This window comes from Bos taurus, chromosome 13 (assembly GCF_002263795.3).
Source record: "Bos taurus isolate L1 Dominette 01449 registration number 42190680 breed Hereford chromosome 13, ARS-UCD2.0, whole genome shotgun sequence".
NCBI lineage: Eukaryota > Metazoa > Chordata > Mammalia > Artiodactyla > Bovidae > Bos > Bos taurus.
The window spans coordinates 35,025,621-35,169,799 of NC_037340.1; the positions used below are offsets into that span (position 1 = coordinate 35,025,621).

The following is a 144,179-nucleotide window of genomic DNA, read 5'->3' on the forward strand; positions in this document are numbered from 1 at the left end:
GGTGGGTTCACCTTATCTTCCATCAGCCCTTTCTGCTCAGAGCTGGGAAGTAGTTGTGCCAACTGAGAATCAAATTCATCTTTTCCCCAGAAACCCACAACCAAGGTGCTATCAGAGAAAGTCATTTTGCTGTTGCAAAAAGCAGTCATTTGAGTCTAAGCTCAACAGGGTCATTTGGGTTTAGACATTTGGACTTCTGTGAACAACGGACAGCCCTTCACAAACCGTCACGTGAAACAGACAAGGATCTACTTAGAATTTCCACAGGAATCAAACCTCAACCTACAACTCTCAGAAGGAAATCAGGATCTCATAGTACATACATTTTTAAGGGATGTTTTAAAAAAAAGGGACCCAAATAGTTATGTACAAACATGGAAAAGGATTCTAAAGATGCAGTCAGGGATGGTGCATCCTTCACAGGGAGTTTTCTGTAGTTTGCAGAAACTGAAGGTTCAAAACAATAATAAAGATGTTTGGTTTTCAATGGCCCAGGAATTTTCTTCAAAGAAAGGTAATTAGAGCTATATTGCCAATATTTCCCCCCTTCTTTTGCAAAACAAGAGATACAAATACATTTCAAATGTGATTCCTCACATTTTTTAAGTCCAAATAGTCAAAGTTAGAACTTTTAATCTTATAAGCCCCCAAATATTAAACATCAACAGTAAATCATATGAATGAGAAAAAGAATGACAAATACAAAATATGAGTACTTCCTTTCCAGCCACAAATGATAAGAGAGCTGTGCATGTATGAGAAATAGAAATAATAAAAGAATAATTAGCAAAAGTTCAAAACCTCTAGAAAAGCTACTTTATAGGATTAGAAATCGTTATTTACCTCAGAAAATGCAAGTTTAAAAGTCACATTTTCAGGTACCTCTCCTCCCAAAAACTTATGTACAGGCTAGAATCTAGAAATTAAGGTTAAAGGGATAAATACTGATAATTTCCCCTAAATTTTTAGAATAGTTTCAGAGTGATATGATACAAGGATTTAGAAGAAAACAGAGTATCATATTCTGGTTTGTTTGTGATTTCTTCCCTTTAGGATCCTTCTCTTTCTCTCGAGGAATAAGCTCTGATTGACCTCTTTTGATTAAAAGATGTTTTAGATGGAATCAAAGACTGTAAGGGGAAAGTCAGAACTGGTAATATGTATGCACACACATGACACACACAAGTATGTATGTGTCTGTGTGTGTGTACATACATGACACATGCATGCGTCTATATGCATGTTTATGTACACACAATGACACATGTATATACGTGTATGTGTATATACATACACCCTCTCTCATCTGCACCTAAGAGGGATGTACACCCCGTCACGAGGACCCCCAGGTGGCTGCTCCCAGTGGTACCAGATGACTCCAGTGATTTTCCCGGCAGAGGCCTGGCCCGTCATCCCCACGGGTTGTGAGAAGCAAAGCTTCTAATATCACACGAACTAAAATCTGGAAAGGAGTGACCATGAGAGACAGGGAAGAAGCAAAGCTGCAAAGTGGATTTGAAAAGACTTCTCAGAACTGCTTAGATTCTGTGTTGTTTATTACTGTCCAAATACATGAAGTTCTGATGAAATAAAATCATATGGTACAGATAAAAACAGGCCATGAGAGCCCAGAGTTGTTTTAGGGCCAAATGGCAGACCACTCAACAGTTCACATTTTAGGAATTCAAAATGCTTAGAAATTGATAAGGTGATTTCTGAAAGAGAGAGAGAAGGAAAAAAGACGAAAAGGAGGGAGGGAGGGAGGAGACAGAAACCATTGAGGAAATGTTAGTTCACGAGAAAGCCTGACTTAGAAAGAAGTGACAAACGCATTAAAAAAATGCATAAACTTTGTGCAGATTAATGCAATAGTAAACGGCAGAATACATAGGCCTCATAATACTTCTGTAACGGCGTACATATAATGTCTCTAGCACTTTTGGAAAATATGCAGACGCTAATTAAAGATCATTCTAGATAAAAATACACATTTCTTTAAAGGGACGGTGGGGGTGAGGGGAGGGGGGATCTGGTCTCAGGGCACATCCCTGCAGACGAACAAAGATGAAACTATGGGGTTTTTTTGGTAATTCTAGTGAATATGGCAGCAAAAATTTGTTGTAAGGATGTTGGCTGGTTTTAAGAGGGTTATTTTCAAATATAACCTTATAGCTGCATTTGTTAAAAAAAAAAAAAAAACTTTGTGAAAAGTTAATTTTATTAACCCTGAAAAATGTCTCTATTGACATCTCTTTCTAAGATAAACTAAGAGTAGCAAGAGCTGTGAATGGGTGAGGGGTTTATGCTTTAAAGCAAATGTGAACCCTCTCTGGGTTCCTCTCACACAAAGGGATACAGACTCTTAAATACAATAAACTTCCTTAAAAATCTGCCACCTAACAATTGTTTACATCATAGAAAAATAGCATTTTTTGGTAAAAAGAAATATAGTTACTTTGTTAAAATGGTCTATTTTACCAGCAATTATTTCTCATATAAAGAATTTCTAGACATCCATACAGGAAATAAAAATAGATAATACTGAGTGCAAAGCAGACGATGGCATGTTTGCAAAAGATCAGAGCGTCTCATTGCCGATAAATAATACTCTTATCCATCATGGTACAAGGTTTCATCTTTTGGAAACTTGCAAGCTACCGCTTTCATCTGCTGATGGCAAGTTACTTAATAGGTAAAGTGACTTCAGCAGCAGAAGGCCAAATTGATGAGAAATGGATCATACATACGTGTTCACATTTCCCGGAAACTCAAAGTGCTAAAACACTAGCAATGGCCTATGTTCCCCAAACTCCCGAAAGTGAGCGTGGACAGCAGGCCACAGGGATGCGACGGGGGATTTATGACATTCTTGGTCCTTTCAAAATCACTCATTAAACCACCTACATTTGAGTTTTCACATATAGCCAGATTAACACCAAATGCTCCATCAGCTGGGCTAAATCCATCATTAAGGAGGGTCCTTGTGACTCTTTTCTAAACATAGGTATTAACCCTTCGTGCTATAAAAACAGATGCTTTCAACAGACTACTGCTTTATTTCCACAGAGTGACTCTGTGGAGTCGACGTGTGTCCTGGCCACGGGGAAGGATGGCCCAGTGAGGTTCCTCCCAGGTGGCGGGGCTGAGGCCAGCTTGGGGGGTCACCCGTCAGCAAAAGACGCGGCCCCACACTCCAGTGGCGTGCCATCACACCCTCTCCACCCTGCTTGGGTCATAGGAATCTGCAAAAAAAAGGAAACAAAAGAAAATGAGTAGTATATTCCACTGGTCTGCTTTCTATTTAATCCTCAGGCCAGAAATAAATGTGTAGGGATCAAGGCCCACCGACCGTATTTTTTATCTAGGAGTAAACGGCTACCATCTAAAGGCTGTTTTGAAGGAACGGGTATGACCCATGCCTAATCACAGATGGGAAATGGGGGCAGCTTAGTATTTTGACCGTCCCTTCCTGTTGTTCACAGGGAACATAATTCACTTTAACTGCAACTCTTGTAAAGCAGTAGCGACGCTCTCAGCTGACGCTAAGCAGGATATTGTGTGCATGTACGTTAACGGCAACTCTAAGGAAAGCTTGCCATGGGACCAGTGATGTCCCAGGGTGGGGCTGAAACCCTGAGAACTGGGCCTGGTGATGGCAGGCCTCCTATCTCTGACCCCACAGCCAGCATGCAGGCCCCAGGCTGCAGGCTCACCCGCCAGCCTTCCACACACAGCAGTGTGTGTGAGTCTGAGTTGCCATGCTGATCCACTCTACAGCTACACACACGGGGCCCAAGTGGCCCCGGTTTCCAAAAAGGGACACCATACAATAGAACAACGGTACTAGATCATCACTTGGGCTGTGGCTGGGCCCTCGGGCATTACAGATCTCTGGGGTCCAGGCAAATCTGAGGCTCACACGTGTACCTCCTATGGTCAGAATCTCCTCCCATGGCAGTTCAAAGGGCTCCTAAGTTCTTAAGAGCAAATACGTAAGAAGTCTGGAAGGACGGTACAATTTAACAGGTATTAAAACTATCACAGAGCCATCTCTTCCTCAACCCATCTGGACGACAGTGCATTCTGAAGGCCATGCAGAGTCCCACTTCTCTGGCAGCAAGATATCTTGCTGTGTCCTCTGCACATCTTGACAATGGAGGAGGAAATGGCAACCCACTCCAGTATTCTTGCCTGGAGTACCCCCTGGACAGAGGAGCCTGGAGGGTTACCATCCATGGGCTCACAAAGAGTCAGACACGACTGAGGGACTTTGGGCTTCCCTGGTAGCTCAGCTGGTAAAGAATCCACCTGCAATGCAGGAGAACCCGGTTCGATTCCTGGGTCAGGAAGATCCCCTGGAGAAGGGATAGGTTACCCACTCCAATATTCTTGAGCTTCCTTGGTGGCTCAGATGGTAAAGAATCTGCCTGCAATGCAGGAGACCTAGCTTAGATTCCTGGGTTGGGACAATCCCCTGGAGGAGGGCATGACAACCCACTCCAGTATTCTGGCCTGGAGAATCCCCTGGACAGAGGAGCCTGGCGGGTTATAGTCCATGGGGTCGCAAAGACACGACTGAACGACTAACACACCACACACCTTCTTGACTCCTTGGGATGTACTTATGATGAGACACCACAACTGCGACAACTAAGACAGCGTTTGTCGCACTTGGGACAGGCTCCACTTTTTGGAAGGGGTCTGCTGCTCCTCAAACAGCACCAAGTGCCCGTCTCGTTGAAAGCAGGCAGAGATCCCATGAACAAGCTGCCTTCTGCGGGTCTACACTTAACACCCACCGTGACAACATGGGTCTTAGTAGCTGAGCCCCTCTCTGAGCTCAGCTGGCCTCATTCAGTGCCGATTCTGGGGGACCCCCATGAGCGAAGATGAGATGGAGGTGGGTGGTCATGAACGGATGAAAGGGCGCGCTGGCAGCAAGGAGAGGCCTCAAGGGGCTGAGCCTCCAGGGACATAGAGCCCGGCCCTCAGCAGCCCACCTGAGGGCAGGTATGTGGAGACTGCCCTATAGGACATGCCTGCAGCCCGACCCCAACTGCTGAAGCTGAGGACCCAGTGACAGAACCACAGAGAGAAATCAGTATGACCAAGGACTCCTTCTTTAGACCATGGAGGGTCGGGTTCAATAAAAATACAATGTGAGCCGCAGCATGGTAAAGTTTTTAGTAGCCATGTTAGGGCAAACAAAAGGAAGCAGGTGAAAATAGTTTCAATGGTGCATATCATGTCACCAAATATATCCAAAATGTTATCATTTCAACAGGTAACCAAAAAAAATTATTGGGACATCTTAGATTTTTTTTTTTTTGGTGATGTCTTTGAACTCTGGCATGCGTATCACACATTTACAGGCCATCTCAATTGGGACGAGCCATGTTTCAAGTGCTCAGGAGCCACATGTGACCAGGGGCCACCACACTGGCCGGCAGAGGTGCCAGAGTACAGGGAAGTCATGCCCCTCCTGGTTCCTGTGGGCACTGTGTCGGGGGAAGACAGATCACTAAGGCCCACCCTGGTGGGTATTTTGCATATGAACACCCTCGAAGGCTACCACCTGTGAGGATGTGCTGACGCCCAGCCTTCTAATGGCATCATGAGGCTCCCCTCAAGCTTGCCCTGGTTATCCCCACCCCAGGCCCGAAGAGGACAAGCTGTCCCCACTCTCCTCCTGAATGTGTACCAGGAGAGCGGCCAGCGGAGGTGGACGGGACCAGACCAGCAGGCTCAGACACTGATGCGCCGGGTTAGGCTTCTGACATAATCCATCCAGCGGAGATGGGAATGCTGTGACCTGAATTAGTTTTGAGCTGCTGATTTCTTAGCCAGAGCTCCCCCGACCGAAAACCACTAAAACAATGTTAGCTGAAATGACTGTCTTTAAGCTGAAGGCAAGTCTTTATGATATGATGGGTACATAACACAGATAATAAAGTTCTAGAAGGATGTGTGTGTGTGGGGGGCGATTTACAGATATATGAGGTACGATATTGTTTGAAAATTCCAGAACAAAATTTGAATTTAAGTGGGCTGTGAGTCTGGGGCAGTGAAGCGGGTCCCACACCCTGAGGTGACAGAGGCAGGGGTTGGGCGAGGATGGAGATGATGACTTTTGTGTTTAAATTGATAAAAATACATCAAAAGGAGAGTCCAAAAGCTTATGAGCAACAAGGCTTTCCTACCTCGATTAAGGCCTCTTGGAAGGACTGGCTTTGCACAGTGAGACCTGGTGACCAGCATGTGGAAGGCTGAAGGGGGTACATGAGTGGCTGCACACATGAGCAGTCGCCCTTATAGGTCTTGCTATGTGGCCACTTCAGGAAGCTGTCCCCACAAGGAGCTCTCTGCCTTGAGATTTTTGGTCATCTTATTGTGTATTAAACAGCAAATGCACCAAACAGAATGGCAAAAAAGTAATTAAAAATTTCTAATGGTTGGAAACTACAGCTACAGGATAGATAATATTAAGTCACAGGTGAGGGTGTCTGAATGGCTGGTTAAAATGGAAACTGACGTTATCTGGGGGATTTCAGACACCCATCTGACCCCATTCACATGCCAGATGCTCAGGCTGAGAATTGAGGGAGAGCTGAATGAAACTAGAAATTTTATAACACATTCCCCAAAATACGTGGCCATGGATGGAGGCATAGAAATCTCTACAAAATGATGTTTTTCTTATAACAGGATGCATCTTCCTTTAAAATTCTTCTAATTCTCAGGAGGACTAACACTCTCAGCCTGATTTACTTTACAGATAAGAAACTCACTTTAAAAGCTTGCGGCACAGGGGACATATGTACATCTATGGCTGATTCACGTTGATAGTCTGACAGAAAACAACACAATTCTGTAAAGTAATTATCCTTCAATTAAAAGAAAAAGCCTATGATGGCTTTCGAATAGCCAGGGGGTCTATTTTTGGTGGGGGTCGGGGGAGGTCTCCTGCTGCAGCCTCACAGCGGCTCACAGGTGGGCCATGGAGCTCTTTCCACGAACGGCCGAGGCTCCACACCCCTGCTGTTCTCTCCCACAGCAAAGACCGACGTGGTCACTCAGATGACCCAGGAGGGCCCTGACAGACGGCTTCCGTCGATCCTGGATTCTATGAGAGGGTGGGAGCATTAAGGATTCCTCTGCATTTGGGAGAAAACTTAAAAAATGTGAAGATTTTTTTTTTTAATTGAACAAAAATTTCGGGATTCTTCCAGCTGAAACAAGTGATCTTTTCCATCTCCTTATAAACCTGATTTCAAAACAGAAAGCAGAGCGGCAGGGGTGGGGAGGACCAACCCGGTCAGGGCAGCTAGGCAGATAGAAGGGCTTGGCTGCCAGGACGGGCTGGGGTAGGGGCAGCGCCAGACCACTGAGGACACGGCACCCTTGCCCCTCCCGGAAAAAGGCCCCTTCCAGTCGGTAGTTCAAGATGGACGCCTCCCCTCCTTGAACCACGTATAGGGAATATAACTGGTAATATCGTTGATAACCCCCAGGCCTGGACCAGAAATTCCCAGGGCTCTCTCGCCTGCTCTTGTCAGAGATGGGAGAGAGAACTGGTGTTTGGGGGCACAATGTCCCCGCTGTGAGAACCTGCCCCGTGGTCTATACAACGAAGAAGACTGGAGAGACCTGGGAAGATGAGAACACGTGGGGCTTCAGGTCTGCAGGAGGCTGTTGCCAGAACCGGCTCCCCTGGGCCAAGTGATCAGAGCTGAGGGGCTGGAAGAAACAGGGTGGGCCCGTGGGCTTCGAGGGGCGTGTGGGCTGGTGCTGAGAAAGTGCCAACTGCTAATTCTGTCTAAACCTCTCAAGTCTTTCATGAATGGTGTGGTGGCGAAAAGAGATAACAATGGAGGACAAAGGATTCGCTAAGAATCCCAGGGCAGGAAGTTTATTGAATCACTCGGGTATGTCTTTTCTCATTAGGCTAACCAAGCAATGCAGGTTATCCGCTTCCTGCTTCATTCGCTTCAGTCGTGTCCGACTCTTTGCAACCCCATGGACTGTAACCTCCAGGCTCCTCTGTCCATGGGATTCTCCAGGCAAGAATACTGGTGTGGGTTATCATGTCCTCCTCCAGAGGATCTTCCTGACTCAGGATCAAACTCACACCTCTCGTGTCTCCTGCATTTGCAGGCGGGTTCTTTACCACTAGAGCCACCTGGGAAGTCCGAGGGTTATCTGGGGGAATGTCTATTATCTGGGGAGAGAACAGAATACAAACGCCCTAATCTCCTAGGAGACCGATCAAGGTGCCTACACCCTGGCTGGCATAGCTTACTGATGTACCTCTTCAGAGTTAGGGGTCCCATGGGTGTTTATATAGGTAATTTTATTTAGTCACTTACATAGACAATATCTATGAAGACTGGATCATTTAAAATGCCAGGTCTTACTATTAAGAGAAGCTTCCGGATAATTCTTGGGTAGAATAAAGACTCTTTGAGCACCATAATTCACAGAGTCGATCTCATCTTTTCTGAATCTTCAGGTTTCATCATCTACCCACTAGGCATTTAGATGTTCTCAGGACGTCAAATGCAACCTGAACGCCCGCCCCTCTGCCTGACTCCTCACCTGGGCACCAGAAGTCCCGGCCGCCGTTCTCCCTTCGTGCTGCTGGATGCCCATCTGCTTCCAGCGACAGAGCACCTTGAGGGTCGGAGAGCTTGTGCCCGGCACTGGGAGCCACCAGGCCTCCCAGCCACGCCCCGGGGCCCCTCTCGGCCTTGGGCTCCTCCGCGGAGTCCGCAGCCCGGGAAGTCAGGAGCCTCATCCGAGACACAGAGCTCACCTCCTTCATCCTCGTCAGGCGGTCTGGGTCCGCCTTCCTGGGCGGGGAGACCAGCTTCTCCTGTAAACTTTCGATCACTCTGGAAGTGTTTCGGAGCTTCTTTTCTGAGAATGCCAAGTTTGGGGTCCTTTCTATAAAGTGGAACAAGGTGGACCTGAAGGGTGGCTTTGTCTCCACGTCCTTGGGAAGGAAAGGCTGGGACTCCAGGGGGCTGGGCGGAGTTTCGGGGGCCTTGGTGGGGACGGCCCCGTCCACATCCGCGGGCTCAGAGGCCCGGGGAACCTGCCGGGTGCTGTCCCTCTCACCTACGAACAGAGGGCTCTTGGTCCAGCCGCACTTCCTCCTGCCATAGAAGGCATCGGCGGGTGCGGTGGACTCATTGGGCTGGGCCAAGCTGGCCGCTGCCTCCTGTCTGGGGGACTCGGGTCTGAGGGCACTTCCATCCGGCTCGGGGTGCCGTCTCTGCCCTGCCCTCTGGGCGCCTGGCAGCAGGGATTCCACAGCCACCTCGATGCCGAGGATCCTGGCGGCCCTGGCTTCGAGGGACTCATTTGGGGGTATTTCTATTGCATTGGCATCACCCGGAGACCCCGCTAGCTGGCTGGTACTGTGCTCCTGCACCAGCGTCAGGCCCACAGACCTTAAGTCTGGTGCAGACAGGCCTCGGGATTTGCCGGCAAGAGAGAGGGGCGCCCTTGTGCTCCCCTGCTCCCCACCGCCCGCCCTCGGAGGGCCGGCTGCACTCAGCTCCACAGCTCCGCGACTGCCCGGGAGCTCCTGGCTGGGCAGGGGCTCCCTCTGTTCTGCTGGATCGGGTGGGGGCTCGGGTTTTGCATCATTCAACCCAGAAGATATTGCTCGTTTCACAGGCCTTGGGCTGACTGCCAGCTGGGCCACCCTGTCCTCAACCTCTCGGTCCCCGTCTTCAGCAATCCAGCTCCCGGGGGGCGACAACCACACGGAACCTCTGCCTTCTGCCTGCCAGGGCCTGGGGGACCGAGGCCTCCCCTCCTCGCTCCAGCTCTCGGACTTGCTCTTGACTCTGCCCGGCCTGGTCCTGGGGTCCTCGGGCACTATGTCCTTCAGGAGGCCCGGCAGCTGGGGTGCCGGGCGGGCACAGCTCCCCCAGGGCAGCTCTGTGTCACTGTCCTCACTGCCACTACCATCACTGCTGCTGCCACTACTTCCTTCCTCCTCCTGAAGCTCCTTGTTGAAACTCTCTAACTGGCTGATCAAGTCCCAGGGGCGGCGGCTTACTGGCTTCAGGAGGAACTGCCCGAACAGCTGTCTACTATTGCAGGGGCCTGTGGTCTCCCCCTTGATCACCTCGCCCCTGGACACGGGGCTGGCTCGGCGGCCAGGGCCATCAGAGCCCTGCTGACCCAGGCTGGCCCTTGGCACGGGACCCTGGTTCCGGGGCCAGGAAGACCCGGAGAAGGCGCTGTTGCTGGATGGGCTGAGGGACCCTTGACTTTTCGGGGAATGAGCCCCGGGCCTCTGGTTCGGGTCACTGGATGCCAACGCCATGTGCATCTGAACCTCGAAGGGTGCGGGGTCCAAACACCTTGGAGGCAGCACGGGGTCGGGGGAGCCCCCTGGCCTCTCCCCTGGGAGGGGCTGCAGGCTCTGAGGTTCGTGAGCGAAGCTGGTTTGTGTTTGCTGGTCTCGGAAGTGGTGCCCAGGCCATGGGCCAGGCCACGCGAGCGCGCGGTGCTTTGCAGGGCTGGGAAATCTGAGGTCGTCTGCTTGCCGGCCCCGTCCCGGGCCCCCTGGGTCTGGTCTTGGCAGCTCTGTCCTCGTGGCCATGCTGCCCGTGAGCGCCTGGAGCTCCAGGTCGGTGGAGGACAAGCTGAGCACACTCTGCTCCTGTAACGACGCGCTCTGCTTCAGGTCATTGTTGTTCGTGTCCGTACCTGGCAGCTGGGACTCCGATTTCACCGGGATGGAAACCAAACAAAAGATCGTCTCGCTCGTTTTTTTCTTTGAGCTTCTCTTGGGCTGCAGCCCTGCCTCGAACTTTCTGAGCTGGGTCTGCATCTCGCATGAACTCTCGCCCTGCGGGCTCGGGGAGGACACCAGGCTTTCTGGATATTCCTGTGGGCTGCCGCTCACATCAGGCTGCTTTCTCTGTGTGACAATGCAGGGGTCTCTTTGGTCAGGAGAGCTGCCGTTTTCTCCATTCCTGGGGGGCTGGCCCCACAGCCACGAGGGGCTGGGATCAGCAGGGGCAGGACCCCTCTCCTTCCCTGATGGGCCCCACACAGCCCCCTCCTGCTGCAGGCTTCTTGGGTCAGGGGCAGGGACCGCACCATCCAGCTTCACATCTTCCCAGAATCCATGGGGTCGGGGTAGTTTAATGTGTCGTATCCGTGGGTCGTCGAAGGGAATTATCAGGATGGAGCCGTCGTAAGCCGTGGTGTGGTGGGGCTGTGGGGGGACACCAACAGGAGAGCATGGGCTGGCCCCCCACTCACTCCCAGCTCCCCGGGAGCCAGAAAGAGGCTGACCGCCAGCAGCAGGCCTCTCCATTGGATGCTGCGGTACACGGCGGCCTCTGCCCTCATGCCTGGACACCGCCTCCTCGGGGCAGGGGTGTGCGGCGGGCTGCGGTGGTGACTTGTACGAGGGTGGGGGCACGTACACTGGGGGCTCCAGGCCGGGGTCAGGCCCGTAGAGGTCCTGCCTGGCACTGTTCGTCCTGGCTGAGTGGGCAGCACCCGGGTCCAGCTGCCGGCTGTCTGTGTAGCTGCCATTTTCTGCTCCGGCCTTGGAGTGTGGCTGGGAGCCATAAGACGGGGGCTTGAGGGGTCTCCCAAACCTGGGCTGGGGCAAGGGGGCCGAGGTGCCAGCCTTCTTGGGGTTCCTGGTGGATTCCAAATTGGAAGCACAATTTGGAGGCTGAAGTGGCACTTTAGGGACACCTGGTAAATGGCCATCACTCAAAGGGATGGGGACCTCCATGCAACTCAGGCTCTCAGGGGAAAGGACTCGAGGCAGTGATTGGGACTTCCCTTTGCTCTGGGAGGTCAGCCCGTGCTCCCCAAGCATGAACGGGTACAGGTCCTGAAACAACTTCTCGCCAACACCGTCTGACATCTGCCTGCCTAGTCTCGGGGGCTGGTTCCAGCTTCTAACGCTGACGTCCTGCCATCTGGCGGGACCCGCCATTCCCAATTCGTCTTCCCAAACAGCCTTCTTCATCACGTGCTCAGACCTTCCTCCAACTTCCCAGGGACCCTCCCTCGGATGCGTGGGCAGGCTGGGGACGGGGCCTCGGCCCCCTGGGTCCTCCCGGGCCTCCTGCTCTCTTCTCCTCCAGTAGGCGTGGCTGCGGCCGGTCAGGGGCTGCGAGGACCACGCGAGCACCGGCTGATGGTAGAACCTGCGAGACAGAGGGCCACAGGTTACACCTGGAGGAAGCCCACGGGAGCAGCGCGCACCTCTCTGCCTATGGGACAGTGTTCTGAGTCAAACTTAGATCAGAAGCTTTGAAAGACATATTTCCAACCACGGTACTCATTCACTTGAAAGAAACCATGGCCCAGGAATTACAGCTGGAAGGCAGCCACATGTTTTGCCATCACAGACTTAAGAGTGGCAGCGACATGCTGCCCACAAGAGCATTAGGAGTAGACTTGTACCTGAGTGGCACCTGAAATGCCCAAGAGACATGGGTGAGCCCAGAGCAGGGCTTCGCAAGTGTGATCCTGGGCCTCTGGGGTCCACCACCCCCAGCTCAGAACGGAAGACCTTGCTTTCTGGGAGCAAGTCTGGGTACCTGCTTCCAGCAGGTGCAGGAATCTCACCCCTGATGCTGACTCTGAGGCCTGGGGGGACTCTGTAAAGGGCGCTTCTAACAGGTCCCGGGTACTGTGGCTACTGCTGATCCAAGCGACCCCTGAGGACATCACAGCCGGCAGGCATCAAGCACGACTGCACAGCCATCCGGGGACCCCGCCCCTCCCAACGCCTAGGCAGTACCCCGGCTCTGACCTGTCAAGAGTCTCAGGGGCAGGTGGAGAGGCAGGTGGGACCCCAGCTCTTCCCAGCGTGTGACTGGGACGGCCCCTTGGCTCTAGCAGAGCAGAGTTCCCACACCACTGTGATGGTGGGAGCCACCCAGGGGGCTCATTAACTACACACATTACCAAGTCCCTGCCCCCAAAGTTCTGATTCAGTAGGTCTGGGTTAGGGTCTGGGTGTTTCCCTGGTGGCTCAGATGGTAAAGAATCCGCCTGCCACGCGGGAGACCCGGGTTTGATCGCTGGGTCGGGAAGGTCCCCTAGAGGAGGAAATGGCAACCCACTCCAGCATTCTTGCCTGGAGAATTCCAAGGACAGTAGAGCCTGGTGGGCTACAGTTTATGGGGTCGCAAAGAGTTGGACACGACTGAGAGGCTAACACGTCTATTTTAAGCAAGCTGTCAGGGGCATCTTTTCTTCAGGGCGATGGGGGAAACACCGCTCGGACTGACTTTTGAGACTGACAGAGGAAGTGGGGTCTTGCTCGTGGGCAGAGCTCTCTGCCAGGCAAGGAAGGGCAGCACCGGCAACAGCCGAGGATTGCCGACCCCAGGCTGCCGCCCACCGCCTGACTGTGCATTGAAATTTCCTTGTGAGCCATTAAATAATACTACGACCCAGGTCCCTCCCACCCCAGATGGGGGATTTAATCTGTTTAGCCAGGAGCCTGGTACCTCCTTGAATGACTCTAACACACACCCTGAGTTGAGAATCACCCTTGTAATGGAGCCGAAGAAACAGCCTGAAGAACCCTGGCACACTGTGCAGAAATGTTAAGCTGCTGACCACAGGGAGCAGAGACTAGGGCTGTAACCCAGAAAACCCACTGGGCAGAGGGAAGCCTGGGGCACTCCATGAGCTCGATTGGCCACGGGCTAATCCAGAAAGGGTTCAACTTTTCTTGAAACCAGAAAAGGTTTCAAGCAGCTAACAGTGCTACTTGCTTTTCACATTATAGAAGAAATATGCATTCTGTCATTTTCTGCCACCTATCAACGCATAAAGCAATTATCCTTCCGTTAAAAATAAGTAAATAAATAAAAATAAAAGTAATATGTAATTTATTGCTGAAAATTTGGAAAAATACAGAAAAGAGTAGAAATCAAAAGTCACTGGCAGTCCTTCTACCCAGAGGTACTCACTGTGATTCACAGCTTCTAGTGTTTGTGTGACGACGTGGGCTTTTCAAACGGCCTTAGTGTCACTCTACTGGGATCTGGCTTTACGTGAATGTTTCCCAACAACTGTGTCACAAATGCCAGCTGACGCTCACACAGCGGTGACAGCCCTCCAGATCCTCACTAAGTGCCCTCCTAACTCCTCCAAGCTCCGCCAGCACCCCTCTGAGGTAGGAGGAAATAGGCGCAGAGAGGTTCAACGACTCTCTCAGTCACACAGCTTGTAAGTGGTGGGAGAAGAGTTCAAACCCAACAAAGGTGACCATAAAGCCCATCAGCCACCGCGTTCTACTTCTACCAGCATAATGACAGATTCCTCAGCTGCACAGTTTCAGTGGGAGAACAGTCTCTCATGAGTCATGCTTTATTTAACCGTCACCCTGCTGTTGGACATCCGTGCTCTTGTTGTTCAGTTGCTAAGTCGTGTCCGACTCTTTTGCAACCCTAAGGACTGTAGCCCACCAGGCTCCTCTGTCCATGGGACTTCCCAGGCAGGAATACTAGTGTGGGTTGCCGTTTCCTTCTCTTGGGAATCTTCCTGGACCAGAGTTCAAACCCAAGCCTCCTGCATTGGGAGGTGGATTCTTTTTTTACCACTGAGCCACCAGGAAGGCGTGGATATCTGTGTCTCTTAGTTCTAAAACACTTAGGAGAAATGCTATTCGCCATCACTAATCGTGTGTCAGCCTCTGAAGAATCAATCCTGAGAGAAGGCATCAGCAGGTCAGGGGATCAGGTTCTCCCTGCTGTGCGATCTGCCCGCAGGTTGGAGCAGAGCTGGTCCTGCTGGACTGTGCCCGCATCTGATCATCAGGGCTCATTTGTTTCTGCACTAGAGAAATGAAAGCAATCTCCCATTGGTCTCCATTTGCATTTCTGTGATTACTAGTGAGGATTACTGTTTTATGCACTTAGGTGCCATTAGACCACACTTTGTGGTTTGGAATGATTTCTATGCCACAGTCCACTTTCCAGTTGACAAGATGGTACAGAAAACAGGGAGGATGCCCAGCCCCTGCAGCCACAGAAGGTGATGGCCTGGGGACAAGGCACTGTGGGCTATGGGCTGAAGGTGGGACCCCCACCCCAACCCCTGCAACACACAGGCAGAAAGAAGGGCTGTTCTACAGGAGCTAGATGGTAAACAAATGGTAAAAAGTTATTATTATTAATGACAGTATTAAAATACTGTCATTTTTATTTTGGAATTCATTTCTTTGCCTTAAAAAGTGAAGGCAGCTTCTCACATCCTGCATCCCGCCCCCTGCCCCCCAGTAACTTCAGCAGCCACTTAGTAAAGCTGAGTCATGGATTGAAAAAGCAGAAAATGCCTGAAATGGATTGGAGGTAAAGCGTTTGCCAGAACCGCCTAACTGCTTCTGCATTTACTGCACACACACAGCGCAAGCTGTCTTAACCCTGCCCACAGCTGAAGGTCAAGTTCTTTGTTGCCTTTGTCGTCATCACAGGGTGTTTGGGGGCATTTAGGTTTTGAGGACTGACAGAGCCTTCCTCGGGTTGGGTTCTATGAGGACTGGTCCCTGTGGAAGCTGCCTCACTGGCCTCCGCGTGCATCGCCCCCACCCTCACCCTCAGCTGAGCCAGCACAGGGCATCCAGAGCTCAGAAGCTAATGTTCCTGTCCTTAGGGACACCCTCTGGCTGCCTGTCCCGAGTCTGATACTGACAGTGAACCATGGTGCATCTACTGGTTTCAGGGTCTTAGACTCTGTGCCAAGTCCAAGGGCAAGACTCAAAAGTGAGGATTCATAAGATGCTACAATCATTGCAAAGCTAATTAAGAGAGTAAAACAAACCACCCGGAGTGTGTGGTCGATGCCCAGAGTGGGAATCTCCTTTCTCGCCTGGTCTATAGCTGACGGTGAGTGGGCTTCACCCTCCACACCTACTGACTGGCTCCTTTCAGACCCCTGAACGTTTGCGGCCCCTGGCTTCACGGAAGAGACCTTGCTGTCTGGCTTTTGCTCACTTGGTCAACAGACATTCCAGTTTCCCTGTAAATGCATGATCTGTTAAATACCAAGAGGGGCTGAAATCCCAAGGTGCGGTCTTCCCACGTTTGGGCCACGAGCACAACTGGAGACTAACAAAGGACGACAGAAACAGGACAAGCACACAAACAGGCTGCAGCTACCTGCACCAGGAAGGGGGTCAGTTTCCTTCCTGCTGAAAATTGCGACATCACCTTAACTTCATCCAAGCTGCCATGTGTAATTAATCAAGATGGCCAAGCATTCTGGGCTAAACTTTTTTTTTCCATTTGCACCATACACCAAAATCCCAGTTTAAGGAAAACACAGGGCCACTTGGAGAACTTTAAATAACCTATTTTAACAAGTATACATGACACAGAAAACTATAAAGTGATTAGTTCACCAACATCTAGAGTGCACCTAGTTTGTTAGTCATTCAGTCATATCCGACTCTTTTTTGACCCTGTGAACTGTAGCCTGCCAGGTTCCTCTGTCCATGGGATTCTCCAGGCAAGAATACTGGAGCGGGTTGCTATGCCCTCCTCCAGGGGATCTTCCCCACCCAAGGATTGAACCTGGGTCTCTTGCATTGCAGGCAGATTCTTTATAGTCTGACCCACCAGGGAAGCCCCAAATTTACATTCACAAACATTAACAATGGGACATTCCACAAAAACATGCTGAACACATTCAAACAGGGTGGGAAAAAGATAAGGAAGCCAAGTGGAGTGTGTGAGCCCAAATAAATAGTGTCAGTGAGGTCAGGGAGACAAGCAGGGTCTTTGTGCAGAATTCCTGGGAGAAAAGGTCAGAGAGAAGACAGAAGCTACACTTGCGAGCAGCTCCCTGATCTATCAGCAGTGTCATGTTGATGACAAAACCACTGATACAGGGTGTTTAGAAAACCTCTGAAACAGGAACATGCGGCAAACAACATGTCTACTGGAAAAAAGGCAAATCTATTTGCTGAAGGTATAAAAGCTGGTGATGAAAAACATGACACCTGTCTGTTCACATGACATTTGCCATGGCAACAGAAAATCCCACCATCCTTTTAGAAAGGAAAAGCCTACTTAGAAGGGCAGCAACGCCATGACTTTTAACCATGGTTCCACCCGTGGCAGGACTATCCCTTCCATGGTCCCTAGACCATGGAATTGACACAGCACAGGCAGTGTCACCCGGGCACGACACAGCGCAGCTGGGTGCCTGCTGCCCCATGGGTCAGGGGAGACACCCTCCTTCCTCCACCAACAAAATCCTGAAGTGGGTCCCCAGGGGGCCTCTGGAGTCTCGTCTTCCCTGTAAAGATCAGGGTGGAGGGAGAAGGCCCCACTGAAGAGGTTTCCGGTCCAGTGACTTCTTCCCATCAGCAGGGCCGCCAATCTAGCAGCTGCCAGCACCACCCATCATCACCTTGAAACAGGGCCACGTCCTTCAGAAGCCACACCCTCCTCCAGGTGGGTGGAGTCTGAGCATAAATGTAGCATGTCTCACTTAAAGAAACCCCCACCCCTTAAAGGAGAAGCTCTCTACTTCTGGATTGGCAGGGGCACTAGGGCATCTCTTTCGAGTGACTCGGAGTTATCAGTCCAGTGTTAGGTGTTTCTGGGGTGGGGTCAGCCATCTCATGCTACAGAACTTGCTCTTAACACTCTCTGGCTTGGAAGCCTGAAACTTTACTTTTCAGCCAATTGTGGTATATTCAACATATTACAACTGGGTGAATGGCCCTCTGACTCAGAGTAATAGACTAATTTTGGAAAAGGGAGCTATAAGGTCAAGAGGAGATCATGACAGAGGTTAAGAGGATAGCACAAATTAAAATCCATCAGAAAGGATAAAGCTGGTCTGGGAACATATTGCATGAAGATCACTATGCAGCCAAGTTCAATGTGAACAAGAATTGCTAGTTGCACTGGCATAGATATAACTAGGAGACACACAGCTGCTGGGCCACATGACTAGCAAACCGTTAGGCCTGCTTTTCACAGTGTCCTGATGAAGTGAAAAGTGAAAGTGAAAGTCGCTCAGTCCTGTCTGACTCTTTGCCACTCCATGGACTGTAGCCCACCAGGCTCCTCTGTCCATGGAATTCTCCAGGCCAGAATACTGGAGTGGGTAGCCGTTCCCTTCTCCAGGGGATCTCCCCAACCCAGGGATCGAACCCAGGTCTCCTGCATTGCAGGCGGATTCTTACCATCTGAGCCTTGAGGGAAGCCGCTATGTCATGCTAAGTAAGTGCAAATGATTCCAGCTGAGATCAAGGAGCAGGGAGACTATTTCAGGAGGTTACTGTTTGATTATCTTTTTTTAAATACACACACTGAACAATGGAAATAGGAAGCATTATGAATGACTGGACTGATGAATGATGCTAACTTTAGCATATGGGGGGTGGGGGTAGGGTAGCAAGACAGTCTAGAGCACTCACTGCACACAGGTGACCAAGCAGATCCACCTGGGAAACCTGCCTGCTGACACTGGAGACGGAAGGCTCTGAGTCTGGGTCCCCCATGTGGGGGTCTGAATAACCGAGCCTGAGTCCAGTTCTACAGAGATGGGTTCAGAATGGGCAGCCTCCTGGGGAGGTGATGGTGCCAGGGGCCAGCCTGCTCTGCTGCACAACCATGAAATCAGACGTTGCTGGAAGTGGACACAGATTCCTCCTGTGGGGGCCGGCGGCTTTCCACATCATCGCTGGGGTAGGACTTCAAGAGCCTTTTGATGCTTTGAGGTCTGGCAACCCACTCCAGTGTTCTTGCCTGGAGAATGCCAAGGACGGGGGAGCCTGGTGGGCTGCCGTCCATGGGGTCGCACAGAGTCGGACACGACTGAAGCGACTTAGCAGCAGCAGCAGCAGCAGCAAAGACCTAAGTCAGAGGCCCTGCCCCAGGAGGGAGGGGTGTTTGGGGTCATTACCTGCTTTTTATAAATCACTCCCCAGAGCTGTAGTTCTGGGATCCATGAGAGCCCCCCTCCCCTCCCAGATGTGGAGCCCACCCCCCATCCCCAGTGACTGGGCAGCTGCCCCCACACTTACTCCAGGTGATCTGGCGCCTTCTGATGGGTTTCCAGGCTTCGGGGAGAAAGGGCTCAAAACAGAGAAGAGTGGGATGAGAAGATGGTGCCTGTGGTCAGGCTACCGGGAAACTTGCAGCCAGTCCCCAGAGAGTGCTGCCCACCGGCAACAGGGCTGTGAACCACAGGGCAGCTGCCCAGGGCCGAGGGGACCACCCACGATGATGCCACCAGAGAGCAGGGTGGCCAACTTGCCAGGAGTGTGTGTGCATCTTGACGAGGGGGACCTGGCTTTGTCACCAGTATCCTCAGCAACACGCTTCACCCCCTCTGGCCTCAGACTCCTCGTTGCTATCGAGTGGGTGTTCCTAACGTCTTCCTCCTCAAGTGTGTTGGGAGGGATTCATGAGATAATACATGTTACATGATTGGCAGAGAGTCTAATATACTAATCCCTTGTTTTCAGCTATTAGTACTATCTGAACCCAATTAATATCAATTCTCAGTGGAGTAGGATCCATTTCAAATCTCTTGCCTCACATCGTCCAAGGAAGAGGGTGAGGGCCACGCAGGAAAGAGAGAAAGAGTGAGTGTTTGTCTTTGCGCAGGCTTATTTTAGACTGAGATTGTCCCCTCCTCAGCTGTGATCAATGGGCCTTCACAATACCAGGAAGCCACGATGTCCTGACTGTCATAACAAGACCCTGCCCCTCTGGCCGGTCTCTAAGGGAGGATCCATAACCATGATGTCCAGTCATCCAGTGTTTAGTTTATTCAAACAAAGCAGGAAGAGCAAGCTGGGACCCAGTAAACCAGTAAGTAAGGCAGATTACTCCAGGAGTTTCCTATTTTCTCTGTAATAAGTATATATCCTTATGGATATGGGCTTCCCATATCCATATGGGAAAAGAATCTGCCTGCAATACAGGAGACCTGGTTTTGATTCATGGGTTGGGAAGATCCCCTGGAGAAGGGAATGGCTACCCACTCCAGTATTCCTTACTAGAGAATTCCATGGACAGAGGATCCTGGCGAGCTACAGTCCATGGCGTTGCAAAGAGTTGGACACAGCTGAGCGACTAACGCACTTATGGATATATATGGGCGTTTCTTAGCTTGTTAATTAAACTAGTTCTCCAGTTAAAGAAGAAACTCATCACCAACAAGTCTCCTCTTGGTGGTAACGTGGCTCTTAGACAAATGGAGCTCCAGGCTGCACTTCTGTCTTCCCACTAATTCTGGAAGCGCCCCACCCTCCCATCACTGTTTTCTCTGAAGTCTTCCTGGTAATTTTGAAACACCCGTTCACACTGTTCTTCCTGAAATCTCATGTTCAAACAGTCCAACCTGCTTCTTCTTGGGAAAACACGGTGACAGAAGGGCAACACGGGAATGTGTGCAGAGAGGACCAGCGTCCAGGCTTCTGGAAGCTTACACTGCTGACGAACAAGAACGAAGTGCCCCAGGAGAAGAGTTTACAACAAGGCAGTGGGGAAACAGAAGGTCCGAATCCTCACGTGTGCGGCTGAGACACCAGCTCACACAACTCTTACCTTGCTCGGTGAAGAGGTCAAATTAACAAGGCCTAGCACTTAGGAAATGAAGCAAGGAGATGAAACAAGACCAGTGATGTTTGTGGAAGTGTCATTCTGTACAGAGAAAGAGATACATGGAACCAGATGTTAAACTCGAGACATCCCTTTTTAGGAAAGCCATTATAAGCAAGATGGGATTTGAGAGAAGCTTAAAAAGCCTCCAAAAAGGAACTGTTTACTGAGTCCAGTAGCACCACCTAGAACGATGTTCACTGAGCAGATGGAAGCCTCCCCAGACCCCACATCAGAGACCCTCCCAGACTGCGGAGTCTCTAATCAGTCACGACTGTGCTGATGACAGCAGATAATTACAAGCGAGTCTCACGGTTAACTAGCACAAACTTCAGCTGGGATTTCTGGGGTAAGCAGAGAACAGCGTATTATGCTACAAGGTTCAGATTCAAACCTCTGCTATGTTACGTTATTTTACAGCTTCCTTCAATTATAACATATGAAAGGGAACACAGTAAGGAAACAGAATGCCTGATAACAGTGCTTTACAAGTTTCACAGGAGCAAGCTGCTCTGTGTCCCCGCTTTTATTTTCCTTAAGCATTTTCCTGATACAACCAGCTCATACGTGAGAAACTCTAAGGCGATGGTACTTATCAGTCTTATCATCCTCCTCCCTCAGGAATCCTGAAGTTCCAGCCACGCCCCAGACGACAGCGATGGTACCCCCACCCGTGTGGCCTGGCATCACTGCCCAGCTCTGGTCTGGGAGCACAGATGTGGTCCTTGTGCAGCTCCCTAGACAGGAAGGGGCGCGGCCGTGCTGGGGAGCTGATCCCCCACCTGCGAGCAGCGGGAGAGGATGAGGAAGTGAGGGTGGTCCAGCCCGGGGAAGGCCCCGCCAGCGAGGGTGCGGCCAGGTCCACCGTCTCTGGAGCCAGAGCCTGGCTTCCCTCCACGGAAGCACTGAGCGAGTGGCCCTTACAGAGTCACTGACATTCCCTGGGCTCCGCGCTCTTGGCTATAATGACATTGCTAATGTGCCTGCCTCTCTGCCAGCCTGCCAGAATAAAATAAAACAGCCCAGTCCCCTTCTGGCCCCTGTGGCCTTCCAGGCCACCCCCGGGAGGTCCACGGGGTGCTGAGGGACACAGTGCAGGACCTCACGAGAAACCGCAGGTGGGGAGTCCTCATGATGCCTTCAGGTCACCCTGATGCCCAGGAGTTGGGTAGCACCTCCTGGGCCCCATCGCCTGACCCCTCCCCGACCAGACCCAGAGGCCAGGCCAGTGGGGTCACTGTGAGGACCAGTGACTGAAGGCTGGGATGTGGCCAAGCACCACTGATCCATCCAGATTCAGAATTCCCAGGAGCCAGAGAATTTGGCTTCACAGGTTGAAGCCTTAACTATTTATTTATTTTCCCTCAGAGCACATTTCTCCTGAAAGGGAAAAATAACTCTCCTCCTGCCTACCTTTCCGTTTGCCTCTTGTTTCCAGCTCTCTAATGGCCGCTGAAAAAGAAAATGTCTTTTCATTTCAACCCAGGAAGCCAAGCAGCAGGTTTCTGAGGTGCTGGGCGTTGGCATGGGTCTTTGCCAACATGTGTGCACTGTCTCTCTCTACCCTACAAGACAACCTTCAACCCCAAAGCTCAACACCTCCCAAGTTAACCAGCCGACCTCAGAACTGGGAGGGAATGGTCGGATCTGTCAGAACTCTATGGACTGACAAAGCCGTGCCAGCGACGCTCTCAAACCAGCTGAGCCCCTCATTCAAGACAGGAGGAAAGGCACCCGAGGGTTGGACAGAGGCTGGGCTACAGGGCCTTGCAGTGCTCAGGCCCCATGATTACAGGGGCCTGGGGAGTCCTGGGCAGGCTGTGGACGGGGCGGGGGTCTCACTGCCCTCAGAGAATCCTAAAGGGGATTCTGTTTCCCCCACCACCCAGGACCCAACCCTGATCTCTGATTCAGCCCTTCCGGACTGAGAGGACCCCACATATGGCACATTCATGGGGATAACATGACCACCATCTTTTCACCTCATTAGAAACTGAGCCTTCGGCTCCTCGATGGCTGTCATGAGGCCGGAAGGATGAACTGAATCTCGGGGCTTATCCTGAGCACCCCGTGTGTGCAACACTGGAGTGAGCTCTGTGGGACACATGGGGCAGGGGGGTAGGGTGCAACCTCGGCACCCCGAAATCCAGGGTGGGAGGTACAGGTACACTCTGCAGAGAACCAGAAGCCCAGGAGGCAGAGTAACACCCAGCATTTGTGTGGTAGAAGCGAAGGCTGTCCTGACCCTCGGCCCATGCACCCACAAGCCCCCTCTTCCAAAGTCCATGGTGGGCAGGCTTTTCAGGGACTATGGCTGCCAAGACCAGGGCCCCAGGCAACAGTAGACACAACTGCAAGTTCTGAAGGACACGGTTAAACAGAAGCAGCTTCGAGTCCTTCTCCATCCCTCCTGAACCCGCCCCATCGCTGACAACACTAGCCCTCCCTGAAGAGGTGGGTCTGGGTAGTAATGCAAACCTGTGTCTGCTCCATGGGGCATGAAGAGGCGCCCTCCCCTTGGGGAGTACTCCATGACCAAGGGGTTGACTGCTCTGACTTGGAAAAGCAAGACCCCTCCCCTTTTTGCCTGAAGTCTGTCAACCAACAAGAAAGATTCTCCCTGTGGACAGACAGGTGACTTGAAACCATAAGAGGCCATTCATCCCCTTTGGACTTGACTCACTGTCCTGTTTGCGTGTTGGTTTGTTGCCTTAAACACAGGCCTCTGCTTCCACTTGTAGACAGAGGCCACCCTCCTGCCTAAGCCTAGTGTCCACGTAGCATTAAAGACAAACACAGCTTTAGGAAGCGATGACAAACGTTCCTCCAGGTTAAAACTGCTGGCTGCGGGCTGCAGGGTTTGTAGTGAGCTGCCCAGATTCCCTCCTATTTACCTCCCTCCCCATCCCCCGGCCAGTCCACCCTCTTTTTCAGTTGTAAAAAAACACCCACAGATGCAGCTGTATTGAGGTGAGATGCTCACCTCAGGGCCCATGAGTGTTGGGAAAAGGTGGGTTAGAGGCCAGTGGAATGACATGAATATGAGAGAAGAGAGGATTTGCTTTTGCCCAAGTGGAGGGGAGCACAGGCATCTCACAATCCTGTAATGTACAAGATATTGGAACGCATCTGTATTTCAGGTACGTACAGGTGTTTCAACTCTGTCAGGCATTGGAACATGTCAACAAGGAGCCTGGATGTGCTTGGAGTGTGTGCCTGACACGAACTGGCCTTTCTAGAGTTTTTAAATGATTCCTGGCTGAGGAGACAGGATGAGACTATGAGGGAATAAGGAGGCTGAGGATTAAAATGCTGCGTTGGCAGGAGAGAATCCGCTCACTCGTCACTGTGTGCTGAAGGCTTCACACACCCGACCCTGCACTGGGTGCCACCGAGCATCCCAGATGCTCCAGGGAAGATGCAGCCTTGCCACTCAGTTCCCCTCCCTCCCAGGCCCTGGCCACACAGAGGCGGTGGCCAGGATGCACGCGTACACCTGCTACCAGACCCCCGGGCCAAGGAAGCTGGCGGGTCCTGGTGGAGCTTACCCGGCCTCAGAAATCCTGGCAGCGGCAGCAGTGCTGGGGCGCTCCCCGTGGCCCCGTGGCCCGAGGCGGCGGCTCTCAGGGTCGCTCAGGAGGCCCGTCCCCGGAGAGGCCTTGCCCCGGGGGAGGGCGGCGGGGCCATCATCGCAACCGTTCAGCAGGCCGGGGCCCGCGGGCACCGTGGTCCTTGCAGGTTGGCGCCGCTCGCCATCATCCTCGTGCGGGGCTGGCAGCTTCCTCGACAGCTTGTAGCCGTGGGAAATCAGCAGGTCTTCGACACTGTACATAGTGCTCTGGCCGCATCAAAGCACCACCGCTGGGACCGTCGTGGTGGCAGGGCCCACGCTGTGGGGATAAGGAGAGTGTCTTGTGAGCTGTGGACAATGCCCTCAGGGCTCCTGTACCTCCTCCCTCCCAGACCCTGACCATATGGCACCCTGGTCATGGTGCCTGCAGAGAAAGAGAAGAGGAGGGGGCTTCTTCATCTCACTCAGACAGAGGGTGGAGGCAGGAGGGCTGCCTTCCCGGGGTTGGGTGAGATGGTCCCTTCTGGACCAGAGAGGGAGCATTTGATCTTGGATTCCACAGAGCCAGGATGGGGCACTGACTCTGGGGACCCCTCCCCAGATGGCCACCACTTGCAGGAGAGTCCAGAACAGCATTTAAGCCACAGAATGACGACCAGTGTCCCCCGCCCCAGACCTCTAAAGACAACACACACAGGAGAAAGGTAAAAATAAAGAGACTCGGAAGCCACAATTACTATTCCACGCTGCTAAAAAGAGAAACCCCCAGCGGCCAGCTCCATCTTATTATCTTTCCTGCTTTCATCTTGCAGACACACCTTTTGCTCCAAAAGGGCAAGGCAAGATCTTTAATCAACCCAGGGTTATAATGCACTTCGGAGGAAGCAATCTGGGTGGGTAATGAGCCACCGAAAATAGATCTTAAGTCTTTCAGCTCATAATGAGAAATGCTAACCAAGCCTACACAGCCCGTGCACTACACAATTCCAAACTTCTTCCCATACCGAACTCTAAAGAATCAGATTTCTCTCCAGTTTATCTTGGGGAGACAGTCTGCATCTCTGAGCCCAGGGTGTCCACATCCGAGTCCTACCAGGGTGCATGAATTCAACAGCAGCAACGATTCAAAAACACTCGGTCCTAAGACAATGGTGCCAGCCAAGAATGAAAGTGAACAGGGAACCTACATGAAAGCGCCTGTGTGCACAGAGGTGGGGCTGCTGCGTTTATTTTCACAAGGGAGCATCTCCTCTCCCAAGACCTCCTGTTGCTAACGGGGTGGTAGGCAGTTTGGTCAGTCCTGCCGCTGCCTCCCCAGGGGCCACGAGGCGGGCCTGGGTGAGCAGCACAGGAGAGGCGGGCCTGGAAGAACACGGCTGCTCCAGCCCCTCTTGGCTGCTGGACGGAAATAGCAACTATCAGCAGCAGCAGCCCCTGCAAACAATAGCCAGGAAATGCCTGCCCCCGCGTGCAGGTGAAAGGGGGGCCCCTGTGCTTCCTGCCAGTGGGGCCTCTCCCCAGGGCTCATCACAGGATCCTGCTGACTGTGCCGGTCCTCGGCACACACTGGGCTCCAGCAGCAGCCAAGTTGCTGCCGGCATGGAGAGGGCAGGAAGGATCAGGCTCTGGAAGCCTGTGGTTCTCCATCAGGTCCCCACGTTATGGAAAACCCACACGCTCCTGCAGGGACTGTAGTAGAAGAAGTATCTCCGCAGCACCTCGGCTAGTCCCGGTGCTGCGCTCCAGCTCCACGTCTTCTAGGGGCTGGCACAAGACAGACAGAGAAATGGCAGGACCAGAGGGGCGAGCATTTGTTCTGAGTCCACTGTCCTGATCCCCAGGCTGGGCCTGCAGAGGACAGGGACCCCATCACAAACCCAGGATGTGTTTGTGGAAACATCGAGACATCTGCGGGAACATCGAGGCAAGCTCTGCTTCGTTCAATGCTACGCCCCCAGCATCCGGCATATAGTATGTGCTCAATAAATCACTGTCAAATGAAGGCACAGTGGGAGAAAGTGATGTTTGAGCTAGGTTTTGAAGAATGATTAGGAGCTCACTGAATAAACTGCACGTGCACATGTGTATGAGATGGGGAATTAACATTTAAAATAGATTCAGGGTACAATCATCCCGGGGGAAAGAAATGACACGGCAACAGAATCCTGCAGGTGAGACTGTGGGTTCCCAGACTCCGTGTCACACATACAGTTGGCACCATGGTCAGAGTTCAGGTCTGAGGACACTCAGCTCCTTTCTGTTACTACATCAGGCTCTTTAAAAGCAAAGCTAAGTTCATAGCACCCTAGCTGGCCACCCATTACACAGAGGAGCAGGCCAGCATCAATGACAGAATCCACTATGAGGGTGGTAAGAAGCAATGACCTTCCAGAAAAACGCCAGAGGGTCACTGTCCTCCTGGGGATAGGCGAGCTGGTCCATGCTGCCTCTGTCTGCAAGGTAAGTACACTTTGCAAACCCTTAAACAGTACAACAGATCAGGCCCAGCCATGAATATCTTTCGTACAAACTCGTAAGAACTGTCCTTGACCCTACAGGTCTGAGGTCAAATGTATATTGATGTAGGGGGACTCTTTTAACTTGGTCTCGTGGAAGCCAGCAGCCTGTGGGGGGCAGGAGGATGAAGCACACCAGCTTCAGCACTTGGGGTGCAGGCCCCACGAGAGGGGATGACCCACAGCACAGGCCCCATGACCCAGATGAGGGGTGCCCCCAATCCCCAGAGGACTCCTTCCTTTGGCTGACACCCGCCACCTTGTGGACCCTAGCTCAGAGCCTGGCTTCTACTTCATTTCCAGCCCCATGTCAAACATCGTCGCTCCCAGCAGACAGACTTCTCAACAGCCTCATGGACCATCCAGTCCTTTTTGCATTCAGCATCCTTCCTGTAATATCCTTCCCTACCATGGATGGACCAGCGCATCTCTAACACATCAGTCCCACGGCCACCAGGAGGTCATGCCAAGGACCTGAGGAGGAGGGGAGTCCTTTCAAAGCCCCCGCCCAGCCCTGAGGCAGCAGCCTTCCAAATCAAAGGTATTCGAGGCCACCCCCCACCCACCACCCAAAGGGCTGCTATTCAGAGAAGCACACAACAAAATTGGACCTAAGTGTAAATTATTAGAACATGGTATTTCACAACTTGGAAAGGTGTGTGTGTATGATGGGCCCTTGTGGCACTGACACCCGGGTCATCATAAATCTGAGGGTAAACTTTTCAGTCAGGCCTCTGTATACGGGGTCCCTCCGTATGCATATCTGAGGTTCCTCGGCCACAGGTTCAACCAAACCTTGGCCAGGCTGGCTCATACCCTGTAAGCAGGTGCTTACTGAAAAGAATCTGGCCCCGCGCAAATCAAACCCAAGTTGTTCAAGGGCCACTCGAGTTAAAACAGCACGGGCTTGGCATGAGCCCTTTCATCCCCAGGTGGTGCTGACACCAGCCCCAGCTGTGGTCCTGGGAGCAAGTCATTGGCTGCACCAAACCTCAGTTTTCCAATCTGCAAAATGGCAGGGGCACTCACATCTGTCTTCCCAGACTGTTCCAAGGGCCACACGGTGTTGTTCAGTTGCCAAGTGGTGTCCGACTCTTTGCGATCCCAGGGACTGAAGCACGCCAGGCTTCCCAAGGGCTATGTAAGTACACGTAAAAGCGTAAATCACACACAATCTGAGATAGCATTTATCACGCAGCAATGGCGGGTCCATCTCTGAAGGGCTGCCTGTCCTCATGGAAAGCTTTCACCGTAGTTACTCGCTGTGACCGCTGGACCGTTCCCTGATTCCTCATGGATCACTTGGCCTGTGACTTGATTCCCAAAATCAAGCCCACTTTCTATCTCCCAGATTCCTGTCTTCCAGGAAGGGGTACTTCTGCCACCATCTGAGTCACCGAGGACAGCAAACATTATTTCACAGAGTCCAGAACATGCACACGCACGTTCCGAGGGCTTGGGACACACCGGGCACTTACACTGTAATGATGAACGAGACCCACTCTTTGCTCTTGAGAGGTTTACTGCAGCGACAGCAGGAGAGCAGGCCAGGGAAACACGGCACAGGCGTGTGTTAGTGACGGGAGCGTGCCTGCTCCCCACAGTGTCAGCACTGCGATGGGGACAAGGACAGGAGGAGAACACGGGACCCTCACCCAGTCTCAGGGAGTCAGGACGGCCTCTAGAAGAGCGTGTCAAAGCCAAACAAGCCCTTCAGGGCGAAGCTGTGCTGTGAGGTCACCCTGTAAGGATGCTTCTCCAGTCAGTTCACATAAGAAATGTCTTCCTTTGCTACTTTGTCACCTTGCATCAAATACTCAGAGTGGAACATCTAAGAAGAGCGGTCCAGGCAGTGCTCGTGCCCAGATATGTTCTCAGAGACAGAATCCTGAGAACACAAGGACCAGAGACTAAGGAGCCCACTTACAGTAACTCATTCATTCTATGACTAAATGCAGGGCAGACAATTAAGATAAGGATACACATGTTGGGCTGTCCTAGTGGCTTGGCAGTAAAGAATCTGTCTGCCAATGCAGGAGACACACGTTCGATCCCTGGTCTAGGAAGATCCCATGTGCCTTGGAACAATTAAGCCTGTGCGCCACATCTATTGAGCCTGTGGTTAGAGGCTGGGAGCCACGACTACTGAAGCCCACACACCCTGGAGCCGTGCTCTGCAACAAGAGAAGCCACCGCAATGAAAAGCCTGCACACCACAATGAAGAGTAGTCCCCACTCACCATAATTAGAGAAAAGCCCTCACGGCAGTGAAGACCAGCAGAGCCAAAAATAAATAAAATTATTAAAAACAAAAATTCTCATGTTAACAGAACAGTCCATCAAGGCCTGTAGTGAGGAGTTCCTGGCTGGGAGAGTCTTAAGTGGAGGTCAAGGCAATGAATTTGCAAATTCTATTGTTTTTACAGCAACCCACTGAAGGTGTGCACACATATTTACCCTCACATCCTGAGGGGCACTGTAATATTTTCTATTCTATTTCACTTTTGAAAAATGCTGGTTACTACACACTAAATTTGATGTCACAGTAATTGATCAGAACCCAGCGTTTGGAAAGCACTAATGGAGAAATCAATCCTGTGCTGGTCAGGATGCTGGACTAGATGACCCCTGAAATTCTGTCCAGTTCAACGATCTCATCAATCGATGAGAAATTCCTTAACAAGTTCCTTGCTTTGTTCTCAACAGCAAAATACAGCTGTTCTATCTGATCAAAAATTTCCTTTCCAAGAAAAGCCACAGCAACTAAGTGAAGCTGCTTTCCTATTCTTAAGAGCATAAGATGAAAAGAAAGAACTCTCCTGAAGGGAACATCCTGGCTCCTGCTTCCTTCCTCTACCTGTGATCCACCTGGGGCTTGAGACCCGAGGCCTCAGAACACAACACCACTGGTTGACAGATAAAGCCAGCATCGTGGAAGGCGCCAAGGAACCCTCAGGATGAACGGTACCTACAGTACTGCTGCTTTTATTCTCTTTTTGGTTTGAAAGAGCCAGGAAGCAGACTTTTGTCTCTTTTGAGTCCACTACGGCTCTTTTCATCTTTTCCTAGACTGTTCTCTGCCCCATATATTCCTGGAGTAAGCCCATCATTTCAAAGACAAAACAGAGAAAGCAGTTTAAAAACCCTACCACCCTAATAAAAAGCCTGACAGTCTGGCAGAAGGGACATGTGTCCTGGTGGGTCTCCTTCCCTGGGTGGCGTGTGTTCAGCTGTTTCTTCTCATCTCACGCGGAACCTGCCTGCAGACTTTCTCCCACCTGATCTGAGTGAAAACGGAGCAGATCAGTGTGCTTTCTTGATAGAAAGGCTTCCTTCTATCAAGCTTCTGCTTGGAAGATGGCTGTTACCAAGGGGCTTAACTTCCAAGCCTCAGTTTTCTAAATGGATCGGCCACTTATGCTAAAGACAAGTATGTGGTATCTAGTAGCTATTAGGATGTCAGGCTGGTAATTCCTACTGGACTTGGTGGCATTGCTCGATGATACCAAAGAGAAACCCGGGCCCAACCTGGGCTTCCCAAGTGGCTCAGTGATAAAGAACCTGCCTGCTAATGCAGGAGACACAAGAGACGTGGGTTCGATCTCTGGGTTGGGAAGATCCCCCAGAGAAGGAAATGGCAACCCATTCCAATATTCTTGCCTGGGAAATCCCCTGGACAGAGGAGCCTGATGGGACACAGTCCACAGAGTCGCAAAGAGTTGGACACAACTTAGCGACTAAACAACAACAGATCAGGACCCCCGGCTCAGAGAACGTCTCACCTGGTTATACAACTTGAGTTGAGCGACTCAGTCATTCAATGAAAGCAAATTCTGTAGACAGTGTACAGAAAGAAGGCAAACTGGATTTACAACAAGTCTCTTTTTATAGGAGAAAACTTTTGTGCTCAGTGTATAACAACACTCCAAAAGACAGTTAAGCGAAATGCAAACTTTAGCTTTTTCCCCTCTGTTCTGTTATGAAAATGCATGCTTACAAGCGTCAAAACTAACGTAACGGAAGAAACAGTGACGGAAACAAACACGAGGAACACGGAGCTGGGTGAGAAGTCTGCGTTCAGCCTACAGTTCTCTTGTTCACCTCGACAGGACTGGTTTAAATTAGATTAAAGTCACGAGAGGAGACCCAAAGAGAAATGCTTATGGCACGCGGGCTCTAAGTTAGGTGGTTTAAAGGGGAACCCAGGGAGAGGAATCACGAATGCTGAACAGCCGAGCTTCCTAGGCTGGGTTTTTTTCTATTGATTCATTACATCACTAGATTTATAGTCGACCACTTTTTTCCCCCTTGAGGATGCTTGGGATAAGTGGTAAGACGCTCAAACGCCCTCCAGGAGATGTGTAATGAATTCACCAAGAACATCTTCCAATTCGTGGTTAATTTATACCCCCCACCCAGCCACTACCCTCATTAACTCTCCCTATACACAGAGAAGGAAGAGCCTGTTCTCTAAGCTCAGAATAGCAGCACACGAGAGATAACAACATCATCCATCCGCCGAGCATCTGTGATGTGCCAGCCACTCTGCTGGCTGCCTGGCACTCTTTATTTTCCACTCCCAGGAACCGTCCTGCTGTAGATATGAACGTCTCCATTTTACAGACAAGAAAACCGAGGCTGAGAGTCCAAGGTTACAGTGTATAGGCGCAGATTCAAGGGTCAAACCAAGGTCTGTCTAGCTTCAAAGCTCATGCTACTATTTTAGGCTCTAAATTTCCTTCCTTAATAGCAACAAAAGTTTCCCAGTTTACCAAATAATGCATAAAATATAAATAAGAAAGGATAGAAGGCGTGGTGGCATGAAGATGAAATACAATAATAAAAATGAGAAAACTCCTTTATTCTCTTGGGCTAGGATGGCTCTGTGAGGTGACCCTTGCGGCATGCACACACACAAGGCTGATGCTTCACTTCACTGCAGTGTCTTGATGGCGATACTAACACTGACTTCTAAACACGCAAATAACATGATTCATTCACAAATACACCACGTGATGCTCTGTGACCTTCAGCAGACCTCTTCAATTATCTGGAGTTCCAGGCTCTCCATCAGGGACCTGGAGTTCTCATGAAACCTGCTGTGTGAAGCTGAAAAGCAGACAAACTACATCTATGAGAAATGGGAGGGGAACTTGTAACTTTTGTAAAAAACTAAGTTCTCAGAGAAAAAAATCATCTACATAGTAATAGCCACTGTTCTCTGCAGTGTTAATACAATCTGGACTTGAATTAGTAGACTGTGGGAAACCACCGAGGGGTCTGGGCAGATAAAGGAAAGGTGTTTTACAGTGACTCTGGCAGGAGAGCGAAGGAGTAATGCGGGCAGAACAGGACAGATGTGTAGACAAATAGTCACAAGTCCCTTCTGTTGTAATGTGCATGGGTGGATGGGAGGGCGGGAGATAAGAAAAAAGAAAACTAATGAGTGTAACTTCCCAGGGAAGAAGTACAGTGAAGTTTGGTCTTGGTGACTAAAGTAATCGTCCTCTTGTTATGAGAAACACAGAAATCGGAAACAACACTCAGTTGGAGATGATGACGGGTCATTTGATTTTGATTTAACCAACTTATTCCTGCAAAGTTTTTTTGTACCCAGATCATTCTCCAATGGCTTTTCATCAGAATTCTTGTTCTTTCCAGAGAACCCAAATGAGACCACAGTAAGCCATCTTCCAGTGTGGTGGGCTTCTAAGTTCTGTCCTTATCAGCTGTATCCTTTCTATTCAGGTTGAAAGGATTCTGATAACAGCTCATAGCATTTGGGCATGGACTGGAATTGTCTACCCCCTCGCGGTAGGGATGAATTTCCATTCCACCACAGTGGCTTAATACACAACTGCTGTAGGAACTGAGCCTAAGACAATGCCTAGGAGAACCTATGGGGTTCAGTCTTCTTCCCAAAAAGTGAATTAAGAAGGCTGAACTAGAGGATCTTCTGGGTCCTTCCCGCTCTAGAGACGGCCCCCCTCTCTGGCCTCTTCTCCCCTGCGATGAGTAGCATGCGTTTCTCAGTCAGTTAGCTCGGTGGAGAGAATACAGCTTGTGGCCATGACACAGAATAAAGCTAACTGGGTCACAGGAAGCTAGACCCTCTGACCTTGGCCTGGTTAGCAGCACCCATACAGAGGCCAGCCCAGAAAGCAGAGCTAAGAGGCCACACAGTGAGAGGAGGGGGAGGTGGCGAGGGCCAGGGGAGTCCAGCACCCAGCATCGCCCACCCCAGGAGACCTGGAGCGCAGCCACGCCCACTGACTGCAACTTGCTTTGCACCAGGTTTGCAGGCCCTGGGCTCTGAAGACATGGAGATACAGAAGAAGCCCCCATCAACACCCTCCCCTGTGAACCTTCTAAGCTGGGAGGCGTTACTGAAGTCACAGGCGCCTTCATCACTAGGGGTCGAGCCTCGCAAATGAATGTTATCTACACAGACTCCACTGCCCGCTCCCTTCCCATCTGTAAAAATATGTTTTCTTTTCATATTGGCGCTTCTCAGGCTCCTCAAGACAGGGAAATGAAACAAAATATTAATAAACTCACGAAATCGACCAGCACTTTTCTTCCTTTTAAACATCCGCCCAGAACTACAAACTAAGAAAGAGACAAATACTCAATTAAAAATATCAAACAAATGTTCACCCTCACCTGAGATAAAAGATATGCAAATTAAACCCAAAAGCCACTATCCACTTCTCACATTACTGAAGTTTCTAGAAAGCAATAGCTTTTGTTGAGGGCATGGTGAATGAGCTGTCAGGGTTCTCCCATTCGTGAGTGTATGAGTGGGGTTGGTGGGGGGAATAGGTCTGTATGTAAACGGCTATTTCCTTTCTTAAAAATGATTAATGCTATAAAATCTTTAAAAATCTGAAACCCTATAGACTAATAATCCCACGTCTTGGGAATCCAACCTAATGAAATAATCAGAGATACATACTAAATTTTATATAAGGATACTTACCCAAGTTTTAATTATGATAATAATTTTTTAAAAAGCTAGATTAAACAGTCATTTAAGGGATGGCTAAAAAATTCTGGTACCTCCATGTGGAAGATTATAATATGCACACATGTGTATAAAATGATGTTTTTAGATATTGAATGGTACAGGGAGAAAATGCTCATGGCACCATGTTAAATAATAAAGACAGGATACAAAAGCCTAGATTCAGTGTATATAATACCAATTCCATGTAAATACACACAAATACAGTATGGGGAGAAACACCAAGAGGAAACATACCAAAATAGCAGCAGTGATACTGGATTCTAAGTTTTTTAAATGCCCTTATTTATACTTTCCTGTATTTATAATATTCAGTCATGAAATATATTAGATCGAACCATACGAAGCTGCCATTTTACAGGTAAAAAGTGGTCAAGTAGTGGCATTTTCTTATACTTACTATTTCATCATCGGGGGGAAAAAGAACTTAACAAAAAGCTACATATAGGAAAGATCAAGAGAAAATATCTTCAAAAACATATTGCATATTTCAAGACTCAATGAGAATAAGAGAGACACAGGAGAGAAGAATAAATGAAAAGTAAATTACATAAGGTTTGAAGAGTTTAGGATATGGTATTTATGTCTTATCTGCTACCAAGAGATACTTAATTTGAATCTAGCAGGCTTAAAATCCCAACCTGCTGATAAAACTGAATACAAGATCCCAAGTAGCATTCTAAAGGTCCTGATGAGACATTGGTACTAGAAAACCTAAGGCTTCTCTCTTGTATTCATTGACATTCCACCCTTAAGATGCAATTAGTCCTTCAAATTGTTGGCAGTTGACTATAAATATTTCTCCAACTGACAATTTTTCGGTCTAAAGTTGTGATTAACATACAACAAAGTACTTTCTTTAAACAAGAGGTAAATAGCCAAGATACAAAACAAACCAGACTGAGGCAGGCTGCTAATTGATGCACAGATTTTTAATACTCTCTACAGCTTTTTTTGTTTTCTTGGATGGCAGAGTCATGGATTTTATTATGAGCAATAGGATTGCCATTTCCCTTTCCAGTCTTATTAATTAAATAAAGACAGTGTCGTCACCACACCACAGAGGGATGACCACTTCTGCCAGGGCCCTCAAGTGGTCACAATCTCCTAAGACATAAAAAGCATATTGAATCTGTGAAGTTGTGGTTTTAGTGGGGCAGCCATCTCGGAGTTAAGTTTCTTTAAGGTGGCAAAAACAAAACAAACAAACAAACGAAACAAAAAAAGAGAAGGAAATCTTGGGTCTAAGATCAAGAGTTTCCTGGAAAGCTAACCTTGCTGGGTTGGGTTGGTATTAAGGCACTGATTCAAAAAGAGAAGAAAGTACAGAGCCAAACACCATGGACCTCATTTTTTTTTTGGTAAATATTACCTTTTTAAACTTCTTTATCTCTTCCCCTACCAACTGTATGAACACACACACACATTTCACACATATACACTCACACACACTCACGCTCTCCTGCCTTCTTTCACCTCTAAATTCTATCACACAATTACTGCTTTGGAGACCTCAACCATTTTTAAGAGACTCTAAGTATCTCATTAACGTTTCTGAAAGATTAGCAGTCATTAAGAAAAGAGGACTGAAATTGGGTAACATTTTCTAAATCTTCTGGAATTGTTGACTATCTGCAAAAACAACTGTAAAACTTATAATAGGTTAGAATTAAATTCCACTATCATCACAGATGTCAAATTCCACACGTAAAGATTTCTAAAATAATCTCTTAAACTTACAACACACTAGTTTTGCTTTTAAATATCTTTAGAATAGAACACCCAAGGTTTTATAAAAATGTCAAAGTTTAAGCAAACCTGTATAATTCTTACATTATTCATTTTCTAATTATGAAAGTCATATAATATTATTCCAGAAGTAAACACTGAAAAATTCAGTGTTTAACTAGAAAGTAAAAGTTGCCTCAAACTCCACTGTGTCAAGAAATAACCATCTGGTTTCTATTTTTCCAACTAGTCTTACTATGTATAGTTGCTTTCTCTCACTCCCTTTTTCCCCCTCTCCTCTTTGAAATATTTATCTTGGTGTCTTCATAATAGTATCTAAATTCTTCTATTTCCATACAGAAAAAACGCAAGCTGAATAGGCAACTCCAGAGAGATAACCAGAAAGCAACAAACCACAAGGCTATTTAGTGGTCTGAACAAATAAGGTTTTGTCATTTCGGCCAGGCTGTTCTCAACTATATTATCTATAGACAGTTTCTGGGAAATATATTTGGTCAAAGAAAGTTAAGGTAAAAAGTCAAATTTTAAACAAAATACCGCAAACTCAAATCAAGGTAATTGAGGTTTTAGCATCTGGGCGGTTCCTGTATTCAGTGACATGAAAGGTTTAAAGGCTGTATCAAAGCATTGGAGACTTCTCAGCCTCCTGGCTTTAGCAACTGAGTGCCCCTCAGCATTCCTGAAGTCGGCCAGCCTTCATAACAAAGACCAATAGCAAAGTTTCAGTGAATGAGATAACCCTTGCCGTCCAAAAGGTGAAAAACATCTGCTGAAAAACCAAATGAACTTCAGTGATGGGTTCAGCGATCGGCCTGGAGGATTTCAGAGACATGGTCTTTGCCTCTGGAAAGAAAAACCACAACAGAACAATTGTCTCAATCCCACGCTCTGTGTTCTAAACTCTCTTTAGATCAATTAGCATGAAGTCCCGCCAAGCTCATTATTAGAAAAACTCTGGGCTCCTACAGCCCCATGGTGTTAACTGTCCTCCAAACTCCAGAGCTCTGCAGCAAGGACAATGAGGACTTGATGGGGGTGCAGACTCCTTGGGTTTTCTTTGCTGATAGCCATTTCTAGAACTTATTTTTAAACTGCATTAAAAAAATTAAGACTCCAAGCATCTTTTCAAAGATTTTTTTTTTAATTGAAAAACTGGTCCTTATTTATTCTCCTGTGTACCTCCAATCTCCAGTTACCTTTTATAGCTAAAATTTTACAGCCAAATGTTTCTGGAATCTGTGACTTACTCAGATGCCTTATTAGATAACTGTGATTAGCTGTCAAGACCTCCAGAGCTTGTGGACACCCTGGCATCTTAAGTTATGTTCTAAGGAGGTAAAAAGAATGTTTTTTTCTTTCTGGCACAGGCTTCCTCCACCCACCCAATCCCCCTAAATCTCTTGGGCCTGCCAAGGGCCTGACCTTCCGATCTCTGCAGCAGAGGGTGAAGTTTGGCGGGAGGAAGGCCCAGTAGATGAAGGCCTCTGTTCAACAAATATTTGCTCACCCCTCCAGTGGGAGGGGAACCATTTTCTATAAGCTGCCTGCCTTGAGTAACACTTGGAGCCCTTCAGGAGGCTTGTTCAGCTGGTGGCCTAGAATTAGACACCTAATATCAAGGTAAACATAAAGTCCAAACCCACAGAACATTATGGAAAACCAAACCAATTTACCACACTTCCCAGGTCACATCAAAGCCAACACAAGTTCCTGGAAATAGAATCTGCGTGAAACTTCAAAAAAACCTTTTCACTCGCCTCTGCCTTGCTGGATGGTCTTAGTCCAGTTATCTTAAATTCTAAAACTACCTGACCTAGGACGACACTCCCCTGAAGTTTTGCCCACTCAAACTACTGAGTCTGCAATTTTTGTCCACGCATTTCTGGCTGCCTGAGTCCCCGTTCCACTCCCCCTCCCATCTTCCAACCCTCCACTCAAACCCCCATACCCTCCCCACCCCCACCCCGCCTCTACTTGCAAATCTGAAAAGACAAAACAGCCAGGGAAGGCAGAAAACCTCCTAGTTGTGTGGTCCTCACCGCTCCACCCTCTCCCCAAGACAGGCCAGGCGACCAGATCTGGGGAGGGAGATGCTGAAGGGGGTGGGACGGGGACGCAGGGGATGGGAGACTGGGTGGCAGGGTGTGGGTGTGGGCGGCTGGGGGTGGGGACCTGCCTAAGCTAATTCCCCAAAGTCCTCTCTCCTAGAGAGTGAGGATGAGCAAGAGCTAGGGCGTAACCAGGTGGCGCGGGCATAAAGTTCCCGGGTTTTTTTTTTTTTTTTTCTTCAGTAGTGGAATCACAGCTTCTTTTTCAAACCCCTAGAAGAATCCGGGGCGCCAGTGACAGGGGGCCAAAGCGGCGCTCTCAGCTGTAAGTGCTGAGGTCTTGCGGTCGGGTCTTCTAGGAAATCCCTGGTTTTCGGGGTGAACTGATGGCGACTTGGGGTGTGGACACGCAGGGTGAGCGCGGAGACCCAGGACCGGCGGGCGGGCTCCGGATCCCAGAAGTGGGCTTATTAACGGATTTACAGCGCTCTCAGGCGGGGCTCTTTCCTTTCTCCCACCCTGTTTTCCTTTTTCTCTCTTTGGCTTCAGCGCCAGCCGCCTGGGGGAGGGCCGGGCCGCCGCGCGCACGGCTAGGAGGCAGCGGCGATTAGCACCCTAATCCCGGCCCTGACCCCAAGGCGGTGGGCGCGCGGGCCGGGCGGAGACGGGGCGGGGCGGGGGCGCGGCCGCCCGCTCCCAACGTCCCGCGGGCAGGTCCCAGCAGCCGCGGGTGGGGGCAGGCAGGAGGGGCGCCAGTGGGAACTGGGGGCGGCGGCTGTCAGTTCCCCGCGGTGGAGATGCCCGCGAAGTCGGAGGGCGCAGGCGAAGAAGCGGGTGGGCTGGACCCGGGCGGTGGCCCGGACGCGGGAGCTGGGCAGCGACCCCCGCCTCCCGACCCCCCGCAGCCCCGACCCAGCGTGGAGGGGCAAGGCGAGCGCCAACGCCAGCCGCGGCCCTCGGCGCCGACAGGTTAACGCGAGCCCGGGGCCGGTCACCTGAGGACGGGGACTCATCCCCCCCACCCTAGCAGAGGGGCGCCCCCGACCCGAGGCTGTGGGGCTGGGGGCCGCGCCGGGGGCTCTGGACTGGGTGCGGACATCCCCCCCGGCGCTGGGGAGGGCGCCGACCCGACCCACGTCCGGGCTGGAGAAGTTGGGGGGCGAACGCGGGAGGCTGGGGCGAGGCCCACGGGGCGCCGAGGGAGCGGACCAGATGGACGAAGGGAGTCAGGAGGGGCGACAGACGCCGGGACTTACCGAGCGGCTCCCTCATGCTGCCCTGCGCTGCCGCCGCCGCTCGGGCCGGCCGGGGAACAGCGCGACCCACCCCGCTCGCAGCCTCTGCGGCCGAGCATGCCCGGAGCCGCCGCCGCCGCCGCCCGGCTCTCCGCGGCCCCGCCCATCACCCCGCCCTCCGCGACCCAGCATCCCGCCCATAGCCCCGCCCCCGAGGCCTCACGATCCCCGCCCCACCCATCGCTCCACCCCTCGCGCTCCGCCCCGCCCCGTCCGACGAGCGGCCTCCAGGCTCTGCTCTTGGGCCGGAGGGCGGCACCCGGGGAGGGGGCGGACCGGTAGCCAAAGGCACAGGCCTACTCCGGCCCCGCCTACGGCACAGGTGAATTGGTCATCTTTTCCTCTTTCCAGTCTCTTGGGTTTGGGCAGCTTCAACGCTGTACGAATGTCCACACACACGTATGCATACGTACACTGCCACACAGAGATGCATACAGCCACACACACACACACACACACACACACACTTTCACAAAAACATACACGCAGGGAAGGTGTGAAGAGCAGAAGACAGTGACAACAGCTTAGTGCTTGGAATCTCCTTTAAAAGCAGACGGCTGAGTATCTAAGCTAGAGGCTTGGGGAGCCTTTACAGGTCAGCTACTCAATCCTGTCTCTTGGTAGATGAGGAAACGGGAAGCCAGGAGAAGGCAGAGGTCAGACAGATTGAACACATACTGCTCCCGGCCTCTCCACCTCCCTCACAGCCGCGATCAGACTGCTGCCAGGTCTGCTCAAGGGCAAAAGTCCTTGCACTTTGGAGGGCAGAGAAAAGACAAAATGTTCAACTGCTGATGAGTCATGGAGAGGGCGATGGTATTGGCTAAGTCAGCCGCCGGTCACTGCAGAAGGATAACCTTTCAATTGGACTTCCCTGGCGGCCCAGCGGTTAAAAATCTGCCTTGCAAGGCTGAGTATTTGGGTTTGAGCTCTCCTTGGGGAACTAAGACCCTACATGCCTCGTAACTACTGAGAGAGTGAATTCTCAGGTAGGTTGATAAGAAACCTGGAGTCCCCAAGGAGGAGAAAGGGGTCTGGGGCTCTCGAGGGGGAGAAAGGGACAAACATTTTTTCTACATCACTTTGTCTTAGTCACATAAGACGTTTTTTCTTAAACTCTGAGTTATTGTGGCAACAATTTTTAAGAATAACTTTCTTTAAGCCCAGAGCTAATGATTACACAACAAAACAACTCATCTTGGTCAACGGTATGTTTTTCCTTAAGCTCTATACTAATGATTATATATCCAGATAACCACGATGGTGTGATCTCTCACCTAGAGCCAGACATCCCAGAATGTGAAGTAAAGTGGGCCTTAGGACCTTGGCCCATCACTATGAACAAAGCTAGTGGAAGTGATGGAATTCCAGTTGAGCTCTTTCAAATCCTAAAAGATGATGCTGTTAAAGTGGTGCACTCAATAGACCAGCAAATTTGGAAAACTCAGCAGTGGCCACAGGACTGGAAAAGGTCAGTTTTCATTCCAGTCCAAAGAAAGGCAATGCCAAAGAATGTTCAGACTACCACATAATTGCACTCATCTCACATACTAGCAAAGTAATGCTCAAAATTCTCCAAGCCAGGCTATAACAGTACATGAACCAAGAACTTTCAGATGTTCAAGCTGGATTTAGAAAAGGCCAAGGAACCAGAGATCAAATTGCCAATATCTGTTGGATCATAGAAAAAGCAAAGAGAGTTTCAGAAAAACATCTACTTCTGCTTGATTGACTACGCCAAAGCCTTTGTGTGGATCACAACAAACTGTGGAAAATTCAAGAGATGGGAATACCAGACCACTTACCTGCCTCCTGAGAAATCTGTATGCAGGTCAAGAAGCAACAGTTAGAACTGGACATGGAACAATGGACTGGTTCTAAGTTGGGAAAGGAGTGCGTCAAGGCTGTATATTGTCACCCTGACTATTTAACTTATATGCAGAGTACACCATGCAAAATGCCGGGCTGAATGAACACAAGCTGGAATCAAGATTGCCTGGAGAAATATCAATAACCTCAAATATGCAGATGACACCACCCTTATGGCAAAAAGCGAAGAAGAACTAAAGAGCCTCTTGATGAAAGTGAAAGAGGAAAGTGAAAAATTTGGCTTAAAGGTCAACATTCAGAAAACGAAGATCATGGCGTCTGGTCCCATCACTTCATGGCAAATAGATGGGGAAACAATGGAAACAGTGACAGACTTTATTTTGGGGGGCTCGAAATCACTGTAAATGGTGACTGCAGCTATGAAATTAAAAGATGCTTGCTCCTTAGAAGAAAAGCTACGACTAACCTAGACAGCATTTTCAAAAGCAGAGACATTACTTTGCCAACAAAGGTCCATCTAGTCAAAGCTATTGTTTTCCCAGTAGTCATGTGTGAATGTGAGAGTTGGACTATAAAAAAAGCTGAGTGCCAAAGAACTGATGCTTTTGAACTGTGGTGTTGGAGAAGACTCTTGAGAGTCCCTTGGACTGCAAGGAGATCCAACCAGTCAGTCCTAAAGGAAATCAGCCCTGAATATTCATTGGAAGGATTGACGCTGAAGCTGAAACTCCAATACTTTGGCTACCTGATGTGAAGAACTGACTCAGGATCAGGAAAAGACCCTGATCCTGGGAAAGATTGAAGGCAGGAGGAGAAGGGGACGACAGAGGATGAGGTGGTTGTATAACATCACTGACTCGATGGACATGAGTTTGAGCAAGCTCCAGGTGTTGGTAATGGACAGGGAAGCCTGGAGTGCTGCAGTTCATGGAGTGGCAAAGAGCGAATGAACTGAACTAAACTGAATGATTATATAACAACAATGTGTCTTGCTCGAGGACATGTTTCTCCTTCTTAACAAGAACCTTCTGACTAATCTTGTTATATTAAGACCTATGTTTTGGGAGTGGGTCTGGTAAGATCTTTCTATTGCTAGTTCTAATCTTGTTAATTTAAGATGTATGTTCTGGCGGTGGATCTGGTAAAGTATATAAGGCCTTGATAAGACTAGTGACTGGGGCAGTCTCTGTCCCCCTTCTCATGTCTATGTCAGAAGCTTTCTCTGTCCTTTTTCGCTGTAATAGAACTTTTGCCACATGAAGTTCTGAGTATCTGAAGCCTGGTCCCTGGTCCTGAAGCAAAACCTTCTTTGGAGATCCCAAATCTGACATCATTCACTGTAAGCTATCCCTACGGAGCCTGCATGCCACAACTAGAGAGTCCATGTGCTGCAGCGAAGATCTGGGGAGCCACAACTAAGACCTGATGCAGCCAAATAAACACATTTTTTAAAAAAGAAGAAGAAAGAAAACTGTTCAGTCACATTACTGATTTCTGGCTGTGCTCTTTGCCATCACACCAATCATCTCTAAAGTCATGGCACTGTCACTGCAGGGAGTCCCAGGATGAGCCCTTCAAGTGCATGATTTTGTTTCAGTCCTCACCATTGTCCTATGAGATGGTGCCACTGGGAACTGGGGCTCTGAGAGGCCCTGCTGGTAGGCAATTGCAGAATCTGGCCCAAGACTCTCATTCTGAACCCTAACCACAAGGCGTGTGCAGTCTAAGAGAGCATGAAAGCCAAAACGCTTGTGCTGAAAAAGAAAGGCGATATGGTCAAGGGTCATGTGGTGAAATCATCTTTCTTGTATCCCAGGAAACCAGGAGGGGAAGATGGGAGCAGACAGCTTGCTCTGGAGCTCAAGGGGCAGATGGCTTGCGTACTTGATCTTGGGTATTCCTGCCACTTTCTAGGGGCTTCCCACATGTCACAGTAGTAAAGAATCCACCTGCTAGTGCAGAAGATGCAAGAGATGCAGGTTCGATCCCTGGGTCCAGAAGATACCTTGGAGAAGGAAATGGCAACCCACACCAGTATTCTTGCCTGGATAATTCCATGAACAGAGAAGCCTGGTGGGCTACAGTCCATGGGATCACAAAGAGTCAGATACAACGAGCACATGCTACTTTATAGATGTGTGACTTCTGTGAGCCTCAGTTTCTTGCCTAATACTATAAGTACAACAACAGTACTCACCTTGTAGGGAAGCCCTGAGCATTAAGTGAGATGAGGCCTCTTTAGCAACCAGCATAGTGCTGGCACAAGGTAAGAAGGCAGAAATATCAGCTCCTACCACTAACACCTATTCTAATGGTGCTCTGTTGGAAGGAAGGCTTCATGGGAAACGCCTCAAAGGCCTGGTAGGTTGCACTTAGGCAGAGCAAGGCTGGGCAAATAAGATAAGAAAAAAGCAAAGAAAATGATATGCAGAAGTTTTCCTGGGAAATCATAGTTAAGAAATCATAGTTATATACAGCAGTGACATGACTTCTTGTTATGAAAGCATGTCTCAGGGATAGACTGCTTCAGTGACACACCATTCCCATCTGTCCTCAATTTGTCAACTCAATGAAATAATTTTTTTTTTTTTTTTTTTTGCTGTGGAGCATCTATGTGCCCAGCAGTATGCACACACATGGAGCCAAATGTTCCCACGAGATCATTTATCAACCAGCACGTTGAGATCAGGACACGGTTTCCCACGGAACAAAGTTATATTGTTGGGTTTCTGGGTCAACCCCGCAGAAGTGTCCTAATGCAGCTGAACGGCTGTGTATTTGCAGCAGAAGACAACACTGAAGCAAAGGGAGAAACAAGCTAAATCAACCCACATAAAGCCTCTGTAATAAGAAACTGTTGGGGCAGAAAGGTGGGTGAAGGTAGCTTTCTTTAGAGGAAGGTGACAAGATTGCACTATCACAGATTCTGGAGAAGATGACTTCATGATTTCCTAGATTGTTGTGGTTTCCTGACACCAGCTCTCTAACATGATAAGCTCATTCCAAAATGTTTGCCTTTCTGCTTTCTCCAGCACAGATACATCCCTGGCCCAGCTCTCATGCCTTCCAGCCATGACTAAGATCATTTCAGATGCACAAGGAGAATGAAAAAAATGAGGATGGGGCAGAGTGGGGGCAGGGGGTGGGAAGCAAGGAAAAAGATGGGAGCCTTTTCTGCAGATTTGGGGCTACAATTGTGAAGAGGAAGAAGGGCAAGAGAAAAAAGGCAATGAGTATGGGATGGTGACTGTCTAAAGAGCACATAGACGGGGCGTGGTGTTTCCCCAAATGAAGGTGGAAGCTGAGGAGGAAAAAACCCATTGCACACTAGTTTATAGTACTTGGACCTGGAGTGGTGGGCGTGAGAGATGAGAACCAACTGTGTATACATGTATATGCCTGTGGTCTTCTGCCTTTTGTACACATACACACACGGGTATATGGGGCTTCCAAGATGCCTCAGTGGTAAAGAACCCACCTGCCAGTGCAGGAGACACAAGAGACACAGGTTTGATCCTTGCATAAGGAAAATCCCTTGGAGGAGGAAATAGCAACCCACTCCAGGATTCCTGCTGGGAAAACTCCACAGACAGAGGAGCCTCGTGGGCTATAGTCCTTGGGCTTGCAAAAAGTTTTACACAACTGAGCACACATGTATATGTATGCTTGTTATTATATTTTTAGAAAAAAAGGGCATTTCTTCATCAGGCAGGTCTCTGTAACTCAGAAAGCACCTGCATAGGTTTTATTTTGCCCATAAAAGGAATTCCACTCCTTCACCACCTCGCCTCCCAATCTCCCAATTATAAGGAAACTTCACCCCTCTCTCTCACCTACTTGATTTTGGGAGACTTCAACACAGGAAAAATATCTATCGCCTGCTTATGTAATTGTGAGGAAACAGAAAATGTGGTTTAAAGCAACTCTGAGCCTGATGCTGCCCGGGACCCTGAGCCAGGATGCCTCCTTGGCTGCCTCCACGACCCCGCCTCCTTGCGGGTTCTGGAGAAGGGATTTCACAGACTCAGGAAGGAACTGGATTACTGAGTCATCAGGACAGATGTGAGATGACCAGAGCAAGAATGCTTTAACGGTCTTCTTCAGGAAAAATAAAAATTAAAAAAAAAAAAAAGGCAAAACCCTTGTTTCTTTGATTTGCTGCTTTTTTTCAAGGACTCAGTGAAAAAAAAACAACCCTCCTTGCTTTAGGGCCTCAGTGATGACCTACCACAAGGTTTCCTTTAACTTCATTATTCTTTGATGTTTTTCTCAGTCTGTAAAAACACTACCAGTTCTTATTCTCTGAAAAGATTAATGTTCTCGATAAGATCTCAAAGTCCCTCTTGTTGGCTTGTTCTGGAAAGTCAGACAATAGTAGTTATACAAAAACTAGAAAGGGTTTTATGTTCACAAGTGCTAAGAAAACCTGTTTTTAGATATAGATATTTCTATTAATTTAGAGGCTATGCTGCATAATCACTTTTGACCATGAACTAGGAATTAGGCATGTTTTCCCAAGTGTGCTCCGTGGATCACTCACTTCAGGATCAACTCGGGGGGTCTGACTAAAAGCCAGACTCCTGGGCCTCATTGGACACCATCAGAATTTCTAATTCCTACAGTCGAGAGCCTGAAATCTCTATTTTAAGTACGTGCCCAGACAATTCATACACATGGGCAAGTTTGAGAAGCAGAGAAAGAGTACAAGAGGAAGAACTAGTGTGTGGAGGGCCTAACAGAATGATTGGCACACGATAAACATTCCCAGAACGGTAGCCATCAACGTCACTCCGTGAGGCTGGAAGACGCCCCAGGGAAATAAAGTGCATTAGGGGTGTGTTAACTGTTGCCTTAGAGATTTGGCACCAACCCAAACAGAAAATTTACAACCATGGGGATTAAGAAAAAGGATGACAAATACATTTCAGTACTATACCTTCACTCTAAGGAGACAGGATCTGCATGGTTATTGCATGAGAAAAATCACTTGCTGTCTCTTTCTCCACTTTCTCCTCCATCAGGCTACACCTTCACGGCCTCCCCGCCACGCACTACCACCGAGCGCCATCACCACCCACTGGAGCAGAATTGAGGTTCATTCCAAGCATCCCCCTGCCTGCAGACTGTGGTGCTTTGCCAGATTCATAAGGAAAACCCAATTCTCCTGTTTTCCAGGGAATGACAGTGGCTGGCTAGAATTGCCTGGGACAAAGGAGATACAGATGTGGCTTCCAGAGGACAGTGGACCAGCGCTGGCATGTCCACACACAGGCACGTCTGGCCTCCTCTCCTGCCATCTCACACCAGCTGATTGAGAATCTACCAGAATTAAGCTGAGTATTTTCTTTTTTCTTTCATTAAAAAAAAAATTTTATTGGCTGGGTCAGGTCTTAGTTGCAGCATGTGGGATCTAGTTCCCTTACCAGGGATTGAACTCGGGCCCCCTGCATTGGGAGTGTGTAACCTTAAACACTGGACCACCAGTGAAGTCCTAAACATTGAGTATTTTCTTTACCCTGTGTGACTTTTTTTTTTTTAATGGGAGATATGTGAACAACTATGAAACAAGTTGGTTATCAACATTAATTAGAAAAAAAAAAAGAGCCTGGTCTCCTGTATTGGAGGTGCATTCTTTACCATCTGAGCCATCAGGGAAGCCTTCCACTGGGGGAGAGAATAACATTATCAGGCTTTTATTGGGTCTGTGATAGCAAGCGATACAAAGATGACACCAAGGCCAGGGGAGAGGCAAGAACTTCCTTTCATGTTTGCTGTGTGCCAGGCATGTGGCTAGGCCTTGACTTAAATTCTTCCACAGTTTTGTTACCAGGGTTACTCACTCAGTTGTAGCGCACCAGGGTCCTCTGTCCATGGAATTCTCCAGGCAGGAATACTGGAGTAGGTTGCCATACCCTTCTCCAGGGGATCTTCCCAACCCAGGGATCAAACCTGGGTCTGCAGCATTGCAGGAGGATTCTTTACTGTCTGAACCACCAGGGAAGCCCAGGGTTGGATGATTTTGAAGGAGTGATTTGAGTTGAGTGCTGGAGAGGCTATGAATCTCCCATATAAAGAGAGTTTTCTACATCTTTGCTTGTTTGTGTTCATAAAACACCCACAGCAATTGGTTTAAGCTTCTAGGATTGGATTTATCATGATATATCTTGGATTTGCTGTATCAGCCTACGTGTTTAGTTCAGCTGCTGGATTTTGAGTTCTGGATTGTTCGTCTCTGTCCTGTGTTTTCTTAGGCTCCATGTTTATCTCTTTGGCATCCACTAATCACAAAGCCAGAGCAGTGGCCCGGTTGTTTACAAGTCTTCTGTGATCGGGGGCCCAGGCTGGAAACTACCTCCTTATCTAACCCTCATACCCCAAGCCGGTATTGTCCCTTCCCTAAATCCCCCCCAGGCAACCAGGGAAAGCCCTGATGCCCCAGAGTCCCCCAGAGCCACTCAAACCAGCCGGTTCCAAGCTGGCTCCCTAGCCCTGCCTTGCCCTTTTCCACAGGCACCGCAGCAAAGGCTGTGGCCCATGCTGTCCACTTGTTCTTCTCTGGCGCCTGGTGGACACTGGTGCTTCCCCCGCGGCCCTGCGTGCCTCTCCTTTCTAGGGGAATTGTGAGCGACACTAAACTTTTCCATCAAAACCATTGGCCTCTCTGAATTGTCACTCGAGCATGTGTGCTTAGTCGCTCAGTCATGTCCAGCTCTTTGCGACCCTATGGACTGCAGCCCGCCAGGCTCCTCTGATTATGGGATTCTCCAGGCAAGAATACTGGAGTGGGTTGCCATGCTCCCCTCCAGGGGATCTTCCCAACTCAGGGATTGAATCCACATCTCTTATGTCTCCATTGGCAGGCAGGTTCTTTACCACTAGTGCCAGCTGGGAAGCCCAAATTGTCACCCACCTCTATAAATTAAGACCCAAATCAACCCCTCTGTTCACTGCAACCTCGAACCACACCTTTGAACAGGTAGATAAAACAACTGCTCGTTCCACTGAATTATTGAATGTATCTGAAGTGAAAAATGGCCATCTAAACTGACATTGTGCAAATTCTGAGTTAAAAATCCTCACAATATGCACACAGTGAAAACAGGAAGCAGAGGGCTGAGGGTCCCCAAAGGAAAGATGACCAACACATTTAGAAAATGCCTGAGTTTTCTTGAATTTTTGGTCTATTTGTTTTAAATCTGTTTTGAGTTTTACTTCTGCTTTTTCTGTATTCTATCATAAACCCAGCTTAGTGTTCTCAAACTTTATTACCCTCTTAAGTTCCTGGTGATTGATTGACCATATATATATGGTCAATCTATATATATATATATATATGTATATATATATGGTCAATCTGATATATAGCTATGTATCAGATTGCTTGCTTTTTGGCTAAATCCAACAAAATTACATTTTCTAAAAGCAAATAATATAAAACATGCAAACAAGAGAGCCAAGGAGAAGAATTAACGGTTTGTCAGAAGCTAACTAACAGACATGAAATGTAAGTCTTAGAAAAGAAAATAAATCATTAGTGAACGTCAGCTTTTCATCAGCAGTGGTTACAAAATAACAGTAAAAGTCCAATCCCAGTGTCTCACTTGGTTGGAACACTTGGTTAGGAAGCGCCTGGATAACTCCGTGACTCCTGGCATGTTCCTTTTGTCAGCCACCGTCCCCTGGATACATGGAAACTTAGTCCATTTGTGGGGGGTCACCACTAATAAGGTCCAGTGACTCCCCATCTCAGCATCTGGGGTGGCCAGAGCCTCTGTCCCCACGTGGGAACCTGCACACACCTCCCATGGGAGAGGAGAAATTGAGTGCAGCTCTCAAGTCAGCAGGGAGCCATGTGTATTTCCTAGTGTTCTCAAACTAGTGAATGTATTCATCTTTGTCTCAGTATTTGTACAGGCTTCCCTGTAGTTCTTCATGCCTGGAATGTATATTAGAACTTCTGCTGAAACCACCAAATACCTGGAGGTTACCATAACTAACTAGTCACAGATGTCGTATTAAGTTCATCCCTATTTTTTTTCCCTCTCTACACGGTATACACTGGAGCCATAATATCATACATTCTTGAACAGATGCTATTCATAAACAAAACTAATATCTTTTCCAGAGAACACTGCCTGATTTGTGGTCAGGGCCCACCTGCTTATCAGTGAGCAAATCTGTATATGAGGTTATGATAGATTTTATATGTTGAAGGGGTAATTTAAAATTTCCTAGTTACTAATTCTCTGCTGCTAACTCATAATAAATTGTTTTATTATTATTATTTATTTTTCATTTTTACTTTCCCCACCTTTGCTAATGAACTGCAGTGTGAACAGGACACCATATGGGTGCAGAGATGGAGGATATGAGGATAAAATATTCTGATATTGAAGCAATTGCAGGATGGTAAAACTGACTTTCAGACATTTGATATAAAATGATAAGGTCTTTTTTACTGAAGTATAGTTGATTTACAATGTTGTGTTCGTTTCAGGTGTACAGCAGTGATTCAGATATATATATATATATATATGCACGTGTGTGTTCAGCTACTCAGTCGTGTCCTACTCTTTGCAACCCCACGAGTTGTAGACCACAAGGCTCCTCTGCCCATGGAATTTTCCAGGCAAGAATACTGGGTTGCTATTTCCCACTCCAGGGGATCTTCCTGACCCAGGGATAGAACCCGTGTCTCCTGCGTCTCCTGCGTTGGCAGTCAGATTCTTTACCCCTGAGCCACCTGGGAAGCCTATGTGTGTATATATATATTCAAATAAATATTCTTTTTTAGATCCTTTTCCATTATATGCTATTACAAGATACTGAATACAGTTCCCTGAGCTATACAGTAAGTCCTTGTTGTCTGTTGATTTCATATATAGTAGTGTATATATTTTAACCCCAAACTCCTAATTTATCCCTTCCCCACTTCCCCGTTGGTAACTATAATTTTGTTTTGTATGTCTGTGTTTCTACTTCTGTTTTGTAAATAAGTGTATTTGTATTGTTTGCTTTTAGAGTCCACATATAAGTAATAGCACATGGTATTTGTCTGACTTACTTCACTTAATACGATCATCTCTCGATTTTAGAGGTGTAACACCTATGTTTAAGGAAATATATTTAAAAGTTAAAAGAGAGATAGGTTTTCTTAGCTGCAGGTTTGAAATACTCATATAAGGACAATAAGAAAGAACCCTACAGACGCCAATACATCATTGCTTTGGGAAAAGAAAATCCTCTCCTTTTTTTCATAAAAGGGGGTGACCAGAGGTTAGTATCACATAAACATACCTGGCATTTAAATTAAAGTCCATGAAACATCTTTAGTGCACAGTTAACTGCCATTGCTACTCAGTAAAGTATATTTATTGAACACTCCCATTCTCTGGATTATGTGCTCTGTTTTGTGTCCCATGCTATGTGAAAGTGTTAGTCACTCAGTTGTGTCTGACTCTTTGCAACTCCATGGACTGTAGCCCTCCAGGCTCCTCTGTCCATGGAATTCTCTAGGTAAGAGTAGTGGAATGGGTAGCCAATCCCTTCTCCAACCCAGGGATAGAATCAAGATCTCCTGCATTGCAGGCAGATTCTTCACTCTCTGAGCCATCAGGAAAGCCACTATTTTTACTAATATTTCAAAATAAGAGTGTATTTTCCTGCAGAACCCACACATACAAAGTCCTCTTTCATCTCACAGATTGTAAGCTTCTTAAAGACAAGACACCCAATGACAACCTACCATTCACAACAGAAACCATTAAGGCTGGAAATGTCAGCTGATTTTATTAAATTTTGGGGCCATTTGAGAAAAAAAAATATAGGTAGCTGTCAGTGGCTAGGAACTCAGAGATGGGGCTCGCAAATCTGCATTTTAAACAAGTTCCCTGGTTCAAATGAGCAGCAAAGTTCAAGGGCCATGGTTTATGACAGATCGTGTTCTTAACTTACTACTGGCGGGTCCTCCTTGTGAGGCTTCCTTGTTTGCCTTGTAGACCTTGTTAACTACAAAGCCATCGGCTGTCCAGGGTGGGGAATAAAACATTCACGTGTGACCTACCTCCCCATCCCCCTGCTTGTCCGGCAGTGACATAACCTGAAGAAGCACTGAGACTGCAGTCAGATAGGTCTGGTTGGGTGTCCAGGGTGTCATTCATTGACCATGTATCTTTAGGGAAATCATTTTGTTCTCTGAACCTCAGTTTCCTTATAGGATAACAAACCACACTGTGGTTACGAGGATCAAATGAGATCTTTTATGAAAGCATTCAGAATAGAGTTGACATTCCATAAATGTTAGCCGTTATAAATGTTAAAGGTTGTGCCTTTCCAGGGGTCCACACGAGAATGAGTGAGAGTGATGTGAACTCCTGGCCATCATGTGTTCTCCCAGTAAGAGCTCCCAGTGTCTTCATGTTCTGGAGACAACATGTAACTTCTGAGAGCCATCCCCTAATTTGAGAGCCAAGAGAGAAAATTATTTCTCTTCAGGCAGACTTTGTTTTAGTGTATTTTGCTTTAATGTGCTTCCCAGATAGTGTGTTTCTGACAAATGGAAGGTTCATGGCAACCCTGCACTGAGTAGGTCTATGGGCGTCATTTTTCCAATAATATTTGCTTGCTGTGTGTCTCTGCATCACATTTGGATAATCCTCACAGTATTTGAAATATTTTCATGATTATATTTATTATGGTGATCTGTGATCATTGTTACTACAACTCACTAAAAAGCCTCAGGTGGTGGTTAGTATTTTTACCAATAAAATGTTTTTTAGACATAATGCTATTACACACATCAGAGACTACAGCATAGTATGGGCATGACTTTCATACGCATTAGGAAACAAAAACATTTGTGTGACTTGCTTTGTGTCTGTCTTCACTTTATCAAGGTGGTCTGGAGCTGAACCCATAATATCTGTGAGGCCTGCTTGGATTCATTCACTTTTTGCAGGAAAAACGTTACAGAGATATTAGGTGATTAACAGATTGTAAGAAGGACTGTTCCACTTAGCCTCTTAATTGAAAACCAAGGCTGGTTTCCTTCCTTCCTTCCTTCCTTCTCTGCAGATGAGAGAATGGTATCACAAAGAGCATGTGCATTTTCAAGTTATAACAAAGGGTCAGAGCTTCTGAAAGCTACTTAAACGTCAAATGCATTCAGATAAGAGACCGCGTAAGGCAGGATGCTAAGAGCTCCCTACATTCCGCCAGGAATCCCAGGTATCACAAGATCCCCAGAGAACATTTAATGAGAGGACTCAGTTAATGTGAGATGTGACAGCTCAGAGCTTAATCTGAGCGCATGGCTTTGTGTATGTGTGTGTGTCTGTGGGGTGTGTGTGTGTGGTGTGTCTCTGTATGTGTGTGTGTCTGACAAGAGGGCAGTAAAAGGGCTAGCTTTCAGGATTTAGAAGAGTAGTTTTAGCCCAATGATGAGAGGATGCAGAAATGTGTTCGCAATCTTGACAAAAACACTGTGGACCGAGTAACCACCTGACACTAACTCAGTGCTCTGAAGCATCCCTGAGTGGGTAAATCAGCGGGACTTCCTCCGGATGATACACACAGTGTACCTGCCACCAGGACACTACTGCACTGACTTGCACCCTTTTCTTCCAAATTTAATGGGAGGAGATTTTATAACAGAGTGTGACCATGTTATAAACCCACCGAGGAACTTCCCTAGCAGTCCGGTGGTTAGGACTCCATGCTCTCATTGCCGAGGACCCGAGTTCAATCCCCAGTTGGGGAACTAAGATCCCACAAGCCACGTGGCATGCCCACCACCAAAAAAAAAAAAAATTCACTGAAAGTTCGAGTGATTTCAAGCTTAAGTCTCTTTGTGTGTCCTGAGGCAGATTCTCTGACCTAGACGTTCTGAAGAGCCAGCCTGGCTGTCTGGCCTGGCTTCTAAATGTCCCCAGGTGGCTCGTGTCTCAGTTCCTCATGTGTGGGTGTGTCACGGCAGGTGTAGTGCTCACGGCCACAGCTCTGCATCCATCTGGACACATGTCGGCTGTGATTTCCGGGGATCTGAAGCTGCCGTGACGCCTACAGCAGGCAGGAACCCACAAAGGGAGCAGGGCTGTGGTGGAAGGTGACGGGGCAGATGTCAGCTGTGTCATACCCCCCAGTGCCTGTCCTGTATCCACCCGTCCCATCACATGATGCTTTCAATACCTGCTGAGTCCTGGAAGGCAGGACCCTCCCCCACTTTTTTTTTTTTCATTTCCTACGTTCAACTAGTTTAGAGAAGCTTCAGTTATTTTATTTCAGTCTAGATTACACAAGCAGATCTCTATAGACAGCTTTTTCCCTGGGGCAAAAGCCTCTGGAATCCAGAGGGTAGTGGGACACGGTAGTCCTCCTCTCTGAAGGGAATAGACAGGCTTTAAGGATGGAGGGTCGAACATAATCACAGTTCCCTCTGAGTCCAAGAAAAAGCCCACGACACAGACTCTGTGACATGCTGCTTTCAATCTGCTTTCAGTAGGAGTCCTTAGGAATAAAGTCCTCTCCTCGTTAAACCCATTAGCCTAGTGACTTTCACACAGCTTTATCCCAACTCCAGGGAATGGCCTCATTGATCTAATCTTCTGTCAGCAGCAATGACACTGGGTAATTGTTATATAACAAGTGTGCTAAGCAGAAAGGGTGCCCAAGGTTGGCTCCGACTTGGGTGGATTTTGAGACAAGGCTTTCCCCTTAACCCATTCTAGAAACTTACATTGATTCCAGAGAAAAATGCCTTGCATCCAGTGAAGCCAGTGCCACATCAGAAATGCCAAACACCAAACACTGGCAGATGCCAGCCTGTCAGAACCGTGCCATCAGATTATGGAGCAGCACGGTGGAAGAACCCAGAGCAAGCGGGGAAGGGAAAATGCACTCGAAATGAGGGCAGTTTGTCTTTGTTTCAGTAATATCTGCTAAAGGGGGAAAAAGCATCTTGGAAGACTTAGAGTAAAAAAGCAAAGAGCTGTCACACCTCTGCTTGCCCAGCCTGCCGCTCCTGTATCCTCATTTCGTGATAACATGCGCTTCCCAGCTCTGTCATTTGTTCTGAATCTTCTCCACTGAGATGACAAACGGAGTTAGCCTCATGTTTCCTGGGGCAGACGTGTTTTCACTTCTCATTTAGAAATATGGTTCATGCAGGGACTTTTTGAGCGTTTGGTACCCACTCAGAAATCTGACAGAGGGATTCCTTTCTTGAGTTTGCACACCAGTGTTTTATCAAAATAGTTACACTGCCCAGGTGGTCCTTGACGGCAAGAACCACAGCTGGGGCTGGATTTCAAAGTGGGATGCTCCAAGACTGTGGGGCTCACTCCACCAGATAGAGAGGTGGGGCTGCCCCATTCACCAAGGGACCGCATCCCAGTGTGTGGGTTATCCCTTCTCTAGTTGTGGAGTTGGATTGTGAATGGCCATCTCTGGCGGGGGGAGGACAATAGTACACACATGTAGTCCTGGGGAGCATGGCCTTGCTAGTCCATCTAAATTGGACTCTCAGGCTTCCCTGGTGGTCCAGTGGTTAAGAATCCACCTGCCAATGCAGAGGATACAAGTTCAATCCCTGCTTTGGGAAGATCCCACTCGCTATGTGGCAGCTAAACCCATGGACCACAACTACTGAGCCACCACAACTCAAGGCACAACTACTGAAGCCCCTGTGCTTCTGCTCCGCAACAAGAGAAGCCATCGTGATGAGAAGCTTGTGCGTCGTAACAAAGAGTGGCCCCCAGTTGCTGCAACCAGAGAACACCCAGTGCAGCAACAAAGACCCAGCACAGCCAAAAATAAAAAAAATAAATGCATAAGTCTTTTGAAAAATAAACAAATTAATTGGACTCTGGTGTGATGGGACCGAAAGACACCTGCCAGCCTCAACTTCCCAGAAATCGAAATCAGCATGAGCCATCATACTTGTTGAGGCTGGAAGGAAACAAAAGCCACACTATACGCCTGCAAGAACCAGCTGCAAAGGCTGAATTGCCTGGGTCCATGTTTTATTCAGAGGAGAGTTGCTTGAGGGAGAGGAGAAGGGACATTCCCCAGCAGAATTCACTTGCCCAGAATGGCAGGCAGAAAAAATGGACATGTAGGTGATTGAGCTGGGGAAGATGGGAAAAAACATTTGGAATCACAGAAAATATTAACGATGCTGCTGCAAGGCACCAGGAACAGTCCAGTGCCACCTACACCAGAGGGAGAGCTCCCAGGATTCCCTGTGGTGAGGTGACACACAGGTATGGGCAGAAGGTGGTACCTGGAACTGAGGTGTCTACACCATTGGCAAGGAATTGAACAAAAAAATTTACTTTTCCATACCTTTTTTTTTTAACCATTTCTAAGTGTATAGTTCAGTGACACTAAGTACATTCATGATGTTGTACAACCGCCATCACTATATCCGTTTCCAGAAATTTTTCATCATCCCTGATAGAAGTTCTCCCCCTTAAGTAGTAAGTCCTCATTCTTCCTCCCTTCAGCCCCTAGTAACCTCAATTTTATTTTCTGCCTATAAATTTACCTATTCTATGTTTTCTCATTTTCTGTCTGGTTTATGTCCTCAAGGTTCGTCCATGTTGTAGCATCAATTGGAATGGCCTTCCTTTTTATGGCTGAATAATATTCCATTGTTTGTATATGTCACACCTTGTTTATCCATTTGTCTATAGATCAATAGATGCTTGTGTTGTTTATACCTTTTGGCTATTGTGAATAATACTTTCGGGAACTTTGGTACAGAAATGTCTGTTGAAGTCCCTGCTTTCAATTCTTTTGAGTATGTACCTGGGAGTGAAATTACAGCTCATACAGTAACTCTATGTTTAACTTTTTGAGGAACTTTCAAACAATTTCCTACATTAACTGTGCCATTTCATATCCCACTAACAACGAATGATGGTTCTAATTTCTACACGGGCTTCCCTGGTGGCTCAGTGCTAAAGAATCTGCCTGCCAAAGCAGGAGATGCAGGTTCAATCCCTGGGTCTGGAAGATCCCCTGAGAAGGAAATGGCAACCCACTGCAGTATTCTTGCCTGGGAAATCCCATGGACAGAGGAGCCTGGCAGGCTACAGTCCATGGGGTTGCAAAAGAGTCGGATATGACTTAGTGACTAAACCAGCACCACTACCACCATAATACTATTACCTCCAGCACTGCCTGAAATCCTGGTGCAAAAAGATGTTCTGTTAGTTTTTAGGGCTATCAATCAATTGTGTATATAAGTAGGAGGTCTATAGGTATATCAATTTCATTTATTTGTTGCAGTTTAAACTTAGCAGCATTTGTATAAATGTTATATACTCTGAAGCCTAAGTGTAACTGTTTTTATCTCTTTCTTATAAATGAATAATTTTGAATATATATTTATGTATCTCACACATAATGGTGATGATGGAACCTTTTAAAGTGCCTTGGAACAGATAGTAGTTTTAGTGCAAGACAGACCCATTAGCTGTCAAACTCAGCTTCCCATGGGAAGAAAAATAGAGTCAGTTCTCAGATAGTGCTAAGAAAAGCTTTCACTTTTTCTAATACCTTAGGATATGAATTCTTTTGTAAAAAAAATTGCCTTGGGAAGACTATGACAGCTCACTGTTAATGAAGGTCACAAACTGGAAGGAAAAAAAAAAGCTTCTTTGATCAAATGATGTGAAACCTAAATCAAAGTGATGCCATTGATTCCAGACTAAAAGTGCACATTTCCAGAGTTTTCAAATACGCATGAGTTCTCTGTTTGACTTCACTTTGTATGATCTCTAGGCTCATCCATGTTGCTTCAAATGGCATTATTTCATTCTAATAACAGAGTACTACTCCATTGTATACATGTACCACATATCTTTATGCATTCGTCTGTTGTGGACACTTAGGTAGTTTCCATGTCTTGGCTATTGTGAATAGTGCTTATTTGCCACTCTTTTTATGTGACCTTGCATTGGTCTTTACTTTCCAGAGCTTCCTGGTGGCTCAGATGGTAAAATTGCCTGCTTGCAATGCTGGAGACCCAGGTTCAATCCCTGGGTTGGGAAGATCCCCTGGAGAAGGAAATGGCAACCCACTCCAGTACTCTTGCCTGGAAAATTCCATGGATGGAGGAACCTCACAGGCTACAGTCCATGGGGTCACAAAGGGTCGGACACGACTAAGCGACTTTGCTTTCACTTTCACTATCTCTATATTTGTCCTTTAGTCTTTACTGTAAGATTCCCTCTAGCTCAAGAATTCTGTAATGAATCAAAGTCATAATTTTTCTTTCAATAAATTTAATGTCAAGTTAGACCAAAGGTGAGAAGGGATAGTTAGGGAGTTTGAGATTGACATGTGTATACTGCTATATATAAAGTGGATAACCAATAAGGACCTACCATATAGCACAGGGAACTCTGCTCAATGTTAAATGGCAGCCTGGATGGGAAAGGAGTTTGGGAAACAATAGATACATGTATACTTATGGCTGAGTCCCTTCACTGTCCACCTGAAACTATCACAAGATTGATAATTGGCTGTACTCCAATACAAAATAAAAAGTTTAATAATTAAAATAGAAAGAACTGTGCTGGACTACAATGTGGAACACAGATTTTGTGGAAAATCTGAGAAGGCGGGCCAGTCAGAGCTACACATTCACAGAAGGGTACTTGAAGGAGATGAGATAACTTACAGGATAGGAAGAAGGAAGGGCTCCCAAGTAATGGACAATAGGAGTTATGAGCCAAAGATGTGAGCAGTTTCAAGAACCACAGGGGTGTGTTGGAAAGTGTGTGTGTGAGTGAGGAATGATGGGCTGACCCCCAAGATGCTCTTCAGTTGTTTTGCAACTGTGCCGAGAACTCATCTCCAGCACCATCCATGCCTCAGTTTACTTTTCTGTTTAAGAGTCCCATGGACTCAGGGTGATGTCCAATCCATGGGGTTCTAACTGCCTGCCCTTCTCATCAGCACAGCAGAAATCTATGGCATCAGAGAGAATTTTGTTTAACCAGATTCTAACATCAATCTAGTCCTTCCTCTGAAAAGTCTACTTGTTTAAATGAACTCCAGTAAAATGTTCAAAATTGAAATTACATGACAAATTTCATAGACAAAAATGACAAAACTCTGTATCTCTACCAACTCTTGAAAAATGGGCAATTTAGAATTATTTTTAGCATTAAACTGTCACCAAAAAAATAAAACTGTACATGAAATTTTATAAAAAGGGATTTTTCTCATGGAAAAATGAACATGTACGAAGCACAGTAAAGATTAACTGCCCAGGAAAACAAAGCTTACTTATTGTCTGCCTCTTTTTAGATATTAAACTTTTTCCCTCCACAAAGGCCTGGTTTGTCCCTTTGGCAGACAAGTCTGTTGTGCTTTTTACTGACAGGGCAGAAAACAGAGTCTGCTCCCCAGTTTGAAATGAGCTGCCTTCAACAACGCAATGAAGAGCTCATTTGTTTTTCTTTGCCTGCAGGATGGTGTCAGTAGGCCCAAGGTAGAACGTTCTGTCTGTATTTCAACCTTAGCAATTGTCTTAGTGCTGAACTTTCAACAGTGAATTCTTCATACTGAGAGACATGTTGCAAATCTAGATCATTAATACTATGTAGGTTGGGTGGAAATCCAATTCCACTATTGGAAAAAGTCATTCAGTGTTTTGTCCCAACAGACAAAGGCCTCCTCACTTTTGTCATCCCGGGCCTTCTCGCAGCTTATACTCTGGATCAAGAAATGGGCAATGTCCATCTAGCTTTTTCCAGCCAGCAGATATGAACGCTTGCCAATCTGAGGCATATGATCTGAATATGTTCACCTACTTCTTATATACAAAGAAGCTAGGTCTTCCTGATAAGTCAGAAGTAGTCTTTCTAAAAGGTACACTGATAAATGTCTCTCATATTTGCAAAGTATGGCATGCACATCTTAGTTTTGGGAGATTTTTATCTCTTGCTAAAGAAGTTCCAATGTTACCTGTCAGAACAGCAGGATAGGACTTCCCTGGTGGTCCAGTGGTTAAGAATCCACCTGTCAATGGAGAGGAGGTGGGTTCGATACCTGGTCTGGGAAAATCCCACATTCCATAAGGCAGCTAAGTCTGCACACCGCGACTACTGAGACTGCTCACTCTAGAGCCCTTGCTCTGCAACAAGAGAAGTCACCGCAATGAGAAGCCAGAGTACTGTAACTAGAGAGTAGCCCCTGCTCACCACAACTAGAGGAAGCCTGCTCGCAGCTAGGAAAACCCAGGGCAGCAAAAAAAAAAAAGAATAGCAGGATAGACATAGAAGATGAACTCCAGATTGGGGGCTGGAGCCAAGGGTGGGAGTCCCGGTTCTTCTGAGTTAGGAATAGCTGTGTGGTGGAGGCAGACCTGTTCCCCCTATCAGCCTCTCACAACTGCACATTCTCTATCCCAGGCAGGAAGCCAACTTAGTATCTGATTGTCAAGTTGGGGAGGAACATTGTCCAACATCATTTTGTCAGTAATACAATTGCCTGGCTTAACCAGTTCCCAGTGTGGGAGGGGAAGGTTAGTAGGGGAGGTTGTTTCTCTGTCTCTAGTCAAAAAGACCTAGCATGGACCCTGGAACCCCGCTGGAGTTGTCAATTTGGCTTAAAATGAATGAAAGTAGAGAGAGTGGATCTGGTAGGAAAAAAAACCAAGCAGGTTGAGTGTGAAGATTATACACAGGCAGTTGGAAGTAGTTGATGTGACTTCCAACTCCCAAAGATAGATCATTAGCATTCTAAGAGCAAACAGCAGTCTTTCTCCTCGTGGGACGTTCAGGAGAGAATGGTCACCCTTAGGACTTCCAGAACACACGACCTTTCTGAGTCTGGGGTCTCAGCCAACGCTGCAGGAACTCAAAGAAGTCCCCCCGCCCCAACTCCAAGATTTATGTGTTGACTTAGAACAAAGGGAGATGTTTGCCAGCTCAGGGTTCAGGTTTAAATCAAAGAGTTGAGGAGATAGCAAGATAAAGGGCCTGATTGCATTTCAGTTTCTTTCTCTTTTAAAAATAATAAGGGTCAGGAACACAGTGACCCTAAAGCAGGAGCTGGACGAAGTCCATTTGGTTTCCAAGCCTTGATGTGGGAAGAAAAGACATGACACGGACCATTGATCTCGATCCCAAGAAGGATGATGATGTACAAACAGTTATGCTCATGAATCAAAATGGAGATTTTTATTTTCCCTCTTTGGGGTAAATTTTGAGAAGCCATTGCTGGTGAGGGCGGGACTTCTGCCTCCAGCTGCCTCCGCCTGGTGGAGGAACTGAACTGCGGAGGTGTTGATGGGAGCATGGCTACCTGAGAGTGAGCAAGGCTCAGAGACCAGCATCTGTCTCCCAGAATCTCTTGCTCCCCTGCTTGTCTGCCTGCCCCATTTGGCAGTCACTCACAAAACGACTGCTGTGCCTCCATCTGGGGAATCTCCGAGGAACATCGGGGATGTGGGCTGTGAAACGTGGATGTGCCTTCCAGATTTTTTATTTGTTGCTAATGGCTTTCTAGGGACAGAAATGTTGGGAGACCCTTTTGGACCTGGTGCTCACTGGACAGTTGTTTCCTAGGATATGGGATGGCCACCGCCATTTTTGTAGCCAGTGACACTGATTTATCCAGGGTGGTGAGGAATCACGTAGGTGAGTTAATCACTCGGAAGAGAACAGCTGATGCCAGCTGTCTAGTGAACAGCAAGGCTTTATTGTATTTTGAGGCTTTTAAAGTGCACACACACACACTCCCATCAACTCTGCTGTATGTATAAAGTGTTAATCACTCAGTCATGTCTGACTCTTACAACCCCATGGGCTGTAGCCTGCTAGGCTGCTCTGTCCATGGAATTCTCCAGGCGAAAATACTGGAGTGTGCAGCCATTCCCTTCTCCAGAGGATCTTCCCCACACAGGAAAAATCCAACCCAGGTCTCCTGCATTGCAGGCAGACTGTTTACCATCTGAGCCACCAGGGAAGCCCCTAAGTATAAAAGCTATTTGCAATTCATGAAAATGTGATTGTGCCAAAATGAGTTCAAAATGTGTTTTGTTCCCAATTATGGTCATGAAAATAGTCCAAAATGGTCCTTGTGTCCCACTAGTGAACTTCAATGACTTGGTTACTCTCACCTTCTCAACCTAATGGTGCTGATCTGTTACCATCTTTCATGTAGGACAGGGGTCCCCAACCTTCAGGATCTAATGCCTGGTGATCTGAGGTCAAGCTAATATAATAATAATAGAAATAAAGTGCACAATAACTGTAATGCACTTGAATCATCCTGAAACCACCCCTGGAAAAATTATCTTCCACAAAACCAGTCACTGGTGCCAAAAAAGTTGGGACCGCTGATGCAGGGGTATCACCCAGAAAGCTGCAGAGCCCAGCCATGGGATAATGGTGTTCTACACAGTTCTTTATATCCAGAGCTAATTTGACTAAAGATCCTCTGAGTACATCAAGGTCCCAGACTCATCATAGATACCACCTACTTCCTTGCTGATGTCTTGAGTCTCTGTTTAAGAGAAAAATTTGCACAGGTGATAAGTAGTCACAGGGGTGGGGAGTTGGGATGGGGGGGATGAGTAAAAGAGGTGATAAAGAGGAGAAAAATGTGAACCTTCTAGATCTTTCCATTGCCTATTCCTAAACCCCTTTCCATACTCAGCCGAAGCTCCCCAGTATGGAAACCAGGAGCAGCAGGAACCTAGAAACTGAAAATCAAGGTGGAGGCAGCTCAGGAATGGTGGAACATTTCGGCCTCTGGGCAGGGCTGCCGTCACACAGCGGTGGCCTGGGCCCTGTCAGCTCACTGTTGGGTGACTTCTGCTCTAATTCACAGGTTATTGATTTATCGGGTCGAGGCAGCGGAGGGGAACCGACCCCATGGCAAGATTAGAAACGACAGCCAGATGCAGACCCAGCCTCAGAAACGATGAGCACTGGTCTCACAGCCAACCCCTCACCACCTCTCCCTGCCGTGCGCGCACTAATCTCCTGGATCTGACTTCTCCTTCCGGGTCTGACTTTTCCTTCCGGGTCTGACTTTTCCTTCCGGGCCTGATCCTCTGCCCACAGGCGCTCAGGCATCTGTCCTTATCCTCACGGCTAAATAAACCCATTCAGACCCCAAGTTAACGGCGACTGACGGGTCTGTTGGTGAGAAGCTCTGTCTGCAACATGATTTCTGACAAGTCGTTTGGCATAATTAAAAAATCGCTTAACAGAGCTAAGAAAAAACTCCTCAAAAATAGATGTGATTCTGGATGAGATTCTAATGGTATAATGGACTCTCGGTTTAAATTTATCTGTAAAAGAAGTTCCTGTCAGAAGCAGGGTGGAGAGGGTGGTTAAAGTTGGCAGCAGGAACACATGGTGACTGACGTCAGATTTTCTCGGAGGGGCGTGGGAGTTAGGAAAGGGGGAGATGGGAGAAGATGACTTTATCAGCTGTTTGAGTTTCCTCGGGGTGGCAATAACTATATTTTAAACTCTATTCAAATTCTTTAATGTCAATCTACTTTAGGCATAAAACCAAAAATATGTTTTCTATGACATAATAGGGATCCTCCAGAGAAAGAAAGAAGAGTGGAGAATGGGAATGGGAGGTGGGGTGGGCCAGGGGATTGAGTCCCTGGGTGGTGTCTGGGGGGTGCAAGTAGAACTGTAGCAGCAGGGAGACACGTATTTGCATGGTAGCTCCTGGCATATGGGCACAGGCCATGAAGAATACTAGGGGTTTACAGTTGTCAAAACCATCCCAGCCAAATTGAGAGAGTAGCTTTGGCATACAGACACTGCTGCTGCTGCTAAGTCGCTTCAGTCGTGTCCAACTCTGTGCGACCCTGTAGACGGCAGCCCACCAGGTTCCCCAGTCCCTGGGATTCTCCAGGCAAGAACACTGGCGTAAGTTGCCATTTCCTTCTCCAATGCATGAAAGTGAAAAGTGAAAGTGAAGTCGCTCAGTCGTGTCCGACTCTTAGCGACCCCATGGACTGCAGCCCATGAGGCTCCTCCGCCCATGGGATTTTCCAGGCAAGAGTACTGGAGTGGGGTGCCATTGCCTTCTCCGACAGACACTACCATGTGTAAAATAAATAGCTAGCGGGAAGTTGCTGTATAGCACACGGAGCTCAGCTGGCTGCTCTGTGATGACACAGGGGTGGGATGCGGAGAGGGGTTGGTGGGAGGGGATATGTGTATTCCTATAGCTGATTTACATTGGTGTACAGCAGAAACTAACACAACATTGTAAAGCGATTATCCTCCAATTAAAAAAAAAAAAAGCAAAAGTCATCCCAGCCAACCCACCTCCACTATCCATTTAAACAGGAGCCAGCAGGCCGGCAGGTCCTAGCTCACCAAGCTTGGGGGAAGGAGCCCCTCGATGATCTCAAGGACAACATCCCAGTCAGAAACTTGCCTGCTGAGCACACAGCCCAGGGTCCTTGAAACAGCTTAGAAGCTTTGAGAAGGAAGCATTTTTCCGTCTGCAGGCTGTGTCAGCAGCAGCACCTGAGCCAGGATGTTGGCTGCCGGGTATTTGAAGCTAGGACCGTCTTGGTCTGACTATTTGTGAACAACCCCCAGAGCCTGTCATATGATCACTTGTTCTGCAGAGGCCCAGAGTGGAATTAGCAGGAGAGCAGAGTATGGCGTGAGAGCGAGCCATGTAGCTGGTGAATGAGCTTTGCTTATGGCTTAGCGTCCACATTTCAATCAGGTTTTGCTGTTTCTCTGCTCAGTACCTCTTGTGAGTTGCTAGTAACAGAAAATGTTCTGTTGTGGGAAAGTGTTCATAAAGAGAGACCATTAAGTACACAAATTTTGAAAATGAAAAGGATACAAAATGCTCCAAGGGAGCTGTGGGTTTTAGCCAGAAAATAGAAATTTTGGATAAATTAGAAAATAGCAAAAAGGAGATACCATAGACAGACTTCAAAATCTGCGGCTTCACCAGGGCTCTGGATGTTGACTCCAGTGTACTTTCTGATTTTGAGATGTGAAGGAGTTGCAGATCCTGAAACCAAGTAATAAAAGGAATCTGTTGTTGTTCAGTCTCTCAGTCATGTTCGACTCTTTGCGACCCCACGGACTGCAGCATGTCAGGCTTCTGTGTTCTTCATCTCCCGGAGCTTGCTCAAGCTTTTGGAAGGAATCTTCTGTCAGCCAAACCACGTATTGATGTCACTCAAGTTGGGCGTGGTTTAAACGTTGATAAAACCTGGTTTTCTAGTTTTCCCAGGTGTATCCCTATGGCATACTCTTTCTAGGAGTGGTTTCTGGTGTCTGTATTACAGTCACAAGTCCACTGTTTCCCGCATCTGGGCACCCACATAGGTTGGATCATTGGGAACTGGTGAAATTGGTGGTGCATTCAAGCTGCCTTGGAGAAGTGGATGAGAGAGTGGCCCAAAGCTGCCCCTCCCAAGACTGCTGCTGCTGCTGCTGCTGCTAAGTCGCGGCAGTCGTGTCCGACTCTTAGCGACCCCACGGACCGTAGCCTTCCAGGCTCCTCCGTCCATGGATTCTCCAGGCAGGAGTACTGGAGTGGGTTGCCATTGCCTTCTCCTCCCAAGATTGCAGAACAAACAAAAAGAGGCTGGGGGTTTACCGAGCTTATAGCATGCTTATAGCATGACTCGGTGCCTTAAGTCCCTGAATAGCTGCTAATATGTCCTGAACCCCAGACTCTTACATTATCAGGGCAGCATCTGATATTCAGGCCTTAACTCCAATCAGCAGCACCGAAGCCAGGGGAACCCCAGGACAGAAAAGAGCTTAGAGACTCAGCAAGTTTTTGGAGGGCAAGTTTCTTTAATGAGCATCTCCAAAGTAAGCGCTAAACTCTTTGGTTTTGGAGAATACTGGTTCAGTGATATTGCTTGCAGTAAATGAAGCCCTCACCTGATGTCTTGGACATCTTTGTTAGAAAGAGCTGGGGACTCTGTTGGATTCTTTCTTGCCCAGCATTTTGCTAGGCCCCTGAGGACTCACTGAGATGGTTTCTGCCACATGCAAGGAAGGGGCATGGATGTTTCTTTTGTAAGTGCTCTGGGAAGTCATTGGGAACTTGCCTCCCTGCTTTATTATTTCTCGTACCGAAGTCAAGATGAAAATCCATGAACTGTGTTCTGGAGGCTACTGTGAAGTATGGCCATGGGGTTGCTGTCACTGTGAGAGGGGCCATATAGAATAGCTACCTTCTCACTGAAGGCAGAGGACCTTTACCACTGCCTGCATAACTCTGTGCAGCCCCAGGGAAGGTGGGTGCTGGTCTTTGGAAAGAAATCTGTCCTGTTATTGCTCAAAACTAAAGAAGCAACATTCCTGCCTTTGTAGAGGGCAGCCAGCCACTCCCACATTTTTTCTTCTTGCCCATGCACCTCACAGACTCGGCCCACCAGTCCTCTGTCATCCTCATCACCAGGTCTCCTGCCTGGCTTTCTCTCTCCCTGACCTTCCTGGGGTGTGGCATGGTTTCCCATCTTTGCCTCTTTCCACACTCTCTCTGAAATGGGCATGCTGAGTCCCTCATTCAAAAGAGCAGAAAAGAACATCTAGTTATCACCAGAAATTAGTTCCATTCAAATGGCCTGAGTAGGATGTTTGCATCTCTTGGTCTGGGGTGGGTTCAGGCTGGTCTGCAGTTCCCAATTTTGCCCCTCATGTATAATCCACAACTCTCATCACTTGAAGTTATTTCTGATGCCTGATTCATTTCTGACTTCTGCTATTCCTCGTAGCTATTTACTAGTTGGTGATTAAAGCTAATTCCATTCCTGGGTGAACCATGGCTTTTACAACTTTTGTTCTAAATTAAGCCCTGGGCCAGTCTTACCAGTAGCCCCATGGCCTCAATAAAGGACATCCAGTGTCCCAGGTGCCTTGTCTGCATTGTCTCATCTCTAATCAGAGCTTATAGCCCGCCCTTTGTCTTACCCCATTTCTGAGCTTGCCTCCTTGTCTGACCTACTATAATTCAGAAGTTTTGCTTGGAAGTGTGCACCTAGTTCTCCACTCATTTACACGTCATCAGTCCTGGTTTCATGGCAGTTATCATGCTGTATTTTAATTACCAGCAGACCTCAGAGATATCATGGATTTGGTTCCAGACCACCACAATAAAGTGAATATCAGACTAAAGCAAATCTCAGGAATTTTTTGGTAGGCTGCAGTCCATGGTGTCGCTAAGAGTCGGACACAACTGAGTAACTTCACTTTCACTTTTCACTTTCATGCATTGGAGAAGGAAATGGCAACCCGCTCCAGTGTTCTTGCCTGGAGAATCCCAGGGATGGGGGAGCCTGGTGAGCTGCCATCTATGGGGTTGGACAGAGTCGGACACGACTGAAGCAACTTAGCAGCAGCAGCAGCAACAGTGCATATATAAGTTATGTTTAACTGAAGTCTATTAAGTATGCGATAACAGCATTATGTCTAAAAGATAATATACATACCTTAATTTTGAAATAAAAAAGGCTAACCATCATGTGAACCTTCAGTGAATTATCATCTTTTTACTGGTGAAGGGTTTAAAATATGGTGAGAATTATCAAAATGTGACCCAGAGACATGAAGTGAGTAAACACTGTTGGAAAGTTGGCGCCAATAGACTTACTCAACACAGGGTTGCCATAAACTTTCAATTTCTAAAAACCGCACTATCTGTGAAGCACAATACAGAGAAGTGTGCCTATATTTGCTCACCCGTTGGTCTCCTAGACCTCTCTATGAGCTCCTCTTGGGCAAGAACTGCACCTCATTCATCTTTGGGTGATAAGACAGGTGCTCAGAAAATATTTACAAGCCACTCAGTTTCTCAAGGGAGAGACCTTATGGGATCCTCAAACTTTAGCCTCATTGCAGTCAGTACTTTATCCTGAAAGCAGTGGGAAGAACAAATGACCTATAACAAATGCTGGAGAGGGTGTGGGGAAAAGAGAACTCTCCTACACTGTTCATGAGAATGTAAGTTGGCACGGTCACTATGGAGAACGATATGGAGGTTTCTCAAAAAAAAAAGAAAATTGAGCTACCATATGATCAATCCATCAATCCCACTCCTGGGCATATATCTGGAGAAAACTATAATTCAAAAAGCTAGCTGCACCCCAATGTTCATAGAAGCACTATTCACAATAGCCAAGATGTGGCTAAATGTCCATTGACAGATGACTAGATAAAGAAGATTTGGTATATCCGTATATACAATGGAATACTACTCAACCATAAAAAGGAAATGATGTCACTTGCAGCAGCATGGATGGACCTAGAGATTATACTCAGAGAAGTAAGACACAAAGAGCAAGACAAATATCATACGATATCACTTATATGTGAAATCTAGGAGTTGGTGATGGACCGGGAGGCCTGGCGTGCTGCAATTCATGGGGTCGCAAAGAGTGGGACACGACTGAGCGACTGAACTGAACTGATTCTATGACACAAATGAGCTTATTTACAAAACAGAAACATATTTACAGATATAGAGCACAGACTTGTGCTTGCCAAGGAGGCTAGGGGTGGGGGAGGGATGGAGTGGGAGTTTGGGATTAGCAGATGTGAACTATTATATGTAAGGTGAATAAACAACAAGGTCCTACTGTATAGCACAGAGAACTATACTCAATATCCTTTGATAAACCATAGTGGAAAAGAATGAAAAAAAAGAGGAACAAATGACCAAATTATCGAGAGACAGTCTGTCCTCATTCATCTAGAGAGTTTCTTAGTTCTGTCTGTTTCTATTTGTTTATATGCTCCTTTTTAAACAGAATGGAATTATTTCTGAAACTCAGGTCATGTTGAGTCAGCTGACCACAACAGTTGGGAAAATATTTGCTGCATTCCACCTTTTTTTTTATTGTCAGTAAAAGCCAAGGTTCAAAGCACACATGCTACAAATCGTGTATCGTGAGAGGGGATAGAAGCTTCCAGAAAGATGTGATCAGCTTGGACTGCTAAGACCTCCTCTCCCCATCTCTCTGTCTTGCTGTGTCTTCCTGACCAACCTGTCTAGACTTCCTCACCTCCAGAGGCACCAGGAGACAGAAGCACGTGCATCTGAGGGCAGAGGGCGGGGGCAGGTCTGGGAATACAAAATCACATGACAGAGAGCTGGCCTCCTCTGTGTCTCAGCCTCACTTCCGAGCCTCAGTTTCCTCATCTGTAAGATGTGGGAGATGCCACCCACCGTACAGAGTTGTTACAAGGATGAGGAATGTTTGAGTGCTGTGATTATTGTGGTGATTATGGAAACCTCTAGGCTCAGATGACATTCTCAAGCTGCCACATCACGAAAATCAAGGAGTTGCTTATGCATTATTCATCACACCTTGATATGACTTTTATATAACATTCAGCCAGAATATCTTTGATCTGTTTCTTGTTTCATTTGTGATTCTGAGCCAGACCACAGGATAACTAGCTCAGCAGTTCAACAAACTGCTTTTTTTTCCCCCCCAGAAAATGAGCATTTTTTGTGCCAAGGTCTCAGGTTCCTGAAGTACCTGGTTGAGATATGGATGGAGGAAGGCTCAGGCGGGTGTCTTGAAATTTCTCAGCTAGATTATTAAGGCTGCGTGACATGTGTGTGACAGGGATCTATTTGGAGACACTGTGGGAAGGTGAATCAAGCTCAGATTTTCCAGGGAGCAACTGTCGAATTTTAATTAGCTTTGAGTCTTTCTCTGCTGGAAATAGCAGATCCCTGAGTGCTTTTTTCAATAGCATTACGGTAATTATAACAATTCTGAAAGGAATAATTTACACATTGTATTTTTGTACACTTGGAGGAACCAGAAAGGCTGGTACATGCCTGGAGTGACTGTCAGAGAGATGTTTAAAAAATATGAATGACAATAGTGTGCACCATCTGGTTTATGGTCTCCATCAACACTCTGAGATGGTGCTGTGCAATTGAACTTCCTGGGATAATACAAGCATTCACATCCGTGTGGTCTCATATGGTGGCCATTGGCCACATGTGACCATTAAGCACTTGACATGTGGCTATTGAGACTAAGGTCTAAGTTTTTTAACTTTATTTCATTTTGACGAATTGAAATTTAAAATAGTGCCTGTGACCAGTGGCTACCATGTTGGACAGTGCAACTGTAATGCACCAATTAGAGCTCCCTGTAGCCACCCTGCCATCTGAAGAACCACTGGGGCAGAGGAGGAAACCCATGAGGTAGCCGGGGAACTACAAAGACCATGAACTTCAGCTCAGCTGAAGCCTCTCAATTTGGTTCTCTGGTTTTTCGTTCCACAATAGATTGGAAGCATCCAATTAGAGTGAGAGGAAGGCATGATGGAAAAGAAGAGTTAAAATCCTTTTCCAAAAGAGAAAAACAGTCTAGGATCACTGAACACAGGACAAGCAGCCTTTATATCTTAAAAGTATGGTATTTTGGTGCCTTGGACCATTGAAATAATGTTAAGGGTTCAGAGGTGTAAGAATGGACAGAAAGGATAAGAGCTAGCCTCATCCAGGTCTTCGTCCTTCAAAGAAAGTAAAAATATAAATGTTTGGGCACACAGGTTGGTGAGTGTTGGTTATCTGAAGAGTCCAGCTCCTGGTCACATCCCATCCCTACTTTAAGCAAAAGATGCTCTGTGATGTCCTACTGCTCTCGGGACGAAAGCCCAGATAATTGCCGTGACCCTCCAGATTGCCTGCTGGACCTTTCCCATTGCCCTGCCTCGGTGAACCCCACTTCTCCTGGTTCTCTATTCTTCAGCTGTACTAATTCTCTGTCTCTTTCTGGAAGGTGCATGAGCCTTCCTCCAAAGGACTTGGCATGTGCTGTCCCCTGTCTCTAGAAGGATTCTTCCACCCAGCTCCACTCCTCTTCCCCTTTGGATCCCAGCTCAGATGGCCCTGCATGGAAAGCCTGCCTCACATCCATCCCTCTCTGCCCCAAGTAGACCTGATTCATTTGTGATTTACTCTTCCACATGAACTTCTTGGGCCGATGCCTACTTGAATATGTGTGTTTTCATCAGTGAGAGCATCTGCTTTCTTCATTGGTAAAGTCAAAGAAAGCAGGGTTTGTGTTTGGCTGGATCCCTTCACCTTTGTGTCTCCAGTGCCTGGTTGATGTTCAAAAAGTGCTGAATGAGGGAATGAAAGAGTTCTGGTTTGTTTCTAAGACAATTTTCAGGATGCCAAGTGTCTTCCAATTCCTAACACTTTCACATCTTTTTATAAAGTCTGTTTAGTCTCTGAATGACTCATCTTCTCTTTACGAGCCATTTCGGAGTTTTTAGTGTCCCATAACTTTTTGTCGTGAAATCTTCAACCTTAAAATTCCACCCACCTCTCCCTTATTTGCTCCACTGGCTACAATCACCCCCAAACTTCCTGTTTCCTTTAAACCATTTGCTCTCCTGTTGGCAGGCTGGATGGTTCCTGCCATCTGTGGTTCTTTCCTCAGTAATGCAATTTTCTTGATTTTTTTTTCACTGTTTCTTTCACTTGATTGCCCTGATAGCCTTTGAACTCCTAGTTTACTTTCTCTTGGCCAGAATATCTGCATTGTCTTTTGAGATTTTTAATGTATGCTCCATGCAATTTTTTTTCCTGTCTTTTCCTCGGATTTCTTCTAAATTTGCAGTCTTTCTATTCCTGTTCTTTCCCTTTTAAAGAAAAGCATTCAGAAGTGGGGAAAATGAAACCCACACTTATTTCCAACTCTTCTTACTTCTAAAACATAAAACATTACAAAAGAAAAGTCTCAGTTAATTATTTCCAAAACCTTCTGGGGATTCCCAACTTCTCGTTTTCTGTCTCATTCCATTTTTTTTTCCCAAAACAAATCATGGGTGAAAAAAAACTCCCATTAATCCTATGCCTCCTCCCTAAACTTCAATTAGGCCTCAGGCTTCATTCTTTTTTTTTTTTGAATGAGCTTTCTTCATTGCTTAAATGATTTTCCCTTTCTGGTATACCTTATTTAGTACCAAATTGTTGATATAAATTTCAACTCTCTTTGGCAAATATTTATTGAGCCCCTGTTATGTACCAGGCACTGTCTTAGGGAAACAGTAATGAATAAATTGAAAGAAAAATCCCTCTGTTTGTGGAGATTACATTTTACACAGAGAGGTATAAAAAACATAATGACATATACAGTATAATTGGAAATAATGACAAACCCCATGAAAAACATTATATGATAAATGTTATCTATGATGAAAAAAATTTGAACTTATAACTCCTAGCCTACAGGACTGTTGTGACAATCATGGGAGCTAATGACTGTATCGAGGAAGGTTCTTTATTCTTGGTGGAAATTGGGACTGCTTTCTGAGCACAGAGTCCTGCCATAGATGTATTACAAATCTTGTCATTATTTTTGTAATGAAAGGGAAGATTATCCACTCAGTGACTCAAGAGATTTTTATGGGCTGTCTTCTGTGGGTGACGTACTAACATCCATGCCAGGTGCTGCCACAATGAAGAGAAAATCTGCGACACTGTGTCTTCGAGAGCAAGACTGAAGTAACAAGCTGACTCACAGCAGCCTTTGCCTGGGAAATACAGGGGAAGCTGCTATGCTACCCTCAGGTCACTCTGGGGGCCTAATCTCTACCCAGTCCACAGTCTGTGGCCCTAGATGGCAGTGCTCTGGTTACTCTTTTGCTACAAAGTTTGTAAGTGTGTTATAAGGATTTGTTGTTGTTGTTGTTTAGCTGCTAAGTTTTGTCTGACTCTTTGAGACCCTGTGGACTGTATCCTGCCAGGCTCTTCTGCCCATGGGATTTCCCAGGCAAGAATATTGGCGTGGGATGCCATTTCCTTCTCCATGGGAGCTTCCTGACTTAGGGACTGAACCCGTGTCTCCTGCATTGCAGGTGAATTCTTTACCACTGAGCCACTAGGGAAGCCCATTATAAAGATAGCAAGGCTAATAGCTCAGATTCACATACTCAGCATTGGAAGGATCTTCATATGACATCTGTCTATTTCACAGGTGAGGAAATATATAGAAAAACATATATGTAAACACAAACATATATGCATACATATCCATTCTTTGGATCCCAAACAGGCCCTTTCTCTACCTTCTTTTTTAATTTAATTTTTATTATGTAATGACCTTCTTTGTTAATTTAATTTTTTTAGTATTGGGGTATAGTTGATTTACAATGCTGTGTTAGTTTCAGGTGTATTGATTCAGTTATATATATATATATATATATATATATATATATATATATATGGTTTTTCCTGTGGTCATGTATGGATGTGAGAGTTGGACTGTGAAGAAGGCTGAGTGCCGAAGAATTGATGCTTTTGAAGTGTGGTGTTGGAGAAGACTCTTGAGAGTCCCTTGGACTGCAAGGAGATCCAACCAGTCCATTCTGAAGGACATCAGCCCTGGGATTTCTTTGGAAGGAATGATGCTAAAGCTGAAACTCCAGTACTTTGGCCACCTCATGCGAAGAGTTGACTCATTGGAAAAGACTCTGATGCTGGGAGGGATTGGGGGCAGGAGGAGAAGGGGACGACAGAGGATGAGATGGCTGGATGGCATCACTGACTCGATGGACGTGAGTCTGGGTGAACTCCGGGAGTTGGTGATGGACAGGGAGGTCTGGCGTGTTGCGATTCATGGGGTCACAAAGAGTCGGACACGACTGAGCGACTGAACTCAACTGATATGTGATACATATATCTATGCACATACATGTGTATGTATAAGTAAGTAAGTGTTAGTTGCTCAGTCATGCCCGACTCTTTGCAACACCATGGACTGCAGCCCACCAGGCTCCTCTGTTCATGAGATTTTCGAGGCAAGGATACTGGAGTGGGTTGCCATTTCCTTCCCCCGGGGGTCTTCCCAACCCAGGGATTGAACCTGGGTCTCCTGAACCACAGGCAGATTCTTTACTGACTGAGCTACAAGGGAAGCCCATGTGTATATATAAAAGAATATATATATTCTTTTAGATTCTTTTCCATTATATTGTTACAAGTTACTGAGTATAGTTTCCTAGGCTATATAGTAGGTCCTTATTGACTATTTTATATATGCTGCTGTCACTTCAGTCGTGTCCGACTCTTTGCGACCCCACAGACGGCAGCCCACCAGGCTCCCCCATCCCTGGGATTCTCCAGGCAAGAACACTGGAGTGGGTTGCCATTTCCTTCTCCAATGCATGAAAGTGAAAAGTGAAAGTGAAGTCACTCAGTCGTGTCTGACACTCAGCGACCCCATGGACTGCAGCCTACCAGGCTCCTCCGTCCATGGGATTTTCCAGGCAAGAGTACTGGAGTGGGGTCGTGTATATATGTTAATCCCAATCTTCTAATTTATCTAATTTATCCTACCTTTCTCCTTTGTTAACGATAAGTTTGTAATGACCTTCTGACAATACACATTCTGAGTCAACTTTTCAATTTAATTCAACCAACCTTTCCTGTTTGATTATGTGAATAATTGCTTGCAAAGCACTATAGAAGACATAAAAATGAACAAGGCCTTGTTTCCATGTTCAAGGAGTTTGCTATCTGTAACATGGGAGACTTCATTCAGTGTTAAGTGCTACATAAAGGCATGAAACGAGTACCACGGACATGCACCAAAGGAGATGAACTCTAGCTTGAATGTCCTGCTAGGAACTAACCCACGTGAGGAATGAGGACTCAGAAGTGGGTTCACAGAGGCTGATCCTAGGGTGTAGGTGGGAGATAGAGTAAAGCACCTTCATGAGGGGCTTCCCAGGCCATGTGAAGGGAATTTGAACTTGATGCACTCAAAGTTTTGAGCAGAGGAGTAACTTCATCACAACTGTGCCTGAGGACTCAACTTCCAGAAGACAGAGGAGAGGCAGGTTGGTGTTTGTTCAGCTGGAAAATGGAAGCTCGGTTCTGTGATTCACCTGCCCCCGCGATAATAATAGTTCACGTTGATTGAATGAGCAGAGAGTTTTGCATACATTAACTCGCTTAATTGTCACAACAATCCTTGGAGCTTTGTTATTTTGATTTTAGCTTGGGGGAAATGGAAGCTTTAAGAAGCTACATGCTAGAAAGAGGCAGATTGGAGACCCAACCAGGTCAATCCTATCCCTAAATCCAGTTTCTCAACTGGGATATTATATTGCCCTGCAAGGTCATCTCCAACTGACAATGATTTTGTGAAGGTGGGGTACAGAGGGGAAAGGTGAAAATGATTATTAGACACCCCTACTCTGTCTGGTGTTGAAAAGGATGATTCAGGGACAAAAGTTGAACTTGACTGTGCTTGTCACCAGCCTGTACTGTGGGGGATGTTTGACCCCTAAGGGACTCCTTCTGCCAATTTTCTGGCCCAATTCCTCACCTTCAGTTTGTCTATGCCGAACTCCTCAGCATAATTTTCATATCAATTTAGGAAAATTAAGAATTGGGAAAGCAAGGCTATTCTGAAATAATCCCATGTAGTATTTTCAAAGCCTAACGCCTGTGGGATAGTCATTTTATTTGTGTTACCTGTTCTTATAAATTAGCCTTGAGATTAATTGACATCACTGCTCTCGTTAAACATAAAAGATCAAAGGCTGATTTTACAATTTACGTGCAAAAATCAGAATGGTGATTTTACATCATTCCTATATCCTGAATTGGACATTAATCTTATGCTAACCTCAGCTGACAAAGAATCCACCTGCAATATGGGAGACCTGGTTTCAATCCCTAGGCTGGGAAGATCCCCTGGAGATAGGAAAGGCTACCCACTCCAGTATTCTGGCCTAGAGAATTCCATGGACTGTATAGTCCATGGGGTCGCAAAGAGTCAGACACGACTGAGCGACTTTCAACCTTCCTAACTTAGTTGATTTCCTAGTGGCGACTTCTAGGAAGAAACACACTGCACCCCTCCCTTTAGAACAAAACATCCTATGGCACTAAGACCCCGACCTTTACTTGTGTTTCATCCCAATTCCAGAACAATAGAACCATGATTACAGACGATGCTGTAAGGATCCTTTTTCATTTTAAAGAGATGTTTTACAACTCGGAGAGGCCACAGTTCCAGAACAATAAAACCATTAATATAGATGATGCTTTAAACATCTTCCGTCATGTTAAAAAGATGTTCTACGGCAGGAAAGGTGCATCGTGAAAAAGCAAATGCACACGAGGTAGGATTTCTGTCACTGTGAAGCCTGCAGCCACCCACAAGGTTAATCTGGATGAACACGATGACCTGTAGCGCTTTTCCTCCACGTGTTAGTCCTGACTGGAGAATGAGGGCAGGTCATGTGTCCCCCGTCCTCCAACTGTCAATGGGCTTACTCTAACGAGTTTCCACAAAGATTTGTTAGATGAATACGCATACAAATTAGTCAATGATCTTATGAAGTCAGAAAACACTTCATCCAAGGAAGTGTGAAATGAAAATATCTCCTGCCATATTAATCAACGAGAAATGTCACTGGCCTCCAAATGTGCATGAGGGCTCCCAAAACTGGGATCCAGGGGATGCCACCACCCCTCGTGGTGATTGCTGAGGAGCTGGGCGAATGCAAGAAGCAAAATGAACAAAGAAGCAGGATTGGCCCCAGATCGCTGAAGTGCATAAGAAAGGAATGAATCAGTGAGCCCAGAGGCTTGCATCTTCCCACACTTAGAAGGCTAAATTCCTTAACTTGATACCTGATCTTTGATGTTCAGAGGGCCTGCTCCCTTTGTTGCAAGTTTGTTTGGAGTCTGACATCCCCTCCTGCCTCCTTGGAGCAGTTTTCTCAGAGCTACTGAGATGCTGACTCCTGGGCTCAGAATCCTAAACATTCCCACCAAATAAAATAACTGTCTACTTTCAGGTTGTGACTATATTTTTGAGTCAACAGAAGTCAATCCTGAATTCCCATTGTTTCAGAATGAAGATCAAACTCATCTGCTTTTTAATCACTTAAGGGACAATTTCTTGAAAGCTTTTTTTGTTTTTATTCTTGGCCATGCCATTTAATGAGATATGCACCCTATCCTGGCGTGCCCTCCTCCAGCCAAGGACATCATAGTCAGTAGCTTCTGTCCCAAAAATATGTCAAGAGCCCTATCTTGTGATAAGAATGGCCATATTGGGAGGGGGAGGGGCTGTTGGGAAGTCAGTACAGTGTATGTGGCGCAGAATTGTTCTCTTTATTCAGGCTCAGAGCTGGAGAAGCATAGGCATCCATCACAATTTTCTAGGCTGGGTACCAAGCGCCTCCTTAACCTCACACAGCAGCCCACACATCCCTCCCTTCTGCCTTCCCTCTGCCTTCCTGTCTTTTTTCCTGAGCAGGTGGACAGTATTCTCTGGTACCAGCCCCTCTCTTCCTAACGCCCTCACTCCCTCTTCTGTCTCTCTTCTTTCCTTCCAGCTTCTCTCTTGTCTGTGTCCTACTTCACCTCCCGTCCTCCCTTCTGTTCCAACACCTCCCTGCTTCTGGGTTTCTCCCCACATCCTCTTTCCTCTCCTCTCTTGGCTTCACCCACTTTTCTTCTACCCAACCCCTCAGCAGAGAAATATTTCTGTGTTTGGCATCCCTCCACCCTCTTTCTCTCTCTCACATGCACAGAAATTGCCCATTCTCTGAATATATATATATATATATTTTTTTTTTTTTTTTAAGGTTGTGCTATGCAGCATGTGGGGTCTTATTTCCCCGATCAGGGATTGAACCCCAAACCCCTGCTTTGGGAGCATGGAGTCTTAAGCACTGCACCACCAGGGAAGTCCCTTTGTGAATTTCACTGATTTCCTTGATGCTCCACTTTGACCTTCCCAGCCAGGCTCTCTGCCCTCACCTCTCATGTTGGGCTCCCGTTTACTCTCCAGGGCTGTCCCTGCCACCACACCCCAGCTTTGTACACTCAGATCTCTAGTCCTTGTCTCAAACTCAATACAGAAGAAGCCTCCCTATTCTCCTGCTCCCAAATAGACTCTTTCTCCCAACTTCCTTTTATAGTTCATGGTGCCACCGCATCCCCAACCTTCCAAGTTCAAAATCTGAAGTCACCTTGATTGACACCCCCGCCAGTCACAGAGTCTTGCTGATTTTTCCTTAAATATCTGCCTCGTATCTCTTCCTCTCACTCTGCCCTCCTCACCTCTGCCTTGGCTCAGACTCTCATCCCCTCGAACTTTGATGATCTTTCCGAGTACTTTGCTGCTCCATCCTCTCACCCCACAAACCAAGGAGTGGGTGGACTGCATTAAGTGGGTGGACTCCATTGCTAAGGCCAGTGCTTTGGCCTTGGCAATGTCAGTGGGGGGTGGGGAGAGAGGTGAGTGGGGAATGAGGTCAGGGACTGACTGGTGTGCAGACCAGCTGTGGCTCCGGCCCCCACCCCCTGCACAACTTGGCCCCACTGTTGATCCACCTGCAGGAAAGGGGAGGGGCTCTAGGCACAGGGCTGGGGGAAAAACCATAATCTAGTCTTCAACTATTCTGCAGATATATATTGAATCCCTACAATACAGAGATACAGTAATGGACAAGACAGAGTTCCTGTTCTCATGGAGCTTCTTTAGAAACAAGAGGAGATGGATAGTAAATAAACAAAGAGGGAAAGTGATAGGAAGGGATAAATCATAGGACTTATGTAGAAAAAAAAGATGGAGTCAAATAAAGGCAAGAAAATGTGAATGGGACCAATGGCCAATAAATATGAAAAAGTACTCAATGTTATGAGAAATGGAAATCAAACCATAATGACCAACCACCTAACACCCACTAGCATGGCTATAATAAAAAAAATAGAGAAGAACAAATGTTGGCAAGGAGGTGATGAAATCTAAACACTCGTCCATTGCTGATGGGAGTATAAAATGGGGCAGCTGCTGTGGAAAAGAGTCTGGCAGTTCCTCCAAAAGTTAAATGTCAAGTCACCATATGACCCAGGGATTTCACTCCTACAGAGTCACTGAGAGAATTGGAAGCATGTGTTCAAACAAAAACTTGTACATGACTGTTCATAGCATCACTGCTAACAATAGTCCCAAGGTGGGGATGACCTCTAATGACCTCAAGTGCTGAACGGATAGATGGACGGTTTCTGTACCTTCAGTGGAATATCATTCAGCCATGAAAAGGAGGGACGTGCCAATCAGGCCACATCGTGGAAGACCCCTGAAAACATCATGCTGAGTGAAAGAAACCAGACACAAAAGGCCACATATTGCAGGATCCCGTTGATACCCTGAAGCCCACAGTGACTCTGAGCAGTAGCCACCATCACCTTTCACGCCTCAGTCCAGAAACCACAGACGGCTCCTTCTGCACCACCCCTCTTGCCCTCGAACAAGCACTTCCCTGCCTGCCTCTCATTAGGGTACAAATCACTGCTCTGCCCCCTACCAGGCCCGTCTTACCCACCCCCCACCCAGCAATCCATCCTTTTCCTCCTTTGGACTCTGGATAACCCTTCCTAGCCCAGTCCAGGGACCACCTCTGATGGATGTACATCCTGATACCAGCTGGGTCCTGAGCACTGGCCCCAGACCAGGTTGGAACTCTGACTTGCACATCAGCCCTGATACGTGGGCACCTAGCACCCACTCCTGCCTCAATACACAACATGAGTGCTGTTGAGAGAGTGAGAGGAGATGCTTGCAAAGTGCTTAACTTAGTCACTGATGCATAGTGAGCTCATGGAAACAGGAGTTGTATTTTCTGACTTCAACCTCACCTGTACTTAAAGCTTGAAATTGAACACTTCATTTTGTACTATATTTGGTAATTATTTAATGGATGTAGGTGAGAGTCAAAATGCATGATATACACCAATGATGGTATGTATATGTATTGGGATAACCTCCCCACCCTGGGGTTCCCAGGTGGTGCTAGTGGTAAAGAACCCGACTGCCAGTGCAGGAGATGTAAGAGATGTGGGTTTGATCCCTGGGTAGGGAAGATCCCTTGGAAGAGGGTATGGCAACCCACTCTAGTATTCTTGCCCGGAGAATCCCATAAACAGAGGAGTCTGGTGGGCTACAGTCCATGGGGTCGCACAGAGTTGGACACGACTGAAGTGACTTAGCACAGCACAGCACAACCTCCCCTCTACTCTGATGACTCTTCTAACACAGAACATAGAAAATGCATTTGGGTAAATGTTTGGTAGCCCAATGATGGATCGATTATTGATTGATTTGGTTCTGTCATCAAATAGGGATGGGATTTTCTTCCAACTAAAACTTCAAAGGAAGCAATGATCCCTGGGGCAAAGGGGGACAGAGAGAGAGAAAAAACAGAGAGTGAGAGAGAGGGGATAGAGAAATAGAGAGACAGATGAAGAACTGGCAAATAAACACTTAGTCCTGCCACACTGAGCTGTACTGAAAAAGTTCACAGGCACCAATATTCACAGGAATTAAAAAAAAAAAAAATACAAACTGAACAAGGACAGATCTGGAGGAGTGGTGGCAAGTTCTTCCCCAAAGCAGCTTCTGCAAATGAACTCTTGTTTCAGAGACCACAGTTATTGGTATTCAAAGGAATAGTTAATATGTTCTACAAAGAGACGGAAGGCAAATCTTTAAGGTCCTATCACCAGAGAAAGGCATACATTTAAATTTAATATGAAAACATGAGACAGTGGACTAATGTTTCACAGCAGTTTAGAAGTAGGTTATAGACAGATAGATAATAGATAGGTGGATGATAGATGACAGGTGGGTGATAGATTGATAGGTAGATGGTAGATAGATGTAATGGTACCCACCTGCTTGAGCAGGAAGCAGCTAGGGAAAGAGAACCACTTTGGTTTCATTCAATGAGAAGAGAAGATGAGAGAGGGCTGGGACCCACTCCGTGTGAGCTGGTCACGTGACCAGCCTCCAAGCAGCTGCACCAGAGAAGAGAGAGGACCAACAGACCCTTGTTTCCTACATTTCCGACCCCCAAGCATCCAAAGGTGTTTGGGCAGCTCTACCAAGGCACAAGCATTCCTCAAACCCCAGCCCTTCCTGCATAGAGAGAGTCCCCCCTGCCATTTCTCTCCCTGAGATCCACGTTTCAGCACTTTTTTGTTCCTCTTTCAGAGAAACAGACACAAGCCCCGTTCAACAGTCAAAAGCTAGGAAGCAGCTGGCTTCTCCCAGTGCCCACTGGCACAATTTTCCCGATCGTCTTCTCAACAAAACAGTGAAAAAGGAAAGGAAGTATTTACCTGAGATCCCCACCTTCTTCGCAAAGGTCTAAAACTGAACGTTTAAAAAGCAAGCCAATACATCTTCCCAGAGTGGTGTTTAAATCCGAAATCTGCCTCTGAGAGCAGCTCTGAGTTGAGCTCTGAATAGAGGCTGTGTGTTATTTTAACCACAAGGTTTCTAGTCGGGAGGAGGAGAGATGGAAATGAGGCTGGCATGCAGAAGCACCGCCACCCCAAGTGAGACGAGCTCACGGAGCTGATGGAAGAACCCTCAAACCAACTTTTCCTAAACTAGAGGTGAAACAACTGTGGAACATTCCGGAGGAGGAAGATAAGACACTTACGGTCTTTTCTAAAAAAAGACATGTTGGTCTGATACTGTCCGAAGGGAAGCCCAGCTCAGAGCTGACCTGGGGAGCCCTGGGCCTTGGACAGGAGCAAGTCACACCTGCAGACAGCCTGCTCCAACGCAGCAGAGAGCCTTCTAGGGGTTAAAGGACAGAGTGACCAAGAACCCTGGTCAAGTTCAGTCTTTTCCTGAAAAAACACAACCAGTGTCCCGAGAACCCACAGGAGGATAGAGGGTAAGGGAGGAACTCTTCTGGATTATGTTATTAGGGAACATGAACGTATGTATGTGTTTGTCCCTCACTTCACTAACAACTTCAAAAGCAAAGATCCAGCCTCAGCTTGGACCTCAGCTGGAACTCCTCCTCCTCCTTGGCATTTTGGCAAGTACAAGCCAACCTCTGGACAAACACTATCTTTGGACTTGGAGGAGGGTGACAATTTATCACACAACAGAATCGATAGCTAAAAACAGAGCCACTGAAATGGCCAAAGGTCCTTTGCAGCCAGCCCTTTGCAGAAGCCAAAGAGGGTTAAACTCCACTTTGGGAAAAACTCAGCAGTGCTCCCCTTCACCAGGGTCATAACTCACTTTTATATCGAGCCTTTCATCTCAAAGGAGCTTGGGGTGTGTTGGCACCAAAATATAAATTATCCTGTGCACAGTTACCTTGAGGACGAAAAATGGCCCCGCAGCCGGGGGCCAGAACACGTCCAGTAAGTTGGGAGCCACAGGTGGACAGCAGGATGGGGCCAGGAGGGCCTGTAAGAAATAAAGAGTGGGCCCTGGCCTTCCAATGTGGCATGCGGGATCTAGTTCCCTGACCAGGAATCGAACCCCGTGCTCCCTGCATTGGGAGCATGGTGTCTTTACCTCTGGGCCACCAGGGAAGTCTCTTGTCTATTCTGTTCATTCTTCTCTTGTAGTTCTTGTCATTGTATCCTGATGATTTCTTTTTGAATGCAATAAAAGCTATAAATGACTGTCACATGCTCATTTGTATTCAATGGCTCCTGGTGACCTACAGAATAAAGACTAATACCCTGAATATGACATACATATTATATCCATAATATATAATATATATACTGTATTATATCACAGTGATCTCTGGACTGTAGGTTTCCTGAGAGCAAGAACGATATTTTAGTCAATGCTTTATCTCCAGAACCTAATACAGTAAGAGATGCACAAGGGGGACACCCTGTTAACGGGGGTTCTTATTACAGAAAGAACTCAATCTGTCTTAATCCACTGGAACAGAATCTTAACAGAAGTGAATGAAAGGGTGTCTGACATTCTCTGAAGACTCAGCTTTCTTAAGATAGTCTTCCTCAAGGTTGACCCTGGCCCAATTCTTCCCACCCTTCCCCCTCAGTGGGGTTGACTTTTACACATTCTCTATTAGTTGGTCATCTCATTTTGAATTGATGGGAGAAGACCCTCGTTGTAGGACTCTATACCAGCAGACGTTAGAAAAAGACAGGTTTTGTGGCAACTAGGGCTGTCAGAAGGCTTGGAAAGGTCTGGCATTAGTTGGGAAGGAGGCAGAATGCTTCTGAGTTCCTAAGGTGCTAGTTTAGCTTCTGTGGTGTGGCCCTACCTGTCACGTGGCCAAGGGATGCAGACCCGCCCATTCAGGTCCGGAGCTCACCAGAGCCAGCCCTCTCACATGGCAAGTGGCACTGGCGCTGCACCAATGGTACCAGCAAGGCCACCTCTGTCCTCATTTGGATCCCGTAACATTCTGTAGCAAACAGAAGGTGGTAATCTGGGTGTACGGGACATTTATCACATTTGTGGCCACCCCACATCTTGGGAACAGAATTCCTTTGATGGTGGTGGACTCCCACATTGAGTCTTTATCTCAGTGCTCCAGCTGCTGTAACAAAACCCCACAGACAGAAGTGTATTTTCTCATGGCTTTTGAGGCTGCAGGTCCAAGATCAGGGTGCCAGCATGGCCAGGTTCCAGTGACAATGCTCTCCTTGGCTTGCAGGCTGCCCGGCCGCCTTGTGGCTGTGTCCTCTCTTGGCCTCTCCTTGATGCTTGCATGAGGACAGATGGCTCTCTCTCTTCCTCCCTCTACGAGGTCACCAATCCTATCAGATTGGGACCCCACCCTTCTGACCTCATTTAACCATAGCTACTCCCCAAAAGTTCTTGTTCAAATATAGTCACTTTGGGCATTAGGGCTTCAACATATGAATTTGGGGTGTTGTTTAGTCGCTAAGTCCTGTCCGACTCTTTGTGACCCCATGGACTGCAGCATGCTAGGCTTCCCTGTCCTTCATTATCTCTGGGAGTTTGTTCAAACTCATGTCCATTGAGTCAGTGATATCATCCAACCATCTCCTCTCCTGTCATCTGCTTTCAATCTTTTCCAGCATCAGGGTCTTTTCCAGTGAGTCGACTTGTCATATCAGGTAGCCAGAGTACTGGAGCTTCAGCTTCAACATCAGTCCTTCCAATGAATACTCAGGACTGATTTCCTTTAGGATGGACTGGTTTGATCTCCTCGCTGTCCAGGGGACTCCAAGAGTCTTCTCCAGCACCACAGTTCATAAGCATCAATTCCTTGATGCTCAGCCTTCTTTATCACCAACTCTCAGATCTGTACATGACTACTGGGGTGAGGGGACACAATTCAGTATGTAGCAGTTGCCCTTCCCCAAAGTAGAAGCCAGACTCTCTCCCCCAGCCTTCTTTGCAGCCAAGGTGCAGGCATATGTCAGCCCTAATGTGCCTTCAACTCAGTAAAAACCAAGAAAGGAGTTGAATCCACTCTACAGGAGGTCAGTGCCACTTGGGAGGGGGATATCAGTTCTCAGAGGCAGCCCTGAGGAGAGCCGGTCATGTGTCTGGTACAGATTTTCTGCTGAGTAAGTCCAGGGTCCCAGCCCCACCTCTGCAGGGATAGCCAGCGACCTTCCCCCGCATAACTTGTCTTGTGCTCCCAGCCATGCAACTTCTACACCTGACCCTGGTCTCCCAGAGATCGGTAACCTACTGATAGTTTTCAGCAAATCATCATTTGGCTCAAACTAGCAGGAAGTACCAGTTGCAGCGAAAAACACACATGTGTGTGGCTGATGCTGGTGCTTAAGACTAAGGCACTTAGTTTCTTCTGCTTGCTTCCTTGGCTGCTTCTCTGGAGGATTTTTCTCTCTTGCCCCAGCGCTGTTTGGAACGAGTCTTTGGAATGTGACTTTGTACTGATTCCTGGCTCGTTTGCTCTGGGCTCCTTCCTCATCTTTTCCCTGCTTCATATCACAGGCATTGTGTGTGTTTGGGGAGCGGTTCACCCCTGCAAGTTGTGTGCTGCAGGATCTTGTGACACCTAGTTCAACACAAGAGAGGCACTGGCGGGGGCGGGGGGGCGGGCCGGCAGGAGTAAGGGAGCACTGGGGTGCTTCTCCTATTGCTCTGCCTTGGGTGGTATCTCCAGCAGGGCTGTGTCTGCCGGTCTCTGACTTTAGATCTGCAGGGACCAGCCCCCCAGGTCCAGCTCCTAATAGATGACTCTGGCTCTGGGCTCCATCTCCAGGTAGCAGTGACCTCCTGCCACCTCTGATTGCTTCTCAACCTTTCCATTGTCTGTGTCACCACTTCCCTGAATTACACGTCCTCTCTTTTAATGCTTGGAGTGAATCTCATGTTGCTGGTCAGACCCTGACTGATACAGCTCCCCATACCACTTGCACTTCCGGTTAAAGAGCCACCAGCCCCCATGGCTGGATGAGACTCTCTGGGCAGTGTCTTCACCCTGTTGGGTAGAATTCTTCCTATTGCTTTGGACAAGGTCACTTCTCCAAAGTGGACAACCATGAGGCAAATGTTATCAGTCATTTGCCTGATATACGTAATCTTCTGGCCTCTCAGAGAATAAGAAACAGCCTTCGAAGGGACTTGTTGATGGGAAGAAATCATGATCAGAAACAACAGCTACATCCTCGCCCTCACAGACCAGAACATCCCAGGAGGATAAAACAAGATGAAGCAGAGATGCGTCAGTGAAGGCTGACAAATACAGAGGGGATTTAGAAAATTGTGTCTGGCTTTTGGGGGAAAAAAAAAAAGTAGCAAAGACTTTTTCTAATTCACAAGAGGGAAAAGACTATAAATCCAAGGTATTTGTTCTGGCATTATTTATTAAAATCAATCTAAACGTCCAACAGTAATAAAATTACATTTCATCATGAGACATTTTATCCTGAAATTGTTTTCAGCCAGTAGCCAAGCCAATTATGAAGGCAAGATAGCAACTTGAAATGCTTAGAGCCATGTTAAATACATAGAGGGGAACTAGATAATGTATCTACCCTGTGATCACAGCCATGTGAACATCATAAATGTATAGAGACAAAGTAAAAGTGGTGTGGGAATCAATATGCTACTTTATATGCTATTTTATTTTATAAATATGTTATTTATTAAATATAAATATGCTATTTTATTTTTAAAAATTAATCCATGAGAGGTGGATTAATTTTATAAAATTGCCATTCTTAAAAAAATAAGGATGTTTGATAGCCAGATCTGACTGTATAGCACAAGGAACTGTATTCCATATCTTGTAATAACCTATAATGGAAAAGAATCTGAAAAAGAATATATTTATAAATATATGTGTGCTGCTGCTGCTAAGTCATTTCAGTCGTGTCCAACTCTGTGCGACCCCATAGACGGCAGCCCACCAGGCTCCCCCGTCCCTGGGATTCTCCAGGCAAGAACACTGGAGTGGGTGGCCATTTCCTTCTCCAATGCAGGAAAGTGAAAAGTGAAAGTGAAGTCGTTCAGTCGTGTCTGACTCTCAGCGACCCCATAGACTGCAGCCTACCAGGCTCCTTCGTCCATGGGATTTTCCAGGCAAGAGTACTGGAGTGGGGTGCCATTGCCTCTCCAAAATATATGTGTAAGAATATATGAATATGAAGAATGTATATATAATATATATATATTACTGAATCACTTTGCTGAACATCTGAATCACTGTAAAGCAACTATACTTCAATTTTTTAATGGAATAAATAAGGATGTTTGTACAACAGTAAATATTCTTCCCTCTTCTATCTAAGATCATGCAATATTAAGTGATGACAAGAAGGAGACAGGCAGGTCTGAGAGGCAGCCACCAGCAGGACTTGGGACACATTGAAGGAGGTGCAGAAGTAGGAAAAAGTATTTAAAGAATAAACTACTCAATACTGAGGAACCAGGAATACTGAATTTTAGGAACCATGTAGTAACAAGCAGAGGAGCCTGGAAGGCTGAAGTCCATGCGGTCGCTGAGGGTCGGACACGACTGAGCGACTTCACTTTTACTTTTCACTTTGATGCATTGGAGAAGGAAATGGCAACCCACTCCAGTGTTCTTGCCTGGAGAATCCCAGGGACAGGGGAGCCTGGTGGGCTGCCGTCTATGGGGTTGCACAGAGTTGGACACGACTGAAGTGACTTAGCAGCAGCAGCAGCAGTAACAAGCACACATAGCCTTTGACACTGGGACTGAATACTAGCCCACAGCCTTGGTGTTTACACTTATTCTGGTGGGGTCTGCAGGGTGCATGGGGAAGCACCCTTCCTGCCAGTTAAAAGATGGAGCAAAGAGGTGGGAAGGGACCAGCTTAGATGTGCTTGGTGGGAATGTCTCCTTTGATTCCAAGTCCAGCACACTGGACTCTGCGCCATGGCTACCTCTAAACAATTAACATGGTGGCCAATCAAACCCAGGGTCCTTTCAACAAACTTTAACTCATGTTCAGGCTTTTTTTTCAAGGAGGAGGGAGGTGACCCCTTATGTCTTTTATTCTTTTTAATTAAGCTTTTTATTTTGTATTAGAGTATACCCGATTAACAACGTTGTCATAGTTTCAGGTGGACAGCAAAGGGACTCAGCCATGCATATACATGTATCCACTCTCCCTGCCAAACTCTCCTCCCATCCAGGCTGCCACGGAACATTGAGCAGATTTCCCTGTGCTATGCAGTAGGTCCTTGTTGGTTACCCATTTTAAATACAGCAGTGCGTACCTGTCCATCCCAAACTCCCTAACTGTCCCCTCCCCCCTTCTCCCCCCCCACTACATCTTCTACCTGATACTTTGAAGTTAATCCCAAATATCATATGACTTAATGTATTCATCCAAAATAAAGTTGATATATTATAAAAACAAATAAGCAAACGAGAGTCCTCAATTACCAGGGATGGTTCTTCCTTGTTCAGTCCAGAAACCTCGTCCCGACTCCCCTGGAGTTGCTCTGGCCACGCACAGGCCTGTTGGCCTGCCCCCTCTCTACATCAAAGCTGCTCTGAAGTAGGGTCTTCTTATCTCCCCTTGGGCAGGCTTCCCGTTGGCTGCATCTCCTGCTCTGTGTGTCGATTCCCAGGCTGGAGAGGACTTGCTGCTTTCAGGAAAAGCAGTCTGCAAGAAGAGGTGAATTACAGGACCTACTCACAGGGCAGTTGGAGGATTAAAATTTTTAAAACATGTGTATGGGATTTAGCTCAGTGCCGGGGCGCAGAAAAGTTGGCTAGCTGGTGATAACAGTCCCCCTAGTAGTCAAACTAGGAGTAGCAGCAATTAACTCGGGACTTGAGTTGCGAAATAGCCCCAGGCCCCATGGACTGTAGCCTGCCAGGTTCTCTGTCCATGGACTTTTCCAGGCAAGAATACTGGAGTGGGTTGTCATTTCCTCCTCCAGGGGATCTTCCCAACCCAGGGATTGAACCCATGTCTCCTGTGTCTCCTGCATTAGCAGGTGGATTTTTTTTTTTTAAACCATTGAGCCCCCTGGGAAACCCAGAATTAAAGTAGTTGATTCCAAAGCAAACCAGGCAGTTACTGTATATAGCTCAGTTGATTGAATAGGCATCTCTCTTGTTTCTTTGTTATATTGTAAAGCAATGAATTTACATAGCAAACACTGAATCAGTTTACTGGAAATAAACAATATTTAGTATGTACTATTCATTTAGTTACTGCTCAATACATGATGAAAGTGAAAGTTGCTCAGTCGTGTCCTACTCTTTGCAGCCCCGTGGACTATACAGTCCATGGAATCCTCCAGGCCTGAATACTGGAGTGGGTAGCCTTCCCCTTCTCCAGGGGATCTTTCCAACCCAGGGATCGAACCCAGGTCTCCCGCTTTGCAGGCAGATTCTCTACCAGCTGAGCCACAAGGGAAGCCCAAGAATATTGGAGTGGGTAGCCTGTCCCTTCTTCAGAGGGTCTTCCCGACCCAGAAACCAAACTGGGGTCTCCTGCATCGCAGGTGGATCCTTTACTAACTGAGCTATGAGGGAAGCCCTCAATACAAGTTATATATTAATATATATCAATATTAACATTATTATTAATTATTATTTTATTAATTATTGATAATATATATTAATATTAATATATAATAATATAAAGTTAACCTTAACAAGAAGGTATGCTCTCCTAAGTTTCTCATTCATGTTACTTTCTGATAAAATAGGTTCATAACTTCACTGATGAAAAAGCTGTGTGTGTGTATTTATTCTCTTGAGTATGGTCTACCTATATGCCAGGGCACAGCTCATAACTTACCATTACCCAGTCATTTGTTTATTCATTTGACAGGTTTTATTGAGTACTTGCTATCAGCCAGGCCCTGTGTTAGAGTCAGTTCTCCAATTTTCCATTTTTTCTTGGTCTAACCTTCTTCCAAAGCCTGAGGATGATTACTGTCTGGGTCATTCATTTGGTATTTGGTATCTGCTGTCTGGCTTTGTAAATTGCTTTTTTATGAATGGCATTCTGTATCTCCCATCAGAATATGGTCCTGTCTAGAGCAAGGACCTTATCTCCTTAATCTCTGAAGCCTCTATATCTACCCCATACATTGCCCTACAGATATTAGGTTCTCAATAAATGGTGTATTAATATTGATATTATGTCATCCTGGTAATTCAAACTAAAATAAGTGGATATTACATGGGAAGTGAAATTGAATGCCTCCACACTCAGAAAAATTTCTCATGTGAACATATTGAAGCATACCCAAGGCTAAGACTAGAGGCTTATGGGACAGTCCAAGCCCCAGATTATTAAGGATACAGGCAAACATCTGAGCAAAGCTGGCTGTGTGCCAGCTAAAGGTCAGCGCCTGCAGTCTCAACTCTGCCTGAAGGGGTGAATGGATCTCCAGCTCAACACCACAGTTAAGTGGGCACTGCCTGGAAAAGTATGATGGATGTGGCAATCATAGTGGCTGGGCTTGTCCCTCCCGAGAATGAACAAGCACATCATGAGCAAAGTCACTCATGAGCATTAAGCTGAATAGAATTGATCCTGTATGTTGGCCCAGGAAGAGCCATCTTGCGAAGTAGGATGGATGGAAAATAAAAGTTGCCCAGCAAAGCCGTGTTTATTTCCATGCAAAACTGATGAACTGGTAAGAGTTGTGGTACTTAGTTTGAAGGTGAATGTGACACAGGATATTAAAAAAATTAATTACATAAATATCTCCAGTGCATGGAAAGCCAATATGCCAATGTGTAGAGTGTCACAGCAGCCGATGCTCCCTGGACCCCAGTGCAAGACTCATAGAGCACCTTCTAGGAGGCTGTTTTAGTTTTGTGGGACCAACCCCAAATCTTAGCAGCTCTACCCTCTAAGTACCAAGAACTTGACACAACTCCCTCTCACATCTTGGTAATTCTCAAACTTGATCCATCAACTGATTCACCTCCTGCAATTCTTTTTTTTTTTAAAGCAGATTCTTGGACCTCATCTCTGTAGATTTTGTTTTGATTCAGGAAATCTCTAACAAAAACTTTCTGGGTAATTCTGGAAGTTGGTCGTGTTTGAGGCCTGCTGATCTAGGTCTCTTTCTTCTGCATGGTGCTCTGCTGGGAACAGAGGCCTGGAAACGAGGTGGAGCCCCTGGTCACCCTGAGTCATGCTCAGTGATGAGGTACTGGGAAGAGAAAACAGGCAGATATGAACAAGCAGAGAATAATGACCATGAGGAAGGAAAGCTCGGGCTGTATCTGACATCCCTAGATTGGAGAAGCAGGGCATGCCTGGCAAGAAAACAGTATCAGCAAAGCCACAGACATGATACTTGTGGGGGTGGGGGTGGCGGTGGGGAGTGCAGGGAGTAGGGCCAGCTGCCTGGGGTGGACAAGACACACACTGGAGGAGATGGAAATAAATCTGACGTATGGATATTTAACAAGGGGCTATGTAATTCTCTTTGAAGAACAACACTCAGAGACAGTGACCCAGTGGAAAGTGTGACTTGAACCAATAATTCCCAGCCCAGTCGGAGTTATGGGACATTGTAATTGTTGGTTTGATTTCACAATGACCCACTTTCCACTCCCTATCTCTCCAAAGAGTTCATCAGAATGGCATCCAGGCCCTAAGCACGGCAAGTTTTCCCTTTGGGAGGCTTTGCAAATACTTCTTGAGAATTTCCAACTTGAAGATAAAATAACACGGGTTAAAAAAAGGAAAATCTAAAAAGCATATTTCCACATGGGCACACACACAGGCCTTGAGAGACATCAGTTCTCTTTACACACTTGGCAGCCACGTCCATGTGGGAATACGAGAGAGGAAAACTTTCAGGAGATGTCACCTCAGGACCGACCTCAGACCTAACAGGACTGAATGCCCCACATTGCCAGCAACGACTGAGGAAGAGTGTCCACCAGTGTGTCCTGTAGATCTACTGGGAACCAGGCGTCACGCTGAGCACTGGGAGGCAGAGAGCAATCAGTGTCTGATCTCAAGGAGCTCACTGCCCATTAGATTGAAGGATGAGGGACTTCCCCTGGAGGTCCAGCGGTTAAGAATCCACCTTCCAACCTAAATGTCCATTCACAGAGGGATGGATCAAGAAACTGTGGTCCAGTGGACTATTATTCAGCCTTTAGAAAGAACGAAATAATGCCATTTGCAGCAGCATGGATGGACCTTGAGAGTGTCATACTGACTGAAGTAAGTCAGAGAAGGAGAAGTATCATATGGCATCCCTTAGATGTGGAATCTGAAAAGAAGTGCTGCAACTGATCTTACAAAACAGAAAGAGACTCACAGACTTAGAAAACAAACATGATTGCTGGGGTGGGGGAAGGGGTAGATAGGGAGTTGGGGAAGGTCATGTACACACTGTTATATTTTAAATGGATGACCAACAAGGACCTGTTGTATAGCACGTGGAACTCTGGTCAATGTTATGTGCCAGCATGGAAGGGAAGGGAGTATGGGGGAGAATGGACACAGGTATAGGTATGGCTGAGTCCCTTTGCTGTAACTATCACAACATTGTTGACTGGCTATACCCCAATACAAAATACTAAGTTTAAAGTTTCAAAGTTAATTGAAAGAAAAGAAAAAAAAAAAAAAAGAATATGCCTTCCAATGAAGGCGACAAGATTTGATCCCTGGTCAAGCAATTAACATACCACATGCCTCAGGGCAACTAAGCCCGTGTGCTGCAACTACTGAACCCGGACACCTGCTGTAACTAGAGAAGCCTGTGCACCGTGATGAAGAGCCTGAACTCCAGCCACAACCTAAGATCTTATGCACCACACAACTAAGACCTGATACAGCCAAAAATAAATAAATAAATAAATCTACATTAAAACAAATTGAAGGGTGAGTCCAAATTTGGATGTGAATCTAGCTAGCATCTTGGACAGATTCAGAAAGACCATCAGAGCTTCAAAGGGTGAATGACAGGTAGAAGAAAGGGATGAGACACTGAAGAAGGTCAAGAAGGGTCCCCGCCATTAAGTGAGGGTGATTCATGAGCATCTTTGATTGTGGCTGTGAAGACAAGCATGGTACCAAGACTGAATAGGCAGAGGATGGGCAGGAGCCAGGAAGTAATCTCTCCCTCGCCTGTAGCATCCACAAGGATTGTCGGCATTTGCTCATTTCATAGTGGCTTTGGTTTCTAAGAGTGATGTGCAGAAAACAAGAAGGCAAGAGCAAGAACTGTTCCAGCAGGTAATTGAAAGGAGCCCTAGAGAAACGTTAAATGATTCTAATTCTCTTTAAGAAAAGCAAAGCCAGAAAAGGGATTTAATAGAGCATTAAAACATAGGAGAGTTATTTAAGGAGAAAAACACTTCTCTGTCTTAAAGTGGCTTCAGTGAGAGGAAATGGCTTCCATTTCAAGAAGAGAGGTTAATGAATTTCCAAGGAAAACTTTCTGGCGTGAAGGACTGTTAGAGATCAGATAACAGAGGCATGGTGAGGTCTCCTTTCTTTAGAAGAGGAAAAACAGACTTGTGTCTGGAATACAGAATTCTGGCAGGGGAAAGAAGAGGTGGGCAGATGATGGCACTCATCAAGGTCCAGCAGTTCAGGCTCTGGCATCCTACTGAAGAAAGAGGGTGATTTGTACAGTAACCACAATGGTAATCTCACCTATTGGCTTCACTTAGTACTTGCCAGGAGCCAATTTCAACTAAAGCCATCATCTATATTAACTCCTTTCATCCTTAGGAAAAGGGAGGCAAGTGACTACAGGTATTCCTCAAAATGAGTTTGGGCATGCGTGCTAAGTCACTTCAGTTGTGTCTGACTCTTTGCTACCCTATGGATTGTAGCCCACCAGGCTTCTCTGTTCATGGGACTCTCCAGGCAAGAATACTGGAGTGGGTTGCCCTGTCTCCTCCAGGGCATCTTCCTGACCTAGGGATCAAACCTGTGTCTCCTGTATTACAGGCTGATTCTTTACCACTGAGCCACCGGGGAAGTTACAGCCAAACAAATCCATCTAAAGTTGAAAATATCGTAAGCTGAACATGCATTTAATACAGCTAACTTACTGAACATAGCTTAGCCTAGCCTACCTTAAATGTTCTCAGAACACATCTATGAGCCTGCAGTTGGACAAAGTTATCTAACATGAAGCCTGCTTTATAATAAAGTGCTGAATGCCTCATGTAACTTACTGACTGCTGTACTGAGAGTGAAAAGCAGAATGGCTGTAAGTGTAAGGGTTGTTTCCCCTCCTAATTACGTGGCTGCCTGGGAGCTCCATCTCCCTGCTGCCGCCCCATCCTCAGGGGCATATCATACTGCACATCGCTAGCCTGGGAGGAGAGCAGAATCCACAATTAGAAGTGTGCTTTCCATCGCACGCCTATTACCTTCACAGCATCATAAAGTCGAAAAATCCTTAAGTCTATCCTAAGTCAGGAACCACCTGTATCTGAATATCACAGGTCAGGAACACCAGGCACGCAGAGGCTACATTCCTGATTCAAGGTCATACATTAATAAGGAGCTGGGTTCTGAATGTCCCCCTCCTCCCCTCTGTGACGACCTGCATCTGCCATGTGGTTCTGATCGATCCCTTTCCCATCCCAGACTCACTGTCCTTCTAGAAGGCAAGGAGGAGAAGGGCTTTATTTGAACTGTATTCTAGCCTTTATAAACTTTAAAGCTTGTGGTTGAGGGAAAGAATTCTTCTAAGACCTGGCCTTCTCCCAGCACCTCCCTGCTCTCTGCGCGTAGTAAACACGCAGCCCCAGGACATGTGGCTGGCTCACTTCCTGGCTCAGTTCAGAATCCACTTCCGGTTATGAACCAGGGTCCAAACCCTTTATTAATTCACCTTCATGTGCCTTATTCCAAAAATTATTTACGTAAGTCAAGGTTAAAATCAATTCTTAGACTCGAGCAAACCAGCACCCCTGCCCCTCCAGGCCACCAAAGGACTTTAAGGTGTATCCACTCACCGTGAACCAGATGTTGAGGGGAACCTGGCCCTCAGCCAGTCTTAGGTACAGCCAGACGAGTTAAGCAAAAGAACAAAATACCCTTGTTTTGGTGTCATTTCAGAGGTGTGAGAGTTGGCCCTTAATCCACCAAAAGAAGGCTATTTTCAGGCTGCAGATGAGATAGGAAAGAAGGAAGAAGTGATGAAAGAGAAGCCCCTCAATAACTGATTAAGCCAGTTTTCTCCAGCCAAAAATAAATGGAAAAATTGATAATAGGTTACATGGCTTTGGGTGATAGGTTCCATGGTTTTCAGGGCTTCCCTGTAGCTCAGACAGTAAAGGATCCACCAGCAATGCAGGAGACCTGGGTTCAATCCCTGGGTTGGGAAGATCACTTGGAAAATGGAATGGCTACCCACTCCAGTATTCTGGCCTGGAGAATTCCATGGATGGAGTAGCCTGTCGGGCTGCAGTCCATGGGGTCGCAAAGAGTAGAACAAGACTGAGCAACTTTCAGTTTCAGTTTCAATAGCTTTCTGGATAGTTCTTGAAATAGAGATCTTGAGACACAAATGTCTAGATTTTCTTAACTTGGACCACAATAATCTGAGTCCAAGTGTATTTGTAATTGTCTATAATTCAGAGAGTTTTACTTCTGATGTGACCTCTATCCCAAGGAAAACTATTCATTGCTTGCAAACATTTGGTATCTGGGGTTTCCATCTCTGTACTGTCACCCTGATTAGGTTTGCTCCTTGTGGGAATTCAACCTTCAGCTCTTACTTCAGGAAATTGAGTGAGAAGGACCATGGCCTGACTTCTCCATCTCTGTTCAGCAGGGCAGTATTAATCTTGTCATTGGAGGTCCCTCAAGTTCAAGACCCTGCCTGAAGGATAAGCAAGACCACTTGTGATTCCAAATGAAGCCTGCAGCAGAGGGAGGCTGGACCCCTTGGCTCAGCTGGCACATGGGCCCACCTACCCTTCACACCAGTAAAACCAGTCCCTCACACCCTAGTGTAAATCACCTCAGAGTGGGCCAGCCACATGCCTCCCCAGCTCCCTATTCAGAGATGGTCCAGAGTTCAGTGACTTCAGGCCACACATCAGAGGAAGGGGGCAGCCAGGCAGGTCCGAGGGGATGGTGAGGGCTGGGGTTCACTGTCTTTCACCTCATGCCATCATCACATAAGCCTTGGGTTCAGCTCCTAATAACTGAACAAAATGGGGTGGACAGCAGAAATGGGGTTGGGAAAGCTGAGAAGAGGAGCAGGTGATGTGGTCAATTGATGTGACCTTCTGTCACAGCATTCTTAACTTTTGGGGGGCACCAATGTTTTGAGAATCAATGAAATTATACAGCCCTTCTTAAAAAAAAAAGACCACACCACACATATCCACAATATCTCGCACACAGTTTCAAGGGGTTTTCGTGGATGTCCTGAGGACCAGCTTTGGACTTGGACAAAAACTCCATGATAAATCCCTGCCCCCACAATATGGCCAGGCACACCATCCCCATGAAGACAGGCAGAGGGTTGGGGCTGCCCAGTCAGCTACCCTCTTTCCTTAGATGCTTGCTTTTAAGGCTTGCAGTCCTGGGGGGAATAGAATACTCTGGTTCTGGTGAACAGACCTACCTGGGGTTCCAATTCACAGTTAATTAACTGTGTGACTTTATCCAAGAGACTTAACCTCTGTGAATCTGGGTTCTCTCATGTGAAAAATGGGGATAACAGCAGTGTCTTCCGTATGGGATCATCTGAAGAGTAAATAAGAAAGTGTACACACACACGCACTGCTTGGCACAGTTCTTAGCACACTAAGTGCTCAGAATATATTAGCCAGGAGCAGCTTCTGTCAAAAGTCATACCATCTACACAGGGTCAGGGCTTGGGAAGAAGGGACTGTCAGTGGCAGCCCCCAGAGGTGACAGGAGCCATGGGACTGACTCTGGGGGCAGATGTCCACCCATCCCAGCCCCCAGGACTGTTCTGTGAGGCGGCAGAGAGGGTGAACCTGAGATGGGGCATGTAAGGAAACCTCAAATCCTGGTGCAATTTTATATAAGTGAAAATGTTATATAAGCAACACGGAGCAGCTGTCTGACCAATAATATACACCAACATGGTAAAAATACCTGAGAAACTTACTGCAGCTCCACTGTGCAGTTTTCCAGGAGAGGAGATGAGAAGGAGAGGTGTTTTGGAATGAGATTCTTCCCTGCATCTCAGTGGCTGCATCTCATGTCCGACACTGCACTGCTGTGGGGCCAGAGGGACCATCACGAAACCTCAGGCACCCGGGAGATCCCAGATTAACCACGAAGGGTTTTTCTTTAGGCACAGCCCACTGTATTCTATTTAAAAGCATTTCCTTGACAGCACCCATCACAGCCATTCACGTGTCTCCCATCATCTCTTTGTTTGTCAGTCACATGTCAGGGTGTTCAGGGAGGTGATGGTGGAGGGAGACAGAGGAGAGAGGTGGGAGGCAGGGGTGGAGGGATCAATGTGGCTTTGGAGAAGCAAAGAAGACAGAGCATCCTTCCCACCTGGGACTTTGTGTACAGAATGTTCACTTCCTAAATTCAGGGCTAGTTACGATTTTGTACCTCTGGTTTTCTAGATGCACACTTGGCTGTGACAGCCTTGAACCATCCATCCCTGTAAGACAGTTCCAGGCCAGACCAAACTCATCTGCCTTCTTGGGAGCAAAATCATTCATCCTGGCTGTCAGCAGGACCCTGGGATGAGGCCGAGTCCCGGCTGTGCCAATGTCTGGGCTGCGGAAAGTGCCTCCTGCTGATGGCACACACAGCTCCCTCAGGGGGGAGAGGCAGGTGGCAGGTGGCTTGAACTTCATGGAGGAGCAGGGCAATCATTCATCAAAAACATGCTTTTTTTTTTTTTTTTCCTGGAGCCTGCACTGTAAAGCTGCTCCGTGCAATCTATTGTCCTGCTTTGAAAATAACCATGGGACAAAATCAGCCAGGGAGGGAGAACAAAGGCTGCTCAGCACTGCTTGAGCCTAACTGAAGACCCCTGTTCCCAGGCTGATGGTCACTCGGCAGGACTGTCACACTCGGTCCCCAGGTAGAGGAAAGGTGGCTGAACATTCCAGCTGTTGGTCTGCAGATGACACTGTGTGGATGCACCATTTACAGGAGGCTCAGCTGATCCTTGTGGACCTGGGGACAACAGAAATAGGGCCAAGTTCATCCTGAGACGCCCTGCAGTCTGGTGGTGGGCCCTCCCCCGCCACTAGTCGCTGGGGGCAGGGGCGGCAGTCGAGGCCACAGACCTGGGAGCCGCTTTGCACCAGGAGGCTGGAAAGAGGCTGTGCTGAGGCCCCCGGACGCTGGAGCAGAAGGAGTAAACACTTGGCCAGGAAAAAGGTGGGGCCCTCATTGTGAGCTCAGGAAAGGCTGCTGGGCTTTGAAGCGAGGGAAGCAGCCTGCGTCCTCCCTTCTCGGGGCAGAGGCTGACTTCTGTCCAAGATGCGGGTCTGAGACCCGCAGGCCACAAGGGCTGGCAATGAAGCCCTCCAGGAAGGCAGGCTGTGTAGATGTGGGTGGCTGTGTAGACGAAGAGGGGGACAATTGTATAGACGGGTGGGAGCTAAGGAACTCAGAAAGTGTCCTTGTTGACCAAGGCAAGGACATTGCACACACACACACGCACACACTATCCATACCACACAGACACATTACTCATACCATACACACACCACACACACCCCACACACACTACACACACATTACACATATCACACTCACCACACACCCCACACATAGACACACACATATACTACACACACTATAGACACAAACATGCACTATACTATACACACCACGCATAGATACTACACACACCACAGACACACAAACAATAGACAAACCATACAGACACACACACACACACATACGTGCAGGCCAAGGCCTACTTGGGAGAAACAGGTGCTCTGGGGGTGAAATGCCTCCAGAGCAGGCAAACCCCTGGAAGCAGCCACATGGAGCCCTCGGAGGGGGTGAATTTCCCGGGAAGTCCCCCGGGCCTGGCTCCTGTCAGCCCCAGACAGGCTCTGAGCAGCCAGCCTCCAGCAGCCGGAGGCAGGGGTCACAGCACGAAAGGGACAGGGGGCCGGGGTGGGGACGGCGGGTAGTGACCAGGCCCCTGGAACACGTGTTCCATCACCTGGGCTGATGAGGGAACAGAACGCTGTAAAGTGGAAGGACCTTGAAAGACGGAGGACACACGGAGAATGTTCGGTTTCAAAACTTGTTTTATTGTTTGCAGAGCTTGCCTCTGACCCCGTGGTGAGGGGGTTCTGCCATTGTCACTTTGCAGACGGAGGAAGGAGGGCACATGCAGCAAAAGCAGTGTTTAAACAGGTCTGCTGACTCCAGAGCCCAGGTTCTCCACCCTGAACCACACTGCGGTGGTGTTGGGAGATTTAATTGTCCTTGAGAGAAAGATCGCTGACAGAACGGACCAGTGGGGTGGAGGGGGTGAGGTGGAGAGGACGCATGTGGGTAAAATTTGTTTCTGATTCAATCTGATACAAAATTTTTAAATAGGTTATTGTACCTGGAGTTGCAAAACAAAAAGTTGTTTGTTTTTTTTTTCAAATGCCAGGCACAACCGCCTAGTTTCTCAGAGTTACAGCAACAACTGCCTTTGTATCTAGAGGTAAAAACCTAAGTATGGAGCTGAATTTACCCTGAGGCCCTCAGGGCTGCCTCAGGGGAGGGTGTGTGCCTAAAAAAATATCCTTTTGTTGGAAGACCAACAGAAAGGTTTTTAACTCTTAAAAAACTCAAACCCTGGGGTATCAGAAAGCTGCCCATGAAAATATCTTGCCCTAATTGGATTCTCCTTGCTGTTACTGTGGTTGCCCCATGAGCCCGAAGCCCACAGGACACACCCGTGTGACATGCTTCAGTTCGCCCCTGGCATGTAGTGGCTCCATCTCCTCCACCCTCATCCTGAGGCTGGTGACTTTGGTGAGGACAACTCTGTGAGTCACCAGGATTGGATGCTAGAGGTAGTGTCTGGCTAATGCCATGTATGTGTTTTCTATACCCTGTCTCCTACAGACTTCACACTCAGCTGTAGAAAGTAACAAGGCCACATTGATCACAGACACCAAGGCAGGACCAAATTCGGACTTCCTTAAAAATTGTCAATGGAATAAGAATCTCCAAAGAGGGACAGGATTACTGCTGCAATCTTGATGCCTGCCCCCCTGGAAATCATCTTCTTTTTAGGGCTCTTTCAGGCCAATCCACAACTGGGTATTGTTTTTGCTTTGGCTCCATCCCTTCATTCTTTCTGGAGTTATTTCTCCACTGATCTCCAGTAGCATATTGGGCACCTACTGACCTGGGGAGTTTCTCTTTCAGTATCCTATCATTTTGCCTTTTCATTCTGTTCATGGGGTTCTCAAGGCAAGAATACTGAAGTGGTTTGCCATTCCTTCTCCAGTGGACTGCATTCTGTCAGACCTCTCCACCATGACGTCTTGGGTGGCATCACAGGGCATGGCTTAGTTTCATTGAATTAGACCGGGCTGTGGTCCATGTGACTAGATTGACTAGTTTTCTGTTATTATGGTTTCAGTGTGTCTGCCCTCTGATGCCATCTCACAACACTTACCGTCTTACTTGGGTTTCTCTTACCTTAGATGTTGGGTATCAAGAGCAATATTGCATAGGAACCTGGAATGTTAGGTCCATGAATCAAGGCAAATTGAAAGTGGTCAAACAGGAGATGGCAAGAGTGAACGTTGACATTCTAGGAATCAGCGAGCTAAAATGGACTGGAATGGGTGAATTTAACTCAGATGACCATTATATCTACTACTGTGGGCAGGAATCCCTTAGAAGAAATGGAGTAGCCATCGTGGTCAACAAAAGAGTCTGAAATGCAGTACTTGGATGCAATCTCAAAAATGACAGAATGATCTCTGTTCATTTCCAAGGCAAACCATTCAATATCACAGTAATCCAAGTCTATGCCCCAACCAGTAATGCTGAAGAAGCTGAAGTTGAATGGTTCTATGAAGACCTACAAGACCTTTTAGAACTAACACCCAAAAAAGATGTCCTTTTCATTATAGGGCACTGGAATGCAAAAGTAGGAAGTCAAGAAACACCTGAAGTAACAGGCAAATTTGGCCTTGGAATACGGAATGTAGCAGGGCAAAGGCTAATAGAGTTTTGCCAAGAGAACGCACTGGTCATAGCAAACACCCTCTTCCAACAACACAAGAGAAGACTCTACACATGGACATCACCAGATGGTCAACACCAAAATCAGATTGATTATATTCTTTGCAGCCAAAGATGGATAAGCTCTATACAGTCAACAAAAACAAGACCAGGAGCTGACTGTGGCTCAGATCATGAACTCCTTATTGCCAAATTCAGACTGAAATTGAAGAAAGTAGGGAAAACCACTAGACCATTCAGGTATGACCTAAATCAAATCCCTTATGATTATACAGTGGAAGTGAGAAATAGATTTAAGGGACTCGAGTGCCCGATGAACTATGGGCTGAGGTTCATGAAATTGTACAGGAGACAGGGAGCAAGACCATCCCCCATGGAAAAGAAATGCAAAAAAGCAAAATGGCTGTCTGAGTAGGCCTTACAAATAGCTGTGAAAAGAAGAGAAGCGAAAAGAAAAGGAGAAAAGGAAAGATATAAGCATCTGAATGCAGAGTTCCAAAGAATAGCAAGAAGAGATAAGAAAGCCTTCTTCAGCAATCAATGCAAAGAAATAGAGGAAAACAACAGAATGGGAAAGACTAGAGATCTCTTCAAGAAAATTAGAGATACCAAGGGAATATTTCATGCAAAGATGGGCTCGATAAAGGACAGAAATGGTATGGACCCAACAGAAGCAGAAGATATAAAGAAGAGGTGGCAAGAATACACAGAAGAACTGTACAAAAAAGATCTTCATGACCAAGATAATCATGATGGTGTGATCACTCACCTAGAGCCAGACATCCTGGAATGTGAAGTCAAGCGGGCCTTAGAAAGCATCACTATGAACAAAGCAAGTGGAGGTAATGGAATTCCAGTTGAGCTATTTCAAATCCTGAAAGATGATGCTGTGGAAGTGCTGCACTCAATATGCCAGCAAATTTGGAAAACTCAGCAGTGGCCACAGGACTGGAAAAGGTCAGTTTTCATTCCAATCCCAAAGAAAGGCAATGCCAAAGAATGCTCAAACTCTGCACAATTGTACTCATCTCACACGCTAGTAAAGTAATGCTCAAAATTCTCCAAGCCAGGCTTCAGCAATATGTGAACCGTGAACTTCCAGATGTTCAAGCTGGTTTTAGAAAAGGCAGAGGAACCAGAGATCAAATTGCCAACATCCGCTGGATCATCGAAAAAGCAAGAGAGTTCCAGAAAAACATCTATTTCTGCTTTATTGACTATGCCAAAGCCTTTGACTGTGTGGATCACCACAAACTGTGGAAAATTCTGAAAGAGATGGGAGTACCAGACCACCTGACCTGCCTCTTGAGAAACCTGGATTCAGGTCAGGAAGCAACAGTTAGAACTGGACATGGAACAACAGACTGGTTCCAAATGGGAAAAGGAGTACGTCAAGGCTGTATATTGTCACCCTGCTTATTTAACTTATATGCAGAGTACATCATGAGAAACGCTGGGCTGGAAGAAGCACAAGCTGGAATCAAGATTGCCGGGAGAAATATCAATAACCTCAGATATGCAGATGACACCACCCTTATGGCAGAAAGTGAAGAGGAACTAAAAAGCCTCTTGATGAAAGTGAAAGAGGAGAGTGAAAAAGTTGGCTTAAAGCTCAACATTCAGAAAACGAAGATCATGGCATCTGGTCCCATCACTTCATGGGAAATAGATGGGGAAATAGTGGAAACAGTGTCAGACTTTATTTTTTTGGGCTCCAAAATCACTGCAGATGGTGACTGCAGCCATGAAATTAAAAGACATCCTAACTAGGACTGCCAGAGCTGGCCAGCCACATAAAAATCTGTCCAGCCAGTCAAACATACTGCCCCTCCTAGAAGAATAATTCACATTTAGGATTCTCCTTTTGGGGATTCAACAGTCTAATTCCCATGGAAAGCTCAACACAGACTTAGTGAGCCAAGTAGGTTGGGACACAAGGATTGGGTAGGTTCCCTTACCCCCGGCCCACGACGCCACAGAGAAGAGCAAGAGTAGACACCAAAAACCTCCAGACCACCTTCAGATGTGGGAGATTCTGCATCTTCCTGCATTGATGGATGATCTTGGTACAGTCCCCCAAGCAAGACTCAACTTTGGTTTTTTGTTGTTGTTGTTTTGTTTTTGGTTATCCATTTTAATTTTTTAGGCTTTTTGTTTTAAATTGGAGTATAATTGCTTTACAGTGTCATGTTAGTTTCTGCTATACATAAAATGACTCAGCTGTACATATGCATATTTCCACTCCCTCTTGGGGCCACACCCCTTCACCCATCCCACCTGTCAAGGTCATCACAGAGCACGGAGCTGAGCTCCCTGTGCTATACAGCAGCTTCCCACTAGCTACTTATTTTGCACATGGTAGTAAATCCTAATCATGGTAGTAAACCCCACATGTCAATCCCAATCACCAAATTTGTCCCACCTTCCCCTTCCCCACTATGTCCATATGTCCATTCTATACATCTGCAACTCTATTCCTGCCTTGGAAGTAGGTTCATCTATACCTTTTTCTAGATTCCACATATATTTATAAATGCTACTATATGATATTTGTTTTTCTCTGTCTGGCATACTTCACTCTTTATGACAGACTCTAAGTCCATCCACATCTCTACAAATGACCTAATTTTGTTCCTTTTTATGGCTGAGTAATACTCCATGGTATATATGTACCATATCTTCTTTATCCATTCATCTGTTATTGGACATTTATGCTGTTTCCATGTCCTGGTTATTGTAAATATTGCTGCAATGAACTCAACATCACTATTAGAGAAATGCAAATCAAAACTACAATGAGGTATCACCTCACACAGGTCAGAATGGCCATCATCAAAAAGATCTACAAACAATAAATGCTGGAAAGGGTGTGGAGAAAATGGAACCATCTTTTACTGTTGGCAGGAATATGAATTGATACAGCTACTGGAGAAAGTATAGAAAGGTTCCTTAAAAAAATAAAAATAGAGTTGCCTATGACCGAGCAATCCCACCCCTGAGTATATATATACTCTGAGAAAACCATAATTCAAAATGACACATGTTTCCCAATGTTCAAGACTCAGCTTTGGAGACTGCCACTTCTGTTTTGTCTGCTTCCCAAAGGGAAGTAATAGGTAATGAAATATCCAGTTGATTTTATCAACAAAGGATCTATTTTGAATGCCAAATCAATACATACCCACACTCTACCATGTTCTTCCAGGATGCATGTCTACTTGTCACCAATATTACTGCCAAAAAAATGTTTATAGATTTGTATGATTTTGTAGGGTGGGGATGTTTCTTGGCTTAGCAAAGTTAACATATGTGCAGAACCCTGAAAGGAACTCTGCTTTTTAAATTTAATTTTTATTCTATATCGAAGTAGAGTCGATTTACAATACTGTGTTAGTTTCAGGTTTACAGCACAGTGATTCAGTTATGCACAGATATAAGTATCTATTCTTTTTCAGAGTCTTTCCCCATATAACCCAGAGGTTATTACAGAATAGCAAGTAGACCTCCCTGTGCTATACAGTAGGCCCTTGTGTTGATTCGTGGCTGAGACCATGCCATCATCACCTGCCGAGTGCTTCTGAAGCTAATTCAGCACCTGGGGAGGAAAAGACAGGATGGAGGCTGCTGGGCACAGGGACTTCTGTGTTCTTAGCCTACGCTCGCCTGCTGAGCTTCTGGAGCACACGCACTTAGTCACTGAGTCGTGTTCGTCTCTTTGTAACACTCGGACTGTCGCCTACCAGGCTCCTCTGTCCATAGAATTTTTCAGGCAAGAATACTGGAGTGGGTTGCCATTTCCTTCTCCAGGGGATCTTCCTAACCCAGGGAGTGAATCCTCATCTCCTGTGTCTCCTGCATTGAAGGTGGATTCTTTACCCACTGAGCCATTGGGGAAGCCCACCAGGTACCTAGAGTCCCTGGTGGCTCAGATGGTAAAGAGTCTGCCTGCAACGTGGGAGACTTGAGTTCAATCCCTGAGTCAGGAAGATCCCCTGGAGAAGGAAATGGCAACCCACTCCAGTATTATTGCCTGGAAAATCCCATGGATGCAGGAGCCTGGGGGCTACAGTCCATAGGGTCGCAAAGAGTCAGACACGACTGAGTGACTTTCTTTTTTCACCAGGTATCTAATCTTGGGCAGGGGGAGCCTAAAAGGTCACATGTATTATCCCTTTGGCAGGACCACCCTATATCAGATGCGCCATCATCATGTTCTTTAAGATCTCCAGAGAAAGAATCCATGCCTTCATCTCCTCCCTCTAATGAAACAAAAGAGGAGGCTCTGGGATATAGTCTGCTGGTTTCCCTCCCCTCCGTTATGGTACTACTTATTCTATACAAGATGCTATTGAATCAATCAGGGTTCCTGGTGGCAAGTAAGAGAAACTGGCTCTTGGAAGCACTAAGGTATTAAGAGGAAATTATGTGAGACTCTTAGAATTGGTAGGAAACTGGAATAATAGGTCTGGGATGGAAAGAACCCTGAACAACCTGGAAAAGAGGGTCATAATTCATAGAACAAGGCAACAGTCTTATTGGCAGGGTAATGTGATCAAGACATCACTGTGACAGTCACAGAAACCAATGGGATGAATCTAACCTCTGAAACCCCTCTCTTTCCCTGTCACCTGAACAGATTTTAAAGTCTCTAAGAACAAGCATCTGATCATTCAAGCTGAGATCACTGGCCCAATCTGACTATAGTAAGAGGCAGAGGGAGGAAGTATTGGGCTCACTTGGCCTCTGCCAACCTTAGTGGGGAGAGGCAAAGAAAGGCAGGAAGCAGGGGCCAAAAAAAAAAAAAAAGCTGAACAGGAGGATGTAATTCCCAATAAGAATACTGAGTGTCTTTTGGGAAGGAAAATGAATACATTATAGCTGATAATAGCAAGATACAGTCCTTCCCCTAGAAGGATGTAGGTATTGAAAGTTGTGGTTGTGGTTTCAATGAATCTTGGCTTGAGCACTGTGAACTCATTGAAGATATTCGTGGTCTTGTACCAAGTTTGATTTCTATGAGCTCTGGTTGCGGCATTTCCTCCTCACACACTTTCCCTACATTTCTCAAGACTCCTGGCCAAGAATTAGTACGTTCAAGAATTAGTGATCCTCCACTGCATCACCCAAGCTGCCTTGCAACACTGGCCAATGTTTCGTACTTGGACACATTTTTCACTCTTCCATTTCTGAGCTTTGCTTTTTACAAGGTGCATTGATTTCAAAAGCATTTATCAACCTAGATCCTATGAGTGCCTTGAAACAGAATGTTCTGTGGCCAAAACTGAATCAAACCACTAGTGAGTAGGGAACTGACACATCACCATGAAGTCTTAGCACCAAAGAATCCTCAGCACCAAAAGGAGGACCAGTGGGCCACACTTGAGGACAGTGTCTTCCACTTCTCAGAGACCAGATGAAGACATATTTTATGCTCTGAAAGCCACTGAGAAAGAAAGAAAACATACTGCCAAACAATGAGACAATGCTTTCTTGTCATGAAAAATTTTTATCTTACTTGTCTTATAAGAGTTGTTTTAGTCTTACTTAGACATTGCTTGTATAACATACATGCGTCTATAAAAAGGAAAACACAAGAGAAATAAATTAGAAACATCTTCACATACATACTCTTCCAAATGGCTTTTTAACTCAGGGTCGCTGAAAGCTGTATTTTACCGCATAAACTCTCCTCTGTGCCATGAAGAGTTTACTGCTACAATGCATCTTCAAAGAATCCATCGAAGAGCTGCAAGCCAACAGTACTCATCTCCTAAGCTGACGCCACAATTATTTAGAGCTTGCTTTCTTTTGAATTGTCCTTTAAGAATTGCCAAATCCATCTAACGCACCATCTTTCCCTCTTCTTCACTCCCACCAAAGAATCTGGCCCCCAAGGACTAGGGGGTCACTGTCCCTGGGACTGTCCCAGGCTGTTGCCACCTATGCTGTTGATTTTGATGTCGGCATCTTCAAAGCCGAAACAGTGATAACAGGTAACACCTGGCTCACAGTGATCACAAAACACTGATTGCAAGATATAGGATTTTAGAAGTTTAAAATATACAATAAAAATGTACCTATTTTGGAATTGATTAAACATGAGATGCAAAGATGCTCTTTAGGGGGACTTCCTAGGTAGTCCAGTAGTTAGGGCTCTGCGTTTCTACTGCAGAGGACACAGGTTTGATCCCTGGTTAGGGAACTTTTAATAAGATCTCACAGGGTATACAACCTGGCTGAAATAAAAATATAAATAAATAAATTCTGATTAGTATTATTGTTTTAAAAAGGCTTTTTTAAAAGGTGCTCTTTAAATTCAGAAATGCTACAAAATGAGTTATTATTGTTGCCTTGTAGCAGCAAGTTACACCCAACTTGGGTGTAACCAAGTGTGACTTGTTATACACCCAAGTCACTCAAGTTGTGGGTGGCAGGAATACATGTTTTTATAGTGCTATCTTGACTCTGTTGTTTCTTTTAATTTAATTTAAATTTTATATTAGAGTATAGTTGATGTACAATATTGTGTTAGTTTCAAGTATACAGCAAAGTGATTTAGTTATACATATATGTGTCTTATTATTTTTTCAGATTCTTTTCTTATATAGGTTATTACAGAGTTATACAGTAGGTCCTTGTTGGTTATCTATTAGTACTGTGTATATTTTAATCCCAATTTCCTAATCTATTTCTCCCCCACACCTTTCCCCTTTGGTAACCATAAACTTGTTTCGACTCTTGTTTTTTTGAGAGTTTGACATCCATACGTATTCCGCAGCTCTCATCACATCATTACATGTCCAGTTTTGTACGTTGCCAGGAAATGTAGCCAGTGGACACTCACCTTCCCCCATCTCCATCCTTTTGCTCATCCTGTCCTGAAGTCTAACTGTATCCCTTACCTTCCTCCTTCTCTGAGCTTGACTTTCACCCTGAGGGCACGTGGTGGGGACGGTCAAGGCTAGGTTAAGACTGCCTTGATTTGAAAAGCTGAATTGAGTGAGCAGGTGGGCTTTATGTGTCAGTGGGCACTGGGACTGGGAGAGGACCATAATCTGGCTCCTAAATGGAAAGTTTAGGGTTAGGAAGAACATGACAACTACAGATGAAAAAATAAGCTAGAGCAGAGGTGATTGAATCGAGATCCAGGGTGTCAGAGCATGGATGATCTTGAGTACAGTTGAACCAGAGTTTAGGTGGTTGAAGCAAAACCACAGACTAGGCAGATAGCACTGGCCAGGAACGCAAGGGAGTCCAGAGAGTTAAGCAAATTAAGCCACAGGCAGCACCAGTGATCTGAGTACAATAGATCAGCAGGTCTTGGTTAGACTTCATGTACACTTCCGGCCAGGGCAGATGTTGGGCAGGGCCCAGGTCTACAGAAATGAACAGGAGATGAAAAACAGCTGGAAAAGGTGAAGAGTGCTGGGCCTGCAATGGAGTCTGATTATTCCCGGGGCACGGGTGGGGTTGACACAGGATCCTTTGAGCATCTTGGTGCAATGAAGAGTGCCTTCTTTGGCTTCTTTTCTGAGGTTATTCCCCGGAGTCACCCTGACCATCCTCAGCGGGAGGTCTAAGTTCCAGATGTAGAAACACCCCTGCATATGTTTTCATCTGATGTTATTGAACCCAATAAAAGATGATGACAACTTGAAACAAAAATGAAACTTTCTTGAAGGCAAGGCCACCCCACCTCCACATGCGCAGCTGGAGTTTCCTGCTAATGTGATGCTGGCGTATATAGAGGTTCTGGCCAACTAACAAAACAATTTGCTCATGATGGTGGCTTAATGACAAAGCGGAAATCTCTTATGGACTGCTGGGGCAGCAAAAGTGTCCAAAGAACACAGCTTTTGTATTATCTTAGCCACGGGGAAGAGGGATACCTTTATTTTCCACTGTGAATGTTCCAAAGATGACAAACTCTGCAGGAAATCCCAGGCCTATATATATATACATTTCTACTGCTGGGCCTATTCAGTCTTAATCAAGGCCTACATCATCCATGAGCTTATCCACATTGGAAAAGAAGAAAAACAAAACCCAAGTTGCAAAGGCCGGTACAACCCGCTTTTGACGGCAATTCCCAGGACTGTCCGGGAGATAGGAAGCTTAGGAAATGTTTGTACAAGCGACCGCAGGGCAGCGAGCAAGCAGGAAGCTTAGCGTTTCAGGGATTGTGTTTTTTCGTAGCTTAGTATAGTTCACTTTGATTCGCCCTTGATCTGATCAAAGGTAAAAGCATTGGGGTCTGTAAGTTAATCGTCTTTAGAAGTTGAGGATAAAAGACACGATGTAGTGATACTGCACAACTGAGTATCTTCTGGTCTCTTATTAAATAAAATCTGCAAACCAAAAATCATCTTCACAACAGACCAGAATAAGTTCATGATTTTATTAATAATTTCCTTGAGAGTGTCCACTTTTGCCTGGTGGGATGGTCACCCCCTTGAATACACCACATAATTTGACTCTGTCTTTGCAAGGGCTCCTGAAGAGAGAGTCTCCTGCCGGCCTTGAAGAAATGAGGTGCCTTGTTGAGAGGCAGCCACATGGCCAGAGACTGTGGGCAGCTTCCAAGATGGACAGCAACCCCCCACTGACAGTCAGCAAAAAACGGGGGCCTCAGGCCTAAAACCTCAAGGAACTGAATTTTGCAACAGGGCCCAGAGCTCCAGAATGAAAAGGTGGTTCATTGGCTGCATTTGTCTGTTTCTAGCACAGCAATGAATCATCTTCTATACAAATGTAAGTGTTTCTGAGGGCATATTACACAAAGTGGATTTTGTAAATAAATATTACCGATTCGTCCTTCATGGCTGCACCAATATATACCACCATGACCAACCACGTTTGAGGAATGCCCAGTCCCCAATATGATATGAATGTATCTCTGATCATTAATAAAGTAGAACATCTTTTCATGTTTTATTGCCCACTTGGTTTTCCTCTTCAGGGAAATGCTTTTTTGTTTCTTTTGCCCATTTTCCTATTGGACTATTTATCCTTTTCATTGATTCATAGAAATGCCTTATTAATTCTGAACATTAATATCATATATATATATATGTATATGAGGACTTCCCTGGTGGCTCAGACCGTAAAGCGTCTTGCTTACAATGCAGGAGACCTGGGTTCGATCCCTGGGTCGGGAAGATCCTCTGGAGAAGGAAATGGCAACCCACTCCAGTACTCTTGCCTGGAAAATCCCATGGACAGAGGAGCATGGTGGGCTACAGTCCACGGGGTCGCAAAGAGTCGGAAACAACTGAGTGACTTCACTTTCACTTTCATATATATATATAGCAAATATACAATATTTGCTTATCAAAATCCATAGCTCATTTTTCCTCTAAAATTTGTGTATGGTCTTTTTTTATCATATGAAAGTGAAAGTGAAGTCGCTCAGTCATGTCCGACTCTTTGGGACCCAAGGACTGCAGCCTACCAGGCTCCTCCATCCATGGGATTTTCCAGGCAAGAATACTGGAGTGGGTTGCCATTTCCTTCTCCAGGAGATATTCCCGACTCAGGGATTGAACCTGGGTCTCCCTCATTGTAGGCTGACGCTTTACCGTCTGAGCCACCAGGGAAGTCCTTTTATAGAATTAAATATTTTCTCATATAGAATTTTTAAATTATTGATGCTATAGTCAAATTTATTCATTTTATGTGTTTGAGTTTGTGTTTCTTTCAAAGCCTTCCCACTCCAAGATTATTAAAAAGAAATTCTCTTATATTTGCTTACAATATTTTCAAAGTTTTGTTATTGTGTTTTCTTTTTATTCCTCCTGGAATTTATTATGAGTCATGCATTCCAGTATCAATACCTCCTCAATTTGGTGTCCACCCTCACCACTCACCTGATACTGCTTTGGGCAAGGTCTCTAGGGATTTCTGTGTTGCTGGGATAAATGCCCCCCAGCTTGGTGGTTTAAAACAAAAGAAATTGATTTGCTCACAGTTCTGGGGACCAGAAATCCTAAATCAAGTATCTTACAGTTGAGAAATTGGAGTTAGAAAGGGCCCCACAGCTTCAAGAAAAATTCCCTGGTTCCTGCCCTCAAAACTAAATATCTACAATAAGATACTTTTTTGTAACAACAAATTACTTTACAAGGACAAAGACCGGAGAAAATATTTGTCATCTAGAGCCATTCAGCGAAGCAGCTAGACTATACCCATATCAAAAAGACTCTGCGACTGTGGATCTGGCTATGAAGATATCTGAAATGCAATGTCTGTGGCTTTGTTGCATTTACATTTATACAAAAGGAGAATTTGAGATCTCAGAGGAAGGGTGATCCATGGGCGTTGTCTCGTACGAGGACGATTGCCTTAGACATATTGGAACCTCCAGTGCTGTGTTTCATTCTGAGTTGTGTCGTCCCGAAGCTTTTAAATTTCCCCAGGAGAGGGATTATAACTCTGCCTATAAAACACTACAGGACTTAACCTTCCAGCAGGCGAATGGCCAGCCACATTTACACTTCGGCCTTCCTGCGGCTGCTTTGAGAGGGTCTGCTTTTCTTCTCTGAGGCTTTGGGATCTGGACAGATGCACGCTCTGTATCTGCTTCTTAAGCAGATCACACAAGGATTAATTTATCTTGGTAAACACAGGGATCCCAGAAAGACTGCCAATCACCTCCCAGGGGAATCAGAAAATCTTAAGGGAGAAAACTATCCCAGGCTTCCCCCATTTCCAGTAAATGACACAGAACTGGAGCCTCCTGGAGAGGTCTGGAGTTTCCCAGGTGGCACAGTGGTAAGGAATCTGCCTGCCAATGCAGGAGACACAAGAAACAGGTTCTATCCCTGGGTTGGGAAGATCCCCTGGAGAAGGAAATGGCAACCCACTCCAGTATTCTTGCCTAGAGAATCCCCATGGACAGAGGAGCCTACTGGGCTGCAGTCCATGGGGTTGCAAAGAGTCAGACATGACAGAGCATGCATCACCACCCATCACCCGATGCTGTGGACCAGCAGTAGTCTGAGCCAGGGACTTCTGGATTTGTTTTTTGCTCCTCCTATAGCGGAGGAGCTGGAGCTGGCGATTTGCTCACTGTATATACCTGGAGAACAGGACTTCATGGTTTCCCATGGCCCACACCCACACCCAACACTCGTCCTTCTAGGGAAAAAGTGACTCAAGCAGCCTCCATTGGCATTGGTGGAAGCCACGACTGAAGCAATATAATACGCACACACACCCTAGGCTACATACCCCTCTGTGCTCAGGAGGGTGGGAAGGGAGAGATGAGGGCTTACAGTGAGTCTGAACATTGCAAGAGCCACGGTGCCTTCGGCAGGCCTTGCCCTGGGCATCTACAGCCTCTCAATGACCTGGCACTGAGGGCACGGTCATTGTCACTCCTTGGATAGGAGATGTCCTGTGCAGCCATAATAAGGGCCAAACACTAGAAGCACCCACACAATAAAACTGCCCCCAATGGATAGTTTCATGATCATCTGCTTACAAAATCAAGCCATTGTACTAAGGAGGAGCCATCTGCCCTGGCACGTGGTGGTGGAGTGCCCTGCCTGCTGGGCCGAACGCCTGGGCAGTGAGGTCACGGTGACCTTGACTGGGGGGTATGGACAGGGTAGGGGGGGTGCCCACAGATGCATCACAAACAGTCAGAATACACTCTGTGCCATGCAAATCTCAGAAATTCATCCAACAAAGGTCATGTACAGTTCAACAGGAGCTGCTGTTGAGTCCAAGGCTGAAGGAGAAATTCAGCAAAGGAAGGAGTAGCCAGAGTCATTCAGGGCTCTCAGGGGCCAGGAACCTGTTTTCAATGTTAAAGGAAAGGGGCTTGGATGAATTTCTGGATTTTGGAAAGAAAATTGATAAACCGTGTTCTTGCTTGTGTTTTTTAAAAATTATTATTATTTTTTAATTAAGCTTTTCAATTTAGAAAAGTTGCAAAGATAGTCCACAGTCCCATGTGCCCACACCTGCTTTACCCAATTGTGAACATTTGTCACAATTAATTAAAGTCCAGATTTCTTTCAAATGTCTTTTGTTTTTACCCAATGTCCTCTTTCTGTCCCAGGATCTCACCCAGGACATTACATCGCACTTAATCCTGTCTTCTTCGGCTCCTCTTGACTGTGATCATTTCTCAGGCTCCTCGTCTTTGATCATCCTGACAGTTGGAAGAGTACAGGTCAAGTGTTCTAAGCAACACTCCTCTATTTCGGTTTGTCGGATGTTTTCCTTGCGGTCAGACAGGGGTTATGGGTTTGGGGAGGAAGACCACAGAGGTCAGGTGCCCTTCTCATCACATCTTCTCAAGGGCAGGTCCTATCAATGTGATTTATGTTGACGTTGACCTTGATCGCCCAGTTGAGGTTGTGTGTATCAGATTCCTCCATTGAAAAACCACTCTCTCGGGCTCACCTTTCCACACTGTCCTCTTGGAGGGATTCACTACAAAGTCACAGACCACACTTGATGGATGGGAGTGATGGTCCTCCTTGAAAGGAGTGTTTACAGAAGTCATTTGGAATTCTTCTGCGTGTGAAATATGTCTATTCTCCAATTAGAAAAATGTATTGGGGGAGGGGTAAATTAAGGATTAACTGTACACAATACTATACGTGAAATAGATACACAAGGTCCCACTGTATAGCAAAGGGAACTATATTCAACATTTTATAACCTATAAAATGGTATAGGAAAAGAATATGAAATATATACATGAATCACTATGTTGTACACTTGAAACTAAATCAATTATACTTCAGTTTTAAAATGTATTCAATTATTAATTTATATCAAGGTAGACTCATGAATAGTTATATACTTTTTGTTGTTGTTCAGTCGCCAAGTCGTGTCCAGCTCTTAGTGACCCCATGGACTGCAGCACGCCAGGCTTCCCCACCCCTCACCATCTCCCAAAGATTGCCCAAGTTCATATCCTTTGAATCGGTGATGCCATCCAACTGTCTCATCCTGTCACCCCCTCTCCTCCTGCTCTCAATCTTTCCCAGCATCAGGGTCTTTTCCAACGAGTTCCCATCAGGTGGCCAAAGTATTGGAGCTTCAGCTTCAGTATCAGTCCTTCCAAACAGTATTCAGGGTTGATTTCCTTTAAGATTGACTGGTTTGAATTCCTTGCTTCCCATATATGTACACACACACACACACATATATGTACACACACACACACACATATATGTATATACACATATATATGTATTCTTTTTCATATTCTTTTCTATTATGATTTATTGCTGCTGGTTGGGTAGCTCAAAGGGTAAGGAATCTGCGTGCAGTGCGTGAGACCCGGGTTTGATCCCTGTGTCAGGAAGATCCCCTGGAGAAGGAAATGGCAACTCACTCCAGTATTCTTGCCTGGAGAATTCCATGGACAGAGGAGCCTGGTGTGCTACGGTCCATGGGGTCGCAAAGAGTCAGACACAACTGACCAACTAACACACACATTATGGTTTATCACAGGATATTGAATATAGTTCAATATTGATATAGTTCCCTGTGCTGTACAATAGGATCTTGTTGATTATTAAATGATTTTTTTAAAAATTTGCACATAAGGTTAACACTGTGCTGTGAAGTTTGATAGGTTTTGAAAAATGTATAGCATAATATATCTACCATTACTGAATAGTTTCACCATCTAAACGATTCCTGTTTCACATAATGCATTTTCCTCTTGTACTTTTGTTTTTTCCTCCCCTTTTCAAATAAGCAGATGTATTAGATACCAAATAATGTTACATGTCATGTAACTTTTAGTTGCTGGACATCAAGCAGTTGTGGCTGGTGTTGTTTGGTCACCAAGTTGTATCTGATTTGCAACCCCATGGACTATAACCCAACAGGCTCCTCTTTCCATGGGATTTCCCAGTCAAGAGTACTTCAGTGGGTTGCTTCACTGAAGATCATCTTCACCAGGAGATCTTCCCAAGCCAGGAATTGGACATTGACAGGCAGATTCTTTACCACTGAGCTACCAGGGAAGCCCATCAACAATATTTATTTTGTATTAGACCTATGTAACATATTAGTCACAATAATTTAGAGGCACAAACTTTTTCCTTTAGGCCATGGTGCACTTTCAGAGCCAAGAAAGCTAAATTCCAGAAATTTCACTACCGCCGAGAGGTCAGGGCTTGGCCAGGCCCAGGAAACCATCAATACTGTAGCAAAGGCAGAGCCAGTGTTGAAATATGGATTCAACTTCCCACCATAGCCGGTGACCTTTCAGAATGTCCATAAATCTGAGGCCTTAAAAACTTAGCAAGGACCTTCTACTTGCCCCACAATCAACCCTTGCCTGACCCCATTTTCTTGAAAGTCTAAATTGTATCTATTTACGAATTCATAGTTTGTCCACAAAGGCATTACCTTGCCCAGTTTGTCGCCAAGATTAGAGCTCAACTCAGAAGAGAATTTCCTCACCCCACGGTTGCAGTCAATCACTGTTTTTCACGGCCTACAGCTTTATGATCTCAAGAGCGCATCTCATGGAGGTAAAACTTTATGACTTCCATTAATTCTGTGTCCTCGGTTGTCATGCTCCTCAACTTGCAGTCAAACGGCAGAAGTATGTTTGTAGGACATTTCAGAGGCAAGTAGTGTGAGGACTTAGCAGACCAAATTTATAGCGAGACTTCCTGAGAGAGCGAAGCAGGTGAATTCTGCTAAACACACACGCACGCACACAAGCACACGAATGCACACACACATGCCCTCCCTTGTACATAAAAAGGATAGGAGATGTGTTCTTTGGGACTCAGCCACATCCTGAGAAAGTCCTTTGTGTGATTATGATTTCCTGGCTTGCTTTGCCCCTTTGGGGTCACCTCAAGCACAAGGAAAAGTGACGCATTTAGTGGGAAGGAGGGAGGCCAGGAGGAAGGGAATGAGGAGTAAAGTGAAAGGACTGGAGGAAGAAAGGGTAGAGAGAAGGATGGGGACGCAGAGAAGAAAGAATTGCTGAAGTCACAACAGTGATGCCAAAAATGGGCAGGGGGAAACACTGATGGAGGCAATCAGGAAAATAAATGCTCCTTTCAGTGAAGAAGGCAGAACAAGCCTCTCCCCAGGCGGCCGCCAATCATCTCTCATAGAGTGACCTTATTACATGTTCTGCCACTAGCAAATCCACTCCTGATCATAGATAATAAACGTGCAGCTTCATTATTGCATTATTTGTCACTAACCCTGAACGATATCAATGGCCTTGGGCTCTTTGGCCTTCAAAGGCCGTTTCTTCATTAAAAAGATGATATTTTATCACTGTTTGGGTATAAAGATGAGTATATTGGTAATATCGATTAACTTCTCATTTGGCCTAAAATTGTATTTTTTCCTTCTGGTTTCGAAAAAAATTAAGACATTTTTATGGGTACCTGAATGTACTATGGGCCCCGGGTACTGTCCCCACTGAATACGTTGGCTGTCTGTCAATTGGTCATCACAGCTCACATGAGTTACCACGCGTCCCCAAGTCCTGACTCCCAGGATGCTGGGTCAATGTCACGTGACCAGGATGTGAGCTTGTGTCGCCAAGTGCCAGTGGTTGAATTCAACTGCTTTACATTCACTAAGTCTTTTCTTAAAAATCAGTGGGAAATACGTGCTTATTTGTACGGTAAGGTTTACAAAAGCAGCGTTTGTGTGACAAAAGAGGCACTGAATTTACTCAAAAAAGATGAGTTTTGCCCTGCTCCATCCCATGCATGTTTCTCCCATGTACAACCTCTGGAGTGGAGGAAAGAGACCCAGAAAAGTAAGGTTTCAGCAGGAGAGGCTTCTCATTCTTTTCTGGGTAAAGATTATGAGGGCATGCGTGCTCAGTAGCTAAGTCGTGTTCAATTCTTTGTGACCCCATGGACTATAGTCCGCCAGGCTCCTCTGTCAATGGGATTTTCCAAGCAAGAACCCTGGAGTGGGTTGCCATTTCCTTCTCCATCTGGGGGCATAGGCATTAGGAAATGAAAAGAAAGATAAGGAAAGATAAGATAAAAGAAAAAGCGAATTCCAAAGATTCTCCTTTTCTTCTTGAGAATTGGATACTGTCCCTCAGTTCTTTCACAATTTTAAGATTTGTTCTCAGGACAGTTTTCAGAATAAAATGAGGCATTTTTTTTGTCAGATTGATCTATCGTCAAAATGGAGCATTAACACTTTTGGAAATCAGATCCCTAGAGAAGTTCACAGAGGTATCTTAGATGAGCTATTTTTAAAAGTAACAAACAGCCTTGAAGATAGCCCTTCCCTGGGCTGTAGGAGCGGATGGGAGCAGGTACAGCAAATTCTCATTAAATTCAGACACACCAGGCAAGTGGAGCAGAACAGTCATTTATTTTGCATTTAATTGCATTTTTTTAGACCATTTCTCCCAGATCTTTGCATGACTCATGTCTTATCTTTGAGGTCTCAGCTCAGGTATTCTGCCCTTGAAAGAGAACTCTCCTGACCACGCCTCTGTTCTTTACGCCAGTTTCATATTTTGTTTTCCTGATAATACAGATTGTTACCAGAAATTATTCAGATATTTGTGGATTGGTGGTTGGTTCACTTGTGTGTTGCTTACCTTCCACTCCTAGAATTTTAGCTCCATGAGAGGAGACCACCTCTAGGCTTTGTTCGCTGCTGAGTTTCCAGTGTTTGGAATGGTACCTAGCACACATTGGTTGAATAAATGGTTGAATGAATGAATGAATTTGAAGTCTCCCCACTGAGACTGTTGGAAACAGACTTCAGAATATTTCTGGGGAGTAACAAGGAGTTAGAATCGGTGGTCCAGGACGGTCCTCTGACCTCACTAGCTCATTTATAGATAAAGATGATGTGGTAACCTAAAAAGGTAAGAATTGCCCTGGCAGGGCCACACTGAGGTTCTGAGGCCCCAGCTGTTTCCAATTCCTGAGGCAGCCCTCAAACCACAATTTCAAAATAAAGGCACATGAAAATCAGACTGAGTACCAACCCAAATCATCTTCTCTAAGATAAATAACAGCCTGTCTGCTCTCACGCAGCTGATATTAATCAAGGCGAGGCCATAGGACCCCAAAAACAAACACGCGTGTCTCTCTCGGAGCTTTTGGTCCAAGCTCGGGATCTCTTGTTTCCTTTCTTGGTTCTCCCATCCCTCACTCAGGGTTAGTAAAAATGAAAAGAGCTACAGCTTGTGAAGACTTCACCATATCCTCGGCATTATGCCGAATGTTTTATACTCCTCACCTCCAGGAGTAGACACCATTATCTTCAATTTATAGGAGAAGAATTTTATAGAAATTTGCCTGAGGTCATACAGCTAAGAACAAACATTCTTGAGGACCAGCTTAAAATAATTAAATGACATTTTTGAATAGAGAATGCATTCATAGTGTCCAAAATTTGAAAAATACATATAAATTTACCAAAAAAAAAAACCCAACTCCCTGCTACTCATAGTTATCCAGGGACCCCCACCCCAACCCATAGACAATGTAAGTTTCTTAAGGATCTTTCTAGAGAGACATGTTGCATGTACAAGTTAATAGAGGTGTGTGTGCATGCGTGTGCGTGTGTGTGTGCATGTGTATATGTGTGTGTAAATGTGCATACAGATGTTCTTTTGTAAGCTTTTGGCTGTGGAAAATGCAAAAGCAGACCAAATGCTATCATGGAAACCCGTGCTCCCACCACCCTACTTCAAGTAGTATCAACCTGAGAATAATCCTGTTTCAATCACACACCCCTGTCCCCTCCCAGACATCACAGCATTCCATCTGTAAATATTTCTGTGTGTCTATCTAAGGATGAAGACTTTTAAAACATAACCAAAATACAATAATCACAACCTAAAATCAATAATCATTCCTTAATAATCTAAAACATTCAAGCAGTATTCAAGTTTCCAATGGCTTCACAAATGTCAGCCTTAAAAAAAAAAGTTTGTTTATTTGAATCAGGAGCCAAATAAGATACATGTGGTACTATTATTGATGCATCTTTTAAGTCTCTTTTATTTTTTTCATTTGTATTTTGTATTGGAGTATAGTTGATGTACAATGTTGTGGTAGTTTCAGGTGTACAACAAAGTGATTCAGTTATACATATATAGTGTATATGTCGATTCTTTTTCAAGTTCTTTTTCCTTATAGGTTATTACAGAATATTGGGTTCCCTGTGCTATGCAGTAGGTCCTTGTTTATCTCTTTAATATATAGTATCATGTGAAGAGCCGACTCATTAGAAAAGGCCCTGATGCTGGGAAAGATCGAAAGCAGAAGGAGAGGGGGACGACAGAGGATGAAATGGTTGGATGACATCACTGACTCGATGGACATGACTCTGAGCAAGTTCTGGAGTTGGTGATGGACAGGGAAGCCTGGCATGCTGCAGTCCACGGGGTCTCAAAGAGTTGGACACGACTGAGTGATGGAAAAACCACAGTGTGTACGTTAATCCCAAACTCCTAATTTATCTCTCCCCCCACCTTCCCTCTTAGGTCTCTCTTAGTCTACAGATTTTTCCTCTTCCTTTATACTCCTTGCAGTTTATTTCTTGGCAAAAGCATTTGTTTGTTCTATAGGAGTATGTCTAGACTACATAAGAGGGGGAAAATCCCTTTTACACAAATGGAAGCATAAAATTCATACTGTTTTGTACTTTTTTTTTCACATACCCAGACTTGGATAATCCATTTAACAAATCCTTATTGAGTGCCAAACATTTTGTGTGCTGGAGACATAGTGATGCTAGTCGCTCAGTTGTGTCTGACTTTGGAGGCATAGCAGTAAATAAAGCGCACAAAGCAGACATCCCAGGGGATGGAGTGGGCAGACCTAAATAAATAAATAGATGGGCACAACACTGGACACGTCATTAGGAGAATAAAGAAAGGAAAGGACAGCCATAGCATGAGAATTTCAAGTTCAGGAAAGCCTCTCTGAGAAGACGGCATTTGAGCTGATTCTGGGAGCAGGTGAGAGTCTGAGCCATGAGTCTCTCTGTGGGAACAGCATTTTAAGTGGAGGAACAGCATGATCCGAGTACAGAGAAACAAGCCTTCAGTCCAGGAGCTCCAAACATCTTCCCCTCAGTGTACTTTCCCTCTGTTGCTTTCTGCATTTTGAATCTTACCATTTAAGACCCTTTGACTTTTAAAAATATAGTCATCTGTAAATTTTCTCTCTTATGCTTCTGGGTTTCAGGTCAGAGTTAGAAAACCTTGGATTTTGAGTCTGTTATTTCATGGCCCAAGAGAGCCTGTGCTTAAGTATGGTTCTAAATAACCATGAAACGTCAATGGTTGAACATAACAAAGAGAATTTCTTGCTCACACCATCCGTCCAGGGCAGATGGGCTCAGCCTCCTTTCACTCAGGTTACCACTAATCAGAAGCATCACACTTGCTGTGTCAGGAGCAGCTGTAGCACATTGCACACCGGCACTCACAGGCATTTGCTCACATTTTACTGGCTAGAGCTCTACCTGAGCACAAGGTGATGGGCAGTGCCACTCTAGGTGTGCCTGGCAGGGGAAGGGACCATGTGTGAATAGTCCGTGAGGGTCATTAGACCACCTAGCTCAACTCAAGGTGAAGAAGCCTTTCTTTAAAAAAAAAAAAAAATATATATATATATATATATATATATATTTGCCTACATCAGGTCTTAGTTGAAGCATGTGGAATCTTCCATCTTTGTTGCAGGATGCAAGATCTTTAGTTGCAGCATATGAACTCTTAGTTAAAGCATGTGGGATCTTAGTTCCCTGACTAGGGATTGAACCCCAGCCCCCTGCATTAAGAACTCGGAGTCTTAGCCACCAGACCACCAAGGAAGTCCTAAAGGAGCTTTCCTATTAACCTTAATTCTAGGGGTCCTCCAACCACTCACAAGCAAAGTAGTGCAATACAGACACACGACTAGACCAAACTGATAGGTTCATGTGGCCAGTTTGAGAATTTGTACAGGACGGATGCTCAAAGAGCAGCACCTAGTCACCCACAAAGCTCCAAGGCTTCCACTGTCTTCCAGCATGAACAGGCTGTATCCTTCTCACTTTAGGAGCAGAGAGACATAGCTACTCCTCGGCTAGGTCAGCTTTTCAGGGTGTGACATCTGGGACCAATGCTGAAATGAATGCTGGTCACTTTCAGATAAAAATAAATAGTCTGTACCCTACAGACCTAGAGAAAGGTGCTGTTTAGATGATGGATTCTTTGCAGATTTAGCCAAGGCCGTGAATCTTGGAACTTTCAACATAAACAACCAGGAAACCAAAATAAACCCTTACAGAGCAGGAGAGATAGGAACATTTTCTTCATCATGAATCATGAGCTGATGACTATTCCTAAAAATGTAAACGGCATTAATTTATGCTCAGTCAGCAACTAGAGGAAAGGAAGATCCCACTACCTGCCTTGTGTGCAAGTAGAGAATATTTAGAGACAAGAGCCTTGTTCAATTTTTCTGCTGGCTAGAATGAAATCTCCAGTCACCTCCAGTGATGGGAGCTTCTTTTGAAAGTATACATGAGTTGTAAGAGAAACGAGGATCTCATGGCAATCTCAGCCTGGAAACCAGTGGAACCCCCCACCCCGAGATGCTGATGGACATGAAACCACACCCAAACGACATCCAAAGCATCTCACCCAGTGGGGTTCTACATAAGAGACCCTCAGGAGAAGGTGGAGGGAGCTCTGAGAGTTAGTGCTGGTACCTTGCTGGGACGGGTAGCCATGGGAATCACCTTCATACTGTGGGACTGGATGTTCACAGGTCATTATGTTCCGAGGCAAAGCAGCTCATCCTTTACCACAGAGCCAGCCCACACACTCAGTGAAGAGACAGGGGTGGTAAGGAAAGAGATGCCACATGACAATGTCCTATCTCATTAGCACATGATGGCTTGAAGAGGACAAATCTCAATTTTGATTTTTTTTTTTTTAGCTGTGTTGGGTCCTTGTTGCTGCACATGGGCTTTTTCTGGTTGCAGCAAGTGAGGGCTCCTCTCTAGTTGTGGTATGTGGACTTCTCATTGCAGTGGCTTCTCTTTTGCAGAGCACAGGCTCTAGAGGGAGTAGGCTGAGTTGTGGTGGGACACAGGTTTAGTTGCTCTGCAGCTTGGAGAGATCTTCCAGGACCAGGGATTGAACCCGTGTCTCCTGCATTGGCAGGCGGATTCTTAACCACTGGACCACTAAGGAGGTCCCCAGATCTGTTTTGGACAAATCAGTTCCAGGAAAAAAAACAAAAAACAAAAAACAACTTTTTAAAAAAGAATACAGCAGATGGTATGATTGTACTATTTATTCCAAATATTTGCTTTTCCTCGCTACTACGTGTACCCCCTAGAGAGCCCCTTCCCAGGGTCCCGCCTGGAGGGAGGACAGATCTGCTGCCCACTGAGATCAGGGTTCACTGTGTGACTTTCTTTCTCCTGTGAAATGTATACAGTTGTCTGAAGAGATGTTTTAAGAGCCCAGGCCTGGGCTTTTTGTTTCTTCTGCCACAAGATAAGGATAGTGGCCGCTCCTAGCCTGTATCACAGAAGAGTGCAGGGCGAAAGTTGATGTGCTGCCAATACATATATGAGCAAGAAATAAATATCTGATGTTGTAAGCACTAGGATTTTGGAAGCCATTTATTATTGCAACATAATTTAGTTCAAACTGATGGATGCAGATATTAGGACCGGTACCATAGTGCTGATCTAGCAGAAACCCTGACATATGTAGCGTGTTGCCTGCAATAAGAAAAATGGAGCAAATGAACTTGTGGTTTTAGTTAAGAAGTGGGGAAACAAAACACGTGCAACATGAGTTTGCTTTTATGGCCTGGTTTGACATGAGACTGCAAGAAAGAGACACGTTCTGAAAAGATTTCCCAGTTTGAAAGTAGAATTGAAAGGGGAGTGTGAGAAATCCAGAGATCCCAAAGCTAAGAGGGTCAGAACAATGGGGGTGAGGATGGGAGGTGGGGTAAAGACGATGTTGGGGAAAAAGGAACCTGGGTGATGCTGCTTCAGGAGTAATGATCTCTACGTCTGCATCTCTCTGTTGCTTCCCTGCCAGTAGGTCCATCTGGACCATTTTCCTAGATTCCATATATATGTGTTAATATATGATATTTTTCTCTGATTTACTTCACTCTGTATGATAGATTCTAGGTCCATCCAAATAGACACAGTGAGAGAAGGGGAGGATGGGACAAATTGGGAGAATAGCACTGACAAATGTAGACTGAAAGAGTTAGTCGCTCAGTTGTGTCGGACTCTTTGTGACCCCATGTACTGTAGCCTGCCAGGCTCCTCTGTCCATGGGATTCTCCAGGCAAGAGTACTGGAGTGGGTTGCCATTTCCTCCTCCAGGGGACCTTCCTGAACCAGGAATTGAACCTGGGTCTCCTGCATTGCAAGCAGATTCTTTACCATCTGAGCCACTAGGGAAGCCCACATATATATACTGCTGCTGCTGCTGCTAAGTCGCTTCAGTCTTGTCCGACTCTGTCCAACCCCATAGACGTCAGCCCACCAGGCTCCGCCATCCCTGGGATTCTCCAGGCGAGAACACTGGAGTGGGTTGCCGTTTCCTTCTCCAATTCGTGAAAGTGAAAAGTGAAAGTGAAGTCGCTCAGTAAGTGTCCAACTCTTGGTGACCCCATGGACTGCAGCCTACCAGGCTCCTCCGTCCATGGGATTTTCCAGGCAAGAGTACTGGAGTGGAGTGCCATTGCCTTCTCCCATATATACACTACCATGTGTAAAATAGATAGTGGGAAGCTGCTGTACAGCACAGGGAACTCAGCTTGGTGGTCTGTGATAACTCAGAGGGGCGAGATGGAGGTGGGGTTGGGAGGGAGGTTCAAGAGGGAGAGATATGTATACATATAGCTGACTCACTTTGCTGTACAGCAGAAACTAACACAACATTGTAAAGTAATGATACTCCAGTAATAATAAAAAAAAAAAAGGAAGTATGAATCTCTAATCCCCTTGTTCCCTCCCTACCCCTGGAACTTTTTCTACCTTGCTTCTCTGGAGAGGGTAGAACAGCAGGTCAAGAGACTGGGACATGGCAGTCATGGTTATGGGTACAGGTAAACTTTGTCTACTGAACATTTAATGCAGAGATATTCCAGCCTTTTTCTCCCATTCAATTCCCAGATCACTGGTTGGCCGGACCTTTCCTCTCAAGCCAGGAGATGAAAAGATTCCCATAGAGAATCTCACCAGCCCGACAGGAAACATCCTCAGAAATTGACTTTAGGGGTTCCCCAGCAAATGGCCCCATTATAGTGTGGAAATCAACAAGTTCCAATCCTGGACTCAGAGCATCTAATCAGCCTTTTATTCCTCAGCTCAAACTTTTCAGCCAGAATTGATACACACACACACACACACACACACACACACACACACACACACACACACACTCTTAACATTAGCCACATAAAAGATTTCTCATCCATGACACAAGAATGAGATGTTTTGAAAAGGGATCATTCAGACATTCAAAGTTCACAAAAGAGCTCTAAGAAATTCAAATCAATTGCAGCAATGACAAATTCAGTGGAAACTAAATTTGAGGAAATCTCCCAGTTCAGTTCAATTGAGTCACTCAGTTGTGTCCAACTCTTTGCGATCCCATAGACTGCAGCACGCCAGCACACCAGGCTTCCCTGTCCATCATCAACTCCTGGAGCTTGCTCAAACTCCTGTGCATCGACTCTGTGATGCCATCCAACCGTCTCATCCTCTGTCTTCCAGAGAGTAGTCATAAACACAAAAAGGTGAAAATAGAACAGTTAGAGGACCAGGGTGTCCAACACTAATGTTTAATAGGAGTTCCAGAAATATACTAAAGAGGTAGAAAGTCATCAGTGAAGTGATCAAGAAGTTCCTGGCTCCAGTGACTTCAGACCCAGAAGCTCTGAGCTACTGACCAGACCACATTGCTGCGGAACCCAGACCTGTTTCACAGCCAGGTGCCCCAATGGTGTAAGCCCAGAGCTCCCCATGGATTTGCATCCCAACCTTTCCAGAGGGGTTAAGGGAATCTCTACCCAGAAACTCCACTGACCTTACCTTCCTCTGGGAACTGAGGGGCAGGATTATTTATTTATTTAACTTTTTTATTCCAGTTAAATTTGCATTTGCTACCCAGTCAAAACTGAGCAGTGGGTCCTTTGAGGATATACACACGGGCTGGAAATCTATTTTAAAAAGCAGAGGAATCATTGACACTAGAGTTTGGAGCAGGATCAGCTGGGGTGGAGGGAAGGGGCTGCCCTGAAGAAGAGGAGAAGGAGGGTTTTGGAGATGCTGATTCGATTCTCTTTCTGAGCCTGAGAGAGGAGTCCGCAGGGTTCATTTTATTCCTCTTCTTCTGATTGCCTCTAAAAGTTTTATATTCTTTGATGTGTGATTCATTTTGCCAAAAAATGTATTCTTTTAATTTAAAAAGGAGTCAAGTAGCAGTGAATGATTTTAACAGCAAAATAAGAATGCAGATGCTTTGTAGTGACGCAGAATGGTCACAAAAGTATATACTCAGGTGAACGGAACGGGGGCGAGATGGGAGGTTGTGGAGGTGGTCACTGAGTAGAGAAACCCCAAAAAAGGAGACACCCACCAGCACACGGAGAAGGCAATGGCACCCCACTCCAGTACTCTTGCCTGGAAAATCTCACGGGCAGAGGAGCCTGGTGGGCTGCAGTCCATGGGGTCGCTAAGAGTTGGACACGACTGAGCAACTTCACTTTCACTTTTCACTTTCATGCATTGGAAAAGGAAATGGCAACCCACTCCAGTGTTCTTGCCTGGAGAATCCCAGGGATGGGGGAGCCTGGTGGGCTGCCGTCTACGGGGTCGCACAGAGTCGAACACAACTGAAGTGACTTAGCAGCAGCAGCAGCACCAGCACACCCTTGGCTACAACAATGCTTCTAGAATGCATCAAAATGTCCCCAGAAGGGGCACATTAGGGACAGTTAACACAATGGAACACTGGAGTCCGGGGGACCAGAAACGAAATTATCTTCACATCCTGCCCTTTTATGGTTTTGATTTTTGAGGCACTTGAAGGTTTTACTTACTCAAAAAATCTTGTTGTTTATAAAAAGAAGTCTGACGGCACCATAACTAATGTTTTTGAAGAGATGGAGGGTTTATCAGCAAACCTCCGTGGAAAGAGATTTGGAACTATCTCAGCAAGTCAGGGCCAACAACAATGCTTCTAGAAAAACTTTCGCATGTGTTCAGGAACACACACAGACTAGGAACATTCAGAACAGCCTTGTGTATGATAACTTAAAAGGAAGAAAGAAGGATAGCAATCGAACAGTTCCCCCAAGAGGAAAATGCCTTTAAATAAATTCCCACTGATCCATACAATAGACAATCATCTAACAGTAGAAATGAATCTACATAGATCAAAACCCCAAATTGAATGTGGAAAGGAAGTCAGTAAGGAGATGATATACACTCTGTGATACTGTTTATGTGATGGTCACACACATGAAAAAATTCTATGTATAACATGCATGTGTGCTAAGTCACCTCAGCTGTGTTCAACTCTTTATGACCCTATGGACTGTAGGCCACCAGGCTCCTCTGGCCATAGGATTCTCCAGGCAAGAATACTGGAGTGGGTTGCCATGCCCTCCTCCTGGGGATCTTCTCCACCCCGGGACTGAACCTGCATCTCTTACGTCTCCTGCACTGGGAGGTGGGTTCTTTACCACCAGCTCCACCTGGGAAGCCCTGTATGTATAATATTTATGTGTAAAGTGCATGAGGATGATCCAGGTAAGATTCCAGATAGTTGTTGTCTCTGAGAAGAGATGGGAAATGACATAAGGGAAAAGCAGAGCGGGGCTTCATAGTGGTGGCTCGTGCTTTCTTTCTGAAGCTGGGGGTGGGCATATGCCCTTCATTATGTTATCCATTCTAACTTCTTGATTCTATGTTACACTTCATTTAAGTAAATAAAATTGCCACCAAAACATCTGGAATAAAGCATCTCGTTAGGCACACATTAGATTATAATAACAAAAGATGAGGACTTCCCTGGCAGTCCAGTGCTTAAGACTGTGCTTCTACTCCAGGGGGTGAGGGTTCGATCCCTGTTTAGGGAACAAAGATACCGTAGAATGCTGCACAGTGTGGCAAAAAAACCCAAACAAATAAAAAATAATAATAGTAAAAGATGAACAGAAAAGATAAATTCCAACAAGTCTGACCCTGCAAGGATATTTTCACCGTGTTGCATCCTATCAGATCAAAAGTAGGAATAAAAAGTTCCTGGGGTTTTGCTATAAGCTTCCCCAGTGGCTCACAGGTAAAGAAGCTGCCTGCGAGGCAGAAGATGCAGGAGGCCTCAGGTTTGATCCCTGGATGGGTCAGATCCCCTGGAGAAGAGCATGGCAACCCACTCCAGTATTCTTGTCTGGAGAATCCCATGGACAGAGGAGCCCAGTGGGCTACAGTCCATGGGGTTGCAAGGAGTCGGACACGACTGAAGCGACTGAGCAGGCAAGCACACATTAGATGTTTAGAGCTGTGAGGAATTTTACCCTTTGCAGAGTCCAAGCCCCTCATTCTTATAGAAGAAATTGGGGTCCACTTTCCTGAGAGGGAAGTGACCTGCCCAAGGGCATGAGAGAGCGTCCAGGTCCCCCGTCTCCTGGCCCCTGGCCTGGGGCTTTGTCCAGGACCCTGTATTCTTATCAGGGAAGGAGCAGTGACTTCCCACAAAGGGGTGCAGTTCCTGGACCAAAACATTAGCCAGACTCACATTTGGGCACCACCCCTGTGAGGCCCTGCCTGGCAAACTGTGAGAACAGGATTTCCTAGAGGGAGCAAAGCAAACAGCACAGTGCGTGAGTCAGACGTGAGGGCAGCGACCCTCCCAGGGGGTGGCCTGGGTGAGTGGCCTGCTGGCCTACCCACCGTACGCACGTGCTGTGGAATTCTGGATTGTGGGTTGTGTGTGTGTGTGTGAGTGCACATGTGGTATCTAGCATATAGAAAGTTGGGCTCCCAGGTGGCGTCAGTGGTAAAGAACCTGCCTGCTAATGCAGGAGACATGAGAGACTCAGGCTCAATCCCTGAGTCAGGAAGATCCCCTGGAGGAGGAAATGGCAACCCACTCCAGTATTCTTGCCTGGAGAATCCCATGGACAGAGGAGCCTGGGAGGCTACAGTCCATACAGGCGAAAAGAGTCGAACACAGCTGAAGCAACTTAGCAAGTGCTCAGTGGTTGATAATAACACTATTATTATCATCCTTCCAGGAGAAGTTGTAAGTGTTCAGGGCCTAAACACAAGACTATTCTGGCTCAAGAGAGAAAAAGCAATCCTGGGCCTAGCATTTCTGTCTCATGTTTCAAGTTGAAGGTGAACAAGCATCTCCCAGCTGGTCGAAGCAACATGTGCAGATGTGGGCTCTCCCTCCCCTCAGGAGGCTTCTGCCCCAGGAGGAGAGTGACGACAGTAAAATAAGACTGTTGTCCCTTAACCCCCAGATACATCCCCTCGACTGGCTGGGGACCCCGTGCGCTGGTCTCTGCAGCAGCCTTCAGACAACAAGTATGCCGGCCCACGAAGCAGGTCATCCCAAGGGCACGTGGAGGCAGAGAGGGATCATGGGAGGGGAGCCACGTCAGACCAACTGTGTAAAGAAGCAAATCCGAATGACAAGTGACAGAGGACTTCAGAAGTGGCAGGATCATCAAAGCCTCCAGAAAGAAGAGCGGCCCCCGCTCTTGAGGACATGGGTGGTCAAGGGCTCTGCACACAATTCCCATGTTGGGGGAGGGGTCCCCGCAGCATCATGCAGCCCTGGGACACCAGCCGGATGTCCCACAGTTCACCTCGATCCTGAGACTGTCCACCTGGAGACAGTATCAGATCCCAAACAGTAAAGGGTCAGTCCCCCAAGGCTGCCCCTGCCCCGACTTCACACACCAGTCACAGGTCCACACTGTGCCCTGGGCTTCGGACCCAATGGCTACAAATGGGAGAGTCCCACGACTCTTTCCTTGGGATCTTAGTTCCCCAACCAGGGATTGAACTCTTGGCCCCTGCGTTGGAATCATGAAGTCTTAACCACTGGGACTGCCAGGGAAGTCCCTGACCCTGTCCTTGAGTTGGATTGATTTACTAGAGCAGCTCACAGACCTCATATAAGCGTCATATTGACTATATCTCCACTCAATTATAAAAGGATGTAACCAGGAAGGCCAGATGGAAGAGATGAGGAGGGCAGAGTGTGTGGGCAGACCCAGGGCTTCCAGGCCTTCCCCTGCCATACCACCCTCCCCAAACCTCCACCCTCCACCACCAGGAAGCTCTCCAAACCCTGTCCTTCTGGGGTTTCATGGAGGCTTCATTACACAAACACGACTGATTGCATCTTTGGCCTTTGGTGATTGAACTCATTGTCCAGTCTCTCTCCTCTCCCCGAGGTTGGGGTAGGATTGAAGGTCCTACTAATCACGTGGCTGGCTCCTGGGCCACCAGTGCCCATCCCTGGGTGTGGTCCCCAAGTCTCAGTAGCATCACAAAAGATACCATTATGCCTCTCATCACTTAGGAAAGGCCATGGGTTTAAGCTCTGTGCCGTGAATGGGGACAGACACCTGCACGGACTTCTTATTCTAAATCACAACATCACAGGGGTTGGGTCCTGGCCACACCCCCTTCCAGGTCCGTCTTCCTCAGCTACAGTCCCTTCTGCTCTCTCATCCTGAATGGCTTCATGGCAAGTTTTCTCGGAAGCTTGCTGTTGTCTGGTATCTAGCCTTTCAGTTTCCCCAAGACCCCCCTCAAGGATGAAGTTTCTGCCCTCAGGTTGCATTTCCTGAATTGGAGTGGGGGTGGGGTGGGGTATTGAACTGGATCCATAACCTGATCTTCTTTTTTTTTTGAAGTATAGTTGATTTACAATGTTGTATTACTAGCTCGCATGGTATCACTTATATGTGGAATCTAAAATACAGTAGGTAACCTGATCTTAACAGGACAGGGAATACTTTCCAACATGGGCTGAAAAGTGAAAGGGTCAGTGTTTGACATGAAGGAGGCCCTGCGTGTGCCCATCCTCCGCTGCTCTGCTCACCCTCTGAGAGGAAACCAAACATGGGGGTGGGGGGCAGCTCTGGGGACCGGTGCCCACTCAGCCCTGCTGCCTGGCATCCTGGAGTCATCTTCAGTTGTCCTTTTCCCCATGCGCCCCATCGCCACCCACCTCTCTAGTAGCCTGGCTGCCTCGCCATCTACCATGTCACTGTACTTTCATGTTTTCTGATTGTGGTCGGCCGCCTTCCTTGTTTCCAGCCCCCTTCTTCTCTGCCCCCATTTCTCACTGGTGGCTTGCACCCCCTGTCCCCCACTTTCCTCTAGGCACCCTCATGCATCAGAGCCCTTGAGATGCTGAAGCTGCGCTGTCCACTCTCAGTGGGGAGGGCATCTCCCCCGCCCCTCCATGTAATGAGTCCACCCAGAAGGGCAAGCTGTGCAGTGCCTGTAAAACATGGGACCCCTGGTCCATGTACCCACAGTCTCTGCTCCTAGGAGATTCGGCCGTGACCCCAGAAGGACCGGGCCCCAGTGAAACATGGGACCCACGGTCCATGTACCCACAGCCCCTGCTCCTGGGAGACTCGGCTGTGATCCCACAAGGACTGGACCCCAGCAAACTGCAGACAGCAAGCTGAGCTTGCACCCTCCTTGCTCAGCCTCCCACCTTCCCTTTGCCTTTTTTGCTGAGTTCAAGTTCTCATGTAGGCTCCCTTGGGCCTCAGGATGAGTTTTCCCCTGGGAGATTCCTCAATCACTCTTAAAAAATAAGTTTTAGGGACTTTCCTTGGTGGTCCAGTGTAAGACTTTGCAATGCCACTGCAGGGGCCACGGGTTCAATCCCTGGTCAGGGCAATAAGATCCCAATGCTGTATAGCCCCCCGCCCCTACTCAAAAAAGAACATTTTGGAAGACCTGCCTTACCTGGTCATCCCTGGACAGATCTAACCCTCCTACATGTGAGCTCAAGTCAGGTCTACCCCTCTGCCCTCCTGCAACAGGTGCATGGTGTTGATCTCCCAGCCCAGATTGCAGGGGCGGGGGGGAGTTGGGCACGGAGGAGACATGGGGAGGAGGAGGAGTGTCTGTCATCCACAGACAGCTGTGCTGAGGTTTGGGGTCAGGACTGAAGTCAGGCATGTACGCCCCTACTGCCAAGTGGGCTAGGCGTCGGCCGCCTTGGGCCAGAGCGCCCTTCATATCTGCAGCCATAGTGGCTTCCAAGTATCAGGTCACCGTGGAGCCTCCTGCAGGAGCAGAGAACAGACGGGGCCACCTTGGGGGGCCTCTGGACAACACAGACTGTCCTGAGGGCCTGAGGCTCCGGATGGGGCTCTGCTGGTGACAAGTTTATGTTGAGCAGCATGGGAGGCAGCCAGTCCTCCCTTTGCCTTTTTTGGAGATGGAGAAATAAGGGCTGATGCTTTGGGGAAAGATAAAGTGGAGAATATGCTTCTCATTACACGGGCACGGAGACAGATGAGAAGGGTCAGGCCCGGGTCTCCGCGGCTGCGGCTTCAGCACCAATTTCCTGCGGCAGGGCGGCTCCCTGAACCACGCACTTTCCCGGGAATCTGACACTGTGGACTCAGGGCCTGGGAATGAGGGGCCCGCGGAGGCCAGAGTTTATCTCCGCAGCTTGTTTCTTTCCTTCTCTCTTAATCTCTACCCACCCTCGCGGCCCCTGTGCCCCTGTTTCTGTTTTCCTGCGACCCAACTGTCCAGACAGGGCTGTCCCTGCCCCGCTTTGTGCACTGTCTCCAGAGTCCTGCGGCTGGACCCGCCAGCCCCCACCTCGTTCATCTGTCCAGTCTGTGCCACGGCTGCCCGGCGGGCGGACGAGAATCAGAAACCTCCTGGCCCGGCCTCGCCCCTTGGGCATCGCGGGGACTCGGTGACCATCTGCTTTCAATGAAGTGTGGGTTTCAGCATGTAGTATGGAAACAGAAACAGAAAAACCATTGGGGGTCCCTCCTGCAAAAAACATCATCACCCACCAAAAGGGGCTCTTAGCAACTTCCGGGTGGCAAGCACATTCCCGTTAATGAAGAAGAATTCAGACAGGGATCCTGGCGGGTCCGCCCCCGACGGGAGAGGCAGAAGTGGAATGTTTTCACTCACTAGGCAGTCGGGGGTGGGGAGGGCCTTCGCCAGGCACACAGAACAGACGCGCAGCCAGGGCTGAGCAACCTGACACCAGGCCCTCAGCTCGTCTGGCTTCTCTCCGACTCAAGAATGTGGGCTGGCAGGGCCTGCCTTGCTGGGGAGATGAGCCGAGTGGCCAGACCCACACTCAATCCAGGGCAAGCTCTAGGGGGAGGGCAGATGCCATCTGCCCCCAGGAGCCCTGGACAGGGGCCTGACCTGCCCTCTGGGATGCCAGTTCCCTCCAGGTCAGAGGGGGGCCTGGCAGGACCTTGCAGGACGAATTCGCCCTCCTGCCTCTGGCCCATGTGCGGTATGTCAGCCATCAGCCTTGACGAGCCTGCCGTTGAGCGAGCGAGGACAGTGCCTGCGCGTGCTAGGCGCCCAGGAAGCATCCATGGGGGAAGGAGTGAAGCTGAAAGGTGCAAAGCTGTGATGGACAGGTCTGGACAATGTCTTCTGTCTTCTCTCGGATGTGAGAAGAGCCAGCTCGGCCCTTTCCAGCAAGCAGCATGGGGTCACATCCTGCCTGAGATGCTGCATGCATGCGTGCATGTGTGAACGCATGTATCAAATCCCGCCATCCCTCAAGGCTCCAAGATGCCTGGAATTCCACGCATACAGACCTCTTTCCTTCTTCCTAAGATACCCTTATCTCTAAGAGAACTGCATTTCAATCTCACTTTGAGCTTTATCAGTAATTGGCATCTCAGGGGAAATTAGTTCATCAGACTCGCCTCCAGAGAAAGTCTTAAGGAGGGAAAAGTGAAGAAAATGAGCACTAACTACGCCTGCGGGCCAGAGCAAGGAGGAAGGCCCATTGTTACTCCAGGAGGGATGTGCCGGGCTGGGGTGGTGAGTCTGACCCTCCAGCTCTCAGGGAGGGATGCTCCATGGACCGGTGTCCACGGCAGCTCTTCTCAGGAGGGAGTCTCTGCTGAGAGGGTCTCGTTTTCCAGAGCTGGATTCCTGATGATGGGGCCATTTTTACCTGTTGGTAACTGAGCGACTTCCCTTTCACTTTTCACTTTCATGCATTGGAGAAGGACATGGCAACCCACTCCAGTGTTCTTGCCTGGAGAATCCCAGAGACGGGGGAGCCTGGTGGGCTGCCGTCTATGGGGTCGCACAGAGTCGGACACGACTGAAGCGACTTAGCAGCAGCAGCAGCAGCAAAAGTAAACATTAAAAAAGCTTCCCAGGTGGCCCTAGTAGTAAAGAACTCACCTGCTAATACAGGAGACTTAAGAGACGTGGATTTGATCTCTGGATTGGGAAGATCCCCTGGAGGAGGAAATGGCAACATATTCCATTATCCTTGCCTGGGAAATCCATGGACAGAGGAGCCTGGTGGGCTACAGTCCTGGGGGTAGCAAAGAGTCTGACACAACTGAGTGACTGAGCACGAAAAAAGAAGTAAGTAATAGCACAGCTGGCAGTCTGAGAGCAGGGACTCCTCAGAGCCCCCCTTGCCCTCGGTTTCCTGAGCTCCCCTGCTGGGTGCATAGCTCGTGCACACGTTCATGCGTGCACACGTGCCCAGCCACTACCACTTCCCAACACCCAGCCTGAACTATTCACAATAGCCAAGGCAAGGAAGCAACCTAAGTGTCCATCAACAGAGGAATGGGTAAAGATGTATGTATGCTGCATTCCATATATATGACGGAATGAAAAAGAAGGAAATAATGCCATTTGCAACAACATGGATGGACCTAGAGATTTCCATTCTAAGTGAAGTAAGTCAGAGAAAGACAAATACCATGTGATATTACTTATATGTGGACTTCTAAAAAATTAACACAAATGAACAAATTTACAAAACAAAGACAGACACTCACAGACATAGAAAACAAACTTATGGTTACCAAAAGGGCAGGGAGGAGGGAGGGCTAACCTGGGAATTTCGCATGAACATGCACACACTACTATATATAAAATAATTAACAAGGACCCACTGTATAGCCCAGGCTTCCCTGGTAGCTTAGCTGGTAAAGAATCTGCCTGCAATGCAGGAGATCCTGGTTTGATTCCTGGGTTGGGAAGATCTGCTAGAGAAGGGAGAGGCTACCCACTCCAGTATCTTGGCCTGGAGAATTCCATGGATTGTATAGTCCATGGGGTCACAAAGAGTCGGACACAACTGAGCAACTTTCACTTCACTCACTGTATAGCACAGGAAGCTATCCTGAATATTTTAATGGAAAAGAATCTGAAAAAGGATCTAAATCCCTGAATTGTTTTGCTGTACACCTGAAACCAACACAATGATGTTAATCAACTATACTTCAATTTTAAAAAATTAAAATCAAATTAAAATTAAAATAAAAAACCCCAGAGTGTGGCTTCCTGGGAACAAGTAGCCACATACAGCCCTGAAATAACAGTAACATTGTCTATGAGACTGTGGCTTACAGGATAGACGGTAACCTCAGAAACTTCAAGGTCAGCTTACGGCAGGCAATACCTGGGTGTATGTGTACACATTAGTTTGGCATTTATGAAACATTACAGCTCTCCTTAATTTTTCCTGCTGAGAGAAGACAGACTTTATTTATGAGTGACAGACTTTATTTTCTTGGGCTCCAAAATCACTGCAGATGGTGACTGCAGCCATGAAATTAAAAGACGCTTGATCCTTGGAAGAAAAGCTATGGCCAACCCAGACAGCATATTAAAACACAGAGACATTACTTTGCCAACAAAGGTCTGTCTAGTCAAAGCTATGGTTTTTCCAGTAGTCATGTATGGATGTGAGAGTTGGACCATAAAGAAAGCTTAGTGCCGAAGAATTGATGCTTTTGAACTATGGTGTTGGAGAAGACTCTTGAGAGTCCCTTGGACTGCAAGGAGATCAAACCAGTCAATCCTAAAGGAAATCTGTTCTGAATATTCATTGGAAGGACTGATGCTGAAGCTGAAACTCCAATACTTTGGCCACTTGATGCAAAGAACTGACTCATTAGAAAAGACCCTGATGCTGGGAAAGATTGAAGGCAGGAGGAGAAGGGGATGACAGAGGATGAGATGGTTGGATGGCATCACCAACGCAATGGACATAAGTTTGAGCAAGCTCCGGGAGTTGGTGATGGACAGGGAAGCCTGGTGTGCTGGAGTCCATGGAGTCACAAAGAGTCGAACACGACTGAGTGACTGAACTGACCTGAACTGAGAGAAGACACTGATGGTTATGAAAGAGTGTCTTTCCTCCCCCTCACCCCCGCTGCCCCCTCACCCCCGCTGCCCCCACCAGCACTGCAGAGGGACAGGGATGTCTTGTCCTCCCAGTGGGCAGGCTGTTTATTTACTCTGCTCTCTGATGGCTCATTGACAGCATCCGAGTGTAATCTTAAGCAAACCGGAGCAGGGTGGCTGCGGGGGCTGGATCTGTCCCACCAGGTCTTAGCTGAGCTCAGAGCCACTATGCCGATCCTGTAGCCGGCGGGGGTGAGGGCAGGTGTGTGTGTCGGGGGGCAGGTTATAAGGAATCCTCTGTTGTCACATGCAGATTCAACCCAACAAAGAGAAGTGATGCTGCAAATTAAAGTATGGGCTCCAACAGGTCACAATCATCAAGATCCACCACATTAGTTACACCAAGTTAGTTAAGTAGTCCCTCATGACACCTCGGTCAGTCTCTACTACTGACTACTGGCTTTGGAATTTTCTGTTATTTTGTGGTCTACACGCTAGAAGGTTATAAGCAGGGAGGATGTGGTCTCATTTTTTTTTTAAGTAGATAGTTCTTTTTAAATTTTTATTTACTTATTTTACTTTTGGCTGCGCAGGGTCTCTGTGGGCCTTTCCCTCGAGTGGCGAGCAGGGCCCCTAGTTGTGGCGCAGACTTCTCATTGCAGTGGCTTTTCTTGCTGTGGAGCACGGGCTCTAGGGTGTGTAGGCTTCAGGAGTTGCAGGGCACGGGCTTAGTTGCCCCAGGGCTTGTGGGGATCTTCCCAGAGCAGGGACTGAACCCATGTCTCCTGCATTGGCAGGCACATTCTTAACCACTGGACCACCAGGGAAATCTGATTCTTTCTCATTTTCAGACATTCACGTACAGTGCATTGAAAGTGCCGGCCACTCATTGAAGCCATCTGGATGTGATAATTTGGGTGGCAGGACACACTGTGTGATGGGTCCCCAGATACTTGGGGAATTTTAAGAATTTAAAAGAAAAAAACCTCTTCATAAAAGTTCCTTCCCATCTTTGCAGGTACACTTAACTAGTTCAACCCCTGGACACGGTCTAGTAAGTCTGTCTGGAATGAAGAAGCTAACCAGTCCAGATGGAACTCATTGAGCCAAATACTATGAATCTGATGGGTAGCTAGCATGGTTGAAGCTCACAGGGCAGAACTGGTTTACAGGCAGAACTTGGAGACGTCACGGCTTTGGTTCCAGACCACCACAATAAAGCAAATGTCTCAATAAAGCAAGTCACACAGAAATTTCTGGTTTCCCAAGTGCACATAAAAGTTCTGTTTCTACCACACTGTAGTCTATAAAGTGTGCAATGGCATTATGCTCCCCAAAACTGTACTTGCCGTAATGAAAAAAACATTTCACTCTAAAAAAAAAGTGATAACCATCAGTTGAGTCTTGAGCAAAGTTGTCATCTTTTTGCTGGAGGAGGGTCTTGCCTTAGTGTTGAAGACTGCTGACTACTGGGGTGAGGGGTAGTTGCTGAATGTTGGGGCAGCCGTGGTAATTCCTTAAAATTAGACAGCAGTGAATTTTGCCTCATCCTTTGACTCTTCCTTTCCCTTGAGCACTTAGAGGCCATTGTAGGGTTATTGATATTAGTTGGCCTAGTTTCAGTATTATTGTGTCTAACAGAAGAGGGAGGCCCAGAGAGAGGGCAAGAGATGGGGGAGTGGTCAGAACACACACAATAGTTATGGATTATGTTCACTGTCTTACGTGGGCACAGTTCACAGCACCTCAGAACAACTACAACAGTAACCAGAATCCGTCATCAAAGCTTGCCACCACAAGCATAATAACAAGGAAAAGTTTGAAATACTGCGAGAGCTACCAAAAGGTGACAAAATGCTAGGAAAATGGTGCCTGCTGATAGACTTGCTCAACACAGTTGTCAGCAACCTTCAGTTTGTTAAAAACACACACAATAGAGCAAACTGCAATACAACCAGGAAAGGCTGTATTTTGTTCGATGCTCCGTCCGACCTCTACTTAGCAACCACAAGCCAGGACTCCCAGGGAAGCGAGGAGACCTCTGTATGACAGTGTAAGCAGGTAACAGCCACAAGCCAGGACTGCCTGCCCCAGCGCCTTGCACGTTAACTCACTCAGTCCCCAGAGCAGCTTCCTGACGTCAGCTCTGTTATTGGCCCGGTGTGCGGAAAAAGAAATGGAAGCACAGGGGGGTGACTTTTCCAAAGTCATCAGTGGTTAACTGGGCCTTGTACAGACCGGGTCCCTGGCTCATCTCCTACGTTGGGAATTGCCAGGCACAGATTACTAGTGAACTCTGGACAGCTAACACAGTGCATCTGCTGTGGCTGGGTTTGTGCTGCCCGCATGAGGGGAGGACTCACTCTCCAGCTGGGCCAGGAAGAAACTCAGGCACCCCGGAGTGGGGGAGGATCGGGGAGGAGTGGGAGTCCAGGTCCCCACTCCAGCCCACTCCTCCCAGGCAGGGCCTTGGGGAGCTAGGTGGAAGTGCGAGAACCAGTCTCGCCTGTGGACTGCAGGGCATGGAACTGGGTGCAGGGCCCAGGCTCAGAGTCCAGGGACTAAATCAAAACAAAAGCCAGGCTGCTGTCCAGCTGGGTTGTCCATTCAGGATTAGATGGATCAGAGGGATGCAGGTGTGAGTCTGCGGGATGGACAACATGACCCTGGTGTGGAGGTGGAAGGCGGGAGAGGTGGGGACAGACACTGGATCAAGCCCAGGGCCGACCAGCTGCTTTGCGTGGAAACCCTCAGGCTGGTGTGGCTTTGGGGGCTGGAGTGGGGGTGGGGTGGGGGGGAGGTTCTCCTTCCATCCCTGGCTCAGCCCAGCCCAGTACCGAAGATAGGATACTGTTCAGTTACTGATTAAGTACCTGGAGGACTTGACTAAGAGTCATGGCTCACCCCGCCAGCACTGCCCTGGATCCAGAGAAGCAAGACAGGAGAGTAGGGCGGGGAAAGGCTCTGGAGTCAGTGACACCTGGGCTCAGAGCCCTGTGACCTCGGGTGAGGTAATAAACTCCCTCCAAGCCTCTGTCTTCTCACTGTAAAATGGGAATAATAAAAAAACATGCACCTCCCCCCACTCCAGGTTAGTGGTATAGTTAAATGAGATGATAATACAGGGCTGGCACAGAGACTGACATGTCATTAATACATGCTACACGGTCCCTCTCTTTGCTGGGATTGGCAGCGTTAGGAAGAATCAAAGTTACTGACTGAGGCCCCATTCTCTCCCCTGTCTTCTAACTAACTGGGTATCTGCCCTTCCCCTGTCTTAAAGAATCCTGAGCATTTACCACAGACTGAAGGGCTTCCCTGATAGCTCAGCTGGTAAAGAATCTGCCTGCAATGTGGGAGACCTGGATTTGATCCCTGGGTTGGGAAGATCCCCTAGAGAAGGGAAAGGCTAGCCACTCCAGTACTCTGGTATGGAGACTCCCATGGACTGTATAGTCCATGTGGTCACAAAGGGTCAGACACGACTAAGTGACTTTGACTCACTCACTTAAGGGATGGTTGGGTGGAGGCATGAGAGTGGAGGAAGGGCTGGGGTGGGGGTAGGGCCTTGATCCAAATAGTCATCATAAGGCTTAGACATCTTTGGTTTCAAGACCATTTTCTCAGCAGAGTGCTTCTGACCCTTTGCTCAATCCTGGGACGCTGTCGAGATCCCGGGAGAGTCAGCTTCCACGAGGCAAGTCCTGCCAGTCCACAGTTGCATCCATCTTGGTCCTTTTGGCCTCACCTGGGTCTTTACAGCCGCCTTGGCTGTGATGCCTCATTAGTTACTACAGCAGGCATTGCTTTTCCAGCCTCTCTGCAAAATGCTACATAAGCTTCCATCTTTCAAACCACAAGGTCACAATCTGTGTTTACAGGTTGGGACAAAGCTGTCATCCTCTTCCATCGATGTCCCACCTCCATTCTGTCCTTTAGGAATGAATGTGGGTAATGGGGGTCCTACCCTTACCCACAGAGACCTTGAAACCCAGGTGGGAAAACCTCCTCACCCCAGACACCCCGCCTCCTCCCAGGATGGCCTTCCACCCATCGAGGGACATCTGGGATCCCCAGGAGAGCTGGCCGCTGGGTCCACGGCTCATATCGCCCCTGCCTGGCCAGGCCTGACCAACTTCAGGATACAGCAGTTAACAAAGGAAAATACGGAGGGAGCCGGATTTTCCCAGCTGCCTGAGAAGGGAAAGGAAGCCGGGCTCAGTGACTCACACAATGGCATTGAAACAATTCAAGGAACTGTCCGAGGAAGTGACCAGAATAGCCCAGTGATCGCTGGTGGGGCAGGGAAGATGGAAGCCAGGCTCTCCACAGTGGGACGTGGAAACAAGAGGAGCTTTCCCTGTGGCGGGGCAACTGCCCATTAGAAACATGTGCTGAGATGTTGTTCTGTTGACTCCCAGGCCCAGGAGGGGAAGATCCCTGGAGAGGCAGAGGGGGAGGTTATGATGCTGGTGTCTCCAACTCAGGGCGCTGTGGGTGCCACAGGCCACCTTGGGACCAGTCACCAAGGAAATGGGGGCCCCTCCCCACTTCCAGAGCTGATATTTTATCGAGGACCGCACACCGCTGGGTGGAGAGCAGGGAGGGGACCCAGCAGGGCAGCTGAGCTGACTCCAGCGGCTCTCCTGCAGGGAAAGAAGGGTCCTGGGCTCAGGTCTTGTTTGCAGAGAAGCTTGCATATAGGTGCCAAGTCCTGACGCCATCTTCCCCTCCCTCTGCTCTCAGAGTCCACGCCGAACACCTCTCTCAAGGGTGAAAGAGGTTCAGAGTTTTCAAGACCCAGCTAACTAAACACGGAGCCCAGGAGAGGGCAAACAGCCGTCCGCTCTCACACTCAGGATCCACTGCTTCAAAGGGCTCCGTCGTGGTTACAAAAAGAACACGAGAGTTCTCTGTGTTTGTTTTAAAGTGAGGCCTTTAATAAACAGTCTTCTAAAAAAAAAAAAAAGAACCCAAATAACACACAGGGGAAACAAGCTTCTTTATTCCTTTCATGCATCAGTCAAAGCATCACACTCCCCTCGGCTTTGGCTTAAATGAGTTTGGTTTCTTCGCAGAAGTTCACCGTTTATGAAATACATTCACTTTATGGACTTTGATCTCCCCACTGGCACAGCTTGAGGTGGGTTCAAAATTCTACAGAGTTAAACACAACCACATGGGAGCGGGGCGGGGAGGTAGTGGGAGCTCATGTCCGCTAGGTATGGGGAGGGCAGAGAAGCGGGGGTGGGGGTGGGAGTGGAGGGAGTGGGGTCGCCCAGGGGACCTCAGCCATACCTTCTCCCCGCTTCTGCTGCCCAGGGTGAGCTGGCCCAGCAGAGAGGAGGTGAGCAAACTGGGCCCCAGGGCCACAGCATGCTCCGAGGAGGTGAGGGGAATGCTAGCTGAACTGGTTGCATCAGCGTTCCTCCTTCTAACCCTGCCGGACCTGGGGCACTTTGATGAAAATGCAAATCATGGAAGTTAAAAAAAAAGTAAAAGTCACATCTCTTAATTCTAAGAAGTCAAAAGTACAGGTATTTTAAATCTGCATGTGTGTACAGATAGGTAGGTATGTAGGTAGGTAGATGATAGAGAGACAGAGAGATAGAAAGAATAGGTAAATACATGCATACCTACATACGTAGGATGGATGGAGGGTTGGTTAGGTGGCTGAATGGACAGAATGGATAGATAGATATAGATGATAGACAAATATAATAGATGTTAGGGAGAGTGAGAGATATATAAATTCATTGCTCACTCTGCTCCCATTCTTCCTGAAAGAAAATTCTCTTTCCTATATCATTTTCGGCAGCTGCTGGGGTAGCCTCTCTGACAGTCACCAACCCCCTCCTCCACGCTGATGGAACTCTGGTTAATTCCAGCACCTACCACTTCTCTGTAGGATGCAAGGTGAAACTTGAGTGCTCTGACCCAAGGTCATCCTGACGACTGGGTAGGTGTTTGGTAGGAGAGCAATCCTGGTCCGTGAGATATGACGGATGGTGAGGTTGGACCCTACTGGGAAAGGCTTTCCTTCCTGAAATAAAGGGACACACAAAAAGAATACTCTCTTTTCTGACTCCAGGATGTCTGAATCTGATGCAGGGCAGTTAGCTAAGGACAGCAGAGCCACAAGATGGAGAGAAGCTAAGTCTCTGATGACTTGGTGAGACTGAATTAATCAACTGTTGTTTTTCAGTCGCTAAGTCGTGTTCAACTCTTTGCGATCTTATGGACTGCAGCACACCAGCTTTCCCTGTCCTTCACTGTCTCCCCAAGTTTGCTTAAACTGATGTCCACTAAGTCAGTAATGCCATCCAACCATCTCATTCTCTGTCGCCCTCTTCTCCTCTTGCCCTCAATCTTTCCCAGCATCAGAGTCTTTTCCAAAGACCTGGCTCTTCACATCAGATGGCTAAAGTATTAGAGCTTCAGCTTCAGCTTCGGTCCTTCCAATGATCAGCTGTTAAACTGACCTAATTCTGGACTTCTTGTTATGGAAGAAGTAAATTCCTTTATTATTTTAGTAACTTTGGGGTAATAGTAAGATAAAATATAATTCACATATTCTCAAAAATGTACCATTCAATGGTTTTTAGTATATTCACAGTATTTTTGTCTGGAGAATCCCCCGGACAGAGAATCCCCCTGGCCAGATACAGTCCATAAGGTCACAAAGAGTCAAACATGACTGAAACGACTTAGTAAGCGTGCACACACACACAGAGTTGTACAACCATCACCACAAATTATTGTTAGAACATTTTCACCCACTTCCAAAGAAATCCCATATACATTTTGGTATTGCTTCCCAATCCTCCCATCCCCCCACTCCAGATGTAAGCATCTACTATTTTCTGTCTCTGTAGAATTGTCTATTATGGACATTTCATTTCAATGAAATCATACAATAAAATGGTCTTCTGTGACTGGCTTCATTCCCTTAGCATATTTCCAAGGTTCATTTATATTGCAGCATATCTCATACAAACATATATCTTGTTCCTTTTTTATAGCTGAATAATATTCCATTATGTAAATATACCACCTTTTTTTTTTATCCATTTATCACTTGAAGGATATCTGTGTCATTTTGACTATTTGACTATTTGCCACCTTTTGACTATTATGAATAATGCCATTATGAATGTTCATGTACAAACTTTTATATGGCCATAGTTCTCTCATTTCTCTTGCATCTATACCTAGGTGTGGAATTACTGAGTTACTTAAGTAATTTTGAGTTGGATTACCTGTTACTTGCAGCAGAATCATCCTACTTGATACATGTTAAAGTAAATAACACAAAGAGAAAGTTCTTGGCTTCTGCACACACTCAGGCTGCTAGTCGATGGCTATTCTCTCTTCTTGATGTTACCAGGAAGAAAAAAATCAGGTCCAAGAGGGCTGGAGTATTTTGCATATGATCGTCTTTCTGGAACATCATTTATTTTGTCTGGTTTTTGCAGTACTTGAAAAAAAGCTGAACAATGTTCAGCTGCTGTCTCTTTTATTAAAGCATATCATCATCTCCAGAGGCTCCAGAGTTTCAGAGAACTACCATGGAACCCACTCAGTGTCTTGACTAGGGTGAACCAGTGTGACCCTTCATGGTAATTGGCCAAGTTGGCTTCTAGTCACTTTGTTGGGTTCCTTTGAACATGAAAAGCTTTGGTGCCTTCAAGGCTGTTTCTAAAAGCACCAAAAATTCCAAAATCGTTGCACCTTTCTTCATAAGTTTTCCATTAGTTATCAGTTAGGTTTAGAAGAAATTGGCAGGAAAGGGGCATAGATTTGGAAGGGAGGGTATGGGAGATTCTGGACTCCCAGGATGAAGGGATAGAGACTAAAGGAGGAAGAAAAGGGGCAAAAGCAAGCTCTGTCATTTTGAAATTTGGATGAAGGCCACCTCTGACCCCAGGAATCATTCACAAACATCTTCTTGCCTGCCATCCTCTTTAGGTAAATTAGGTTGTGTTAGATAAATGATGCTAGAGAGATGGATAGATGAATTGATGAGTGGATGGATGGATAGATAGACAGGTACAGCAGGTATTTCTTTTATAATAAGATAGAGAGTAACAATACTAAATCTAGTTAGGAAAACAGAAATCATACCAAATACTCCAAACAAAAAAGTTTTAATTAGCACAGGAAATTGGTGACATCAGTGTTAGGAAAGCTGAAAGATCAAAATGAGGTGCTAGAGGAACCCAGAAACTAATAACTGCAGAAGCCACCTAGGGAAATGAAATGGAAGAGGTGGTGTCACCAGCTATGAACTGGGATGAGGGGGTCTCACGGGGCTGTTGCTTGGGTCTCTGGAGGAAAGTCCTATTCCACTGGCCTCCAGACACATGGACACAGGCTCCTGTCTCTCCTGCCTTCCTCTTCTACCTTCCAAATCCCCTCTAGTGCAGACCTAGTGGGAAGCTGGCAAGGGAGGCTAGGAAATGCAGTTTTCAGAGCCTCAGCCCCCAAATCACAGAGCAGTATAGAGAAGCATGGTCTCAGAGCTGATGGACAATTGATCAGTCAACAGCTGTTTGGCTAGCAACAGCCAAACGCAACTGTGTACCTTACTGGAGGTTTCCTACAACAGTGAGGATTCGCGTCTGCCCTACCAGATGCATTAGTCTGTCTCACATAGAAGGACCCTCTCCCTACTGAAGGTGAAACATCAGGTCCCAACTGTTAACTCCCCATCTCAGATTGTCATGAATTCCTCTTTGGGTGTGGTTGCAATTCCACCTGAATCTCTGTAACCTGGAGTCAGACATGATAGAGTTATCCATTGACAATAAGGCTGGTATGAAATGATGTAATGACAAGCAAAGAGGACAAAGCATCGCTGCTCCATCTTCCTTTCTATATGAGACACAGGCCACTGCTGATTTCTGCAACCCTTTTCTTCCCTTTCCCCACAGATAGCCAGTCTCTCTGTCAGTCCAAGTTCCATACTTTGTTTCTCCTACTTTCATTCCTAAGGAACAGAATCTTCTGTAGTCTTATTGTTCTTAGGTTACTAGAATTTTCCATCAACTCTTATAGGACTTCATGGGACCAACTCTTGTTATGGGACTTCACGGCTCTAGAGAATCTTCCACCTACAATGTAGCAGCAGCCTCGTTTTATGCTAGGTAATCAGGATCAATCATTCCAGCTAGGGGGCAAACCCTTCTTCGCCTACTGGTTCAGTGGCATGAAAGTCCAAATGTCCAGGTGGAGGTCCCAACTGTCAAATTGATGGTGGCATTGTGTCCCCTGCTGGAAGCAGGCATCTGTAATCAGCTAAGAACTTTAAACCCAAAGTTGTTGAGATGGGAAGGCAAATTCTCCAGGAGATTTACTAGTGATGGAAGCCAAATCCATCCTCATTCCTTGATTTCTAGACTCTTCAACTCTGGTTATGGGGGAAACCACACCGAGTCTCCATGCTCACACGCTGCAGAGTGGTCAGTGTCTCAGGTGTTGTCCCTCACTTTGCACGATAACTGCCTCTTCTGAGGACCATGCTTGCATTCTCTGAAGCCAGATGTTTCTGGGTGACATGACACATGGAAAGATGAGGCATTCCACAAGCTTGTGGCTGTGCTTCTTTTGCTATGAAATGAGTTCTTTGGCAGAATCAAAGTTGTGAGGGACACAGTGACAGCAGATATCATAGTCCTTGTGCCCATGGATGGTGATGGTGCAGAAGCATTTCAGGCAAAAGGAAAACCCCGTCCAGAATAAGGGCTCCCTTCCAATAACATAAATTGCTTCTCCCTCCTTAATAGGATAGAAGGGTCCAGTGGAATCACTCTGCCTGCAGGTGGCCTCCAGGAGTGATGTCATTTCCTGTCCAGAGCTCTGCACGTGTTTCTGCTGTTGGTGGGTCAGGCACTTGGCAAACAGGTCAGCCACAGTGAGGAAAAGGCTGAGATGTGGAGAAGACGCAGGGCTCCCATCCCTGCCACCACGGCCACTCTGTACACGGACCCACTGACTGAGCACCGTGGTTGTGGCGAAAGCTGGCCAACATTGCAGAGCATCATTGTACTCATGGAATTAATGTGAGCCTTTTGTAAATGCCACTCAGTGAGAACTCATAAAGGACAGAAACATCCCTGCACTTGGTGCTCATCCTAGGATGTCACCACACCCCTCTTCTCCAGTTTGCAGGGTCTTCGGCACTCAAAATCTTGTCAGGTGGCATGGGGGCTGGTGAGAGAAAGGGGATCTATGTACACATATGGCCGATTCACTTTGATGTACAGCAGAAACTAACACAGCATTGTAAAGCAACTATACTCCAGTAATAAAAATTTAAAAAAGAAAGCATGTCAGGATATTATCTTCAAAGTGAAAGACAAGTCGCTGCACTTTGTATTTCCTCCGTGTAGGAGTAGCTTCTGTAGGTTCTGGAAACCATTTATATCCTACACACTGTTCTACTAAAAGTAGAGCTCAAAGTTGAAAGGTCTGAAGCAGTCATTTTTCTCTCTGTAAGTTCTCTCAGGTAGGCAGAAGTGGCCATCTGGTTTCTCAAAGCCTTGCCTTCAACAGCCACTTTGCTGCAAGCAACCACAGCTAATACTAATTAATCACGATGCCACCATATATGCACAAGTTGCCAATACCCAGTGTTTCACTGGCAAGGAGCTCAGCATTGCTTTTGAGGCCAAAGATA

The 144,179-nt window shown here is 46.7% G+C and overlaps 1 protein-coding gene across 6 annotated transcripts; it reads right to left on the minus strand.

Annotated features, from left to right (window-relative positions):
* Nucleotides 1–1,538: 1,538 nt before the first annotated feature.
* JCAD (junctional cadherin 5 associated) lies at nucleotides 1,539–79,940 on the minus strand. Of its 6 annotated transcripts, XM_025000879.2 has the most exons (5): nucleotides 38,798–38,895; nucleotides 27,750–27,857; nucleotides 24,182–24,523; nucleotides 8,596–12,194; nucleotides 1,539–3,242 (listed from the first exon to the last, which is right to left on the minus strand). In XM_025000879.2, the coding sequence occupies exons 3-5, from the start codon at nucleotides 24,463–24,465 to the stop codon at nucleotides 3,208–3,210; spliced, it is 3,918 nt and encodes a 1,305-aa protein (XP_024856647.1). In that variant the 5' UTR covers nucleotides 24,466–24,523; nucleotides 27,750–27,857; nucleotides 38,798–38,895; the 3' UTR covers nucleotides 1,539–3,207.
* Nucleotides 79,941–144,179: the final 64,239 nt, after the last annotated feature.

Bases quoted from the DNA above. Each gene is read 5' to 3' on its own strand.
- JCAD (XM_025000878.2), bottom strand. From the start codon at position 24,465: ATGTACAGTGTCGAAGACCTGCTGATTTCCCACGGCTACAAGCTGTCG. The intron at 12,195-24,181 runs GTAAGCTCCACC...TCTGTCTCGCAG, and splicing joins GCCAGGATTTCTGAGGCCGG to GTTCTACCATCAGCCGGTGC.